The 121896-nt window shown below is 32.3% G+C and overlaps 2 long non-coding RNA genes across 2 annotated transcripts; both read right to left on the bottom strand.

Moving 5' to 3' along the window:
• Positions 1 to 660: 660 nt before the first annotated feature.
• On the bottom strand, positions 661 to 2027 carry LOC139898030 (uncharacterized). Its single transcript, XR_011776860.1, has 3 exons — positions 1968 to 2027; positions 1599 to 1841; positions 661 to 698 (listed from the first exon to the last, which is right to left on the bottom strand). It is a non-coding gene; the product is annotated as an uncharacterized lncRNA (long non-coding RNA).
• A 500-nt stretch (positions 2028 to 2527) lies between these two features.
• LOC139898029 (uncharacterized) lies at positions 2528 to 71987 on the bottom strand. Its single transcript, XR_011776859.1, has 3 exons — positions 71890 to 71987; positions 71692 to 71751; positions 2528 to 3105 (listed from the first exon to the last, which is right to left on the bottom strand). It is a non-coding gene; the product is annotated as an uncharacterized lncRNA (long non-coding RNA).
• Between the last annotated feature and the right edge of the window lie 49909 nt (positions 71988 to 121896).

Raw genomic sequence — 121896 nt, 5'->3', positions numbered from 1 at the left:
AAGCTTAAAACAACAATAAGTAACATAACCATTAATGATACAATTTAAAAAACAAAAAGCGATAAGAAAACAACATGCAACTATCGAAACACCTACGATTGTAAAGACCTTCAAATAATCAAAATCAGGTGCGTTTTCAGTTGAACTGGGGTCAGATGTAGAAATCTAAGATAACCGAGGCTCAGATATGTGTGTAAAACCAAGCAAGAGAACTTGAATTGCCATGGCTGCAAACTGTAGGTTGCCCCGCCAAGATACGAAACCATTTTTTTCTCATTGCTCAACCCAACTCCCACAAAATCATCATCACAGCCTACCAAACCGGCGAAATAATACTACCAACAACCCGTGTTTAATAAGGTTAGCAAGTTCAGAAGAAATGTAAGACATAAAACCTTAGGAACTCTTCATTTGTGAAAAACTGAAGAGATATGAGGCTCAGGTATGTCTGTAAAATCAAGCAACTGAATATGAATCGCTATGGCTGCAAACTGTAAGTTGCCCCGCCAAAATACGAAACAATTTTTCCTTGTTGCTCGAACGAACCACAACAAATTCATCATCACGGCCTCGTTGATTAACCTTCTTTCTATGAACCCCATTCATAATTCATAAGCTGAATACAATAACTTTGTTGATGAAGATTGTGCAATACAGCTTATTCTACAATGCAGGCCAAGACTGCCACCACCCACAACCTGTAATGATTTGAAATTTATAACCAATGATGTTAATTTACTTATTGACTGCTACAACTATATATAGTAAACCAAAACTATATATCCTCATTTTTCTGCACTTAATCAAAGATATCCAAATATCAAAAAAATCAAATAATCAATTTTGATAGGCGTATAACATGTTCACATCAGTTAACAGTTAATTCATGGTGTTAACATATAAGATAAGAATGTATATATAAGCAATACTAAAGCCTATAACTTTGTTGTTTCAATAACAATATACTGATTAAATTAATGTAACATGAAAGATCATCCACACATATAAACAATATGAGTTAGAAGGAAGCTAAAAAACATTTTATTCAGTTTGAGTTAGAAGGAAGATCAAAAACATTTTATTAAGCAACAACATCTAATGTCATGTCAAATACACTTGCACCAGCAACAATATTCGTTCAACGCATCGAATTCAAGACTATGTAAATGAATACATGACACAGCAAGCGAGAAACAATCAAAATATTAGCAACCTACATTTTGACATACAATCAAGAAACATATTGAGCAGTAACTAATATTTTTTGAACAAATATTTTTGTTAACAACACCACTTTTGATAAGAATCAATTAAAGGTCTAAATATCAAAAAATAACATAATCAAATGATCATTTTTTGTACACTTAATCTAAAAGATTCTTATCATTTGGTTTGTTGCCGAGTTAATCATACAAAAAACTCATTTTTGATTCTAAATAGTATATAAAGAATTGATAACTTGTACTTGATTTATTCCTAATACATCCTATACCCATATCGTTAGTACTCGAAACACATGAATGACAGACCATTAAATGATGATAGAAAAATAAGAAATATGAGCATTATGAGCATAAAAAGTAGCACAGAAGGAATACCGTGTAGCGTTTGCGACGACGAAGATGGCGGCAACGATGGCACAACAACGGCAACAATAGAAATACAAATAACAATAGTTTTATAGAAATATGGTTATTTTGATAATCCACTCGCATAAGTAACACCGAGAACAACAACCAAACACCAAAAAAGAAATAAATATGGTTATAAAAACATCTACCTCCCAATGCTCACTTGTGAAGATATCATTTGAATGTAAACTCTTAGGCGACTCATGCCAACTACGAATGAAAAAAAAAAAAAAACAAAAGAACAAAAAATAACTGAATTAGCAATAAAGAAGTATTGTATAAAGCATTGATGTAAACTTCAACAAAATACAGGAAACGATAATAGGGCATACGTACTTGAGAATTTAGATGCCAATGTTGCGACAAACTTTCAGAACAGTAATCGTCGTGCCATATCAGTGACGAAGCTTGAACACTAATAATGAGGGCGCCAAAAACCCAATCAAAACATGTTGTCTCAATATGAAATAAGGGTTATATTCAATTTGTTTAACTAATTATTCAAGGTCACTAAAATATCCCTAAATTGCTAAATTTTAAATAAAATAAGCATGTAATGTTACAGGAGATGAACGTGTGTGGGTGGTTAAGTCCACCTGGGTGATCTCATACTGATATCCCCAAAAAAAAAAAAAAACAAAATAATACTTATATATAACTCTATATATTACTATACACAATGAATACAAAAGTTTAAAAATCCATAGAAATAAATAATAAATTCAATGAATAAACCGTATGCTAGATATCTAAATTTCAATTTGATGGGATCAAAATTTGAATTTCACATAATTAGTCCCTAAAATCATAAAAATTGCTATTGAGAACAAAATTTTTTGGGGAGGCCATGGCACCCCCTGCCCTTATTATCCTCCGTCACTGTGCCATATGTTTTTATATCTCCAACATTTTGTATGCAACCCATGTAATCTAAATCTTGATAATGATAAAATGATACTCAAAATGACCAGCAAAAAATAAAATGAAATTAAGGTTAAAAAAATGAAAAATATGAATCATATTATGCTACTTCATTATAACTATTTGGCGTCAGTTCGAGCAGTAGACGTACATATTCTAAAAAAATAAAAAATACAGTATATAACCTTTAGCAACCAAAATCAACCAAACCAATAAACAACAACACTCACCGTTACTGAAGAATGTGTAACTGATATCCAAAACCAGAACTGGTTATTATCTGAATCGTTTGAATTAGGATCAGTTGTTTCGAGCCTGTAACCCAACATCTGATTTAACATATATTTTCAATATCTTAGTTTAATACTCACATTAACAAAAAAGTCTCGTCGAAACAAATATGATCATATTATGCTACTTCATTATAACTATTTTTATCACAACTGTAATAAAACTTATCAGTAATGAAGATCAACTTTCAATAACTAAAATATGACTTTTTTCCCATAATTGCCGATTCATCTCGAAATCACCCAGTCAGATATATTGAAACCTAAGAAAACAATGTGACGACCCGGAAATTTCCGAACAAATTTAAACTTAATCTTATTATGTTTCTGACACGATAAGCAAAGTCTGTAATGTTGAGCCTCGAAAATTTTGGAACTATGTTCAAATATTCAATTACCCTTTGACTGTGCTCGATGATTCACGAACATTTATGTGTATATAGACATGTATATATATAATATATAGTTATATTAATTAAAAACGTTATCAAATTATTAGATGTATAATACTTTACGTAAACGTATTTGTTTCAATAGTTTAATATAATTATCGACGGAAGTATATGATAATATCAAATGATTGAATTATCAGATACATTGTGATATGATTACGGGTCTCTGTTGTGAGGTCCATTATGATTTAAGAAATCTATTCTTTTTAACGGTATTCGGAATAATTGGTAATGTGATTCACAAGTAAGAACAAAGTGCCAATTATCGAGTGTTAGACAAAAGTCCGTGGAGATTCATGTACATGTTTTACGATAATTTCCTCTTGACTATTGATAAGTTAATTAGAATGTTTGAGAAGTTAAAATAACGCTAGTACATACATGAACTATATCAATTTAAGTTTTAAAGTTTAAACGTTATTTGATATTATATTTTCTATTATTTAAAAGATTTAGAATTTATATTTTTATAAACTTTAAATATAATTAGTTTTGAAAAAAACTATAGATTATATCGTTAAATAAAGATTTTGAGTATATATATTTGTTATACAAATTTCTAAACGATAATATGTATATTTTATAAGTGACAAAATATAATATTTATTTAGTTATATAACTAACTGATTATATTTATCTTTCTTATAGTAAAGATTTTAAATAATATCATTTAATATATTTTAACAAATATCGAGTAGACGATTTATAGAAGCAAATGACCAAAACACTTAAATGATTAGGTTACACTTGAGAGATATAAGTTATTGGCGAATTAAGCCAAATTGTTGACAAAGGTACAAGTCGCGAGATGTAATGTGCTAGTTTTCTAAGCGTACGAAATGATGTTCGAATAACCGGAACCGGGACATGAGTCAAGCGTCAACGTACAAGTTATGGAACTAAAATTACAAGTTAACTATGCATGTGAATATTATATATATATATATATATATATATATATATATATATATATATATATATATATATATATATATATATATATATATATATATATATATATATATATATATATATATATATATATATATATATAATATTAAAAACTATCGGCAGCCCACGAGGGAATTAAGAGTGAGCTGGAAGTGGTCATGTCGCGATCGCGGGCTAGATGCTCACTTAACCTCCGCGATCGCGGAGCTCATGGGTCCAGAAGTGGCATATAAAGCCTTGAACGCTTTCTGGTTTCAATCCATATCTATCTCTCTATCTAATTCACGTACTCCGTATATATTTATTTTTATTATTATATTATTATTATTAATCTTATTAATCTTATTAATCTTATTAGTAATATTATTATTAGTATTAGTATTATTAGTATTAGTATTACATATAAAATACTACGACGGGGTTTTGCTCGCGTGTTTCAAAACGGGTTTTCGATTAGGTTGAAGCTATGAAGTTATGGGTTAGCTAAGGAGGTTATGGGTACAATGAGGATAGCGGGTCAATGGCGATGAGATTAAGATGGTATAACTCTCGTCACTTTTATTATTATTATTATTATTATTATTATTATTATTATTATTATTATTATTATTATTATTATTATTATTATTATTATTATTATTATTATTATTATTATTAATATAATAATAATAATAATAATAATTATTATTATTATTATTATTATTATTATTATTATTATTATTATTATTATTATTATTATTATTATTATTATTACTATTGTTGCTATTGTTATCGTTATTATTATTACTATCTAATAATAATTATTATTATTATTAACATTATCATTAATTTTAGTATTATTATTAAAAATGATTATTATAATTATTATAATTGATATTATTATTGACATTATCGTTATTATTAAAAATAAACATCTTTATAAAAACTATTATTTTATTATATTTTATCATTATTATTATTATTAAGAGTAGCATTAATATTAAAATTATCACTTTTATTAAAATTATCATTTTTAATAGAAACATCATTTTTATTATAAAATATCATACTAGGATTATTATCATTAAAAATTATCATTTTTGATAGAATTATTATTTTTATAGAATATTATTATTATTGTTATGATAATTAGTATATTTAATAAATATTATTATTAAGATAATTTACACTAATATTGAAAATTATTATAATCATTATTACTAAAGCATCGTTATTATCATCATTTAAAATTTATCATTGTTATTAAAACTGTCATTCTATTAAAAATTATTATTATTAAAAATTATCATTTTATTAGATATATTATTATTAAAAAGTATGGAATTTAAAACTATCATTTTATTAAAATTATCGTTATTATCATTTTTTATTTTTATTAACATTATTTGTATTATTATAATCATTTACATGATCATAACGTTTTTATCATTAATATTATAATTATTATGATATTAGTATTACTAAAAATAATTATTATTTACCATCAAAATTATTATTATCATTGTAAATATAATTATTGTTATTATCAAAATAATTATTATTATTACAAAATAATACAACTTTTATTCATTATTAATATTATTTTACCAAATAAATATTTGATACATATAAATATATTTACTATGTATAATATAATTATATTAATATTACATATCACTATATTTCCTTCATTAAAATGATATTAATTAAATTATATTACTTAACATATAAATATTTGTTTTTATCATATATATAAATTTTAATACAAATTTTTATTATTATATTATATTGAATTAAATTACATGATTAAACTATTTTAAAAAGAATGTATTTATATTAATAAATGTAATTTTGGAAATATATATTAACTACTTTATATATATAGAACTTATTATTAATATAACATATATGTTATTAATATAAAAAGTATATTAATAATATAATTATATGTGACGACCCGGAAATTTTTGACCAAATTTAAACTTAATCTTTATATGATTCCGACACGATAAGCAAAGTCTGTAATGTTGAGTCTAAAAAAGTTTGAACTGTTTCATATATACAATTGACCTTCGACTGCTCTCGATGATTCACGAACAATTAATTGTAAATAGATATGTGTGTATGTATATATAAATAATAATTCGAAATATAATTTGAAGTATTATGTGTTGTTGTTATTAAAAATTAATAAAATAAAAATAGGATATTATAATAATTATTATCTAAAATATATCTCTATATATAAATAAAGTATATTAAAAATAAATATCAAATGAATGTAATACTCGTTGGACGTTTCGATTATTATTTATAGAAGTTAATTCGAACTTGTGTGATTTTAAAATAAACGGTGATCCAAAAATGAGTAATATAAATTATAGGCTTATTAGAAATGAATTTAGGATCTAAATATCAAATTTTAACACTTTTTCTATTTTACCTGGGAACGAGCGCGAATAGCGAATTAAATTTTTATTTAATAATTTTAATAGTTAATGGCCAATTTTTTTTAAATAAATTTAATTACTGTAAAAAATTTGGAAATATTTTGAAGACTTTTATTCGCCACTAATATATATTTTCTGTACAAAATCATTTGTTTTGTAATTGGGACTAAATTGGAGAATGATATATTCACTTTTGTTTGATTGTCCGATATATCACATTCATAATCACATTATACTCTTCTTTTATTAATTCAGGACACCCCACATACAACTTTGTTTAATATATATTCCCACCATCTGTTACCAATTGCTATCACTACTGGCATATTTATATTGATATATATGCATATCATTGTAACGATAATCATTAACCTAACACCATCACAAGCACTAACTTAATTAAAATATCAATCTAGTTTTATTCTCTACTCAATTATTTATTATTACTTTATTATTATGGTGATGATTATTGTGATTAATATATATACATGCATGGCTTATATTTAACCAAATGGAATATTACTATTTTTGTTTATGTTCAACAACTAACTTAGACGAATGCATACTATGACACAATTACATGCATCAAATATCCATCCCACCTGCTACAACTTTTAGCTCTTTGTTTCTTTCTGTTCTCACTCGTTTAATAATTGTAATAATATAATCATATTATATATTCATTCTTTTAAAAAGTGGCTACTTTTATAATTCAAGTGGGAACATATATTCCTATTATATAAGCGAAAGTTTCTTGTTTGATTCCAAAATTATCAATATCAATTTCATTTACAGGTGAGGTTATCCAAATAATAAACTTTATTTTATTTAATCTATCAAAAGTTGGCAACTTTTTCCATTTGAGTGCTTCTTCTCTATGTGATAATCTTAAAATAAAATAAAAGGTGACAACAGGATTTACATTTCTCTAACTCTTGATTATTATTATTATTATTATTATTATTATTATTATTATTATTATTATTATTATTATTATTATTATTATTATTATTATATATATTATAAATACATATACATTTCATCGACACACCACCATCCCATTCCAAACTTTTGTGTTAACTAACATTCTCCCTTTCACACTTAAACTTGCTTTTGCAACTACAACACATATTTCTTTCTCTGATAGACCACTCGAACTATTAATAATCATCTCCTATTTTATGTTATGATGGAAATATCCCAAGATGAAATAGAAAACCACTGATTATGTTACTTAAATTCAACTACTGTTACCAACCAAAGTTACATACACAACACCACCATTGATTACCTCATTCATCTAAACCATTACAACACTCATTACTATTACCATTGAGCCGCTGCCATTATTTCGGTTGCAACTTCGATTAGAACCAAACTGCCATTTTACTCCACCGTGTGTAACCAAGAACTACCGCCATCTTCATCACTTTGTTCAGTTTCAAACTGCACCAGGAAAGCCGAAGGCTTTTGGTGCTTTTGGGTCCTGTTTACTGCTTTGATTCATCCATCGCCAACCACCATTGACAACACCAACTTCACTTTAAACGTCACCCTAACATTATATCAATCACCGGACCCCCATCACATGAAAATCGAAACCCACTTGAACAAAACCTCCTGCAACAAAAAAAAACCATTTGCTCGATTTGCGGCCCGACCGCTGTTTGTTTTCTGTTTTGCAGCCACACCACAGCTACCAACGCAACACCACCCTACCACCACTTACCATCCTCCTCGCCACCTTCACTTTTTTTTTAAGACTGCATCACTGTTTCCGTTTCTTTCTGTTCGACTAATGGTGATGAACAAGTACCATAAATAATGACCCGAATGATGTTGATCGAATGCTGTTGTTATATTTTCCTGCAACTCATACAGTGAATAATGACGATGATGAATAGTGATGGTTATAGACGTGATCGTGATATTGATGATGATATACAGAAAACGAAATAATGATAACATGATGTTGAAGACAGAAATGACTCTTTCATGATGTTAACTGGGTTTTAATTTAAAAAGAAAAAGATAACAGAATAAACGGGTTAAGTGTTTTTTGGGTGAGAATAATTTCAGAAAAACGGAAATGGATGGATGGTTGAGAGTGTTTAGGGGTTAACGAGAGGTCTCGGGTTCGAGTCCGGGCGGTGCCATATTTCTTTTAAGCTTGTCTCCAAAGGTTGTATTCTATTAATATTATGATTACTATTTTTATTATTATTATTGTTACAATTAATTTTATTATTATTATTATTATTATTATTATTATTATTATTATTATTATTATTATTATTATTATTATTATTATTATTATTATTATTATTATTATTATTATTATTATCATTATTATTGTTATTATCATTACTAATTAAAAACTCGATGAATATAACTACATATATAATTATAAACCTAATGATATGAAGATTATACTTCATTTATTTAATTTGATTATGAAAGGATTATGATTAAAAAGATATAAATATTTTGTTATGAAAATAATTAGAATAACATTATAAATAAGAGTATCATTTTAAAACTAGTATTATTATCAGTGTTATTGATATGATTATTAATATTAACAATATTTTAATATCATTTTTAACATTATTATTAATTTTAACATTTTTATAACAAATAATTTGATATGAAAATATATTTAATACATATGACATAACTATATTATTATGAAACATATAATTCATTAAAATAACAAGTATATTATTAATAATAAAATATATAAATTTGTTCGACTAATATTTGGTGTTAATATATATACTTAATATAGGTTCGTGAATCCGAGGTCAACCCTACTCTTGTTAAATGACGTCATATGTATTTTTACTACAAAATACAGTATTGTGAGTTTCATTATTCCCCTTTTAAATGCTTTTGCAATATATATTTTTAGGACTGAGAATACATGCGCTGCTTTTATAACTGTTTTACGAAATAGACACGAGTAAATGAAACTACATTCTATGGCTGGATTATTAAACCGAATATGACCCTTTTTATTAAGTCTGGTAATCTAAGAATTAGGGAACATACACCCTAATTGACGCGAACTCTAAAGATAGATCTATCGGGCCCAACAAGCCCCATCCAAAGTACTGGATGCTTTAGTATTTCGAAATTTATATCATGTCCGAAGGAGGATCCCAGAATGATGGGGATATTCTTATATGCATATTGTGAATGTCGGTTACCAGGTGTTCAATCCATATGAATGATATTTTTGTCTCTATGCATGAGACGTTTATTTATGAGAAATGAAAATCTTGTGGTCTATTAAAATGATTGAAATGATTATTTATGTTAAACTAATGAACTCACCAACCTTTTGGTTGACACTTGAGAGCATGTTTATTCTCAGGTATGAAAGAAATCTTCCGCTGTGCATTTGATCATCTTAGAGATATTACTTGGAGTCATTCATGACATATTTTAAAAGACGTTGCATTCGAGTCGTTGCGTTTATCAAGATTATTATTAAGTCAATTACAGTTAGATATATTATGAAATGGTATGCCTGCCGTCAAATATCGATGTAATGAAAGATTGTCTTTTCAAAAATGAATGCAATGTTTATAAAATGTATCATATAGAGGTCAAGTACCTCGCGATGTAATCAACTGTTGTAAATCGTTTATAATCGATATGGACGTTGTCCGGATAGATTAGGAAGGGTCCTTTCAGTTGGTATCAGAGCGGTGGTCTTAGTGAACCAAGTCTTGCATTAGTGTGTCTAACTGATAGTCGTTAGGATGCATTAGTAAGTCTGGACTTCGACCGTGTCTGCATGTCAAAAGTTTTGCTTATCATTTTTGTCGAAAATCATCTGTTTACCATCCTTAGGAAATTACCTGCTTATCATTCTTAGTCTAGACACATCTTACTGCAATGATTGCATGAATAGTATATAGACAAAAATTCGTATCTTAGCGTATCTGCCAATTCATATCTTAGCGTATCTGTTACTGTAGACCTTGCCTGATATCTCTCGTAAATTTCTCCTTAATTTAAGGGATCCTGGTACTATATATATCTATGCAAATTATGCATTGAGAATACCATCCAACTATCAATTGCTGTCACTAAACTCTTCATACCAAAAATCTTTTCTGAGATCGCGTAAGATGGCCTCTACGAATCGACCAAGTTCCTCTGACTCTGAAGACAGCGTGACATGGGCACACCAACCAATCAACTACCGTGATTACTGGAGAAAATGGGGGTGGGTTCGCGACATACTCACCCTATGGAGAAGGGAAGAAGGTACTCCATATCATGAATCGAATCTACCACCTAACCTTGGAGTACTCGACCCGCTCACCGGCGAACCTGTTCGCAACACCGTTTATACCCTTTTTGCTAGAATTTTTCGTCTTGAGACTACCATTAACGGAACTAGAGAAGATATCCAACCTCTACCCCACACTGATAACCAACCAGGGTTAATAGAAGAAGTTAAAGAACTCTGAGCTCGAGTGTTAACTTTAGAGAGCACGGTACACAGTTTGCAAGCATCAGCAGTATCACCAACACCAGTCACATCACCAACCTTAGCACCAACAACACTAGTACCACCAACAACAACATCCGCATCACCAGCTTCGACATCTCATTCTGTACCTCGAGTATAATCATCGTTCCACATGACGTTCTACATCATTTATCTTCGTTCGACATGATGATTATGTAAACTCTAATGTTTTAGAGATTATGTATACTTGTTCAAACGGTAAATCAAAAGAGTTTAATATCATATTGACTCATTAAATCCATGGTTACATCTGAAGAAAATATATATGTAAGTATATTTTCATAAAGATTGTGATTAAAAAAAAAAAAATTCTTTTGTACAAACTGTTAATGGTGAAAATATTTTTAACGGGTAGGTAATATCCGAGGAATATTCAGATTTCACATTAATAAGTTACACTGTACATTCTTCAATTCAGATTCAGCAGTCATTAACAACACTGCTCAAATTCACGCATATACGTATCCGTTCACCAAAGAACAACTATTTTCATTCAAGTTTAATTTCATATTTGGATTTTGACCTATCAGAATCCAACAAGTGGCATAATGAAGAAAACATTTGACGGAATAAAATTTGTTAGAAAAAAACAAATTAACTATGAGAAAATTTTGTTAAGAATCCACGCCAACAAAATCCTAGCTAACTGTTCCTAGCTAACTGATTACATTTTAATTTATCGCAATTTTAGTTATCGTCATTTAATTTCTGTTATTTATTTTACGCACTTTAATTATCGGGACACATATACAATGTTTTGACATATCATATCGACCCATCTATATATATATATTTCGGAACAACCATAGGCACTCTATATGCAAATGTTGGAGTTAGCTATACAGGGTTGAGGTTGATTCCAAAATATATATATACTTTGAGTTATGATCGAGTCTGAGACGTATACGGGTCACGATACATATTAATTAAATCAAATATTATATATTAAACTATATATGAAATATTGAACTGTTAACTGTGGATTATCAACTGAGGACTATCAACATTGGACAATTAAAATGAATTAAAATATTGATTATAACATATGAAACTAAACAATTCTTCAAGTTTGCCACTCGATTTCTGTAGTGACCCGAACTTTTCCATGTTTATATATATTAATTGAGATTAATATTTACATGATTAAATGTTTCCAACATGTTAAGCAATCAAACTTGTTAAGACTTGATTAATTGAAATATGTTTCATATAGACAATTGACCACCCAAGTTGACCGGTGATTCACGAACGTTAAAACTTGTAAAAACTATACGATGACATATATATAGTTATATATATAGTTAACATGATTTTATTATAAGTATGTATCTCATTAGGTATTTTAACAATGAGTTATATACATAAAAATGAGACTATTAATTTAAAAAACTCGAAAATGATATATATAACGATTATCGTTATAACAACGTCTTACTAGGTACATATGAATCATATTAAGATATTGATACACTTGGTTAATTATGTTAAATAATAAGTAAATATATTATTAAGTGTATTAACAATTAAATACATATGAAAAAATAAGACTACTAACTTAATGATTTCGAAACGAGACATATATGTAACGATTATCGTTGTAACGACATTTAACTGTATATATATCATCCTAAGATATATTATATATCATAATATCATGATAATATAACAATTTAACATCTCATTTGTTATAATAAATAATGGGTTAACAACATTCAACAAGATCGTTAACCTAAAGGTTTCAAAACAACATTTACATGTAACGAATAACGATGACTTAACGACTCAGTTAAAATGTATATACATGTAGTGTTTTAATATGTATTCATACACTTTTGAAATACTTCAAGACACTTATCAAAATACTTCTACTTAACAAAAATGCTTACAATTACATCCTCGTTCAGTTTCATCAACAATTCTACTCGTATGCACCCGTATTCATACTCGTACAATACACAGCTTTTAGATGTATCTACTATTGGTATATACACTCCAATGATCAGCTCTTAGCAGCCCATGTGAGTCACCTAACACATGTGGGAACCATAATTTGGCAACTAGCATGAAATATCTCATAAAATTACAAAAATATGAGTAATCATTCATGACTTATTTACATGAAAACAAAATTACATATCCTTTATATCTAATCCATACACCAACGACCAAAAACACCTAAAAACACTTTCATTATTCAATTTTCTTCATCTAATTGATCTCTCTCAAGTTCTATCTTCAAGTTCTAAGTGTTCTTCATATATTTTACAAGTTCTAGTTACATAAAACCAAGAATACTTTCAAGTTTGCTAGCTCACTTCCAATCTTGTAAGGTGATCATCCAACCTCAAGAAATCTTTGTTTCTTAGAGTAGGTTATCATTCTAATACAAGGTAATAATCATATTCAAACTTTGGTTCAATTTCTATAACTATAACAATCTTATTTCAAGTGATGATCTTACTTGAACTTGTTTTCGTGTCATGATTCTGCTTCAAGAACTTCGAGCCATCCAAGGATCCGTTGAAGCTAGATCCATTTTTCGCTTTTCTAGTAGGTTTATCCAAGGAACTTAAGGTAGTAATGATGTTCATAACATCATTCGATTCATACATATAAAGCTATCTTATTCGAAGGTTTAAACTTGTAATCACTAGAACATAGTTTAGTTAATTCTAAACTTGTTCGCAAACAAAAGTTAATCCTTCTAACTTGAATTTTAAAATCAACTAAACACATGTTCTATATCTATATGATATGCTAACTTAATGATTTAAAACCTGGAAACACGAAAAACACCGTAAAACCGAATTTACGCCGTCGTAGTAACACTGCGGGCTGTTTTGGGTTAGTTAATTAAAAACTATGATAAACTTTGATTTAAAAGTTGTTATTCTGAGAAAATGATTTTTATTATGAACATGAAACTATATCCAAAAATTATGGTTAAACTCAAAGTGGAAGTATGTTTTCTAAAATGGTCATCTAGACGTCGTTCTTTCGACTGAAATGACTACCTTTACAAAAATGACTTGTAACTTATTTTTCCAACTATAAACCTATACTTTTCTGTTTAGATTCATAAAATAGAGTTCAATATGAAACCATAGCAATTTGATTCACTCAAAACGGATATAAAATGAAGAAGTTATGGGTAAAACAAGATTGGATAATTTTTCTCATTTTAGCTACGTGAAAATTGGTAACAAATCAATTCCAACCATAACTTAATCAACTTGTATTGTATATTATGTAATCTTGAGATACCATAGACACGTATACAATGTTTCAACCTATCATGTCGACACATCTATATATATTTCGGAACAACCATAGACACTCTATATGTGAATGTTGGAGTTAGCTATACAGGGTTGAGGTTGATTCCAAAATATATAGAGTTTGAGTTGTGATCAATACTGAGATACGTATACACTGGGTCGTGGATTGATTCAAGATAATATTTATCGATTTATTTCTGTACATCTAACTGTGGACAACTAGTTGTAGGTTACTAACGAGGACAGCTGACTTAATAAACTTAAAACATCAAAATATATTAAAAGTGTTGTAAATATATTTTGAACATACTTTGATATATATGTATATATTGTTATAGGTTCGTGAATCAACCAGTGGCCAAGTCTTACTTCCCGACGAAGTAAAAATCTGTGAAAGTGAGTTATAGTCCCACTTTTAAAATCTAATATTTTTGGGATGAGAATACATGCAGGTTTTATAAATGATTTACAAAATAGACACAAGTACGTGAAACTACATTCTATGTTTGAATTATCGAAATCGAATATACCCTTTTTATTAAGTCTGGTAATCTAAGAATTAGGGAACAGACACCCTAATTGACGCGAATCCTAAAGATAGATCTATTGGGCCTAACAAACCCCATCCAAAGTACCGGATGTTTTAGTACTTCGAAATTTATATCATATCCGAAGGGTGTCCCGAAATGATGGGGATATTCTTATATATGCATCTTGTTAATGTCGGTTACCAGGTGTTCACCATATGAATGATTTTTATCTCTATGTATGGGATGTGTATTGAAATATGAAATCTTGTGGTCTATTATTATAATTTGATATATATAGGTTAAACCTATAACTCACCAACATTTTTGTTGACGTTTTAAGCATGTTTATTCTCAGGTGATTATTAAGAGCTTCCGCTGTCGCATACTTAAATAAGGACGAGATTTGGAGTCCATGCTTGTATGATATTGTGTAAAAACTACATTCAAGAAACTTATTTTATTGTAACATATTTGTATTGTAAACCATTATGTAATGGTCGTGTGTAAACAGGATATTTTAGATTATCATTATTTGATAATCTACGTAAAGCTTTTTAAACCTTTATTGATAAAATAAAGGTTATGGTTTGTTTTAAAATGAATGCATTCTTTGAAAAACGTCTCATATAGAGGTCAAAACCTCGCAACGAAATCAATTAATATGGAACGTTTTTAATCAATAAGAACGGGACATTTCAGTTGGTATCCGAGCGTTGGTCTTAGAGAACCAGAATTTTGCATTAGTTTGTCTTATCGAGTTTGTTAGGATGCATTAGTGAGTCTGGACTTCGACCGTGTTTACTTGAAAAATGATTGCTTAACAAATTTTGTTGGAAACTATATATTTTTAACATGTGAATATTATGTGATATATTAATCTCTTAACGCGTTTGATATTATGTGATAGATGTCTACCTCTAGAACAAGTCCCATTGACTCACCTAATAATAATGAAGAGTCAAATGTAAATTGGAATGATTCGTGGACTGATTCACAAGTTCCCGAAGAGGAACCGGAAGAAGAGTCGGAACCGGAAGAGGAATCGGAACCGGAAGAGGAATCGGAACCGGAAGAAGAATCGGAACCGGATGAAGAAATTGAACCGGTGGGGGAAATAATAAAACGGTTAAGTAAAAGAAAATCCTCAACCAACCGACCAAGGTTAATTATGGTCAATGGTGTTTCCGCCAAGGAAGCAAAATATTGGGAGGATTACCAATTCTCCGATGAATCGGATTCCGACGAGAATTCTGATGATGTTATAGAAATTACCCCAACTGAATTTAAAAAGGCAAAAGAAAATAATAAGGGAAAGGGTATAAAAATAGAGAAATCTAATTCCAACCCCGATGAACTTTATATGTATCGTCAACCCCCGAAGTCCTTAAGTTGTAACAATGACCCGGGAACCTCTAAACCACCAGGTTTTTCTAAACCAATGTGGAAAACGACGGCTCGTATTAGGGGAACATCATATATCCCTAGAAACTTGGCAAAATGAACCAAAACCGAAGAAGAAGAAACGAGCAAGTCGGAATAAGATAGTTGTATTCGTGTGGTGTAATATATGTAATATAGTGTGCTTATGCTTTATGATATATGTAAAAATTGCTTGTATTAATAAGTATTTTTTTATGAATCTAACTCTTGTCTATTTTACAGTTTAAAAACACAAAATGGATAGACAACCCAATATTTTAAGAGACCTACCCGGAGACATGATTGATGAAATCTTGTCTAGAGTCGGTCAGAATTCCTCGGCACAACTATTTAAGGCGAGATCAGTTTGTAAGACATTCGAAGAACGTTCCAAGAATGTCTTGGTTTATAAGAGACTTTCGTTTGAAAGATGGGGGATATCACATTGGGAAACCCATAAGTTGCGATGTGTTTACTTTGACGCATATATTGCGGGGAACCCAAATGCTATTTTACGCAATGGGTTAAGAAATTATTTTGACTCAATATATCCGAATATTGGACTTCGTGATTTAGAAAAAGCGGCTAACATGCAACATAAAGAAGCATGTTATGCTTACGGATTAGTAATGTTCGCTTCTCACCAAAGTGAGAACAAGAACATCGGGCTACAACTATTAAACAAAACGTTTCCACAAGTGACGGAGTTGGTAATTAGGGTAAGAAATGAGGTTTTTAGATTGTTACAGGACTGTTGGACATTACGTAACCCTCGTCCCTTTGACGACGTTACAACACGCTGTCTTATCAATGGCCATAACGGTTATGTTCCACAAGACCAAGGATGGGAAGTAATCCTAGTAAAACCAGAATGCATGACTTGTTTCTGGACGTATGAATTACGTGTCTTTATTGCCTTTGCTGAATGACTTGTGTACTAGCTAGAATTATCTTCACAACCATCTTGTATCAAATTTATTGTGTGCTATATTTCATGCTATATGTAAAATAAGCGGTATTGTAAGTTTGTAAAATATTGTGTAAAAGTTTGAACGCGAAATATTATTATAATCAGTTTTTCATATAGAATTGTAGTAGTTGAATTGTATATTAGCTACTAAGTATGAACTTAATGGGTAGGTACTACCCGAATTTAAACTTATAAAACGCTAATATGAAGAAAAAGCTTTTATAAATGAGTTCATATTATGCTACGAAATACTATTAACTACTCTTAATATTCTGTATGATTAACTTGTTCCATTTGACTATTTTGAAGGAAATGGCACCGACTACTCGACACACTGTGAATATGAATGAAGAGGAATTCCATACTTTTCTAGCTTCAAACATAGCCGCAGTACAGGCTGCGCTACATACCAACAATAACCTTGGATCTAGCAGTACAGGAAATCGTGTAGGATGCACTTACAAAGAATTCACTGCCTGCAAACCTTTGGAATTTGATGGAACCGAAGGACCGATCGGATTGAAACGGTGGACCGAGAAGGTCGAATCGGTGTTTGCCATAAGTAAGTGTACTGAAGAGGACAAAGTGAAGTACGCTACGCATACCTTCACAGGTTCTGCGTTAACATGGTGGAATACCTATCTAGAGCAAGTGGGACAAGATGATGCGTACGCACTACCGTGGTCAGCATTCAAGCACTTAATGAACGAGAAGTACCGTCCCAGAACCGAGGTCAATAAGCTCAAGACAGAACTTAGAGGGTTACGAACCCAAGGATTTGATATTACCACGTACGAAAGACGATTCACAGAATTGTGCCTATTGTGTCCGGGAGCATTCGAAGATGAGGAAGAGAAGATCGACGCGTTTGTGAAAGGATTACTGGAAAGAATCCAAGAAGATATAAGTTCACACGAGCCCGCCTCCATACAACAGGCATGTAGAATGGCTCACAAACTAGTGAACCAGATTGAAGAAAGAATTAAAGAACAGACTGCTGAAGAGGCCAATGTGAAGCAAGTCAAAAGAAAGTGGGAGGAAAACGGTGATAAGAATCACCAATACAACAACAACAGCAATTACAACAATAATCGCAACAATTATCCCAACAATCGCAACATCAATCGCAACTACAACAAACGGCCCAACAACAACAACAACAACAACAACTACAACAATCATCCCAACAACAATAATAACCGCAACAACAACAACAATCAGAAGCAGCTATGCCAAAGGTGTGAAAAGTATCACTCGGGGTTCTGCACCAAATTTTGCAACAAGTGTAAAAGAAATGGTCATAGCGCGGCGAAGTGTGAGGTCTACGGACCAGGGGTTAATAGAACGAAAGGAACAAATGGTGTCGGAACGAGTAATGGCGGAGCAAGTAGTGTCGGAGCAAGTTATGCCAATGTAGTTTGTTATAAATGTGGAAAACCGGGCCACATTATTAGAAATTGCCCGAACCAGGAGAACACGAATGGACAAGGCCGCGGAAGAGTTTTCAATATTAATGTGACAGAGGCACAGGAAGACCCGGAGCTTGTTACGGGTACGTTTCTTATTGACAATAAATCTGCTTACGTTTTATTTGATTCGGGTGCGGATAGAAGCTATATGAGTAGAGATTTTTGTGCTAAATTAAGTTGTCCATTGACGCCTTTAGATAGTAAATTTTTACTCGAATTAGCAAATGGTAAATTAATTTCAGCAGATAATATATGTCGGAATCGAGAAATTAAACTGATTAGCGAAACATTTAAGATTGATTTGATACCAGTAGAGTTAGGGAGTTTTGATGTGATAATTGGTATGGACTGGTTGAAAGAAGTGAAAGCAGAGATCGTTTGTTACAAAAATGCAATTCGCATTATACGAGAAAAAGGAAAACCCTTAATGGTGTACAGAGAAAAGGGCAACACGAAGCTACATCTTATTAGTAATTTGAAGGCACAAAAACTAATAAGAAAAGGTTGCTATGCTGTTCTAGCACACGTCGAGAAAGTACAAACTGAAGAAAAGAGCATCAATGATGTTCCCGTCGCAAAAGAATTTCTCGATGTATTTCCGAAAGAATTACCGGGATTACCCCCACATCGATCCGTTGAATTTCAAATAGATCTTGTACCAGGAGCTGCACCAATAGCTCGTGCTCCTTACAGACTCGCACCCAGCGAGATGAAAGAACTGCAAAGCCAATTACAAGAACTTTTAGAGCGTGGTTTCATTCGACCAAGCACATCACCGTGGGGAGCTCCTGTTTTGTTTGTCAAGAAGAAAGATGGTACATTCAGGTTGTGTATCGACTATCGAGAGTTGAACAAACTTACCATCAAGAACCGCTACCCACTACCGAGAATCGACGACTTATTTGATCAACTACAAGGCTCGTCTGTTTATTCAAAGATTGACTTACGTCCCGGGTATCATCAAATGCGGGTGAAAGAAGATGATATTCCAAAGACTGCTTTCAGAACACGTTACGGTCATTACGAGTTTATGGTCATGCCGTTTGGTTTAACTAATGCACCAGCTGTGTTCATGGACCTTATGAACCGAGTGTGTGGACCATACCTTGACAAGTTTGTCATTGTTTTCATTGATGACATACTTATTTACTCAAAGAATGACCAAGAACACGGTGAACATTTGAGAAAGGTGTTAGAAGTATTGAGGAAGGAAGAATTGTACGCTAAGTTTTCAAAGTGTGCATTTTGGTTGGAAGAAGTTCAATTCCTCGGTCACATAGTGAACAAAGAAGGTATTAAGGTGGATCCGGCAAAGATAGAAACTGTTGAAAAGTGGGAAACCCCGAAAACTCCGAAACACATACGCCAGTTTTTAGGACTAGCTGGTTACTACAGAAGGTTCATCCAAGACTTTTCCAGAATAGCAAAACCCTTGACTGCATTAACGCATAAAGGGAAGAAATTTGAATGGAATGATGAACAAGAGAAAGCGTTTCAGTTATTGAAGAAAAAGCTAACTACGGCACCTATATTGTCATTGCCTGAAGGGAATGATGATTTTGTGATTTATTGTGACGCATCAAAGCAAGGTCTCGGTTGTGTATTAATGCAACGAACGAAGGTGATTGCTTATGCGTCTAGACAATTGAAGATTCACGAACAAAATTATACGACGCATGATTTGGAATTAGGCGCGGTTGTTTTTGAATTAAAGACTTGGAGGCACTACTTATATGGGGTCAAAAGTATTATATATACCGACCACAAAAGTCTTCAACACATATTTAATTAGAAACAACTGAATATGAGGCAGCGTAGGTGGATTGAATTATTGAATGATTACGACTTTGAGATTCGTTACCACCCGGGGAAGGCAAATGTGGTAGCCGATGCCTTGAGCAGGAAGGACAGAGAACCCATTCGAGTAAAATCTATGAATATAATGATTCATAATAACCTTACTACTCAAATAAAGGAGGCGCAATAAGGAGTTTTAAAAGAAGGAAATTTAAAGGATGAAATACCCAAAGGATCGGAGAAGCATCTTAGTATTCGGGAAGACGGAACCCGGTATAGGGCTGAAAGGATTTGGGTACCAAAATTTGGAGATATGAGAGAAATGGTACTTAGAGAAGCTCATAAAACCAGATACTCAATACATCCTGGAACGGGGAAGATGTACAAGGATCTCAAGAAACATTTTTGGTGGCCGGGTATGAAAGCCGATGTTGCTAAATACGTAGGAGAATGTTTGACATGTTCTAAGGTCAAAGCTGAGCATCAGAAACCATCAGGTCTACTTCAACAACCCGAAATCCCGAAATGGAAATGGGAAAACATTACCATGGATTTCATTACTAAATTGCCAAGGACTGCAAGTGGTTTTGATACTATTTGGGTAATAGTTGATCGTCTCACCAAATCAGCACACTTCCTGCCAATAAGAGAAGATGACAAGATGGAGAAGTTAGCACGACTGTATTTGAAGGAAGTCGTCTCCAGACATGGAATACCAATCTCTATTATCTCTGATAGGGATGGTAGATTTATTTCAAGATTCTGGCAGACATTACAGCAAGCATTAGGAACTCGTATAGACATGAGTACTGCCTATCATCCACAAACTCATGGGCAGAGCGAAAGGACGATACAAACGCTTGAAGACATGCTACGAGCATGTGTTATTGATTTCGGAAACAGTTGGGATCGACATCTACCGTTAGCAGAATTTTCCTACAACAACAGCTACCATTCAAGCATTGAGATGGCGCCGTTTGAAGCACTTTATGGTAGAAAGTGCAGGTCTCCGATTTGTTGGAGTGAAGTGGGGGATATACAGATTACGGGTCCGGAGATTATACAAGAAACTATCGAGAAGATCATCCAAATTCAACAACGGTTGAAAACCGCCCAAAGTCGAAAAAAGAGCTACGCTGACATTAAAAGAAAAGATATAGAATTTGAAATTGGAGAGATGGTCATGCTTAAAGTTGCACCTTGGAAAGGCGTTGTTCGATTTGGTAAACGAGGGAAATTAAATCCAAGGTATATTGGACCATTCAAGATTATTGATCGTGTCGGACCACTAGCTTACCGACTTGAGTTACCTCAACAACTCGCGGCTGTACATAACACTTTCCACGTCTCGAATTTGAAGAAATGTTTTGCTAAAGAAGATCTCACTATTCCGTTAGATGAAATCCAAATCAACGAAAAACTTCAATTCATCGAAGAACCCGTCGAAATAATGGATCGTGAGGTTAAAAGACTTAAGCAAAACAAGATACCAATTGTTAAGGTTCGATGGAATGCTCGTAGAGGACCCGAGTTCACCTGGGAGCGTGAAGATCAGATGAAGAATAAATACCCGCATCTATTTCCAGAAGATTCGTCAACACCTTCAACAGCTTAAAATTTCGGGACGAAATTTATTTAACGGGTAGGTACTGTAGTGACCCGAACTTTTCCATGTTTATATATATTAATTTAGATTAATATTTACATGATTAAATGTTTCCAACATGTTAAGCAATCAAACTTGTTAAGACTTGATTAATTGAAATATGTTTCATATAGACAATTGACCACCCAAGTTGACCGGTGATTCACGAACGTTAAAACTTGTAAAAACTATACGATGACATATATATGGTTATATATATAGTTAACATGATTTTATTATAAGTATGTATCTCGTTAGGTATTTTAACAATGAGTTATATACATAAAAATGAGACTATTAATTTAAGAAACTCGAAAACGATATATATAACGATTATCGTTATAACAACGTCTTACTAGGTACATATGAATCATATTAAGATATTGATACACTTGGTTAATTATGTTAAATGATAAGTAAATATATTATTAAGTGTATTAACAATGAAATACATATGAAAAAATAAGACTACTAACTTAATGATTTCGAAACGAGACATATATGTAACGATTATCGTTGTAACGACATTTAACTGTATATATATATCATACTAAGATATATTATATATCATAATATCATGATAATATAACAATTTAACATCTCATTTGTTATAATAAATAATGGGTTAACAACATTCAACAAGATCGTTAACCTAAAGGTTTCAAAACAACATTTACATGTAACGACTAACGATGACTTAACGACTCAGTTAAAATGTATATACATGTAGTGTTTTAATATGTATTCATACACTTTTGAAAGACTTCAAGACACTTATCAAAATACTTCTACTTAACAAAAATGCTTACAATTACATCCTCGTTCAGTTTCATCAACAATTCTACTCGTATGCACCCGTATTCATACTCGTACAATACACAGCTTTTAGATGTATCTACTATTGGTATATACACTCCAATGATCAGCTCTTAGCAGCCCATGTGAGTCACCTAACACATGTGGGAACCATAATTTGGCAACTAGCATGAAATATCTCATAAAATTACAAAAATATGAGTAATCATTCATGACTTATTTACATGAAAACAAAATTACATATCCTTTATATCTAATCCATACACCAACGACCAAAAACACCTACAAACACTTTCATTCTTCAATTTTCTTCATCTAATTGATCTCTCACAAGTTCTATCTTCAAGTTCTAAGTGTTCTTCATATATTTTACAAGTTCTAGTTACATAAAATCAAGAATACTTTCAAGTTTGCTAGCTCACTTCCAATCTTGTAAGGTGATTATCCAACCTCAAGAAATCTTTATTTCTTACAGTAGGTTATCATTATAATACAAGGTAATAATCATATTCAAACTTTGGTTCAATTTCTATAACTATAACAATCTTATTTCAAGTGATGATCGTACTTGAACTTGTTTTCGTGTCATGATTCTGCTTCAAGAACTTCGAGCCATCCAAGGATCCGTTGAAGCTAGATCCATTTTTCGCTTTTCCAGTAGGTTTATCCAAGGAACTTAAGGTAGTAATGATGTTCATAACATCATTCGATTCATACATATAAAGCTATCTTATTCGAAGGTTTAAACTTGTAATCACTAGAACATAGTTTAGTTAATTCTAAACTTGTTCGCAAACAAAAGTTAATCCTTCTAACTTGAATTTTAAAATCAACTAAACACATGTTCTATATCTATATGATATGCTAACTTAATGATTTAAAACCTGGAAACACGAAAAACACCGTAAAACCGGATTTACGCCGTCGTAGTAACACTGCGGGCTGTTTTGGGTTAGTTAATTAAAAACTATGATAAACTTTGATTTAAAAGTTTTTTTTCGGAGAAAATGATTTTTATTATGAACATGAAACTATATCCAAAAATTATGGTTAAACTCAAAGTGGAAGTATGTTTTCTAAAATGGTCATCTAGACGTCGTTCTTTCGACTGAAATGACTACCTTTACAAAAACGACTTGTAACTTATTTTTCCAACTATAAACCTATACTTTTCTGTTTAGATTCATAAAATAGAGTTCAATATGAAACCATAGCAATTTGATTCACTCAAAACGGATATAAAATGAAGAAGTTATGGGTAAAACAAGATTGGATAATTTTTCTCATTTTAGCTACGTGAAAATTGGTAACAAATCAATTCCAACCATAACTTAATCAACTTGTATTGTATATTATGTAATCTTGAGATACCATAGACACGTATACAATGTTTCGACCTATCATGTCGACACATCTATATATATTTCGGAACAACCATAGACACTCTATATGTGAATGTTGGAGTTAGCTATACAGGGTTGAGGTTGATTCCAAAATATATATAGTTTGAGTTGTGATCAATACTGAGATACGTATACACTGGGTCGTGGATTGATTCAAGATAATATTTATTGATTTATTTCTGTACATCTAACTGTGGACAACTAGTTGTAGGTTACTAACGAGGACAGCTGACTTAATAAACTTAAAATATCAAAATATATTAAAAGTGTTGTAAATATATTTTGAACATACTTTGATATATATGTATATATTGTTATAGGTTCGTGAATCAACCAGTGGCCAAGTCTTACTTCCCGACGAAGTAAAAATCTGTGAAAGTGAGTTATAGTCCCACTTTTAAAATCTAATATTTTTGGGATGAGAATACATGCAGGTTTTATAAATGATTTACAAAATAGACACAAGTACGTGAAACTACATTCTATGTTTGAATTATCGAAATTGAATATGCCCTTTTTATTAAGTCTGGTAATCTAAGAATTAGGGAACAGACACCCTAATTGTCGCGAATCCTAAAGATAGATCTATTGGGCCTAACAAACCCCATCCAAAGTACCGGATGTTTTAGTACTTCGAAATTTATATCATATCCGAAGGGTGTCCCGGAATGATGGGGATATTCTTATATATGCATCTTGTTAATGTCGGTTACCAGGTGTTCACCATATGAATGATTTTTATCTCTATGTATGGGATGTGTATTGAAATATGAAATCTTGTGGTCTATTATTATGATTTGATATATATAGGTTAAACCTATAACTCACCAACATTTTTGTTGACGTTTTAAACATGTTTATTCTCAGGTGATTATTAAGAGCTTCCGCTGTCGCATACGTAAATAAGAACGAGATTTGGAGTCCATGCTTGTATGATATTGTGTAAAAACTGCATTCAAGAAACTTATTTTATTGTAACATATTTGTATTGTAAACCATTATGTAATGGTCGTGTGTAAACAAGATATTTTAGATTATCATTATTTGATAATCTACGTAAAGCTTTTTAAACCTTTATTGATAAAATAAAGGTTATGGTTTGTTTTAAAATGAATGCATTCTTTGAAAAACGTCTCATATAGAGGTCAAAACCTCGCAACGAAATCAATTAATATGGAACGTTTTTAATCAATAAGAACGGGACATTTCAATTTCATCTTAAACCTCATTGTATCTTGACGATTACAATTTGCGTTCAAACCTTTCATAATTCTTGAAAACATCTCAATCGAGAGGATGAACCAACCGCACTTCATCTACGGAAGGAAAGATTTATGTATATAGTATTGCACCGGAGAAACTCTCGGCAACTGAGTAAAAGTTTAACACGCAGCCGCGTCAGATCCTTTGGCATTTATTAGCAAAAAAATAAAAAAAAAATAACTTTGCGATCCCTTTTCAAAGTAGCCAATTTTGTCACAGCTCCAGCAAGTCAACTTCGACTTGTCATTTGAAGTAGCCTTACTATAAGTATAAGTTCACAGTATTTGAACTATGAACACCAGACTCTCAATTGAATAGTAAATATGAATTATAAGAACAATAATTGAGAGAACACGATATGAAGATATAAGAAAGACAATGTTAATCGTACAAAAGGGTTGCTCTACAATGATAAACCGTAGCCCTATTTATACAGAGTTAAACCAAATCTTGAAGATTTGGTTTCCTAAACTACATGACTAAAACTTAGGAAAAGATAAACTTAAAACTAACAAATATTCTAAACAATGCAAAGTTTATCTTCTAGAGATAACACAGAATCAAAACACAATCTTCTTAATATTTAAACAAATCTCCAGAATTTTCTATAGCTTAATCATCAAGTAATCAAAACGTTGACTTTATCAGAATCTGCAACTTCAGACTCTAGGACTCCAGACTCTAACTCCTGCAAAACACTTTGACTCATCAGATCATTTTTCCAACAATCTCCCCCTATCTGATGATGTCAAAACCACCTGTTCACCTATTCCTTCAGTTTTGCATACTCCCTTTCAATCAATTTGCACTTGCTCTTCATAGACCTGATATTCTTCAACATAGAAAGCTTACTATACAAGTGCTTCACCAATTTAACTCTGAAGGGGTGAGTCTGCTCTGTCACACATCTAGTCAACAAGCCAAGCAACAATTCAATACCTGCTCCTTCAAATTGATCAGTTCTCATCATCATTCTTTGGTTACCAGTTGTCTTGAACATTAAAGCATCCAAATACTCAACATAACTATCATCAACAAACTCTAGATGTTCTGGAACAGAATACCTTTCTACATGACCTTTAACTCTCCTCTCCTTCATCTCTAACTCAAACATCCCACAAAATATTTCATAATCTTTCAAACTTATAAAACCTTCTTCAAAAACTAGATGCACCAAATTGAAAACTTTCTTCAAAACTTCTTTCACAATAGTTTGATCATCTTCACACTCTTGAATACATACAGCTAAACCTTTCCATTCACAGAACCCTAAGCGAATAATATGATTCAATTTCACTCTTAACCTACTATCAGGTAGATGTGTCATAGTCAACAACAAAGTTACACCTTCAAGTTCTGATTTAACAATCTCAACCTTGACCACATCACCCTCATACCTTCTGAACCTGAACCTTTTGTTCATCAGAGCCCTTAACTTATCTTGCACAGCTGCTGCAACAACAATAGCATTCTCTTAATCATTACCAACACCTCTTCTTTGAACACCATCTGCACCTGCACCTGTTTGAATATCACTAGCAAAAACCACCTATGCATTCACCTGAGTATCCTCTTGAGTGTCAACACCTCTAACAACAATAACCACTTCAGCATCATCCATTTGAGCATCATTACTACCAACCACTTGAGTTTCAATTCTATCATCACCATCCTCCCCCTGAATCTGTTGCTCCCCCTCAACCTGAGGTCATTTTGAAGACTCCCCCTTAACACCTTCACCTTCCTGAATCTGTTGCTCCCCCTCAACATGAGCTTGTTTTGAAGACTCCCCCTCAACACCTTCACCTTCTTCACCTTCTACCCTTTTCCTTTTCTCCCCCTTTTTGACATCATCAACAGAGAGAGTAGATAAAAACCTCTAGATCTCAGCTTGTTGTTCTTGGAGTGACTTAATATCTGAAGCAAAACCTGTAAAACACTCCTTAATCTTCTCAACACCTTCCATCTTCTTTTCTAAAACATGCAACCTGTCACCAATAGTTGTCACACTTACTGCATCACTAGAATCACCCAAACCCTGCACATCCCCTATCATCCTCCTAACCTCCATCAATTCATGTCTAGAAACCAAATTATTGTTCAAGTTAAGATTAATTTTATCAATTTGTGACTGCACACCCAAAAGTTTGTCATCAAACTTCTTAGTCATAGTAGTCAAAGCCTGATTCAGGCCAACCACATTGACTGGTGCCTTAGCATGTGAAGTAGAGCCAATTGTTAGGGGTAAGATTTGCATGTCCTCACAACCTTCCTGGTGATAAGTAGGGCAATCCCTGGACACAGAAGGGTTTGAGACCTGTATTTCATCCTGTGACATGGATAAAACATTGGCAGCCTGTGCTAGCAAGTGTAAGGATTGAATATTTGGAGAGAGGAGTGGCAGACTTGTGTCTGAGGTAACTGTTGGTTTAGCCATTGAAACTGGAGTTTGAATTTGGTTTGATGAGTCCAGGATTGGGACTTCTTGAATTAAGTTAACTGAGTGGGTTTTCTCAGCAACTGTAATGTGGGAATTCAAGCTTACTAACCTAGTTGGTTCAGGTTGGGTCAAAGCACTCCCCTCACCAACCTCTAGCAGAGGTGATGGAGTTGTACTTGTAGCACCTTGCCTAATAAATTTTTGATGTGAATCCAAGGGTGCTGAAATAACTAAGTTTTCAAGTATGTGAACATTCTCATTATGAGCTGGTGAGCTCATAAGGTTGGTTAAATGGAGATTTTGTTCAGTAGCAGCGGGAGAAGATGGGTTAGAATGAGGTGGGATTTTCTCATTCATGTCCTCAGCCTGCTCTGTATGTGTAACATCATGGGGTGGAGTATACCGTTAATTCCAATGATACCAAAAAGGATCTCGTTATTGGTTTTAGCCCCAATAAGGCTCTAGTGTGCGGTTCATCCGCGGGTTACAAGCTTGTGTATTCAAAGTTGTTCCCTGTTTCGAAACAACCACACGTCGAGTAAAATTACCGAGCCAACTAAACCCGGTGTCGGTGTAGGGCGGAAAAGATACTCGAGAATGGCAATTTGTACAATCAATTCAATTCAATTCTGGGGTAACAACTCAGACTTCGATTGCTCAGAATCTGTAGGTTGGTCTGCACGGCCAAGATTGATCCAATGCATCATAACAGAAAGTTATAAAAAAGATTGACACAATCATTATCAAATTAATACTCCTGACAAAAATTTTCAAAAAAGTTACCATTAACTCCCTTCATTAATACCAAATTTGACCCTTTTATTTTAGGAAATAGAATAAAGAAAAAATTTTTTAACCTAAAAACGAAATTTAAAAAAAAACTTTATTTGACTAAAGAAGGAAACAAATTTATATACAAAAATACACTTGAGTAAACTTTCCCAGACTCTGAACAATATTACGTTACCCAGACTCTAAGAAAATAATTCAGACTCAAGAAATATCATCACTGGACAACATTTCAATAGATGGATTTAACATTCCAAGTTGTCCAAGAAGATAGAAATGTCTTTCCTCAGGAAGTGCTTTAGTGAAAATATCTGCCAATTGATCCTTAGTGTCAATATGCTTTAAAAACACTTTGCCCCTTTCAACACAATCCCTTATAAAATGATGCCTGATCTCTATGTGCTTGGTCCTGGAGTGAAACACTGGATTCTCTGTAATAGCAATAGCACTCTCATTATCACACATTATTGGAGTTTTGGTCAATGTTAACCCAAAATCCAAAAGTTGATGTTGCATCCAAAGTAACTGAGCACAACAACTTCCTGCTGCTACATATTCAGCTTCTGCTGTGGAAGTGGCCACAAAATTCTGCTTTTTGCTAGTCCAGCTGACCAATTTTCCACCTAGCAATTGACATCCACCAGAAGTGCTTTTTCTATCTAATTTGCAACCTGCATAGTCTGCATCTGTGTAACCAATTAAATCAAACCCTGAGTCTTTAGAATACCAAAGACCCAGGTTAGGGGTACCTTTTAAGTACCTAAAAATTCTTTTCACAGCTTTATAATGAGACTCCTTAGGATCTGACTGATAACGTGCACACATACATGTAGCAAACATTATATCAGGTCTACTAGCAATTAAATATAACAAAGATCCAATCATACCTCTATAGGTTGATTGACAAGTGGGTTTTCCAGACTCATCTTTATCAAGTTTTTCAGAAACACTCATTGGAGTTCTTAAAGAGGAGCAATTTTTAAAACCATATTTAGTTAACATATCAGAAACGTAATTACTTTGGTTAATAAAAATACCCTCATGACTCTGCTTTATTTGTAGTCCAAGAAAATAGTTTAGAATACATAAATTACTCATTCTATATTCTTTAAACATTATGTCTGAAAACCATTTTCTCAAAAGTGGATTAGTAGACCCAAAAATAATGTCATCAACATAAATTTGAACAAGTAACACATCACCTTTCTCGTTTTTGATGAATAAAGTTTTGTCAATAGCCCCTCTAGAAAATTTATTTTCTAGAAGAAATGTTGACAAAGTATCATACCAGGCTCTGGGAGCTTGCTTCAGACCATACAAAGCTTTCTTTAACTTGAAGACATGCTTGGGAAACTTCTTACTCTTGAAACCAGGAGGTTGCTTCACACAAACCTCTTCTTGCAATTTACCATTTAGAAAAGCACTCTTTACATCCATTTGGAACACCACAAAATCTTTATCTGAAGCATATGCCAGAAACAATCTAATAGCTTCAATTCTAGCAACAGGAGCAAATGTCTCATCATAGTCTATACCTTCTTCTTGTCTATACCCTTGAGCCACTAACCTTGCTTTATTCCTAACCACAATACCATCTTTGTTAACCTTGTTTCTGTAAACCCATTTAGTACCAATTGCAGTTTTACCATTAGGTTTTGGAACCAACTCCCATACATCATTCCTTTCAAACTCTGTCAACTCTTCAGTCATAGCTTCAACCCAATCATTGTCAGCCAATGCTTCATCTACTTCTTTGGGTTCAATGAGTGAAAGAAAATTAGAAAAGAAACAATAGTTTGCAATGGCAAAGTTAGACACAGGTGTCTGAGAAGAACCATGTTTAGGCAACCCAGTAGGATCTACAACATAATCTTCAAGATGCTTTGGAGGAACTATATTTCTAGATGATTTTCTAGTAGGAACAGCAGGATCCAAGGTGGTATTTGATGACTGATCACCCTCTTGAATAACAACAGACTCATCTTCTTGTAGAACTTCTTCTGTATGAGAATTATCTGCAGAATCATTTTTCAACCCAGACAAATTAGGTTCATCTGACTCAGACTCTGAATCCAGAGTCTGAACACTGTTTCCAGAAATTAAATTTGACAATTCACCAAGTGCAGATTATTCAGTACTGGATGACTGATCCATTTCTATAGAACTTTCATCAAAAGAAACATTAATGGATTCTTTAATCTTCATCAGCAATTTGGCTTACACTTAGCAGATTATGCTTTAACCCTTCAACTAAAGCAACTTTCTTAAATGAAACACTTCCAGCTATAACAGTACCATAACCAATAGTCTTTGCAACTGAATTATCACCATATCTTACAGAAGGACCTTTTTCTTCAACAAACCCTACAAGATGCTCTTTGCATCCAGTCATGTGTCTTGAGCAACCACTATCCAAATACCACATGTTACCCTGTTACACAAGACACAAACAAAAGAAAATGGTTAGTTTTTAAGGGGAACCCACTTTTCAGTGGGTTCAGTTGGAGTGCTCTTTACTCTCCAAATAAAAGCCTTGTTTCCAATCCAAATCAACTTGTCCTTAACAGATTGTAAGACACTTTTATTTTCACAAACTTTGGGTTTCCATATCTTCTTAATTTCCTTAGGAAAACAAGATGTTCTCTTAACTGAAGGTTTTTCTTGACTCTTGATTTTTTCATTGAGTTTTGAAATTTTCTTTTTGAGTTTTTGAATAGTCTTAGCTTGTTTTGACTTTGACCTTCTTTTAGTTAACCTTTTTGGATCTGGACAAGTGTCACTGACAGAGGATGATTCAGAATTGCTCTTGCAACTTGATTCTTGGGTGTCAGACTCTAGGTCAGAACATACACTATTATTTTGAGAGACTAAACTATTAGAGTCTGAAGGTTTCAAAAGTTCAGACTCTAGTGGATTTCTTCTTTCAAGTATTATAGTCTCAGAAGGTTCAACAGGATCTAAAGATCTTACAAAAGCATTAGTTAAAATCTTTTTGTCACCATCAAATTTTACAAATGTGTTTGGTAAAATGTCAGGTTTAAATACACTTGGATCAACTTCTACATTATTATTTAATATGTAGTTTTCACCTAGTATAGCTTTGACATCATTTGGAATTTGTTTGGCAATAGCATCAGAATTCTTTTTGGAAGATACACACCAGGATTTACAAATTGATTCATAATGTTTTGACCTTTTAATTGATCTTCCTAATTCAATATTTAATCTTTTAGTTTCTTCTGTGTATGCCTTTTTATAGGTGTCAAGTTCAACCTCACATTTTTTTAAGTCTTTAATTTCAGCATCTTTGTCTTTGATGACATTTTTAAGATCAAAAATTTGTGTTCTTAACCTATCAATATCTTCTAAACACCACTTAAAGTCAAGCAACAAGTACTGAAACATTCTCACTTTTTCATTATCAAGATAATTCACAAAGTTTTGTACCTTATAGGCAGAAGCTTTATTGCAAGTAGAGTTTTATCCATCTTCTCAACAGCTTTCAGATCTTCCTGAAACTTGCTAGAACCACCAGCCTTTTCAATTTTAGCCATATCTGGGGTAGTAATTGTACTGATAGACATTTTGATAAAAATATGGATCGTTTTAAAGATCACCGAGATAGGATTTACACCTTACCCGCTCTGATACCAGTTATAAGTTCACAGTATTTGAACTATGAACACCAGACTCTCAATTGAATAGTAAATATGAATTATAAGAACAATAATTGAGAGAACACGATATGAAGATATAAGAAAGACAATGTTAATCGTGCAAAAGGGTTGTTCTACAATGATAAACCGTAGCCCTATTTATACAGAGTTAAACCAAATCTTGAAGATTTGGTTTCCTAAACTACTTGACTAAAACTTAGGAAAAGATAAACTTAAAACTAACAAATATTCTAAACAATGCAAAGTTTATCTTCTAGAGATAACACAGAATCAAAACACAATCTTCTTAATATTTAAACAAATCTCCAGAATTTTCTATAGCTTAATCATCAAGTAATCAAAACGTTGACTTTATCAGAATCTGCAACTTCAGACTCTAGGACTCCAGACTCTAACTCCTGCAAAACACTTTGACTCATCAGATCATTTTTCCAACAATAAGCCTAGTATATACGATTACCCTTTTGATACCAGAGAATTCTTTTATATTCCACCATATTACCAGTAGACGTACCAGCAACCTCGTTGCTCCTTGGCTTAAATCTCTCCGACAAATCACTATATTTATCTATTGAATCCTTATCATATACTCATCCGCATCTTGTAACGAGAACTGCCATACCAATTATCGGGAATTAGCAATCAGTACTTTGAAAACTCACAGCATATCTACATCAACAGTTATATGTATAACATTTATTTCTTAGGATTATGATCTTTCATTCTGAAATTCTGAAAAGCACCCAGTCTACAAATCAATACTCTAAATGTTGAAAAAGCTGAATGAAGCAGCAAAAATCGTAGACAACCGTAAACGACCTTAATCGTCAGAAGTTTGATGATAAAGAATAGTATGTTGGAAAAGCTCAGAAAAGTTGTAACTGGAAAACGGATTGAGCTAACCACGAAGGAGACCAAGGACAAATACAAGGACCATACCCTATATTCAAAGAATCCAGGTAATTCTGGATCCGATGAAATCTTTAGAGAATATCTTGCACTGTAGTCATGTTAAAATCTTGCAGAAAATTTTTCTTCGTCAACCTTCGAACTTGGAAATTCCAAAAATATCATCATAAATATCTTCGATATTTCTGAGGATATTTTCTTAAATATTCTCGTCCGAGATTATATACCTCTTCGTGCATCCTGTGTTTCATTATATTGGAAACTTCTGTAAAATCTAAGTTTAATTTACGAATGAATTCTGGAGAAATGTAAAGAAATTGATGCATGAATTAGTATAATATAATGACACTTGATCAACGTGATTATATTACAGTAAGTCATGCAGAGTTTCTAATGGAACATGATGATTCACAGATTATAACGTCATCATGTGTCATGTTACATAACTCTTTCATTCTGCTTAACTTCTGAACATATCAAGAAAGTATATTCTTGATAGTTCTATTCTCTGTGATTCAGGTAATTTAACAAATCAAATCAAGCGATTACGTTCTTTCTTCTTTAGAACATTAAGTTCATTCGAACCTCCATACTTACAAATTCTGGACCGTTACTCGCTTTACTAGAGGTCGAGAGGATAATAAAAAGGCAAAGAGCTTTGAAATATAAGGGAGAATATAAAGCCCGATAACAACACATAAATTACAAACCGTGTATATCAATGTTTATCGCAACATAAAGACACGGGAGAATTAAAAACATTATAACCCCAAGGGAGAAGTAGAAGAAAGCAGATTCCTCTGGTGAAAGTTGGAAAAGGAGAATGATTGTTACGATAGTAAGGATGAGGACAAGGATCAGAACTGGATTAAGCATTTTTTTTTACAATCGTTAGGATGTATGAACTAAGAAAGAAAGTATAAGAATGATAATAATAATTGAACGGAAGAATTTAATTTATAAGGGAAATATCAGACAGAGTAAGCAAGGAAGATCACCGTATTTAATTATAGAGATCTTAATTTCCTTATTCGCCGAAGAATCAAATCTTTTAGATTTCGAAGATTATCTTTAAATCCCTTGAATTCCGAAATTCAACCAAGACTACGTCAAAAGTTAAATCTCTATCTCAATCTTTTGTGGTAGCTTCACTCGTACGCTTCGAATAATCAAATTGTTTTATCTGTACTATTATTGATGATAAGAGTCTTGAAAACATTTTTATTGATAGTCAGGACGACCTAACTCAAATTTCGGGACAAAATTTCTTTAACGGGTAGGTACTGTGACGACCCGGAAATTTTCGACCAAATTTAAACTTAATCTTTATATGATTCCGACACGATAAGCAAAGTCTGTAATGTTGAGTCTCAAAAAGTTTGAACTGTTTTATATATACAATTGACCTTCGACTGCTCTCGATGATTCACGAACAATTAATTGTAAATAGATATGTGTGTATGTATATATAAATAATAATTCGAAATATAATTTGAAGTATTATGTGTTGTTGTTATTAAAAATTAATAAAATAAAAATAGGATATTATAATAATTATTATCTAAAATATATCTCTATATATAAATAAAGTATATTAAAAATAAATATTAAATGAATGTAATACTCATTGGACGTTTCGATTATTATTTATAGAAGTTAATTCGAACTTGTGTGATTTTAAAATAAACGGTGATCCGAAAATGAGTAATATAAATTATAGGTTTATTAGAAATGAATTTAGGATCTAATTATCAAATTTTAACACTTTTTGTATTTTACCTGGGAACGAGCGCGAATAGCGAATTAAATTTTTATTTAATAATTTTAATAGTTAATGGCCAATTTTTTTTAAATAAATTTAATTACTTTAAAAAATTTGGAAATATTTCGAAGACTTTTATTCGCCACTAATATATATTTTCTGTACAAAATCATTTGTTTTGTAATTGGGACTAAATTGGAGAATGATATATTCACTTTTGTTTGATTGTCCGATATATCACATTCATAATCACATTATACTCTTCTTTTATTAATTCAGGACACCCCACATACAACTTTGTTTAATATATATTTCCACCATCTGTTACCAATTGCTATCACTACTGGCATATTTATATTGATATATATGCATATCATTGTAACGATAATCATTAACCTAACACCATCACAAGCACTAAATTAAAATATCAATCTAGTTTTATTCTCTACTCAATTATTTATTATTACTTTATTATTATGGTGATGATTATTGTGATTAATATATATACATGCTTGGCTTATATTTAACCAAATGGAATATTACTATTTTTGTTTATGTTCAACAACTAACTTAGACGAATGCATACTGTGACACAATTACATGCATCAAATATCCATCCCACCTGCTACGACTTTTAGCTCTTTGTTTCTTTCTGTTCTCACTCGTTTAATAATTGTAATAATATAATCATATTATATATTCATTCTTTTAAAAAGTGGCTACTTTTATAATTCAAGTGGGAACATATATTCCTATTATATAAGCGAAAGTTTCTTGTTTGATTCCAAAATTATCAATATCAATTTCATTTACAGGTGAGGTTATCCAAATAATAAACTTTATTTTATTTAATCTATCAAAAGTTGGCAACTTTTTCCATTTGAGTGCTTCTTCTCTATGTGATAATCTTAAAATAAAATAAAAGGTGACAACGGGATTTACATTTCTCTAACTCTTGATTGATTAATATATTATTATTATTATTATTATTATTATTATTATTATTATTATTATTATTATTATTATTATTATTATTATTATTATTATTATATATATATATATATATATATATATATATATATATATATATATATATATATATATATATATATATATATATATATATATATATATATATATATATATATATATATATATTATAAATACATATGCATTTCATCGACACACCACCATCCCATTCCAAACTTTTGTGTTAACTAACATTCTCCCTTTCACACTTAAACTTGCTTTTGCAACTACAACACATATTTCTTTCTCTGATAGACCACTCGAACTATTAATAATCATCTCCTATTTTATGTTATGATGGAAATATCCCAAGATGAAATAGAAAACCACTGATTATGTTACTTAAATTCAACTACTGTTACCAACCAAAGTTACATACCACAACACCACCATTGATTACCTCATTCATCTAAACCATTACAACACTCATTACTATTACCATTGACCCGCTGCCATTATTTCAGTTGCAACTTCGATTAGAACCAAACCGCCATTTTACTCCACCGTGTGTAACCAAGAACTACCACCATCTTTATCACTTTGTTCAGTTTCAAACTGCACTAGGAAAGCCGAAGGCTTTTGGGTCCTGTTTACTGCTTTGATTCATCCATCGCCAACCACCATTGACAACACCAACTTCACTTTAAACCTCACCCTAAAATTATATCAATCACCGGAACCCCATCACATGAAAATCGAAACCCACTTGAACGAAACCTCCTGCAACAAAAAAAAAAAACCATTTGCTCGATTTGCGGCCCGACCGCTGTTTGTTTTCTGTTTTGCAGCCACACCATAGCCACCAATGCAACACCACCCTACCACCACGTACCATCCTCCTCGCCACCTTCACTTTAATTTTTTTTTACGACTGCATCACTGTTTCCGTTTCTTTCTGTTCGAATAATGGTGATGAACAAGTACCATAAATAATGACCCGAATGATGTTGATCGAATGCTGCTGTTATATTTTCCTGTAACTCATACGGTGAATAATGACGATGATGAATAGTGGTGGTTATGGACGTGATCGTGATATTGATGATGATATACAGAAAACGAATTAATGATTACATGATGTTGAAGATAGAAATGACTCTTTCATGATGTTAACTGGGTTTTAATTTAAAAAGAAAAAGATAACAGAATAAACGGGTTAAGTGGTTTTTGGGTGAGAATAATTTCAGAAAAACGGAAATGGATGGATGGTTGAGAGTGTTTAGGGGTTAACGAGAGGTCTCGGGTTCGAGTCCGGGCGGTGTCATATTTCTTTTAAGCTTGTCTCCAAAGGTTGTATTCTATTAATATTATGATTACTATTTTTATTATTATTATTGTTACAATTAATTTTATTATTATTATTATTATTATTATTATTATTATTATTATTATTATTATTATTATTATTATTATTATCATTATTATTGTTATTATCATTACTAATTAAAAACTCGATGAATATAACTACGTATATAATTATAAACCTAATGATATGAAGATTATACTTCATTTATTTAATTTGATTATGAAAGGATTATGATTAAAAAGATATAAATATTTTGTTATGAAAATAATTAGAATAACATTATAAATAAGAGTATCATTTTAAAACTAGTATTATTATCAGTGTTATTGATATGATTATTAATATTAACAATATTTTAATATCATTTTTAACATTATTATTAATTTTAACATTTTTATAACAAATAATTTGATATGAAAATATATTTAATACATATGACATAACTATATTACTATGAAACATATAATTCATTAAAATAACAAGTATATTATTAATAATAAAATATATAAATTTGTTCGACTAATATTTGGTGTTAATATATATACTTAATGTAGGTTCGTGAATCCGAGGTTAACCCTACTCTTGTTAAATGACGTCATATGTATTTTTACTACAAAATACAGTATTGTGAGTTTCATTATTCCCCTTTTAAATGCTTTTGCAATATATATTTTTGGGACTGAGAATACATGCGCTGCTTTTATAACTGTTTTACGAAATAGACACGAGTAAATGAAACTACATTCTATGGCTGGATTATTAAACCGAATATGACCCTTTTTATTAAGTCTGGTAATCTAAGAATTAGGGAACATTCACCCTAATTGACGCGAACTCTAAAGATAGATCTATCGGGCCCAACAAGCCCCATCCAAAGTACTGGATGCTTTAGTATTTCGAAATTTATATCATGTCCGAAGGAGGATCCCAGAATGATGGGGATATTCTTATATGCATATTGTGAATGTCGGTTACCAGGTGTTCAATCCATATGAATGATATTTTTGTCTCTATGCATGGGACGTTTATTTATGAAAAATGAAAATCTTGTGGTCTATTAAAATGATTGAAATGATTATTTATGTTAAACTAATGAACTCACCAACCTTTTGTTTGACACTTGAAAGCATGTTTATTCTCAGGTATGAAAGAAATCTTCCGCTATGCATTTGATCATCTTAGAGATATTACTTGGAGTCATTCATGACATATTTTAAAAGACGTTGCATTCGAGTCGTTGCGTTTATCTAGATTATTATTAAGTCAATTACAGTTAGATATATTATGAAATGGTATGCCTGCCGTCAAATATCGATGTAATGAAAGATTGTCTTTTCAAAAATGAATGCAATGTTTGTAAAATGTATCATATAGAGGTCAAGTACCTCGCGATGTAATCAACTGTTGTAAATCGTTTATAATCGATATGGACGTTGTCCGGATAGATTAGGAAGGGTCCTTTCAGTTGGTATCAGAGCGGTGGTCTTAGTGAACCAAGTCTTGCATTAGTGTGTCTAACTGATAGTCGTTAGGATGCATTAGTAAGTCTGGACTTCGACCGTGTCTGCATGTCAAAAGTTTTGCTTATCATTTTTGTCGAAAATCATCTGTTTACCATCCTTAGTAAATTACCTGCTTATCATTCTTAGTCTAGACACATCTTACTGCAATGATTGCTTGAATAGTATATAGACAAAAATTCGTATCTTAGCGTATCTGCCAATTCATATCTTAGCGTATCTGTTACTGTAGACCTTGCCTGATATCTCTCGTAAATTTCTCCTTAATTTAAGGGATCCTGGTACTATATATATCTATGCAAATTATGCATTGAGAATACCATCCAACTATCAATTGCTGTCACTAAACTCTTCATACCAAAAATCTTTTCTGAGATCGCGTAAGATGGCCTCTACGAATCGACCAAGTTCCTCTGACTCTGAAGACAGCGTGACATGCGCACACCAACCAATCAACTACCGTGATTACTGGAGAAAATGGGGGTGGGTTCGCGACATACTCACCCTATGGAGAAGGGAAGAAGGTACTCCATATCATGAATCGAATCTACCACCTAACCTTGGAGTACTCGACCCGCTCACCAGCGAACCTGTTCGCAACACCGTTTATACCCTTTTTGCTAGAATTTTTCGTCTTGCGACTACCATTAACGGAACTAGAGAAGATATCCAACCTCTACCCCACACTGATAACCAACCAGGGTTAATAGAAGAAGTTAAAGAACTCCGAGCTCGAGTGTTAACTTTAGAGAGCACGGTACACAGTTTGCAAGCATCAGCAGTATCACCAACACCAGTCACATCACCAACCTTAGCACCAACAACACTAGTACCACCAACAACAACATCCGCATTACCAGCTTCGACATCTCATTCTGTACCTCGAGTATAATCATCGTTCCACATGACGTTCTACATCATTTATCTTCGTTCGACATGATGATTATGTAAACTCTAATGTTTTAGAGATTATGTATACTTGTTCAAACGGTAAATCAAAAGAGTTTAATATCATATTGACTCATTAAATCCATGGTTACATCTGAAGAAAATATATATGTAAGTATATTTTCATAAAGATTGTGATTAAAAAAAAAAAAAATTCTTTTGTACAAACTGTTAATGGTGAAAATATTTTTAACGGGTAGGTAATATCCGAGGAATATTCAGATTTCACATTAATAAGTTACACTGTACATTCTTCAATTCAGATTCAGCAGTCATTAACAACACTGCTCAAATTCACGCATATACGTATCCGTTCACCAAAGAACAACTATTTTCATTCAAGTTCAATTTCATATTTGGATTTTGACCTATCAGAATCCAACAAGTGGCATAATGAAGAAAACATTTGACGGAATAAAATTTGTTAGAAAAAAACAAATTAACTATGAGAAAATTTTGTTAAGAATCCACGCTAACAAAATCCTAGCTAACTGTTCCTAGCTAACTGATTACATTTTAATTTATCGCAATTTTAGTTATCGTCATTTAATTTCTGTTATTTATTTTACGCACTTTAATTATCGGGACACATATACAATGTTTTGACATATCATATCGACCCATCTATATATATATTTCGGAACAACCATAGGCACTCTATATGCAAATGTTGGAGTTAGCTATACAGGGTTGAGGTTGATTCCAAAATATATATATACTTTGAGTTATGATCGAGTCTGAGACGTATACGGGTCACGATACATATTAATTAAATCAAATATTATATATTAAACTATATATGAATTATTGGACTGTTAACTGTGGATTATCAACTGAGGACTATCAACATTGGACAATTAAAATGAATTAAAATATTGATTATAACATATGAAACTAAACAATTCTTCAAGTTTGCCACTCGATTTCATCTTAAACCTCATTGTATCTTGATGATTACAATTTGCGTTCAAACCTTTCATGATTCTTGAAAACATCTCAATCGAGAGGATGAACCAACCGCACTTCATCTATGGAAGGAAAGATTTATGTATATAGTATTGCACCGGAGAAACTCTCGGTAACTGAGTAAAAGTTTAACACGCAGCCGCGTCAGATCCTTTGGCATTTATTAGCAAAAAAAATAAAAATAAAAAAATAACTTTGCGATCCCTTTTCAAAGTAGCCAATTTTGTCACAGCTCCAGCAAGTCAACTTCGACTTGTCATTTGAAGTAGCCTTACTATAAGTATAAGTTCACAGTATTTGAACTATGAACACCAGACTCTCAATTGAATAGTAAATATGAATTATAAGAACAATAATTGAGAGAACACGATATGAAGATATAAGAAAGACAATGTTAATCGTGCAAAAGGGTTGCTCTACAATGATAAACCGTAGCCCTATTTATACAGAGTTAAACCAAATCTTGAAGATTTGGTTTCCTAAACTACTTGACTAAAACTTAGGAAAAGATAAACTTAAAACTAACAAATATTCTAAACAATGCAAAGTTTATCTTATAGAGATAATACAGAATCAAAACACAATCTTCTTAATATTTAAACAAATCTCCAGAATTTTCCATAGCTTAATCATCAAGTAATCAAAACATTGACTTTATCAGAATCTGCAACTTCAGACTCTAGGACTCCAGACTCTAACTCCTGCAAAACACTTTGACTCATCAGATCATTTTTCCAACAATCTCCCCCTATATGATGATGTCAAAACCACCTGTTCACCTATTCCTTCAGTTTTGCATACTCCCTTTCAATCAATTTGCACTTGCTCTTCATAGACCTGATATTCTTCAACATAGAAAGCTTACTATACAAGTGCTTCACCAATTTAACTCTGAAGGGGTGAGTCTGCTCTGTCACACATCTAGTCAACAAGCCAAGCAATAATTCAATACCGGCTCCTTCAAATTGATCAGTTCTCATCATCATTCTTTGGTTACCAGTTGTCTTAAACATTAAAGCATCCAAATACTCAACATAACTATCATCAACAAACTCTAGATGTTCTGGAACAGAATACCTTTCTACATGACCTTTAACTCTCCTCTCCTTCATCTCTAACTCAAACATCCCACAAAATATTTCATAATCTTTCAAACTTATAAAACCTTCTTCAAAAACTAGATGCACCAAATTGCAAACTTTCTTCAAAACTTCTTTCACAATAGTTTGATCATCTTCACACTCTTGAATACATAGAGCTAAACCTTTCCATTCACAGAACCCTAAGCGAACAATATGATTCAATTTCACTCTTAACCTACTATCAGGTAGATGTGTCATAGTCAACAACAAAGTTACACCTTCAAGTTCTGATTTAACAATCTCAACCTTGACCACATCACCCTCATACCTTCTGAATCTGAACCTTTTGTTCATCAGAGCCCTTAACTTTTCTTGCACAGCTGCTGCAACAACAATAGCATTCTCTTGATCATTACCAACACCACTTCTTTGAACACCATCTGCACCTGCACCTGTTTGAATATCACTAGCAAAAACCACCTGTGCATTCACTTGAGTATCCTCTTGAGTGTCAACACCTCTAACAGCAATAACCACTTCAGCATCATCCATTTGAGCATCATTACTACCAACCACTTGAGTTTCAATTCTATCATCACCATCCTCCCCCTGAATCTGTTGCTCCCCCTCAACCAGAGCTCGTTTTGAAGACTCCCCCTCAACACCTTCACCTTCCTGAATCTGTTGCTCCCCCTTAGCCTGAGCTCGTTTTGAAGACTCCCCCTCAACACCTTCACCTTCTTCACCTTCTACCCTTTTCCTTTTCTCCCCCTTTTTTCACATCATCAACAGAGAGACTAGATAAAAACCTTCAGATCTCAGCTTGTTGTTCTTGGAGTGACTTAATATCTGAAGCAAAACCTGTAAAACACTCCTTAATCTTCTCAACACCTTCCATCTTCTTTTCCAAAACATGCAACCTGTCACCAATAGTTGTCACACTTACTGCATCACTAGAATCACCCAAACCCTGCACATCCCCTATCATCCTCCTAACCTCCATCAATTCATGTCTAGAAACCAAATTATTGTTCAAGTTAAGATTAATTTTATCAATTTGTGACTGCACACCCAAAAGTTTGTCATTAAAATTCTTAGTCATAGTAGTCAAAGCCTGATTCAGGCCAACCACATTGACTGGTGCCTTAGCCTGTGAAGTAGAGCCAATTATTAGGGGTAAGATTTGCATGTTCTCACAACCTTCCTGGTGATAAGTAGGGCGATCCCTGGACACAGAAGGGTTTGAGACCTGTATTTCATCCTGTGACATGGATGAAACATTGGCAGCCTGTGCTAGCAAGTGTAAGGATTGGATATTTAGAGAGAGGAGTGGCAGACTTGTGTCTGAGGTAACTGTAGGTTTAGCCATTGAAACTGGAGTTTGAATTTGGTTTGATGAGTCCAGAATTGGGACTTCTTGAATTAAGTTAACTGAGTGGGTTTTCTCAGCAACTGTAATGTGGGAATCCAAGCTTACTAACCTAGTTGGTTCAGGTTGGGTCAAAGCACTCCCCTCACCAACCTCTAGCAGAGGTGATGGAGTTGTACTTGTACCACCTTGCCTAATAGATTTTTGATGTGAATCCATGGGTGCTGAAACAACTAAGTTTTCAAGTATGTGAACATTCTCATTATGAGCTGGTGAGCTCATAAGGTTGGTTAAATGGAGATTTTGTTCAGTAGTAGCGGGAGAAGATGGGTTAGAATGAGGTGGGATTTCCTCATTCATGTCCTCAGCCTGCTCTGTATGTGTAACATCATGGGGTGGAGTATACCATTAATTCCAATGATACCAAAAAGGCTCTCGTTATTGGTTTTAGCCCCAATAAGGCTCTAGTGTGCGGTTCATCCGCGGGTTACAAGCTTGTGTATTCAAAGTTGTTCCCTGTTTTGAAACAACCACACATCGAGTAAAATTACCGAGCCAACTAAACCCGGTGTCGGTGTAGGGCGAAAAAGATACTCGAGAATGGCAATTTGTACAATCAATTCAATTCAATTCTGGGGTAACAACTCAGACTTCGATTGCTCAGAATCTACAGGTTGGTCTGCACGGCCAAGATTGATCCAATGTATCATAACAGAAAGTTATAAAAAAGATTGACACAATCATTATCAAATTAATACTCCTGACAAAAATTTTCAAAAAAGTTACCATTAACTCCCTTCATTAATACCAAATTTGACCCTTTTATTTTAGGAAATAGAATAAAGAAAAAAAAATTTAACCTAAAAACGAAATTAAAAAAAAAAACTTTATTTGACTAAAGAAGGAAACAAATTTATACACAAAAATACACTTGAGTAAACTTTCCCAGACTCTGAACAATATTACGTCACCCAGACTATAAGAAAATAATTCAGACTCAAGAAATATCATCACTGGACAACATATCAATAGATGGATTTAACATTCCAAGTTGTCCAAGAAGATAGAAATGTCTTTCCTCAGGAAGTGCTTTAGTGAAAATATCTGCCAATTGATCCTTATTGCCAATATGCTTTAAAAACACTTTGCCCCTTTCAACACAATCCCTTATAAAATGATGCCTGATCTCTATGTGCTTGGTCCTAGAGTGAAACACTGGATTCTCTGTAATAGCAATAGCACTCTCATTATCACACATTATTGGAGTTTTGGTCAATGTTAACCCAAAATCCAAAAGTTGATGTTGCATCCAAAGTAACTGAGCACAACAACTTCCTGCTGCTACATATTCAGCTTCTGCTGTGGAAGTAGCCACAGAATTCTGCTTTTTGCTAGTCCAGCTGACCAATTTTCCACCTAGCAATTGACATCCACCAGAAGTGCTTTTTCTGTCTAATTTGCAACCTGCATAGTCTGCATCTGTGTAACCAATTAGATCAAACCCTGAGTCTTTAGAATACCAAAGACCCAGGTTAGGGGTACCTTTTAAGTACCTAAAAATTCTTTTCACAGCTTTATAATGAGACTCCTTAGGATCTGACTGATAACGTGAACACATACATGTAGCAAACATTATATCAGGTCTACTAGCAATTAAGTATAACAAAGATCCAATCATACCTCTATAGGTTGATTGACAAGTGGGTTTTCCAGACTCATCTTTATCAAGTTTTTCAGAAACACTCATTGGAGTTCTTAAAGAGGAGCAATTTTTAAAACTATATTTAGTTAACATATCAGAAATGTAATTACTTTGGTTAATAAAAATACCCTCATGACTCTGCTTTATTTGTAGTCCAAGAAAATAGTTTAGAATACATAAATTACTCATTCTATATTCTTTAGACACTATGTCTGAAAACCATTTTCTCAAAAGTGGATTAGTAGACCCAATAATAATGTCATCAACATAAATTTGAACAAGTAACACATCACCTTTCTCCTTTTTGATGAATAAAGTTTTGTCAATAGCCCCTCTAGAAAATTTATTTTCTAGAAGAAATGTTGACAAAGTATCATACCAGGCTCTGGGAGCTTGCTTCAGATCATACAAAGCTTTCTTCAACTTGAAGACATGCTTGGGAAACTTCTTACTCTTGAAACCAGGAGGTTACTTCACATAAACCTCTTCTTGCAATTTACCATTTAGAAAAGCACTCTTTACATCCATTTGGAACACCACAAAATCTTTATCTGAAGCATATGCCAGAAACAATCTAATAGCTTCAATTCTAGCAACAGGAGCAAATGTCTCATCATAGTCTATACCTTCTTCTTGTCTATACCCTTGAGCCACTAACCTTGCTTTATTCCTAACCACAATACCATCTTTGTCAACCTTGTTTCTGTAAACCCATTTAGTACAAATTGCAGTTTTACCATCAGGTTTTGGAACCAACTCCCATACATCATTCCTTTCAAACTCTGTCAACTCTTCAGTCATAGCTTCAACCCAATCATTGTCAGCCAATGCTTCATCTACTTCTTTGGGTTCAATGAGTGAAAGAAAATTAGAAAAGAAACAATAGTTTGCAATGACAAAGTCAGACACAGGTGTCTGAGAAGAACCAGGTTTAGGCAACCCAGTAGGATCTACAACATAATCTTCAAGATGCTTTGGATGAACTATATTTTTAGATGATTTTCTAGTAGGAACAGCAGGATCTAAGGTGGTATTTGATGACTGATCACCCTCTTGAATAACAACAGACTCATCTTCTTGTGGAACTTCTCCTGTATGAGAATTATCTGCAGAATCATTTTTCAACCCAGACAAATTAGGTTCATCTGACTCAGACTCTGAATCCAGAGTCTGAACACTATTTTCAGAAATTAAATTTGACAATTCACCAAGTGCAGATTGCTCAGTACTGGATGACTGATCCATTTCTATAGAACTTTCATCAAAAGAAACATTAATGGATTCTTCAATCTTCATCAGCAATTTGGCTTACACTTAGCAGATTATGCTTTAACCCTTCAACTAAAGCAACTTTCTTAAATGAAACACTTCCAGCTATAACAGTACCATAACCAATAATCTTTACAACTGAATTATCACCATATCTTACAGAAGGACCTTTTTCTTCAACTAACCCTACAAGATGCTCTTTGCATCCAGTCATGTGTTTTGAGCAACCACTATCCAAATACCACATGTTACCCTGTTACACAAGACACAAACAAAAGAAAATAGTTAGTTTTTAAGGGGAACCCACTTTTCAGTGGGTTCAGTTGGAGTGCTCTTTACTCTCCAAACAAAAGCCTTGTTTCCAATCCAAATCAACTTGTCCTTAACAGATTGTAAGACACTTTTATTTTCACAAACTTTGGGTTTCCATATCTTCTTAATTTCCTTAGGAAAACAAGATGTTCTTTTAACTGAAGGTTTTTCTTGACTCTTGATTTTTTCATTGAGTTTTGAAATTTTCTTTTTGAGTTTTTGAATAGTCTTAGCTTGTTTTGACTTTGACCTTCTTTTAGTTAACCTTTTTGGATCTGGACAAGTGTCAGTGACAGAGGATGATTCATAATTGCTCTTGCAACTTGACTCTTGGGTGTCAGACTCTAGGTCAGAACATACATTATTATTTTGAGAGACTAAACTATTAGAGTCTGAAGGTTTCAAAAGTTCAGACTCTAGTGGATTTCTGCTTTCAAGTATTATAGTCTCAGAAGGTTCAACAGGATCTAAAGATCTTACAAAAGCATTAGTTAAAATCTTTTTGTCACCATCAAATTTTACAAATGTGTTTGGTAAAATGTCAGGTTTAAATACACTTGGATCAACTTCCACATTATTATTTAATATGTAGTTTTCACCTAGTATAGCTTTGACATCATTTGGAATTTGTTTGGCAATAGCATCAGAATTCTTTTTGGAAGATACACACCAGGATTTACAAATTGATTCATAATGTTTTGACCTTTTAATTGATCTTCCTAATTCAATATTTAATCTTTTAGTTTCTTCTGTGTATGCCATTTTATAGGTGTCAAGTTCAACCTCACATTTTTTTAAGTCTTTAATTTCAGCATCTTTGTCTTTGATGACATTTTTAAGATCAAAAATTTGTGTACTTAACCTATCAATATCTTCTAAACACCACTTAAAGTCAAGCAACAAGTACTGAAACATTCTCACTTTTTCATTATCAAGATAATTCATAAAGTTTTGTACTTTATAGGCAGAAGCTTTATTGCAAGTAGAGTCTTTATCCATCTTCTCAACAGCTTTCAGATCTTCCTGAAACTTGCTAGAACCACCAGCCTTTTCAATTTTAGCCATATCTGGGGTAGTAATTGTACTGATAGACATTTTGATAAAAATATGGATCGTTTTAAAGATCACCGAGATAGGATTTACATCGAAATCAGTTTCTTGAATGCAGTTTTTACACAATATCATACAAACATGGACTCCAAATCTTGTCCTTATTTTAGTATGCAACAGCGGAAGCTCTTAATATTCACCTGAGAATAAACATGCTTTAAACGTCAACAAAAATGTTGGTGAGTTATAGGTTTAACCTATATATATCAAATCGTAACAATAGACCACAATATTTCATATTTCAATACACATCCCATACATAGAGATAAAAATCATTCATATGGTGAACACCTGGTAACCGACATTAACAAGATGCATATATAAGAATATCCCCATCATTCCGGGACACCCTTCGGATATGATATAAATTTCGAAGTACTAAAGCATCCGGTACTTTGGATGGGGCTTGTTGGGCCCGATAGATCTATCTTTAGGATTCGCGTCAATTAGGGTGTCTGTTCCCTAATTCTTAGATTACCAGACTTAATATAAAGGGGCATATTTGATTTCGATAATTCAACCATAGAATGTAGTTTCACGTACTTGTGTCTATTTTGTAAATCATTTATAAAACCTGCATGTATTCTCATCCCAAAAATATTAGATTTTAAAAGTGGGACTATAACTCACTTTCACAGATTTTTACTTCGTCGGGAAGTAAGACTTGGCCACTGGTTGATTCACGAACCTATAACAATATATACATATATATCAAAGTATGTTTAAAATATATTTACAACACTTTTAATATATTTTGATGTTTTAAGTTTATTAAGTCAGCTGTCCTCGTTAGTAACCTACAACTAGTTGTCCACAGTTAGATGTACAGAAATAAATCGATAAATATTATCTTGAATCAATCCACGACCCAGTGTATACGTATATCAGTATTGATCACAACTCAAACTATATATATTTTGGAATCAACCTCAACCCTGTATAGCTAACTCCAACATTCACATATAGAGTGTCTATGGTTGTTCCGAAATATATATAGATGTGTCGACATGATAGGTCGAAACATTGTATACGTGTCTATGGTATCTCAAGATTACATAATATACAATACAAGTTGATTAAGTTATGGTTGGAATAGATTTGTTACCAATTTTCACGTAGCTAAAATGAGAAAAATTATCCAATCTTGTTTTACCCATAACTTCTTCATTTTAAATCCGTTTTGAGTGAATCAAATTGCTATGGTTTCATATTGAACTCTATTTTATGAATCTAAACAGAAAAGTATAGGTTTATAGTCGGAAAAATAAGTTACAAGTCATTTTTGTAAAGGTAGTCATTTCAGTCGAAAGAACGACGTCTAGATGACCATTTTAGAAAACATACTTCCACTTTGAGTTTAACCATAATTTTTGGATATAGTTTCATGTTCATAATAAAAATCATCTTCTCAGAATAACAACTTTTAAATCAAAGTTTATCATAGTTTTTAATTAACTAACCCAAAACAGCCCGCGGTGTTACTACGACGGCGTAAATCCGATTTTACGGTGTTTTTCGTGTTTCCAGGTTTTAAATCATTAAGTTAGCATATCATATAGATATAGAACATGTGTTTAGTTGATTTTAAAAGTCAAGTTAGAAGGATTAACTTTTGTTTGCGAACAAGTTTAGAATTAACTAAACTATGTTCTAGTGATTACAAGTTTAAACCTTCGAATAAGATAGCTTTATATGTATGAATCGAATGATGTTATGAACATCATTACTACCTTAAGTTCCTTGGATAAACCTACTGGAAAAGAGAAAAATGGATCTAGCTTCAACGGATCCTTGGATGGCTCGAAGTTCTTGAAGCAGAATCATGACACGAAAACAAGTTCAAGTAAGATCATCACTTGAAATAAGATTATTATAGTTATAGAAATTGAACCAAAGTTTGAATATGATTATTACCTTGTATTAGAATTATAACCTACTGTAAGAAACAAAGATTTCTTGAGGTTGGATGATCACCTTACAAGATTGGAAGTGAGCTAGCAAACTTGAAAGTATTCTTGATTTTATGTAACTAGAACTTGTAAAATATATGAAGAACACTTAGAACTTGAAGATAGAACTTGAGAGAGATCAATTAGATGAAGAAAATTGAAGAATGAAAGTGTTTGTAGGTGTTTTTGGTCGTTGGTGTATGGATTAGATATAAAGGATATGTAATTTTGTTTTCATGTAAATAAGTCATGAATGATTACTCATATTTTTGTAATTTTATGAGATATTTCATGCTAGTTGCCAAATGATGGTTCCCACATGTGTTAGGTGACTCACATGGGCTGCTAAGAGCTGATCATTGGAGTGTATATACCAATAGTACATACATCTAAAAGCTGTGTATTGTACGAGTACGAATACGGGTGCATACGAGTAGAATTGTTGATGAAACTGAACGAGGATGTAATTGTAAGCATTTTTGTTAAGTAGAAGTATTTTGATAAGTGTCTTGAAGTCTTTCAAAAGTGTATGAATACATATTAAAACACTACATGTATATACATTTTAACTGAGTCGTTAAGTCATCGTTAGTCGTTACATGTAAATGTTGTTTTGAAACCTTTAGGTTAACGATCTTGTTGAATGTTGTTAACCCATTGTTTATTATAAAAAATGAGATGTTAAATTATTATATTATCATGATATTATGATATATAATATATCTTAGTATGATGTATATACAGTTAAATTTCGTTACAACGATAATCGTTACATATATGTCTCGTTTCGAAATCATTAAGTTAGTAGTCTTATTTTTACATATGTATTTCATTGTTAATACACTTAATAATATATTTACTTATCATTTAAATAATTAACCAAGTGTATCAATATCTTAATATGATTCATATGTACCTAGTAAGACGTTGTTATAACGATAATCGTTATATATATCGTTTTCGAGTTTCTTAAATTAATAGTCTCATTTTTATGTATATAACTCATTGTTAAAATACTTAATGAGATACATACTTATAATAAAAACATGTTAACTATATATATAACCATATATATGTCATTGTATAGTTTTTACAAGTTTTAACGTTCGTGAATCACCGGTCAACTTGGGTGGTCAATTGTCTATATGAAACATATTTCAATTAATCAAGTCTTAACAAGTTTGATTGCTTAACATGTTGGAAACATTTAATCATGTAAATATCAATCTCAATTAATATATATAAACATGGAAAAGTTCGGGTCACTACAGTACCTACCCGTTAAATAAATTTCGTCCCGAAATTTTAAGCTGTTGAAGGTGTTGACGAATCTTCTGGAAATAGATGCGGGTATTTCTTCTTCATCTGATCTTCACGCTCCCAGGTGAACTCGGGTCCTCTACGAGCATTCCATCGAACCTTAACAATTGGTATCTTGTTTTGCTTAAGTCTTTTAACCTCACGATCCATTATTTCAACTGGTTCTTCGATGAATTGGAGTTTTTCGTTGATTTGGTTTTCATCTAATGGAATAGTGAGATCTTCTTTAGCAAAACATTTCTTCAAATTCGAGACGTGGAAAGTGTTATGTACAACTGCGAGTTGTTGAGGTAACTCAAGTCGGTAAGCTACTGGTCCGACACGATCAATAATCTTGAATGGTCCAATATACCTTGGATTTAATTTCCCTCGTTTACCAAATCGAACAACGCCTTTCCAAGGTGAAACTTTAAGCATGACCATCTCTCCAATTTCAAATTCTATATCTTTTCTTTTAATGTCAGCGTAGCTCTTTTGTCGACTTTGGGCGGTTTTCAACCGTTGTTGAATTTGGATGATCTTCTCGGTAGTTTCTTGTATAATCTCCGGACCCGTAATCTGTCTATCCCCCACTTCACTCCAACAAATCGGAGACCTGCACTTTCTACCATAAAGTGCTTCAAACGGCGCCATCTCAATGCTTGAATGGTAGCTGTTGTTGTAGGAAAATTCTGCTAACGGTAGATGTCGATCCCAACTGTTTCCGAAATCAATAACACATGCTCGTAGCATGTCTTCAAGCGTTTGTATCGTCCTTTCGCTCTGCCCATCAGTTTGTGGATGATAGGCAGTACTCATGTCTAGACGAGTTCCTAATGCTTGCTGTAATGTCTGCCAGAATCTTGAAATAAATCTGCCATCCCTATCAAAGATAATAGAGATTGGTATTCCATGTCTGGAGACGACTTCCTTCAAATACAGTCGTGCTAACTTCTCCATCTTGTCATCTTCTCTTATTGGTAGGAAGTGTGCTGATTTGGTGAGACGATCAACTATTACCCAAATAGTATCAAAACCACTTGCAGTCCTTGGCAATTTAGTGATGAAATCCATGGTAATGTTTTCCCATTTCCATTCCGGGATTTCGGGTTGTTGAAGTAGACCTGATGGTTTCTGATGCTCAGCTTTGACCTTAGAACACGTCAAACATTCTCCTACGTATTTAGCAACATCGGCTTTCATACCCGGCCACCAAAAATGTTTCTTGAGATCCTTGTACATCTTCCCCGTTCCAGGATGTATTGAGTATCTGGTTTTATGAGCTTCTCTAAGTACCATTTCTCTCATATCCCCAAATTTTGGTACCCAAATCCTTTCAGCCCTATACCGGGTTCCGTCTTCCCGAATATTAAGATGCTTCTCCGATCCTTTGGGTATTTCATCCTTTAAATTTCCCTCTTTTAAAACTCCTTGTTGCGCCTCCTTTATTTGAGTAGTAAGGTTATTATGAATCATTATATTCATAGATTTTACTCGAATGGGTTCTCTGTCCTTCCTGCTCAAGGCATCGGCTACCACATTTGCCTTCCCCGGGTGGTAACGAATCTCAAAGTCGTAATCATTCAATAATTCAATCCACCTACGCTGCCTCATATTCAGTTGTTTCTGATTAAATATGTGTTGAAGACTTTTGTGGTCGGTATATATAATACTTTTGACCCCATATAAGTAGTGCCTCCAAGTCTTTAATGCAAAAACAACCGCGCCTAATTCCAAATCATGCGTCGTATAATTTTGTTCGTGAATCTTCAATTGTCTAGACGCATAAGCAATCACCTTCGTTCGTTGCATTAATACACAACCGAGACCTTGCTTTGATGCATCACAATAAATCACAAAATCATCATTCCCTTCAGGCAATGACAATATAGGTGCCGTAGTTAGCTTTTTCTTCAATAACTAAAACGCTTTCTCTTGTTCATCATTCCATTCAAATTTCTTCCCTTTATGCGTTAATGCAGTCAAGGGTTTTGCTATTCTGGAAAAGTCTTGGATGAACCTTCTGTAGTAACCAGCTAGTCCTAAAAACTGGCGTATGTGTTTCGGAGTTTTCGGGGTTTCCCACTTTTCAACAGTTTCTATCTTTGCCGGATCCACCTTAATACCTTCTTTGTTCACTATGTGACCGAGGAATTGAACTTCTTCCAACCAAAATGCACACTTTGAAAACTTAGCGTACAATTCTTCCTTCCTCAATACTTCTAACACCTTTCTCAAATGTTCACCGTGTTCTTGGTCATTCTTTGAGTAAATAAGTATGTCATCAATGAAAACAATGAAAAACTTGTCAAGGTATGGTCCACACACTCGGTTCATAAGGTCCATGAACACAGCTGGTGCATTAGTTAAACCAAACGGCATGACCATAAACTCGTAATGACCGTAACGTGTTCTGAAAGCAGTCTTTGGAATATCATCTTCTTTCACCCGCATTTGATGATACCCGGAACGTAAGTTAATCTTTGAATAAACAGACGAGCCTTGTAGTTGATCAAATAAGTCATCGATTCTCGGTAGTGGGTAGCGGTTCTTGATGGTAAGTTTGTTCAACTCTCGGTAGTCGATACACAACCTGAATGTACCATCTTTCTTCTTGACAAACAAAACAGGAGCTCCCCACGGTGATGTGCTTGGTCGAATGAAACCACGCTCTAAAAGTTCTTGTAATTGGCTTTGTAGTTCTTTCATCTCGCTGGGTGCGAGTCTGTAAGGAGCACGAGCTATTGGTGCAGCTCCTGGTACAAGATCTATTTGAAATTCAACGGATCGATGTGGGGGTAATCCCGGTAATTCTTTCGGAAATACATCGGGAAATTCTTTTGCGACGGGAACATCATTGATGCTCTTTTCTTCAGTTTGTACTTTCTCGACGTATGCTAGAACAGCATAGCAACCTTTTCTTATTAGTTTTTGTGCCTTCAAATTACTAATAAGATGTAGCTTCGTGTTGCCCTTTTCTCCGTACACCATTAAGGGTTTTCCTTTTTCTCGTATAATGCGAATTACATTTTTGTAACAAACGATCTCCGCTTTCACTTCTTTCAACCAGTCCATACCGATTATCACATCAAAACTCCCTAACTCTACTAGTATCAAATCAATCTTAAATGTTTCGCTAACCAGTTTAATTTCTCGATTCCGACATATATTATCTGCTGAAATTAATTTACCATTTGCTAATTCGAGTAAAAATTTACTATCCAAAGGCGTCAATGGACAACTTAATTTAGCACAAAAATCTCTACTCATATAGCTTCTATCCGCACCCGAATCAAATAAAACGTAAGCAGATTTATTGTCAATAAGAAACGTACCCGTAACAAGCTCCGGGTCTTCCTGTGCCTCTGCCGCATTAATATTGAAAACTCTTCCACGGCCTTTTCCATTCGTGTTCTCCTGGTTCGGGCAATTTCTAATAATGTGGCCCGGTTTTCCACATTTATAACAAACTACATTGGCATAACTTGCTCCGATACTACTTGCTCCGCCATTACTAGTTCCGACACCATTTGTTCCTTTCGTTCTATTAACCCCTGGTCCGTAGACCTCACAATTCGCCGCGCTATGACCATTTCTTTTACACTTGTTGCAAAATTTGGTGCAGAACCCCGAGTGATTCTTTTCACACCTTTGGCATAGCTGCTTCTGATTGTTGTTGTTGTTGCGGTTATTATTGTTGTTAGGATGATTGTTGTAGTTGCTGTTGTTGTTGTTGTTGTTGGGCCGTTTGTTGTAGTTGCGATTGTTGGGATAATTGTTGCGATTATTGTTGTAATTGCTGTTGTTGCTGTATTGGCGATTCTTATCACCGTTTTCCTCCCACTTTCTTTTGACTTGCTTCACATTGGCCTCTTCAGCAGTCTGTTCTTTAATTCTTTCTTCAATCTGGTTCACTAGTTTGTGAGCCATTCTACATGCCTGTTGTATGGAGGCGGGCTCGTGTGAACTTATATCTTCTTGGATTCTTTCCGGTAATCCTTTCACAAACGCGTCGATCTTCTCTTCCTCATCTTCGAACGCTCCCGGACACAATAGGCACAATTCTGTGAATCGTCTTTCGTACGTGGTAATATCAAATCCTTGGGTTCGTAACCCTCTAAGTTCTGTCTTGAGCTTATTGACCTCGGTTCTGGGACGGTACTTCTCGTTCATCAAGTGCTTGAATGCTGACCACGGTAGTGCGTATGCATCGTCTTGTCCCACTTGCTCTAGATAGGTATTCCACCATGTTAACGCAGAACCTGTGAAGGTATGCGTAGCGTACTTTACTTTGTCCTCTTCAGTACACTTACTTATGGCAAACACCGATTCGACCTTCTCGGTCCACCGTTTCAATCCGATCGGTCCTTCGGTTCCATCAAATTCCAAAGGTTTGCAGGCAGTGAATTCTTTGTAGGTGCATCCTACACGATTTTCTGTACTGCTAGATCCAAGGTTATTGTTGGTATGTAGCGCAGCCTGTACTGCGGCTATGTTTGAAGCTAGAAAAGTAAGGAATTCCTCTTCATTCATATTCACGGTGTGTCGAGTAGTCGGTGCCATTTCCTTCAAAATAGTTAAATGGAACAAGTTAATCATACAGAATATTAAGAGTAGTTAATAGCATTTCGTAGCATAATATGAACTCATTTATAAAAGCTTTTTCTTCATATTAGCATTTTATAAGTTTAAATTCGGGTAGTACCTACCCGTTAAGTTCATACTTAGTAGCTAATATACAATTCAACTACTACAATTCTATATGAAAAACTGATTATAATAATATTTCGCGTTCAAACTTTTATACAATATTTTACAAACTTACAATACCGCTTATTTTACATAAAGCATGAAATATAGCACACAATAACTTTGATACAAGATAGTTGTGAAGATAATTCTAGCTAGTACACAAGTCGTTCAGCAAAGGCAATAAAGACACGTAATTCATACGTCCAGAAACAAGTCATGCATTCTGGTTTTACTAGGAGTACTTCCCATCCTTGGTCTTGTGCAACATAACCGTTATGGCCGTTGATAAGACAGCGTGTTGTAACGTCGTCAAAGGGACGAGGGTTACGTAATGTCCAACAGTCCCGTAATAATCTAAAAACCTCATTTCTTACCCCAATTACCGACTCCGTCACTTGTGGAAACGTTTTGTTTAATAGTTGTAGCCCGATGTTCTTGTTCTCACTTTGGTGAGAAGCGAACATTACTAATCCGTAAGCATAACATGCTTCTTTATGTTGCATGTTAGCCGCTTTTTCTAAATCACGAAGTCCAATATTCGGATATATTGAGTCAAAATAATTTCTTAACCCGTTGCGTAAAATAGCATTTGGGTTCCCCGCAATATATGCGTCAAAGTAAACACATCGTAACTTATGGGTTTCCCAATGTGATATCCCCCATCTTTCAAACGAAAGTCTCTTATAAACCAAGACATTCTTGGAACGTTCTTCGAATGTCTTACAAACTGATCTCGCCTTAAATAGTTGTGCCGAGGAATTCTGGCCGACTCTAGACAAGATTTCATCAATCATGTCTCCGGGTAGGTCTCTTAAAATATTGGGTTGTCTATCCATTTTGTGTTTTTAAACTGTAAAATAGACAAGAGTTAGATTCATAAAAAAATACTTATTAATACAAGCAATTTTTACATATATCATAAAGCATAAGAACACTATATTACATATATTACACCACACGAATACAACTATCTTATTCCGACTCGCTCGTTTCTTCTTCTTCGGTTTTGGTTCGTTTTGCCAAGTTTCTAGGGATATATGATGTTCCCCTAATACGAGCCGTCGTTGTCCACATTGGTTTAGAAAAACCTGGTGGTTTAGAGGTTCCCGGGTCATTGTTACAACTTAAGGACTTCGGGGGTTGACGATACATATAAAGTTCATCGGGGTTGGAATTAGATTTCTCTATTTTTATGCCCTTTCCCTTATTATTTTCTTTTGCCTTTTTAAATTCAGTTGGGGTAATTTCTATAACATCATCGGAATTCTCGTCGGAATCCGATTCATCGGAGAATTGGTAATCCTCCCAATATTTTGCTTCCTTGGCGGAAACACCATTGACCATAATTAACCTTGGTCGGTTGGTTGAGGATTTTCTTTTACTTAACCGTTTTATTATTTCCCCCACCGGTTCTATTTCTTCATCCGGTTCCGATTCTTCTTCCGGTTCCGATTCTTCTTCCGGTTCCGACTCTTCTTCCGGTTCCTCTTCGAGAACTTGTGAATCAGTCCACGAATCATTCCAATTTACATTTGACTCTTCATTATTATTAGGTGAGTCAATGGGACTTGTTCTAGAGGTAGACATCTATCACATAATATCAAACGCGTTAAGAGATTAATATATCACATAATATTCACATGTTAAAAATATATAGTTTCCAACAAAATTTGTTAAGCAATCATTTTTCAAGTAAACACGGTCGAAGTCCAGACTCACTAATGCATCCTAACAAACTCGATAAGACACACTAATGCAAAATTCTGGTTCTCTAAGACCAACGCTCGGATACCAACTGAAATGTCCCGTTCTTATTGATTAAAAACGTTCCATATTAATTGATTTCGTTGCGAGGTTTTCACCTCTATATGAGACGTTTTTCAAAGACTGCATTCATTTTAAAACAAACCATAACCTTTATTTCATAAATAAAGGTTTAAAAAGCTTTACGTAGATTATCAAATAATGATAATCTAAAATATCCTGTTTACACACGACCATTACATAATGGTTTACAATACAAATATGTTACATCGAAATCAGTTTCTTGAATGCAGTTTTTACACAATATCATACAAACATGGACTCCAAATCTTGTCCTTATTTTAGTATGCAACAGCGGAAACTCTTAATATTCACCTGAGAATAAACATGCTTTAAACGTCAACAAAAATGTTGGTGAGTTATAGGTTTAACCTATATATATCAAATCGTAACAATAGACCACAAGATTTCATATTTCAATACACATCCCATACATAGAGATAAAAATCATTCATATGGTGAACACCTGGTAACCGACATTAACAAGATGCATATATAAGAATATCCCCATCATTCCGGGACACCCTTCGGATATGATATAAATTTCGAAGTACTAAAGCATCCGGTACTTTGGATGGGGCTTGTTGGGCCCGATAGATCTATTTTTAGGATTCGCGTCAATTAGGGTGTCTGTTCCCTAATTCTTAGATTACCAGACTTAATATAAAGGGGCATATTCGATTTCGATAATTCAACCATAGAATGTAGTTTCACGTACTTGTGTCTATTTTGTAAATCATTTATAAAACCTGCATGTATTCTCATCCCAAAAATATTAGATTTTAAAAGTGGGACTATAACTCACTTTCACAGATTTTTACTTCGTCGGGAAGTAAGACTTGGCCACTGGTTGATTCACGAACCTATAACAATATATACATATATATCAAAGTATGTTTAAAATATATTTACAACACTTTTAATATATTTTGATGTTTTAAGTTTATTAAGTCAGCTGTCCTCGTTAGTAACCTACAACTAGTTGTCCACAGTTAGATGTACAGAAATAAATCGATAAATATTATCTTGAATCAATCCACGACCCAGTGTATACGTATCTCAGTATTGATCACAACTCAAACTATATATATTTTGGAATCAACCTCAACCCTGTATAGCTAACTCCAACATTCACATATAGAGTGTCTATGGTTGTTCCGAAATATATATAGATGTGTCGACATGATAGGTCGAAACATTGTATACGTGTCTATGGTATCTCAAGATTACATAATATACAATACAAGTTGATTAAGTTATGGTTGGAATAGATTTGTTACCAATTTTCACGTAGCTAAAATGAGAAAAATTATCCAATCTTGTTTTACCCATAACTTCTTCATTTTAAATCCGTTTTGAGTGAATCAAATTGCTATGGTTTCATATTGAACTCTATTTTATGAATCTAAACAGAAAAGTATAGGTTTATAGTCGGAAAAATAAGTTACAAGTCGTTTTTGTAAAGGTAGTCATTTCAGTCGAAAGAACGACGTCTAGATGACCATTTTAGAAAACATACTTCCACTTTGAGTTTAACCATAATTTTTGGATATAGTTTCATGTTCATAATAAAAATCATCTTCTCAGAATAACAACTTTTAAATCAAAGTTTATCATAGTTTTTAATTAACTAACCCAAAACAGCCCGCGGTGTTACTACGACGGCGTAAATCTGATTTTACGGTGTTTTTCGTGTTTCCAGGTTTTAAATCATTAAGTTAGCATATCATATAGATATAGAACATGTGTTTAGTTGATTTTAAAAGTCAAGTTAGAAGGATTAACTTTTGTTTGCGAACAAGTTTAGAATTAACTAAACTATGTTCTAGTGATTACAAGTTTAAACCTTCGAATAAGATAGCTTTATATGTATGAATCGAATGATGTTATGAACATCATTACTACCTTAAGTTCCTTGGATAAACCTACTGGAAAAGAGAAAAATGGATCTAGCTTCAACGGATCCTTGGATGGCTCGAAGTTCTTGAAGCAGAATCATGACACGAAAACAAGTTCAAGTAAGATCATCACTTGAAATAAGATTGTTATAGTTATAGAAATTGAACCAAAGTTTGAATATGATTATTACCTTGTATTAGAATGATAACCTACTGTAAGAAACAAAGATTTCTTGAGGTTGGATGATCACCTTACAAGATTGGAAGTGAGCTAGCAAACTTGAAAGTATTCTTGATTTTATGTAACTAGAACTTGTAAAATATATGAAGAACACTTAGAACTTGAAGATAGAACTTGAGAGAGATCAATTAGATGAAGAAAATTGAAGAATGAAAGTGTTTGTAGGTGTTTTTGGTCGTTGGTGTATGGATTAGATATAAAGGATATGTAATTTTGTTTTCATGTAAATAAGTCATGAATGATTACTCATATTTTTGTAATTTTATGAGATATTTCATGCTAGTTGCCAAATGATGGTTCCCACATGTATTAGGTGACTCACATGGGCTGCTAAGAGCTGATCATTGGAGTGTATATACCAATAGTACATACATCTAAAAGCTGTGTATTGTACGAGTACGAATACGGGTGCATACGAGTAGAATTGTTGATGAAACTGAACGAGGATGTAATTGTAAGCATTTTTGTTAAGTAGAAGTATTTTGATAAGTGTCTTGAAGTCTTTCAAATGTGTATGAATACATATTAAAACACTACATGTATATACATTTTAACTGAGTCGTTAAGTCATCGTTAGTCGTTACATGTAAATGTTGTTTTGAAACCTTTAGGTTAACGATCTTGTTGAATGTTGTTAACCCATTGTTTATTATAAAAAATGAGATGTTAAATTATTATATTATCATGATATTATGATATATAATATATCTTAGTATGATGTATATACAGTTAAATGTCGTTACAACGATAATCGTTACATATATGTCTCGTTTCGAAATCATTAAGTTAGTAGTCTTATTTTTACATATGTATTTCATTGTTAATACACTTAATAATATATTTACTTATCATTTAAATAATTAACCAAGTGTATCAATATCTTAATATGATTCATATGTACCTAGTAAGACGTTGTTATAACGATAATCGTTATATATATCGTTTTCGAGTTTCTTAAATTAATAGTCTCATTTTTATGTATATAACTCATTGTTAAAATACTTAATGAGATACATACTTATAATAAAAACATGTTAACTATATATATAACCATATATATGTCATTGTATAGTTTTTACAAGTTTTAACGTTCGTGAATCACCGGTCAACTTGGGTGGTCAATTGTCTATATGAAACATATTTCAATTAATCAAGTCTTAACAAGTTTGATTGCTTAACATGTTAGAAACATTTAATCATGTAAATATCAATCTCAATTAATATATATAAACATGGAAAAGTTCGGGTCACTACAATAAACTTAAAACTAACAAATATTCTAAAGACTGCAAAGTTTATCTTCTAGAGATAACACAGAATCAAAACACAATCTTCTTAATATTTAAACAAATCTCCAGAATTTTCCATAGCTTAATCATCAAGTAATCAAAACGTTGAATTTATCAGAATCTGCAACTTCAGACTCTAGGACTCCAGACTCTAACTCCTGCAAAACACTTTGACTCATCAGATCATTTTTCCAACAATAAGCCTGATATATACGATTACCCTTTTGATACCAGAGAATTCTTTTATATTCCACCATATTACCAGTAGATGTACCAGCAACCTCGTTGCTCCTTGGCTTAAATCTCTCCGACAAATCACTATATTTATCTATTGAATCCTTATCATATACTCATCCATATCTTGTAACGAGAACTGCCATACCAATTATCGGGAATCAGCAATCAGTACTTTGAAAACTCACAGCATATCTACATCAACAGTTATATGTATAACATTTATTTCTTAGGATTATGATCTTTCATTCTGAAATTCTGAAAAGCACTCAGTCTACAAATCAATACTCTGAATGTTGAAAAAGCTGAATGAAGCAGCAAAAATCGTAGACAACCGTAAACGACCTTAATCGTCAGAAGTTTGATGATAAAGAATAGTATGTTGGAAAAGCTCAGAAAAGTTGGAACTGGAAAACGGATTGAGCTAACCACGAAGGAGACCAAGGACAAATACAAGGACCATACCCTATATTCAAAGAATCCAGGTAATTCTGGATCCGATGAAATCTTTAGAGAATATCTTGCACCGTAGTCATGTTAAAATCTTGCGGAAAATTTTTCTTCGTCAACCTTCGAACTTGGAAATTCCAAAAATATCATCATAAATATCTTCGATATTTTTAAGGATATTTTCTTAAATATTCTCGTCCGAGATTATATACCTCTTCGTGCATCCTGTTTTTCATTATATTGGAAACTTCTGTAAAATCTAAGTTTAATTTACGAATGAATTCTGGAGAAATGTAAAGAAATTGATGCATGAATTAGTATAATATAATGACACTTGATCAACGTGATTATATTACAGTAAGTCATGCAGAGTTTCTAATGGAACATGATGATTCACAGATTATAACGTCATCATGTGTCATGTTACATAACTCTTTCATTCTGCTTAGCTTCTGAACATATCAAGAAAGTATATTCTTGATAGTTCTATTCTCAGTGATTCAGGTAATTTAACAAATCAAATCAAGCGATTACGTTCTTTCTTGTTTAGAACATTAAGTTCATTCGAACCTCCATACTTACGAATTCTGGACCGTTACTCGCTTTACTAGAGGTCGAGAGGATAATAAAAAGGCAAAGAGCTCCGAAATATAAGGGAGAATATAAAGCCCGATAACAACACATAAATTACAAACCGTGTATATCAATGTTTATCGCAACATAAAGACACGGGAGAATTAAAAACATTATAACCCCAAGGGAGAAGTAGAAGAAAGCAGATTCCTCTGGTGAAAGTTGGAAAAGGAGAATGATTGTTGCGATAGTAAGGATGAGGACAAGGATCAGAACTGGATTAAGCATTTTTTTTACAATCGTTAGGATGTATGAACTAAGAAAGAAAGTATTAGAATGATAATAATAATTGAACGAAAGAATTTAATTTATAAGGGAAATATCAGACAGAGTAATCGAGGAAGTTCACCGTATTTAATTATAGAGATCTTAATTTCCTTATTCGCCGAAGAATCAAATCTTTTAGATTTCGAAGATTATCTTTAAATCCCTTGAATTCTGAAATTCAACCAAGACTACGTCAAAAGTTAAATCTCTATCTCAATCTTTTGTGGTAGCTTCACTCGTACGCTTCGAATAATCAAATTGTTTTATCTGTACTATTATTGATGATAAAATTCTATCTTATCAATTTATATTCGTCTTGAAAACATTTTTATTGATAGTCAGGACGACCTAACTCAAATTTCGGGACGAAATTTCTTTAACGGGTAGGTACTGTGACGACCCGGAAATTTTTGACCAAATTTAAACTTAATCTTTATATGATTTCGACACGATAAGCAAAGTCTGTAATGTTGAGTCTCAAAAAGTTTGAACTGTTTCATATATACAATTGACCTTCGACTGCTCTCGATGATTCACGAATAATTAATTGTAAATAGATATGTGTGTATGTATATATAAATAATAATTCGAAATATAATTTGAAGTATTATGTGTTGTTGTTATTAAAAATTAATAAAATAAAAATAGGATATTATAATAATTATTATCTAAAATATATCTCTATATATAAATAAAGTATATTAAAAATAAATATTAAATGAATGTAATACTCGTTGGACGTTTCGATTATTATTTATAGAAGTTAATTCGAACTTGTGTGATTTCAAAATAAACGGTGATCCGAAAATGAGTAATATAAATTATAGGCTTATTAGAAATGAATTTAGGATCTAATTATCAAATTTAAATACTTTTTGTATTTTACCTTGGAACGAGCGCGAATAGCGAATTAAATTTTTATTTAATAATTTTAATAGTTAATGGCCAATTTTTTTTAAATAAATTTAATTACTGTAAAAAATTTGGAAATATTTCGAAGACTTTTATTCGCCACTAATATATATTTTCTGCACAAAATCATTTGTTTTGTAATTGGGACTAAATTGGAGAATGATATATTCACTTTTGTTTGATTGTCCGATATATCACATTCATAATCACATTATACTCTTCTTTTATTAATTCAGGACACCCCACATACAACTTTGTTTAATATATATTCCCACCATCTGTTACCAATTGCTATCACTACTGGCATATTTATATTGATATATATGCATATCATTGTAACGATAATCATTAACCTAACACCATCACAAGCACTAACTTAATTAAAATATCAATCTTGTTTTATTCTCTACTCAATTATTTATTATTACTTTATTATTATGGTGATGATTATTGTGATTAATATATATACATGCATGGCTTATATTTAACCAAATGGAATATTACTATTTTTGTTTATGTTCAACAACTAACTTAGACGAATGCATACTGTGACACAATTACATGCATCAAATATCCATCCCACCTGCTACAACTTTTAGCTCTTTGTTTCTTTCTGTTCTCACTCGTTTAATAATTGTAATAATATAATCATATTATATATTCATTCTTTTAAAAAGTGGCTACTTTTATGATTCAAGTGGGAACATATATTCCTATTATATAAACGAAAGTTTCTTGTTTGATTCCAAAATTATCAATATCAATTTCATTTACAGGTGAGGTTATCCAAATAATAAACTTTATTTTATTTAATCTATCAAAAGTTGGCAACTTTTTCCATTTGAGTGCTTCTTCTCTATGTGATAATCTTAAAATAAAATAAAAGGTGACAACGGGATTTACATTTCTCTAACTCTTGATTGATTAATATATTATTATTATTATTATTATTATTATTATTATTATTATTATTATTATTATTATTATTATTATTATTATTATTATTATTATTATTATTATTATTATTATTATTATTATTATTATTATTATTATTATTATTATATATATATATATATATATATATATATTATAAATACATATGCATTTCATCGACACACCACCATCCCATTCCAAACTTTTGTGTTAACTAACATTCTCCCTTTCACACTTAAACTTGCTTTTGCAACTACAACACATATTTCTTTCTCTGATAGACCACTCGAACTATTAATAATCATCTCCTATTTTATGTTATGATGGAAATATCCCAAGATGAAATAGAAAACCACTGATTATGTTACTTAAATTCAACTACTGTTACCAACCAAAGTTACATACCACAACACCACCATTGATTACCTCATTCATCTAAACCATTACAACACTCATTACTATTACCATTGACCCGCTGCCATTATTTCAGTTGCAACTTCGATTAGAACCAAACCGCCATTTTACTCCACCGTGTGTAACCAAGAACTACCGCCATCTTCATCACTTTGTTCAGTTTCAAACTGCACCAGGAAAGCCGAAGGCTTTTGGTGCTTTTGGGTCCTGTTTACTGCTTTGATTCATCTATCTCCAACCACCATTGACAACACCAACTTCACTTTAAACGTCACCCTAACATTATATCAATCACCGGACCCCCATCACATGAAAATCGAAACCCACTTGAACGAAACCTCCTGCAACAAAAAAAAAACCATTTGCTCGATTTACGGCCCGACCGCTGTTTGTTTTCTGTTTTGCAGCCACACCACAGCCACCAACGCAACACCACCCTACCACCACGTACCATCCTCCTCGCCACCTTCACTTTATTTTTATTTTTTATAACTGCATCACTGTTTCCGTTTCTTTCTGTTCGAATAATGGTGATGAACAAATACCATAAATAATGACCCGAATGATGTTGATCGAATGCTGTTGTTATATTTTCCTGCAACTCATACGGTGAATAATGACGATGATGAATAGTGGTGGTTATGGACGTGATCGTGATATTGATGATGATATACAGAAAACGAAATAATGATAACATGATGTTGAAGATAGAAATGACTCTTTCATGATGTTAACTGGGTTTTAATTTAAAAAGAAAAAGATAACAGAATAAACGGGTTAAGTGGTTTTTGGGTGAGAATAATTTTAGAAAAACGGAAATGGATGGATGGATGAGAGTGTTTAGGGGTTAACGAGAGGTCTCGGGTTCGAGTCCGGGCGGTGTCATATTTCTTTTAAGCTTGTCTCCAAAGGTTGTATTCTATTAATATTATGATTACTATTTTTATTATTATTATTGTTACAATTAATTTTATTATTATTATTATTATTATTATTATTATTATTATTATTATTATTATTATTATTATTATTATTATTATTATTATTATTATTATTATTATTATTATTATTATTATTATCATTATTATTGTTATTATCATTACTAATTAAAAACTCGATGAATATAACTACGTATATAATTATAAACCTAATGATATGAAGATTATACTTCATTTATTTAATTTGATTATGAAAGGATTATGATTAAAAAGATATAAATATTTTGTTATGAAAATAATTAGAATAACATTATAAATAAGAGTATCATTTTAAAACTAGTATTATTATCAGTGTTATTGATATGATTATTAATATTAACAATATTTTAATATCATTTTTAACATTATTATTAATTTTAACATTTTTATAACAAATAATTTGATATGAAAATATATTTAATACATATGACATAACTATATTATTATGAAACATATAATTCATTAAAATAACAAGTATATTATTAATAATAAAATATATAAATTTGTTCGACTAATATTTGGTGTTAATATATATACTTAATATAGGTTCGTGAATCCGAGGTCAACCCTACTCTTGTTAAATGACGTCATATGTATTTTTACTACAAAATACAGTATTGTGAGTTTCATTATTCCCTTTTTAAATGCTTTTGCAATATATATTTTTGGGACTGAGAATACATGCGCTGCTTTTATAACTGTTTTACGAAATAGACACGAGTAAATGAAACTACATTTTATGGCTGGATTATTAAACCGAATATGCCCCTTTTTATTAAGTCTGGTAATCTAAGAATTAGGGAACAGACACCCTAATTGACGCGAACTCTAAAGATAGATCTATCAGGCCCAACAAGCCCCATCCAAAGTACCGGATGCTTTAGTATTTCGAAATTTATATCATGTCCGAAGGAGGATCCCGGAATGATGGGGATATTCTTATATGCATATTGTGAATGTCGGTTACCAGGTGTTCAATCCATATGAATGATATTTTTGTCTCTATGCATGGGACGTTTATTTATGAGAAATGAAAATCTTGTGGTCTATTAAAATGATTGAAATGATTATTTATGTTAAACTAATGAACTCACCAGCCTTTTGGTTGACACTTGAAAGCATGTTTATTCTCAGGAATGAAAGAAATCTTCCGCTGTGCATTTGATCATCTTAGAGATATTACTTGGAGTCATTCATGACATATTTTAAAAGACGTTGCATTCGAGTCGTTGCGTTTATCAAGATTATTATTAAGTCAATTATAGTTAGATATATTATGAAATGGTATGCCTGCCGTCAACTATCGATGTAATGAAAGATTGTCTTTTCAAAAACGAATGCAATGTTTGTAAAATGTATCATATAGAGGTCAAGTACCTCACGATGTAATCAACTGTTGTGAATCGTTTATAATCGATATGGACGTTGTCCGGATGGATTAGGACGGGTCCTTTCATTATACATACTTGCTTACATATAATTATGAGGGTATATATATAAACTTGTTACATGTTTTAATACATACGTAACTAATATAGGTTCGTGAATCCGAGGTTAACCCTGCATTTGTTCAGTATCGTCGTATGCATATTTGTACTACAAAATATCGTATCGTGAGTTTCATTTGCTCCCTTTTTAAATGCTTTTGCAATATATATTTTTTTGGAACTGAGAATACATGCACTGCTTTTATAACTGTTTTATGAAATAGACACAAGTACTTGAAACTACATTCTATGGTTGGATTATTATACCGGATATCACCCCTTTTAGTCCGGTAATCTAAGAATTAGGGAAAAGAAACCCTAATTGGTGCGAATCCTAAAGATAGATCTATTGGGCCTAACAAACTCCATCCGGGTTAAATATGCTTTAGTACTTTGATTTTATCATGTCCGATGAGAGTCCTGGAATGATGGGGATATTCTAGATGCATTTTGTTAATATCGGTTACCAGGTGTTCACCATATGAATGATTTTTATAGACATGTTATGTGTATCATGTTTTGTACACGGGTTACATGTGCGGTTAAATATTTGAAATTTTGTAGTCTATTAAAATGATGGAAATGAATGTTTATGATAAACTAATGAACTCACCAACCTTTTGGTTGACACTTTTATGCATGTTTATTCTCAGGTTTGAAAGAAATCTTCCACTGTGCATTTTCTCATTTTAAAGATATTACTTGGAGTCATGCATGGCATATTTCAAAAGACGTTGCATTCAAATCATTTGAGTTTAAAAAGATTGTTGATAGATGAATGACAGATTAGTCAATTATATTTGGGAAACATGATAATATCATTGGTAAATATCGTATAGACAATCACCGTAAATAATAGTTTACCATAATACATCTGTTGTCAATGCAGTCAAAATAAGATACATGGTGATAATTTTGTGAATGCAAAGTTTTCTCGAATAAAGCATGTATGACTCCATGCACATAACTTGTATAACGTATAAGCAAACAGCGGAAGACTTCTAGGGGCCTGAGAATAAACATGCTTAAAAGTGTCAACATAAAGGTTGGTGAGTTCATAGTTTTAATGTTGCGCATAATCTGTATATTAAGGTAGATCACAAGATTTCAGTTGTTTCATCCAGAAACGTTTATCAAAATATTCTACGAAATTGAGCACCCTGGTAACTAAACTTTAACGTTATAATAAGTACCCCTGTTTTAACATACATGCAACCGACATGTACAATACACGCAATCCAACGTGTACTAAACTCAAATAGCATACGTCTATTTTATAGTCCAGGCTAGGGTTTCTATACCTGGAACAGACGGGGATTTCAAGCCCTATGGATCCATATACAACTACTCGCGCCCACCAGTTCTTATAACTGGCAGTTACTAGTTACCAAAGTTAAGGGATTTTTGGTTCAAACTCGGTGTAGAATTTAGTATGTACTTTTATCCATTGCGTTTAAAATAAAGTACATGTATTCTCAGTCCAAAAATATATATTGTAAAAGCAATTAAAAAGGGATCTATAAACTCACCTTAGCAGCACATAAGGTCATTCACCGAAATGTGACCAAAACTCGAAATGCAAAATAATCGTAGATCTCAACCTAGAGAATATATGTTGGTCATTACATGTCTAACATGCTAGGTCGGGTCATAGTGTATCACAATCCTAATGCTCGAGACCAACACGCAGAAGTTAACAAAAGTCATCTCAAAAGTCAACCTGACCCAATATGATCTTTAAATCTATACATGTTTATTAACATAGTATAAGTCTTGATAATTGAACGAATTTATAGTTTATCAAACTCAAGATATTATTTATTTCAGGAGCTATATTATATTTAAATTATCATGGCAATCGAAAATATTTTATTATTTCACATAGTTTTCCAATACTTGTAAAATCAGATTATAGTGTTTATAAAGCTTTAAAACATGATAAGACATTCAACTTTGACAATTGATCAACAAAACAAAATGTGCCTTATATAGAAATTCATTTACTCGATTAGTAATATCTAAAAATTCAATTTATCAATCTCATAGACAAGTTGTTTAAATATCAATTTACATTTTCAAACACAATTTCAATTAATATTAATCATAATTCAGTTGACCATATCTTTTAATCCGTTCATTGAAATCACGCGATTTCTAAATGAAAAGTTAATAATTTTTCGCCAGCTTTCCAAAAACATGCATATCATATACTTTATATCAGTAGCATATGTATCAAATTCGTGATTCATCATAAACTATCTAACGATAAAATTAAAGCATACAAGCATGCATAAACATATATACTCGAGCACTAGACATGGATACACTATTAATATATAAAAGATAAGATATAAATGCTTACGTATTAATATTGTGATTCAATATTGCAGGAAAATACGTAGATGTAACGGAGATGATAAACACTAGTTTGACTCACGAGCAATACCCTCTAACCATAACCATAACTTCCATAGCTATAATCCATAATTTCCTTAGCTCTATCCCGCTCGCAAAAACCGTTTTGAAATAACTCGCTCATGACCTCGTCGTAGTATTTTATGTATAATACTAATAATAATACTACTAATAATGATAATACGATTAATAATAATAATATTAATCTTAATAATAATAATAATAATAATAATAATAATAATAATAATATTAATAATAATAATAATAATATTAATATATATATTTAGAGAAAAGAGATTGAGATCGAGAGATGAATGAGTGAACCTGAATCAAAATTTGATCGAGCTTTATACACCTTGCCTGTCCCCCACTGCCATGCGATCACATGGTTTGAAGGGCTTATGGCCATGCGATCGCATGGCCACCTGTCTCCAGCTCACTATGTTTTGTTTTCTTGTTTATCGACATATTTTTATAATATATATAATAAATTTAATTTATATAATTAATTATATATTATATTAAATTCACGTGCATAGTTGACTTGTAATTTTTGTTCCGATGACTCGTACATTGTCACTCGACTTATGTCCCGGTTCCGGTTTCTCGAACGCATTTTAGTACGCTTAGAAAACTAGCACTTTACCTTTCGCGAATTGTACCTTTATTAATAATTATACTTAATTCACCAATAATTATACTAATTGAAATGTAACTTATTCATTTGAGTGTTTTGGTCATTTGCTTCTATAAATTAACATCTTAATATATAATAATATTATTTTAAAACAAAACGTTTTATATCTAAGTTAATATTATATTTTATAACATTTGTAAAATATACATACATTTTTCATTTTGAAATAGTGTTTTACTGTAGCAAAATGATTTTTACTGTAGCAAATAGTGGTTTTCAAAAACACTGTAGCTTTTCGGGTACCGTAGCAATTCAAAAATACTGTAGCAAATTAGTGTTTTACTGGTTCATCTTAAACATATTAGTTAACTTATCTAAATATCAATCGAATTAATAAACGAATGTTACTATCGTTTACTAAATAACTTGAAATTATATATATGTATATATCTTTATTTAGTATACATAAATTAGTCTTTAAATACACATTGCAAGTTATTTATAATTAATTTTAATAATTAATATTCCAACTTGTTGTATATATATATATATATATATATATATATATATATATATATATATATATATATATATATATATATATATATATATATATTTACAAATAGATGTTCGTGAATCGTCGGTCAATAGTCAAAGGTTAACTGAATATATAACATTAGTTCAAAAATTTTGAGAATCAATATTACAAACTTTGCTTATCTTGTCGAAATCATATAAAGATTAAGTTTAAATTTGGTCAAAAATTTCTGGGTCGTCACAGAATGCAATGTTTGTAAAAAGTATCATATAGAGGTTAGAACCTCGCAATGTAATCAACTAATGTGAATCGTTTATAATCGATATGAATGGGTCCTTTCAAACAATACACCTAAATCAAGATGAAATTTTGAACCAAACCCAATACAACGTATGAATCAAAATAGACTCACTTAACCCATTTCCTTTTTAGATAACTGTTCTTATTTTACTCTTATGACCCATTTATTAGTTGAGTAACTTACTCCTTTTTAGCTAACTGAATCACAGCAGTTTACGCCCTTTATTAGTTGAGTAACTTACCCCCTGGCGAGAAGCAAGATCTTTTCATAAAATACGTTCTACAGCTCCGAATGTGGTAGACTGTATATAAAAACAAAAAATCAAAATTTATGTTGAATTTATACATTTTGTCAAGAAGAAAATATACAGCATCAAATAATCCACAATTTAACCCATATTTTAACAATCAAAAAATTCAGAAGTTTTGATATATACTACCTTATATTAAAATGATACAACAACAAATAAGAAGTAAGCAAATACAAATCTACACTAACAAATAAATCTGATAGACTTGGTCGTCCAACAATTATTCCTGCAACAATAACAAAGTAATAAGAATCGATGTGGTTGGATAGTTTTGCAAAACGAATTATATAATTAATAAAATTGAACAATTGAAGAAATCGTGAAGAAGAAAAGAGATCCGACTAACCCTTTGAGTTTTCACTCCCTAATTGCATATGGTCAAATCATATATAATATCTATCTGATAAACCCTAATTTTAATTTTTTTGTCTCTTTCTTCGTGGTGTCTTGTTGATGTATGTAAACTTCAAATCGAATCAAATATGATATACACAATGAAGAACCCTAATCAACATTAGACGTAATTGTTACTGTTGATACATGTAAACTTCAAATCGAATTAAATACGATAAACACGATAAAGAACCCTAATTTCATCGATTTCTACACAATTCCAGTTTGGAACCACAATTCATCGATTTCTTCAGATTCGATGCTCCACTTGTAAGCGAATATGGTTTTGATCGTTTCAATTTAGCAGACTATTTGAATGATTGAGGAAAATATTATGTTGTTAGGGTTTTTGGATCAATAAATGGAAAGGAAAAAAAAAAGGATTAGCGTGAGTCAGAATTGGCGACCAATTTGATTGTTTGTAATTTGTTTTGCGATGGATAGAGGATTAGATGAAGAACCTATTTAGGGGTTTTTGGTTGATCAAGGGATCAAGTATCCCAATTTGTGTGAGGTTCGACTGATGAGAGTGTTTTGAGTGTTGAAGAAGAGTGCGTAGCTCTGTAAATGATTTGAGATGGATCGATCCCTAATTTGTCTTCTAAATCCCGACCTTTTTTTGTTAAGGGTTAATTTTTTCTGTTTATTTGCTAATCAATGCTATATCACATGATTAAGGGCATGATCTGAATTGAACGGCTATGATTAGTGGAGTTTAAAAGATTGGAGGGCTAAGATTTATTTTTGATGGGAATTGTCACTCAATTGTGTGTTTACTTTAAGTATAAGAGAGATTATATTAATTATATTAAGTTAATTATAATATATTTATATATTTATTTTGACAGCTTGGAATTATCCAGGGGGACTAAACCATCCACACGTTCATCTCCCGCAGTTGATACTCTCCTTTCTCTAGAAACCTTGTGTGCAATGTTGTACCCCACAGGAGTCGAACTCCTGACTTCTTGCTAAGAGAGGCAGGCCACGCTAGACAGGCTGACATCTGCTAACTATGTTATGTGAGCTACAATACAAGGTCTTTATAGTTCACAGGGGTAAAGTTGTCATTTGACATTTTGTGTTTTTCATTTTTCTTTAACTCTCAGCCATCTTAAAAAATATGCATAAACAATCATGCAATTTGACCACCACTTTAAGCCACCTACAACCACTTACAATCATCTTCAACCACCACAAACTACTTCTGACGACCATCAACCACCACCACCATCAAACTCTGGCCATACACACCACCACAAACAACCTTAGTCGTCTGCCAGCACCACAAACGTCAATCTCCGACACCACCACAGTCGATCTTCGAACAAAACGACGACAATACAACAATTATAATCTGAAACATACAAAAATATATAATTCGAAACATACAAACTATATAATCATCACCTTCAGTCAGGCAACAATCACCATCAACCACCACGAGGAAGATAGCGGTCATGGTGTAAGAAAGAGACGGCGATATGAGTATCGAGGACGAATGACAAAATTTAGTGCCTATTGTGTGAATTGATTTAAATGATTAACAATATATGTATGTATTTTAGAATAACCCCTCAAATCGGCAAAGATAAATATGTTGGTTTTAGTTGAAAAGTGTGTGTAAATGTTGATTTTGAAAGGGCAATGATAATTCTAAATACATTTTTGATATATCTACTTAAATTTACTAATATATCCTTAAATGATAAATTACACATGTTTTATTTAAAAAGTTATTTGAGGTTATTTTGGAAATATAGCATCAAATAGTTGTAGATTGTAACACCCCGGTTTTTTTCTCAGGCATGAGCCGCGTCGCGGAAGAAACAGCCGCACCGCACCTTAAAGTTAGAGCTGAAGGGTGACCTTTTGGAAAGTAACGGGTTTAGTTTTATGCTTTGGGCCGCGCCATGGGTATAATAGCCGCGCCGCGCCTTGTGCTGGGCCAGACTCGAATTTCAGCATTTAAAGGGGTTTTAATGAGGGGCAAAGGAGTCATTTCGTGTATGGAAGGTTTTTGAGCCACAAAACTTATTCCACCTCAATATTATCTTCATTTTATCCCATCTTTCTCACACAAACACTCTCTTCAAACCTTAGTGAGAGAAACAAGCTTTTAGAGTGAGAAAGTTGCATTTGTGGAAGAAGAAGGTCGATTCGGGTGAAAGCTCAAGAGTTAAAGTTGTTCACCTCGTTCACGTCTATGTTGTGGTTGTTGTGGTAAGTTCTAACTCTGTGTTTCAATTGTTTAATTTGGTGTTCATGTTAGGTTTTGAGCTTAAAGGTTCTTGAGAAAACCCACCTAGCTCTTTAATGGGAGTTAGGAGCTAGTAATCGGGTTTTATATTATTGTTGGTGGGTTTTGGGTTGAAAATCAACTTGGCCATGTGTAGGGCTTGTAATTTGAAGTATAATAGATAGGATTAGTGATTATGGAAATATTGGAACCCATTTGGGTGTATTTGGAAGAGTAATTTTGAAATGAGTCAAAATTAGGGTCTATGAGTCAAATTGGGAAGACGAGTATTTAATACTTGTGTTTCGGTTGAATTGGCGTTATAGGACCATTTTCACTAGCGTTGAGTGATTATTGGTTAGTTTGGGCGTCGTTTGTGCTTGGAAGTGCAATTGGGTCAAAATTGCACTAAGTGTCAATTTAAGTTGGTTTGTAATCCACCCTAATTGTGTTGTTTGTTATGTGATAAATGGATTAGGTACATTCCATTGACGAGTTGCGGATTTGGCTTTGCATTCATCAAGGCGCTAAGGTGAGTGTAAATATATTATATGCGTATGTATGCATAGGATGGGTGCGGGGTGTGTAGGGGCCCGAACTTTTCCATGTTTATATATATTAAATGAAATTGATATTTATATGATTAAGTGTTTCCAACATGTTAAGCAATCATACTTGTTAAGACTTGATTAATTGAAATAGGTTTTATATAGACAATTGACCACCAAAGTTGACCGGTGATTCACCAACGTTAAAACTTGTAAAAACTGTATGATGTCATATATATGGATATATATATAGTTAACATGGTATTATGATAAGTAAACATATCATTAAGTAAATTAACAATGAATTACATATGTAAAAACAAGACTACTAACTTAATGATTTCGAAACGAGGCATATATGTAACGATTATCGTTGTAACGACATTTAATTGTATATATATCATATTAAGATATATTAATACATCATAATATCATGATAACGTAATAATTTAACATCTCATTTGATATAATAAACAATGGGTTAACAACACTTAACAAGATCGTTAACCTAAAGGTTTCAAAACAACACTTACATGTAACGACTAACGATGACTTAACGACTCAGTTAAAATGTATATACATGTAGTGTTTTAATATGTATTCATACACTTTTGAAAGACTTCAAGACACTTATCAAAGTACTTCTACTTAACAAAAATGCTTACAATTACATCCTCATTCATTTTCATAAACAATTCTACTAGTATGCACTCGTATTCGTACTCGTACAATACCTAGCTTCTAAATGTATTTACTATTGGTATATACACTCCAATAATCAGCTCTTAGCAGCCCATGTGAGTCACCTAAACATGTGGGAACTATCATTTAACATCTAACATGAAATATCTCACAAAATAACAAACTTATGGAGCCTATATGGAGACTCATCTTTCACGTGAACTACACCTACCACAAACACATTTCCATTTCAATTTTTATGCAACAAACTACTCTCTCACAAGTGTTCTTCCTTTGGTCTAAGTGTTCTTCATCATCTTCAACAAAATCTAGCTCAATCTATGTGACGACCCGGAAATTTCCGACCAAATTTAAACTTAATCTTTATATAATTTTGACACAATAAGAAAAGTCTGTTAAGTTGAGTCTCAAAAATTTTGAACTGTTTCATATATTCAATTGACCTTCGATTGTTCTCGACGATTCACGAATAACTATTTGTAAATAGATAAATATATATTTCAATATATATATATATATATATATAGATATGTATATATTTGAAGTATAAATTTAAAATACTATATGCTTTAGTTAAGAATGTGAAATAAAAATAAAATATGATATTATTACTAAAATAAATACATATATATAAAGTATATTAGAAATAAATATATAACGACTGTAATACCCGTTGATGTTCCGATTGATATTAAGCAAGTTAAATTCAAACTTATATGATTTTTAAAACAAACAGTGATCTAAAAATGAGTTATATAAATTATAGGCTTATTAAAAATGTATTTAGGAGCTAATTATTAAATTTGAACACTTTTCATATTTTACCTGGAATCGGGCGCGGACGGTGATGTAAATTTTATTTAGTAGTTAATAATCAAATTTTATACCATAACGACTTAAATAAATAAAGGTAATTACTGTAAAAATTTGAGATTTTTCCAAAGACATTTATCCGTCACCGATTAACAACGGAGTACGAGATACGGTCCGTAATGTAAAAATGAAATAGTGTCGGTAACTTAAATACAAATTAGAAATCACGGAATGATACACTGTTGGGTTGTGAACTGTTATTTTCAAATCATTCAAGGAAAGTGATTATCTTTAAACATGTGGGATAGAAATATTAAATTCAATTCAATTACTGTTTCTCACTTTTTACAAACACAATTATATATGTATACATGTGGGTTTTGAATGAAATAACAAACCACACATGCTCACTCCTTTTGCCCGTATTCGTTTTCTTATTATTATTTTTTTTAGCAATCACCACTTGAAGCTAACTCCTGCTGTGCTACTACTATAGTATGGTCTAACTACTACTGCTATGCAGTCTGATAACTACACCCACCATAACAAGCCTCATGAACCAACCATCACACCAAACTACAACGTCAACCTGCTGCTATATTTTTTTTTCTTCTCTTCTTCGATCACCATCACCAAACTATGATTATAATTGTATTGTTTGCTGCAGGCAACGTAAACCAAACACACCTCATCACACACATACACTAAACCCATTCGGAAACTACCATCTACTATCAACTTTCACCTCGTCACCTTCGCCATCATGAACACCGCAGGAGAACTTCCAACTTAATGCTATTCGGTAACTATTACTGCTGCTATGTTCTAATCGATTGAAAACCCAGTTAACCACTATCAATGAACCATCACAAACATGACCTGCAACTACTCGATTTTTTTTGTTTTGTTTCATTCAACAATTAACGGTACTCATACTTGTTTTTATTCCATTCGTAAAATCCCATCACAAGAACTGCAGCTACAGTTCAGCGAAAACAGTACAGTGAGGATATTATTAACGATACAGTGATGTTAGCGAGAAGAAAATGTATAAAAGAAAAGTGTGGGTTAAGCCTTGGTTGAACTTTAAAGAGCTTCATAATTTTTTTTTCTGAAACCGTTGATGATGATGAAACAATACGCGATGATTATATTTTTCATGATATCTTGGCCTGCTAATCGATTTTTTTCCTGTAAACCCATCGACACCCCACTTTTTATGAATTTGGGCCGAGAGTTCTTTTCTTCGGTTGGGCTTAATATTTAATCTATGGATTGTTGATTGGGCCGAAATGAAACTGGGTTGTTTAAATTGTTGTGGAGATGAGGAACAATAGATAAAGGTTAAATACGTTTAAGTTGTGATTTAAATCAGAAAGTAAGAATTAGCGTGATGGTTTAGGTGGTTGTTGGTGTAACATGAGGTCGCGGGTTCAAGCCCGGCTTGGGGCATTTCTTTTTCGGAAGGGTTTATGAGGTAGTTTTCTCTTTAGTTATTAATTATTATTATTATTATTATTATTATTATTATTATTATTATTATTATTATTATTATTATTATTATTATTATTATTATTATTATTATTATTATTATTATTATTATTATTATTATTATTATTATTATTATTATTATTAATTATGTTATTATTATTGTGTTATTTATTAGTATCACTAATATAAATGTTATGAGTATTATTATCATTAACTAACTAATATTATTATTAACATCATTGTTATTATTACTATGATAATGATAATCGGTATTAATCCTAAAATTTAGGAATATCAATATTATTAATCAAACTAAGAGTATTATCATTATCGTTATCATTAGTATAAGTATTATAATTAAAATTAGGATTATTATTATTATTATCATAAAAGCAATACAAATCATTATTATTTTTATAAATATTAGTATTGGTATCATTCTATAACTATTAGTATTATCATTACGTATTTTTATTATTATTAGTATTATCATTGTTATTAATATGAACCAGATTATTGTAAGTACCATTATAAATAAAATCATGAGTATCATATTTATTATACCATTAGTAGTATCATTATCTTAAATTGGATTAGCAGTAAAATTATGATCTTCATAGTTGAAATTATTATCAGTATTATAACTATCGTTAACAGTAAAAATTAATAATTTTACAATTATATTTATTAGTATCATTATTATTATCCTTAAAAAGATGATTAACATTATTATCTTATTAGTTATATTAGGTATTATAATTATTATCATTTTTATCACTATTAATATTATTTTGGTATTATCATAACTACTATTATTAATACACAAATATTATATGTACAACTAACAATATATTTAATAAACATAACATAATGAAAATTAATATTTTTAATTACCAAAATGTATATAAGAAATATATATATATATATATATATATATATATATATATATATTATCAATATAAAAAGGATATAACTAATAAACTTATATATATATAAATATATATATTTATTCGATTACGAGTATATGTTTTAATGTATATACGAATAATATAGGTTCGTGAATCCGAGGCCAACTCTATAATTGTCCAATGTCGTAATATGTATTTTTACTACAAAATACATTAGGTGAGTTCATTTGATTCCCTTTTACTCTTTACATTTTTGGACTGAGAATACATGCAAATGCTTTGTTAACTGTTTTACAATATTTATATGCGTGAGTTTCATTTGCTCCCTTTTTAAATGCTTTTGCAATATATATTTTTGGGACTGAGAATACATGCGCTGCTTTTATAAATGCTTTACGAAATATACACAAGTGATCGAAACTACATTCTATGGTTGGATTATTAAACCGAATATGCCCCTTTTTATTAAGTCTGGTAATCTAAGAATTAGGGAACAGACACCCTAATTGACGCGAATCCTAAAGATAGATCTATCGGGCCCAACAAGCCCCATCCAAAGTACCGAATGCTTTAGTACTTCAAAATTTATATCATGTCCGAAGGAGGATCCCGGAATGATGGGGATATTCTTATATGTATATTGTGAATGTCGGTTACCAGGTGTTCAATCCAAATGTTATTTTTTGTCTCTATGCATGGGACGTATGTTTATAAGAAATGGAAATATGAAATCTTGTGGTCTATTAAAATTATGAAATGATTATTTATGTTAAACTAATGAACTCACCAACCTTTTGGTTGACACTTTAAGGCATGTTTATTCTCAGGTACGAAAGAAATCTTCCGCTGTGCATTTGCTCATCTTAGAGATATTACTTGGAGTCATATATGACATATTTTAAAAGACGTTGCATTCGAGTCATTGCGTTCATCAAGATTATTATTAAGTCAATTATAGTTAGATATATTATGAAATGGTATGCCTGCTGTCAACTTTCTATGTAATGAAAGATTGTCTTTACAAAAACGAATGTAATGTTTGTAAAATGTATCATATAGAGGTCAAGTACCTCGCGATGTAATCAACTGTTGTGAATCGTTTATAATCGATATAGACGTTGTCCGGATGAATTACGACGGGTTTCTACAGTTGGTATCAGAGCGGTGGTCTTATCGAACCAGGTCTTGCATTAGTGTGTATAACTGATAGTTGTTTAGATACATTAATGAGTCTGGACTTCGATCGTGTCTGCATGTCAAAAGTTTTGCTTATCATTTTTGTCGAAATCATCTACTTATCACCCTTAGGAAATTACCTACTCATTATTCTTAGTCTAGACACGTTTTACTGCATTGACTGCATGAATAGTGTATAGACAATTCATATCTTAGCGTATCTGTTATTGTTACCTTTGCCTGACAGCTTCCGTAGATTCCTCCGTAACTTATGGTATTTTAGTATTGTATATGCATATGTAAATTATGTATTGCAGGGTACTAATCTACATTCTATAATCTATTTCTTATCAAAAATCCTTCATCTGATCGTATAAGATGAATCCTTTAACTAGTTTGAATTCCTCGGATTCCGACAGCTATTCCGATATGGAGTTTCACCTAAGCTCCGAAAGTAGTGTCATCGGAATGAATCAACCAATCAGCCATCCCCAATTCATCTGATGGTTTCGTAGTCGACTAAATTAATGGAGGCGAGAAGAAGGCGATCCTTTCCACTCACCAACCTGCACTCTTGATGAAGAACCTGAAACACTTACCGGCGAATCAGTCCGAAACACCATTTTCACCCTCATTTCCAGGATATCTCGTAACTACTATATATTATCCACAATTCTAAACCTTATTCATCTATTCGTCCTGACCGACAATCATCCTGGAAGTAATGGAAGAAGTCAACGAGCTTCGCACTCGAGTAATAAATTCGAAGAATATAGTGCAAAATTTACCAGCTTCAGCAACATCACCGGCACCAACAGTACCATCAGTAACAGCACCAGTACCACCAATAATCCATACCTCAACATCTCATTCAGTACCTCGAGTACAATCATCGTTATACGTATCGTTCTACATCAATCATCTTCGTTCTTCATGGCGATTATGTAATCTCTAATGTTTTAGAGATTATGTATTCTAGTTATAACGGTAAATCAAATGAGATTAATATAATATTAACTCATTAAATCTATGATTACATCTGAAGGAAATATATATGTAAGTATATTTTCATAAAGATTGTAATTAAAAATTCTTTCGTACAAACTGATAATGGTGAAAATATTTTAACGGGTAGGTAATAACCGAGGAATATTCAGATTTCACATTAATAAGTTACACTGTACATTCTTCGAAGCTGATTCAACAGTCGTTTACTATTCTACTGATAATGCTAAAAATGAACATATATTTCATAGCATTATTCCTCAAGAAAGACAAGCTTTTAGTTGCAATTGTTCTATTTACAAGTGATATTCGTTTAAATAATAAAAGGTGAAGACAAAAGACAGATTCGACGAATTGAAGACGCAAACGACCAAAAAGCTCAAAAGTACAAAAGACAATCAAAGAGGTTCCAATTATTGATAAGAAACGTCTCGAAATTACAAGAGTACAAGATTCAAAACGCAAAGTACAAGATATTAAATTGTACACAAGGACGTTCGAAAATCCGGAACCGGGACCAGAGTCAACTCTCAACGCTCGACGCAACGGACTAAAAATTACAAGTTAATTATATATATAAATATAATATAATATATAATTAATTATATTAATTATATATATATATATATATATATATATATATATATATATATATATATATATATATTATATTTATAAAATAAATCGTCGGCAAACAAAGAGCCAAAAGCTGGTGAGCTGTATTTACAAACTCCGCGACTCGCGGAGTTTGAAGGCAAAATGGGCCGCGAGTCGCGGAGACCCAAAGTTTGAAACTCCCTATAAAACCAACCGAATTCTGATCATTTTTCATCATCTAATATCCATCTCTCTATCTATATCGTATATATTTATATTTATATTTTAATTTTAATTTTAATCCTAATAATAAGGGTATGTTAGCGAATGTTGTAAGGGTGTAAGTCGAAATTCTGTTCGTGTAACGCTGCGCTATTTTTAATCATTGTAAGTTATGTTCAACCTTTTTAATTTAATGTCTCGTAGCTAAGTTATTATTATGCTTATTTAATCCAAAGTAATCATGATGTTAGGCTAATTACTAAAATTGGGTAATTGGGCTTTGTACCATAATTGGGGTTTGGACAAAAGAACGACACTTGTGGAAATTAGACTATGGTCTATTAATGGGCTTTATATTTGTTTAACTAAATGATAGTTTGTTAATGTTAATATAAAGATTTACAATTGGGCGTCCCTATAAATTACCATATACACTCGATCGGACACGATGGGCGGGGTATTTATATATACGAATAATCGTTCATTTAACCGGACACGGGAATGGATTAATAGCCACTAGAATAATTAAAACAGGGGTGAAATTATGTACAAGGACACTTGGTATAATTGATAACAAAATATTAAAATCTTGGGTTACACTCAGTCGACATTCTGGTGTAATTATTAAACAAAGTATTAAAATCTTGTTACAGTTTAAGTCCCCAATTAGTTGGAATATTTAACTTCGGGTATAAGGATAATTTGACGAGGACACTCGCACTTTATATTTATGACTGATGGACTGTTATGGACAAAAACCAGACGGACATATTAAATAATCCAGGACAAAGGACAGTTAACCCATGGGAATAAACTAAAAATCAACACGTCAAACATCATGGTTACGGAAGTTTAAATAAGCATAATTCTTTTATTTCATATTTAATTTCCTTTATTTTATATTTAATTGCACTTCTAATTATCGCATTTTTATTTATTGTTATTGTATTTAATTGCACTTTTAATTATCGTACTTTTTAATTAACGCAAGTTTATTTTATCGCACTTTTATTATTCGCAATTTCATTATCGTTGTTTACTTTACGCTTTAATTTAAGTCTTGTATTTATTTTTAATATTTTACATTTGGTTTTAACTGCGACTAAAGTTTTAAAATCGACAAACCGGTCATTAAACGGTAAAAACCCCCCTTTATAATAATAATATTACTTATAAATATGTTTGTATTTTTATAAAAGTAAACTAATATAGCGTTAAGCTTTGTTTAAAAAGATTCCCTGTGGAACGAACCGGACTTACTAAAAACCACACTACTGTACGATTAGGTACACTGCCTATAAGTGTTGTAGCAAGGTTTAAGTATATCCATTCTCTAAATAAATAAATATCTTGTGTAAAATTGTATCGTATTTAATATTATTTTCTTGTAAAATTTAATAGTATTTCGTATACCCCGCTGCAAACATCAAGTATTTTTGGCGCCGCTGCCGGGGACTCGCTTAAAAGTCGGAAGCGCAACGCTAAAATAAAAAAAAAAATTTTTAGTTTACTTTTATTAAAATTCGTTTTTATAAAAATACGTTTTAAATATTCGAAAATATAAAAAGAAAAACAAAAATATAAGTATTTTTAAGATTTTGTTAAATATTTAAGTTTTATAAAGTTTCTTTATTTTTATATAAGTTTTATTTAAGTATTTTGTTTTTATTTAAAACATATAAAAAAAAAATTTTAATATATATAAATCTATTTTTAAGATATTTTTAAAATTATAAAGTAGTTCTATTTTTATTTAAGTTTTTAAATATAAGTTTTTATTATACAAATATTTAGATTTTAAAACAGAAAAATATAAAACAGAAAATAAAAAAATAAAAAACATTCATAAATTTAGTTTTAAGAGTTTTATTTATAAAATTATAAAATATTTCTATTTTAGGTTTTAAAATATAAGTTTTATTAAATTTATATAAATATATTTTATTTAAAACAGAAAAATAAATAAATAAAATATAAATAAAACTGACCTGTTGAATTTTGACCTGCATCTCGTCTGAGCCTGAACCCTCCGCGACTCGCGGAGTTATTGAACTGGACCAACCGTGACTCGCGGAGCCGTCTGACACGGGCCACACAGAACCCTAATCTGCATTAATTACGGAGTATTATTAATTATTATTAATTAATTTGTATTAGGGTTAAATATTTAATTAATTTAGTATTTAATTTAAGTTTTAATTAATTTGTATATTTAGTTTAATTAGTTTAATTAAATTGTAAAATTAATAGTTTTAATAAATAAATAATATAAAAATAATATTTTTATAAAAATTGTACTTTTTACAACTTTTTGTATATTTTTATATTTTGTCCCTTTTTAATCATTTTAGCGTAATATTTGTATTTTTCGCTCGTATTTATTTTTAATTCATAGTTTTTGCCATAGTTATTTTTATTTCTAGATTTTTAGGCCTTGCCGTAGAATTCCTTAAGTGCTTTTTCTTTAGACTAAGATTTAGGTGCTTTAGAATTTTGCGACGCCTTTTTAAGTTTTAGTTTCTTTTTAAGATATTTCCATTTGGGATTTAGTTTTTCCTGTAAGCTTTCATATTTTTAGACGACTTTTACCTATGTATCAATTATCATTCCAATTAGTAATCTCAATTTGCGATTATAATTTTAAGTTAGTTGTAGTAATAAGGTTAGGTTAGTCAAGTGTTTTTAAGTTTTATAAGTTTCTTTTATTTTTCCGTCACCTTTTATTTTTCAACCAATTTTCTTTTTCGACCTTTTTCGACGAACTCTTTTTCTTTCTTATTTCTCGCTATTCTAGTTTTAGGACATAGATTTTTATTCTACTTCTTATCTAAATTTCTTAAAATTACGAAAATTTATTTTAAGTGGTTAAATTGATAGACATCAAAATTTTCTGGTTCGTAGTAATAGTTAGATTTGTACGTGGACCGGGTTATTGGAGCCAAACAGTCCTCAATTATATTGAGACCAAACGAATCCTGCCCCTCTGCTGCATCTTTTGGCTATTCGAAACGTGGACAAAATCAGAAAAGTCTATTGATTGGATAACTTATTATAATTTTTCTTTCATTTTAAAAAACTAATAGGATATTCAGTGAATGCACCAAGCAAGACGTTCACCACATTTTGTACGTTCACCACCTGTAACTAGATCAAGACATTTAGCAAATATTACTGCCGTTGATTTTTCTTTAGAATCGTCATCCAGTCGACCAAGTACTCCAGTTCAAATTTCCGATAATCCATTTTTTGAACCCGACCTCACAATTGAGAATCCGGAGAATATTCAGGAACGATTCGTAGATCCTGAACCACTAAACTTTCCTCCGGAACCACCAATCATTCAAACAGAGATTGTTGAGGAATGAACCATTAAATCAGAATCCTCTAGTGATTCCGATTCAACAAATTCAATTATGGAGAATCTGGAACCTTTAAGTATGGAAGACCGAATGAGAGCTAAACGCACTGGCCAAGGTCACACAATTACTCATCCAGACATTAATGCGCCAGATTATGAAATCAAAGGACAAATTCTACACATGGTGACTAATCAATGCCAATTTAGTGGTGCGCCGAAGGAAGATCCAAATGAACATCTACGTACCTTTAATAGGATCTGCACACTATTTAAAATCCGAGAAGTAGAGGATGAACAAATATATCTCATGTTATTTCCCTGGACTTTAAAGGGAGAAGCCAAAGATTGGTTGGAATCGTTACCTGAAGGGGCGATCGATACATGGGATGTTTTAGTTGAAAAATTTCTTAAACAATTCTTTCCTGCATCTAAAGCCGTAAGACTTCAAGGAGAAATTGTTACGTTCACACAGAAACCGAATCAAACTCTATATGAGGCGTGGACAAGATTTGGAAAGTTGTTAAGAGGATGTCCGCAACATGGTTTAGACACCTGTCAAATAGTACAAATATTCTACCAAGGATGCGACATCACTACAAGGAAAGACATAGATATAGCAGCTGGTGGTTCTATTATGAAGAAAACCGAAACTGATGCTTACAAAATTATTGATAACACTGCTTCCCACTCACATGAGTGGCACCAAGAAAAAGATATCGTTAGATCATCTAAAGCAGCTAGAGCCGATTCTAGCCATGACTTAGATTCCATTTCTGCAAAGATAGATGCTGTCGAGAGACGAATGGAAAAGATGACTAAAGATATTCACTCAATACGAATTAGTTGTGAGCAGTGTGGAGGACCACATTTGACAAAAGATTGTCTCAGTATTGAATTAACAATGGAACAAAGAGAGAATATTTCATACATAAACCAAAGGCCTGGAAATAATTATCAGAATAATTATCAACCGCCAAGACCGATTTACAATCAAAACCAGAATTATAACCGAAATATTCCATACAACAACCAACAAGGTCCTAGCAATCAACAAGTATCCAATAATACTTACAATCAGCAAAGACCTAATTTTCAAAACAAACCACCACAACAAACCGATGATAAAAAGCCGAATTTAGAAGATATGATGACGAAGCTAGTTGAAACTCAAACGCAGTTTTTGACATCTCAAAAACAAACCAATGAACAAAATGCTCAAGCATTTAGAAATCAACAAGCTTCTATTCAAAATCTGGAACAAGAAGTAAGTAACCTAGCAAGGTTAATAGGTGAAAGAAAACCGGGAAGTCTACCTAGTGATACAAATGCTAACTCCCGGAATGAAACAGCTAAAGCTATTACCACAAGAAGTGGTACAACGCTTAAACCACCTGAAATACCTGTAACTTCTGATGAAGCTATTCCTACTCCACAAGAACCACAACCTGATCAAGATAAGGAAAAAGAACCGGTAGTTGAAAAGGTTAATGAAGATAACACAGTTAAGGATAAACCTTATGTTAAACCATACCAACCACCACTTCCTTACCCGAGTAAAATGAAGAAAGAGAAACTTGAAGCCGAGCAATCTAAATTCTTGGATATGTTTAAACAGATAAATGTAAATCTTCCTTTCATTGATGTGATTTCAGGAATGCCTAGATATGCTAAATTCTTGAAAGATCTAATCTCAAATAGAAAGAAAATGGAAGAACTCTCGGCTGTTACTATGAATGCTAATTGTTCAGCAGTGCTGTTGAATAAGATACCAGAAAAATTATCTGATCCAGGAAGTTTCACAATTCCATGTTTTCTGGGTAGTCTTAGTTCAATAGAAGCATTGGCAGATTTAGGTGCTAGTATAAATCTAATGCCGTATTCACTATACGCTAAACTAGACCTTGGAGAATTAAAACCAACCAGAATAAGCATACAACTAGCCGATAGATCAATAAAATATCCTAGAGGGATAATGGAGAACATGCTAGTTAAAGTTGGTACTTTAGTATTTCCAGTAGATTTTGTTGTTTTGGACATGGAAGAAGATTCTCAAGTTCCTCTCATATTAGGAAGACCATTCTTAAATACGGCTAAAGCAATGATAGACGTGTTCGGTAAGAAACTGACCCTAAGTATAGAGGATGAGAGTGTTACCTTTTCAGTTGATAGAGCAATGCAACAACCACAATCTGCAGATGATACAGGTTATTATATTCAAACTATAGATGCACATGCAGAATTATTAGAAGAATTTCCAGAATTACAAGGAACAGGAGAATGTTCTTTAGGAGAAGGTAATGAACCAATTGATGAAGCTGAAGTGTTAGCTACACTTATAGCTAATGGATATGAACCAACAACAGAAGAAATTCAAATTCTAAAAGAAGAAGACAGATATCGATACAAATCATCGATAGAAGAACCTCCGAAATTAGAGTTAAAGCCACTTCCAAACCATTTGGAATACTCTTATTTACATGGTGAATCTGAATTACCTGTAATAATATCGTCTTCTCTTACTGAAAATGAGAAATCACAACTCATTTCTGTATTGAAAGCTCATAAACCAGCCATTGCATGGAAGATTCATGATATTAAAGGAATAAGTCCTTCGTATTGCACACATAAAATCCTTATGGAAGAAGGTCATAAAACATATGTGCAACGCCAACGAAGACTAAATCCTAATATGCAAGATGTAGTTAAGAAAGAGATTATTAAACTGCTAGTTGCAGGTTTAATTTATCCAATTTCTGATAGTCCATGGGTAAGCCCAGTTCAATGCGTGCCTAAGAAGGGTGGCATGACTGTCATTACAAATGAAAAAAAATGAGCTTATTCCTACTAGGACTGTAACAGGATGGCGTGTGTGTATTGATTATAGAAAATTAAATGACGCCACCAGAAAAGATCACTTTCCCTTACCTTTCATAGATCAAATGTTGGAAAGATTAGCCGGAAATAGTTACTATTGTTTTCTAGATGGATTTTCCGGATATTTTCAAATTCCAATAGCACCCGAGGACCAAGAGAAAACCACATTCACGTGCCCTTATGGTACCTTTGCTTACAAACGCATGCCATTTGGACTTTGTAACGCCCCTGCAACCTTTCAAAGGTGTATGATGGCGATTTTTCACGACATGATAGAAGAATGCATGGAAGTTTTCATGGATGACTTTTCAGTCTTCGGTGATACATTTGAATCATGTCTAGTTAATTTGGAATGAATGCTTATTAGATGCGAGCGATCAAATCTAGTTCTTAATTGGGAGAAATGCCATTTCATGGTTAAAGAAGGCATCGTTCTTGGACATAAAATTTCAAAAGAAGGAATTGAAGTGGATAGAGCTAAAGTAGATGTAATTGCTAAACTTCCACATCTCACCAATGTTAGAGGAGTTAGGAGTTTTCTAGGGCATGCCGGTTTTTACCGACGTTTCATAAAAGATTTTTCTAAAATTGCCACTCCTATGAATAAACTCCTAGAAAAGGACGCGCCATTCATCTTTTCAGATGAGTGTATCAAATCTTTTAATATTCTTAAAGAGAAACTCACTAATGCGCCGATCATGATAACACCAAATTGGAATCTACCATTTGAACTAATGTGCGATGCAAGTGATTTTGCAATGGGAGCCGTTTTAGGACAAAGGATTGAAAAACGATTTCAACCTATATATTATGCTAGTAAGACGTTACAAGGAGCACAAACGAACTATACAACTACTGAAAAAGAACTCCTTGCTATTGTCTTTGCTTTTGACAAATTTCGATCATATCTCGTTCTAGCAAAAACGGTGGTCTATACCGACCATTCTGCTCTTAGATACCTATTTTCGAAACAAGATGCTAAACCAAGATTAATCCGTTGGATCTTACTCTTACAAGAGTTTGATATTGAAATCTGAGATAAAAGAGGAGCAAAAAATCTCGCCGCTGATCATCTTTCTCGTCTTGAAAATCCCGAATTAGAAGTTCTAAATGAATCGGACATACAAGACAACTTTCCTGATGAATATCTATTGAAGATAGATTATAAAGAAATTCCATGGTTTGCAGACTATGCAAACTACTTAGTTTGTGGATTCCTTGAAAAAGGATTATCGTACCAAAGACGAAAGAAATTCTTCAGTGATATAAAACACTATTTTTGGGAAGGTCTACATCTGTTTAAAAGTTGTCCCGATGGAATAATACGCCGATGTGTATTTGGAGATGAAGCTAGTAAAATATTAAACCATTGTCACACAGGACCAACAGGAGGGCATTATGGGCCTCAACTAACAGCAAGAAAAGTTTATGATGCTGGATTCTATTGGCCTACAATTTACAAAGACGCACACCTTCTTTGCAAATCCTGTGATGCTTGTCAAAGGGCCGGAAAAATAAGTCAACGTGATGAAATGCCACAAAATGTCATCCAAGTATGTGAAGTATTTGACATTTGGGGTATTGACTTTATGGGTCCATTTCCAAAATCTCATAATAATCTATATATACTCGTAGCCATTGATTATGTATCTAAATGGGCGGAAGCACAAGCTCTCCCAACTAACGATGCACGAGTTGTAGTCAACCTTTTAAAACGTATTTTTGCAAGGTTTGGAACACCGAAAGCTTTAATAAGTGATCGGGGTACTCATTTCTGTAATAATCAACTTGAGAAAGTTCTTAAAAGATATGGAGTAACTCATAAAATCTCCACCGCATATCATCCACAAACAAGTGGACAAGTTGAAAATACTAACCGAGCTTTAAAACGTATTCTAGAGAAAATCGTAGGATCAAATCCGAAGGAATGGTCCATTAAATTGGAGGATGCACTCTGGACTTTTAGAACAGCCTACAAAACTCCAATTGGAACCACACCTTTTAGACTTGTTTATGGAAAAGCATGTCATCTTCCAGTAGAAATTGAACACAAAGCATTTTGGGCTTTGAAGACATGTAATCTTGATTTACATGAAGCCGGACGTCTACGATTAAGTCAACTAAAAGAATTAGAAGAATTAAGACATGAAGCATACGAAAATTCGTTAATCTATAAAGAAAAAACAAAGAAATGGCATGATAAAAGAATCAGAAGTTCAAAAGAATTTAAAGAAGGAGACAGAGTTCTTCTTTTCAATTCACGATTCAAGCTATTTCCTGGAAAATTGAAATCAAGATGGTCTGGACCATTCATAGTCAAAAGAGTTTTCCCATACGGAACGATAGAATTAATAAATTCAAATAGGATTGAATTTAAAGTTAATGGTCACAGAGTTAAACACTACATAGACAGTCCAATGGAATTCGATGATGAAGTTAATCACAATTTCGACACCACAGCTAACTAAGTGTGGGGAGAATCAAGTCTTTAAAGGATAATATGTATTTCTGTTAGAGTTAGATTGTCTGTTTTCGTGTAGTTCTCGAAAATGGAACCCGAATGGTCTTTCCCTAGCAGATCCTAAAGAACTAGTCTTCTCCCCCCATTCTGAATTTTTATTTTTTTAGGTTTTTACAAAATGAAGACTGCCTGTGAACTAAACCATGGTCTAATGCTACACGCTTTGATCACTAAACGTAATAATGACACACTTCCGAGTGAAATAGTATCAGTAATCAGAGAAAGATTGGACGGAGTAAGAAAAGAATCCAGATGCGAAGATAATAAGTTACAATTTGGTAAAGGAAAATTAAAATCCGCAGCGAAAAGAAGAGCACGACACCTAGAAAGATGTCACAAATGCGGAAAATGGTCACATGGAGGTAAATGTTCAAATAATCAAACCTATTCAAATACCGATTTTGTTACTTTATGCAGAGACGGACCGTTCATATGTTTAGAAGAAAAAACACTGAATGCTCGAGGTTACGCCTATGTAGCTATGGAAAACCAATTAAACCGACTATCTTATGAATGGGATAGATCATATAACTAAGAATACTATCTCACAGGTAAGTCTGTACAGTTTTTATTTTTTTATTTATTTTTATTTTTAAACCTTTTGATAATAAACGCTAATTTGTTCGCTATAAAGTATTAAATTGGTATTAGATAAAATTAGGTTTGGCGATCGAAATTATTGATATCATTCAAAAATTTATTACATCACTGCGAAATTTAACGTTTATTCTTAAGGTATAAATATCTTTAATCAATCAACCCAAAATATTTCAAAAATTCGTCATGAGTTAAATTAGGTCATGGAACCGAAATTACTTTATCGAAAAGAGGGGCTTATATTTTTGATAATATTTGATTGATTAAAGTGGGATAAAAAGCCAAAAAGATTTTTAATTTTATTTTTACCATGTTTTTTTAAAATTAATATATAAATCTTAAATTAATATTGTAAACTTTGTAAAATCAATATATTTAAAATTGTAAATATTTGAAAAAATTAATATAAGTTTGGTGTGAATTTATAATATGAATTTTTAAATTAAGTTTGGTGTGAATTTTTAATTTTTAAAATATGAATTTTAATTTTATGCATTTTAAATTGTAAGTTTGGTGTGAATTTTTAATATTAATTTTGAATTTTATATTTAAATTGTGTGAATTTAAAAACAAAAATTTACTTTATCTCATTAAGTTAAAAATATGATTTTTAAAATTCGTCGTAAGTTGAAGACTAGGTCTTTGAACCGAAATTGCTTTACCCGCGGGAGGGACGAGAACTTTTATTATCATTATTTTTAATCTTATTGAATTAAAGTATGCCAAAAACATTAAAAAACCCAAAAATCTTAGCTTTTAAAACAATCGCTACAAAAAGACAAATTTTAAAATTTTGTCGAGGGACGGACTAGGACATCGATCCGAAACGACCTCGTCCTAAATAACAAGGGAAACAAAATTTTAAATTAATTAATTAATTGTTTTAATTAGTATAAGATGTAAAAAAAAAAAAAAAAAAAACAAACAAACAAACTCCGCGAGTCGCGGAGTTTGAAGGGTCCAAACACCGCGACTCGCGGGAGGACCAAAAATCAGAAAAAAAATAAAACGAAGAACTGATCAGTTGCACACCACAAAACTCACAAATACAGCGAAATACTGCCGAAAAAACACGCAAAAACACCCCCAAAATCACAATTTTTAACCGTTAATCATCAAATCTTTTACTAAAATCATGTTGAGAAGGATGCTATCAAGGAATTACTCAAGAAAAACGGTAAATTTCTACACCTAAACACCATTTAATCCGAAAATTAGTGTTCTTGAGCAATTTTTTCCCCAATTTGATTTTGATGCTTTTTAGTGTAATTAAGCTTAAATTGTTTATGTATTATGCTTGTATAACCTAGATTGATGCTATTTAATATGATTAGAAGCCTTAAACTTCAAATTTTGAGTAATCTAGGGTTTGTGTTCTTGAGCAAATTTGGGACTTTTTGATATAAACAGGTTATGGCCGATTTTTGTTATGAATTGTTGCTAAATTAAGTAGTGTAACATGTCTTGGTAGTTAAATGATCCAAACTTTGAGCCTAAACATGATTTTGAGAATTAAAGTGGACTTTTTCAAGTCTAAAATTCATGAACTTGATTTTTGAGAGATAATGCCATTTGAAACTTGTTTAATTGCTAGTAATGATTATTTTGACATGTTATTTGAGTTGAATGCTTATGAACTTGGCGAACATTTTCGTATATGCTTATTTGAAAAAGTGTAGATTTGATAAAAATTTGAAAATGAGCTTAAGTTTGATATAAATTGATCATATCATTGTAATTATTTTGATTGATGATTTTGCTGACACTAATGCATATTTGGATGCACAAAAATTGTGTTTGATGTGTTTTGCAGACTGAAAGGGGTGAATCTTCATCCCAAGCTCGCAATGCTCCTGCTGATAATGCGGAACAACATGAGGTGGATAACTACTACAAGCAAGATATACCTCATCCAGTCATGACATTTTCTGATATGCACTTGGAAGATTTGCACCCGAACCTGAGATTTGACAGACTTTGGATAGATTATCCAAAATATCAAAGGGGTTTGCATACTCTTCATTCCAAAGTTGTTGAGGTACCTAGGGTCATAGAATGGGGACCCTTAGAAGCTGTAGAATTGGCCGGGCCAATTAGGGAATTACTTGTACAGAGGTATGGTAATTCTATTTTTAATGACTGGGTACGTTTATTCACCATGCGTAGACCTGTATATAAAGTATGGTGTGAAGAATTGTGGTGTAGTATAGAATTAAATGATCGGGTAGCTAGTTTAACCGATCGATCTTTTATTAGATTTTTGTTAGGAGGTTCGATGCGCCACATGTCTTTACTAGACATGGCTCAGGCTTTACGTATATATACACCTGAGGAGTTAGCATCTGCCGATTGTAGAGGGTTGATACTAAATGGTAGAAAGATAGATGAAAATTTTGATACACACGGTGTATGGAGTCAAATGACAAGCCATCACCGATTCAAAGGGGGAAATTACTCTTATTTGGATATAGATAGAGCCGAATTAAGAGTAATTCATAGGTTTTTAGCAAATTCGATTACACAAAGAGGTAAGAACAAGGAAAAGGTAAATGAACAGGATTTATTTTACCATATGTGTATTCGAGACCCACAAAGCGCTGTAAGTATACCTTATTGTGTGGGTTATTATTTATCAGCTATGGTTAGGGGGATGATACCGCATAGCATAATAGGAGGTGGTATTTTTATTACTTTGATTGCTGAATATCTCGGTGTGGATATAAGTCGGGGGGGATTATTAGTAGAAGAACCAGAACCCCGCGATACTATAGGTTTAAATGTATACCATGGTGCGAAAGTTTTGAAGAGGCGAAATAACGCCGCAGTACAATACCCTGGTAGACATCCACAGGTTGAGAGAAACCAACAGCAAGGTAATGTAGGAGGGGGAAATGAAATGCAAGAAATGCAAAGGTTTATAGCTTCACAGGAGTACGAAAATGCTAGACAGAGAGCATTTGAAGATTGGCAAGTTCATCAAAACCAAATCATAGCTCATTGCCAACATATAGGTAGAAACTATATTCCTACGCCAAAACCCATATTCCCTCCCTGGTCTATAGAGATGCAACCACCGTATCCTACGTATAACCCTGCCGAAGCATTCTATAGCACCTATGGTTATGCTTGGAACCCCTATTGGTATCAGTATCATCCCTAGTCTACTTAGTTTTATTTATTTTGTAATTTGTAATGTTGATGCGTTTAATACTTATGTTAATATTGTAATAGTTTTTATAATTTTCTAACTTTCATTCTTAGATTTTAATAATTTTTGAATGTGGGGTAATATACCAAACTTCAAAAATATGTATATATGTTTGCAGTTTATCTTATGTACACAACAGGGTAAAACAACGCATTTTCAAAGACTGGCATTAAGTTCAGCAAAAGCAACTAATTTTGACGACAAGATGCAAAATATATGTGAAATAACAACAAGACGGAATGAACAAATGATGTGCACCATTTATCATTCAGCAAACAAACGCCAATATATTGGGAAACTTTGGTAAAATTTAATCATTTTCACACAAATCACCCTCAATAATTTAAATTGTTACTGATTTTTTGCAAATGAGGGCATTGCAAGATCTTAAGTGTGGGAAGGGGTTAAATTCTTTCGAATTTTAAAATTTTTACTTTAAACACTTGGTTACCATTAGAAATACTAGTAAAGTAGTAGTTGTATTAGAATCTAGTGCTCTCTGATAATAAAGAACATCCCTAGTCTTATATACTGACTACCCAATTCTAGTAAAAATTTTCAAAATTTTTAATTAAATGAACTCAAAATCATGTTTATACATATTTATGAACGATAAAACTAGGTTTTAACACCGAAATTATTGTTACCTCAGAAAGGACATAAATTGAGAAACAAACCAAAATGTTAAAATTCATTTAAAATGGAATAGAGGACAATAAAAAGGAAAATAAAAGCCAAGTGTGGGAAAATTCTCCAAGTAATTCAAAACATATATCACATATTTTTGTACAAATAGCTGAAAATACTTTTGCTTTGGACTAAACTAAACTGTTTTACCTGATTTACTGTAAGAAAGATGGATCTACACGATGAATCAATTCCATCATTAAAAGGAAGTAAAGACTTCCGAAAAAGAAACGCGCTTCTTGATTTAGGTCATGAAGTTGTCGTCCAGACCAGCTGTAGGTTGACAAAAAATCTAGAAAAGTCATCACTAAAATCAGCAGAAAATCCACGGACCTCAGCATTAAACAGGGTCGCCAAGTGGTCAGATTTATCCTAACCATGAGAAGGATTTATCTCGTAAAATGGGGGGGCACCATGCAAATTAGCTGGATAAGACTAATGAATCAGATCCCCAGAAAGGATAATCTCCTTAAAAGATCAAAAATCAACTTTTAAGCCTGATATTACTCAATCCTTGAGATTGACCTTAAAGATTGAGAATTACAAACTCATGGAATTCAATGATATCTAAACTCGAGCTTGAACGAGAAAATATTTTGATCAAAATTACAAACCGATTTGTTTTCTGAAAACCCTATTTTCAATGCGTTCATTACCATTGAACGTAAAATCCTAGGAATTCACCTGGAATTCATTAGGTCACCTGAACCAAATCGGGTGTCAACCATAAGAACGGTGGTTGCATAGTGGTCAAAGACAGGACCTTGTGCCAGACCGAAAAATCATAAGGGTGAGCTTTACTATTGCTCCTACCAAGGATAGTAATTGCGTCCGACACGTTATAGACCATAATTAAAAGCATGTCAGGGGACATTGCCTTAACAGTTACTTGTTCAACGCTTTCCTTTACAACCGGACGGTAGTTTACCGAAAGGTAATATACAGGACAAGTAAACTGGACGTGTTGCTTTCCAAATACAAGGTTAGCAAGTGGGTGACACAAAACCATAAGCTTTGAGCTACAATTTTCAAATCTGAAACCCACCAAACCCACAAAAATATTTTGCAAACACCGGTAAAGGGTTATTCCGGAAAACTTATCTAGGGTAAAAACTAGATTTAATTTTCAAAAGATCAAATGTTTTCATAAAGATCCAATTTCCTTAATGGATCTAAATTTTTATAGTCATGTGGGACTGTAAACCATATCGTTACTACCATTGTTTATACCACCGTATAGAAATCACTGATGTACAAAGTGTGAAGAATAAAGAAGTGATTCTAGTATTTCAAGACGATATTGCTTGAGGACAAGCAACGCTCAAGTGTGGGAATATTTGATAATGCTAAAAACGAACATATATTTCATAGCATTATTCCTCAAGAAAGACAAGCTTTTAGTTGCAATTGTTCTATTTACAAGTGATATTCGTTTAAATAATAAAAGGTGAAGACAAAAGACAGATTCGACGAATTGAAGACGCAAACGACCAAAAAGCTCAAAAGTACAAAAGACAATCAAAGAGGTTCCAATTATTGATAAGAAACGTCTCGAAATTACAAGAGTACAAGATTCAAAACGCAAAGTACAAGATATTAAATTGTACGCAAGGACGTTCGAAAATCCGGAACCGGGACCAGAGTCAACTCTCAACGCTCGACGCAACGGACTAAAAATTACAAGTTAATTATATATATAAATATAATATAATATATAATTAATTATATTAATTATATATATATATATATATTATATTTATAAAATAAATCGTCGGCAAACAAAGAGCCAAAAGCTGGTGAGCTGTATTTACAAACTCCGCGACTCGCGGAGTTTGAAGGCAAAATGGGCCGCGAGTCGCGGAGACCCAAAGTTTGAAACTCCCTATAAAGCCAACCGAATTCTGATCATTTTTCATCATCTAATATCCATCTCTCTATCTATATCGTATATATTTATATTTATATTTTAATTTTAATTTTAATTTTAATTTTAATCCTAATAATAAGGGTATGTTAGCGAATGTTGTAAGGGTGTAAGTCGAAATTCTGTCCGTGTAACGCTGTGCTATTTTTAATCATTGTAAGTTATGTTCAACCTTTTTAATTTAATGTCTCGTAGCTAAGTTATTATTATGCTTATTTAATCCAAAGTAATCATGATGTTAGGCTAATTACTAAAATTGAGTAATTGGGCTTTGTACCATAATTGGGGTTTGGACAAAAGAACGACACTTGTGGAAATTAGACTATGGTCTATTAATGGGCTTTATATTTGTTTAACTAAATGATAGTTTGTTAATGTTAATATAAAGATTTACAATTGGGCGTCCCTATAAATTACCATATACACTCGATCGGACACGATGGGCGGGGTATTTATATGTACGAATAATCGTTCATTTAACCGGACACGGGAATGGATTAATAGCCACTAGAATAATTAAAACAGGGGTGAAATTATGTACAAGGACACTTGGTATAATTGATAACAAAATATTAAAACCTTGGGTTACACTCAGTCGACATCCTGGTGTAATTATTAAACAAAGTATTAAAATCTTGTTACAGTTTAAGTCCCCAATTAGTTGGAATATTTAACTTCGGGTATAAGGATAATTTGACGAGGACACTCGCACTTTATATTTATGACTGATGGACTGTTATGGACAAAAACCAGACGGACATATTAAATAATCCAGGACAAAGGACAGTTAACCCATGGAAATAAACTAAAAATCAACACGTCAAACATCATGGTTACGGAAGTTTAAATAAGCATAATTCTTTTATTTCATATTTAATTTCCTTTATTTTATATTTAATTGCACTTCTAATTATCGCATTTTTATTTATTGTTATTGTATTTAATTGCACTTTTAATTATCGTACTTTTTAATTATCGCAAGTTTATTTTATCGCACTTTTATTATTCGCAATTTCATTATCGTTGTTTACTTTACGCTTTAATTTAAGTCTTGTATTTATTTTTAATATTTTACATTTGGTTTTAACTGCGACTAAAGTTTTAAATTCGATAAACCGGTCATTAAACGGTAAAAACCCCCCTTTATAATAATAATATTACTTATATATATGTTTGTATTTTTATAAAAGTAAACTAATATAGCGTTAAGCTTTGTTTAAAAACATTCCCTGTGGAACGAACCGGACTTACTAAAAACTACACTAATGTACGATTAGGTACACTGCCTATAAGTGTTGTAGCAAGGTTTAAGTATATCCATTCTCTAAATAAATAAATATCTTGTGTAAAATTGTATCGTATTTAATATTATTTTCTTGTAAAATTTAATAGTATTTCGTATACCCCGCTGCAAACATCATCTACTTACATCCACCGATATACAAATCCGTTCACCACAGAATAGCCATATTCATCCAATTTTATATTGGGATTTTGATTTATCAGAATCCAACAAGTGGCATCATGAAGAAAACATTTGACAAAATAAAATTTGTTAGAAATAAACAAATTAACTATGAGAAATTTTGTTAAGAAACCACGCTAACAAGATTCTAGCTAACTGTTCCTAGCTAACTGTTAATTCCGTATTAAATTTTATTTTATCGCAATTTAATTATCGTAATTTATTTATCGCAGTTTATTTATCGCAATTTATATTCTAGCAATTTTATTTATCGTCATTTAATTTATGTATTTATTTTACGCAATTTAAATATCGGGACACGTATACAAGGTTTTGACATATCATATCGACGCATTTATATATATTATTTGGAATAACCATAGACACTCTATATGCAGTAATGATCGAGTTCTCTATACAGGGTTGAGGTTGATTCTACAGTAATATATATAATTTGAGTTGTGATCGAGTCTGAGACGTATACGGGTCACGACACGTATTAATTAATTCGAATATTGTATATTAAACTATATATGAATTATTGGACTGTTATTGTGGACTATCGACTGTGGATTAATAACATTGGACAATTAAAAGGAATTAAAATATTGATTATAACATATGAAACTAAACATTCTTCAAGTTTGCCACTTGATTTCATCTTAAACCTCATTTGTATCTTGACGATTCCAATCTGCGTTCAAATCTTTCATGATTCTTGAAAACACCTCAATCGAGAAGATGAACCAACCGTACTTCATTTACGGAAGAAAAGATTGATGCGTATAGTAATGCACCTGAAAACTCTCAGAAACTGAGTAAACGTTTAACGCGTAGCTGTGCTAATTCCTTTAACGTTATTATTACCGAAAATAACTTTTCAATCTCTTTCCAAATTAGCCAGTTTTATCACAGCTCCAGCAAGTCAACTTCGACTTTTCGTTCGAAACAACCTTATTATAACCTCGATATATACGTTGCCCTTTCGTCACCGTTACCGGAGGACCTCTTATATTCCACTATATTATCAGCAGATGTACCAGCAACTTCGGCTTAGTCTCTCTGAAAAATATCTGTATTATTCATAAAATCTCATCATATACTCATCCGCATCTTGTAACGAGAATTGCCATACCAGTTATCGAGAATCAGCAATCAGTATTTTGAAATCTCGCAGCATGTCTATATCAACAGTTATATACATATAACATCTATCTCCTAGACTTACATACTTCGAATGTGAAGTTTCTAAAAACACCCCAAACTGCAAACTAGTTCTTCGAATTTTGAAAAAATGCTGATGAAGCAGCAAAAACTGTAAACGACCTTAATAGTCAAAAGTTTGATAATAAAGAATGGAAGGATGGGAACGCTCAATATAAAATTTAGTACTGAAAAATGGATTGAGCTAACCCTGAAGGAGACTGAGGACAAATACAAGGACCAAACTCTATATTCAAAGAATCAAGGTAATTCTGGATCCAATGAAATCTTCAGCAAATATCTTGTTCTGAAGTCATGTTAAATCTTGTGGAAAATCTTTCTTCATCAACCATCGAACTTAGAAATTCCAAAATATCATCATCAATATCTTCGATATTTCTGAGGATATTTTCATAAATATTCTCGTCCGAAATTATATACCTCTTCGTGATTCCTGTGTATCATTATATTGGAAACATTCAATAGAAAATTTAGTACCGAAAAGCAGATTATGCGAAACTATGAAGAAAGCCGTGGACAAATCACAAAGAATAAGTTTGACTTCAAAGAATCCAAATGATTCAATATCTGCTAAAGTCTTTAGTGAATATCTAGCTCCTTACTCTAAACCCTTGCAGACAATAGTTTCTATCATCCTCTGATCTTAGATATTCCGAGATATTATCGTATCTTTCATTATAAATATCCTCCATATTTCTGGAGATATTTTTATAACTATTCTTATCTGAAATCATTAATCTCTTCGTGCTATCAGTAATACATCATATAGAAACTGTTAGTTTCTATATTCTGTAAACTTTCGAGCCTTAAATATGAATGTTATTGAAGTAATGTTGGGAACTGATGCATGATTTAGTATAATATAATGACACTTGATCAATGTGATTATATTACAGTAAGTCATGCTGAGTTTCTAAATGGAACATGATGATTCACAGATCATAACGTCATCATGTGCCATGTTACACGACTCCTACTTTCTGTCTAATCTATAAACATATCAAGAACATATTTTTTTTCTTGATAGTCCTATCTTTCCTTGAATTCTGGTGATTTGACAAGTCAAACTGTGCTATTACCGTTTCCTTCTTAGGACATTAACAATGTTCATTCTGAAACTTATATCTGCGAATTCTGGACCATTACAAGAGGTGCCCAATCGCAAGAAGAAGAAGAAGAAACTAAGGGACAAAGCTCTGAAATAGAAATTGGAGTATAAATCGCAGTAAATAGGGGGAAGTATTAACTGGGGATGACAGTGATTATAGAAGATAGAAGCAGGGACTTCAGAATATCAGGGAAGATATAAAGCCCAAAAACAACACATAGATTACAAACCGTGGATATTAATACGAATAGCAATATAAAGACACGGTATAATTAAGAATAGTATCACTCAAGGTAATGGTAGAAGTAAACAGATTCTTCTGATGGAAGATTGAAAAGAAGGATGACAGAAATGATAATTAGAAAAATATCAAGGATTAGAACTGGATTAAGCATTTTCACAATCTTTTGGATGTATGAATTAAGAAAGAAAGTATAGGAATGGTGAGAATAATGGAACGGAAGAGCTTAATTTGTAATGAAAATATCAGACAGAGTAATCGAGGCAGATCACCGTATTTAATTATAGAGATCTTAATTTTCTTACTCGCCGAAGAATCAAATCTTTTAAGATTTCGAAGATTTTCTCTTAATCCCTTGAATTCCGGAATTCCATCAAGACAACATCAAAAGTTAATACGAACTTTATTTTTCCTAAATTCAGCCATGACTAGTTAAAAGTTATGATGAAACATGTCCTTCTTATTTCACTCTTCCGTGATAGCTTCATTCGTACGCTTCGAATAATCGAATTGTTATTCCATATTACTCAATGATGATAAAACTCTATTTATCAGCTCATATTCGTCAAGAAAATATTTTTATTGTTAGCCATGATCACCTCACTCAAATTTCGGGATGAAATTTCTTTAACGGGTAGGTACTGTGACGACCCAGAAATTTCCGACCAAATTTAAACTTAATCTTTATATAATTTTGACACAATAAGAAAAGTCTGTTAAGTTGAGTCTCAAAAATTTTGAAATGTTTCATATATTCAATTGACCTTCGATTGTTCTCGACGATTCACGAATAACTATTTGTAAATAGATAAATATATATTTCAATATATATATAGATATGTATATATTTGAAGTATAAATTTAAAATACTATATGCTTTAGTTAAGTATGTGAAATAAAAATAAAATATGATATTATTACTAAAATAAATACATATATATAAAGTATATTAGAAATAAATATATAACGGCTGTAATACCCGTTGATGTTCCGATTGATATTAAGCAAGTTAAATTCAAACTTATATGATTTTTAAAACAAACAGTGATCTAAAAATGAGTTATATAAATTATAGGCTTACTAAAAATGTATTTAGGAGCTAATTATTAAATTTGAACACTTTTCATATTTTACCTGGAATCGGGCGCGAACGGTGATGTAAATTTTATTTAGTAGTTAATAATCAAATTTTATACCATAACGACTTAAATAAATAAAGGTAATTACTGTAAAAATTTGAGATTTTTCCAAAGACATTTATCCGTCACAGATTAACAACGGAGTACGAGATACGGTCCGTAATGTAAAAATGAAATAGTGTCGGTAACTTAAATACAAATTAGAAATTATGGAATGATACACTGTTGAGTTGTGAGCTGTTATTTGCAAATCATTCAAGGAAAGTGATTACCTTTAAACATGTGGGATAGAAATATTAAATTCAATTCAATTACTTTTTCTCACTTTTTACAAACACAATTATATATGTATACATGTGGGTTTTGAATGAAATAACAAACCACACATGCTCACTCCTTTTGCCCGTATTCGTTTTCTTATTATTTTTTTTTTTAGCAATCACCACTTGAAGCTAACTCCTGCTGTGCTACTACTATAGTATGGTCTAACTGCTACTGCTATGCAGTCCGATAACTACACCCACCATAACAAGCCTCATGAACCAACCATCACACCAAACTACAACGTCAACCTGCTGCTATATTATTATTTTTTTCTTCTCTTCTTCGATCACCATCACCAAACTATGATTATAATTGTATTGTTTGCTGCAGGCAACGTAAACCAAACACACATCATCACACACATACACTAAACCCATTCGGCAACTACCATCTACTATCAACTTTCACCTCGTCACCTTCGCCATCATGAACACCGTAGGAGAACTTCCAACTTAATGCTATTCGGTAACTATTACTGCTGCTATGTTCTAATCGATTGAAAACCCAGTTAACCACTATCAATGAACCATCACAAACATGACCTGCAACTACTCAATTTTTTTTTTTGTTTCATTCAACAATTAACGGTACTCATACAATGTTTTTATTCCATTAGTAAAATCCCATCACAAGAACTGCAGCTACAGTTCAGCGAAAACAGTACAGTGAGGATATTATTAACGATACAGTGATGTTAGCGAGAAGAAAACGTATAAACGAAAAGTGTGGGTTAAGCCTTGGTTGAACTTTAAAGAGCTTCATAATTTTTTTTCTGAAACCGTTGATGATGATGAAACAATACGCGATGATTATATTTTTCATGATATCTTGGCCTGCTAATCGATTTTTTTCCTGTAAACCCATCGACACCCCACTTTTTATGAATTTGGGCCGAGAGTTCTTTTCTTCGGTTGGGCTTAATATTTAATCTATGGATTGTTGATTGGGCCGAAATGAAACTGGGTTGTTTAAATTGTTGTGAAGATGAGGAACAATAGATAAAGGTTAAATAGGTTTAAGTTGTGATTTAAATTAGAAAGTAAGAATTAGCGTGATGGTTTAGGTGGTTGTTGGTGTAACATGAGGTCGCGGGTTCAAGCCCGGCTTGGGGCATTTCTTTTTAGGAAGGGTTTATGAGGTAGTTTTCTCTTTAGTTATTAATTATTATTATTATTACTATTATTATTGTTATTATTATTATTATTATTAATTATGTTATTATTATTGTGTTATTTATTAGTATCACTAATATAAATGTTATGAGTATTATTATCATTAACTAGCCAATGGGGCTTTGCCTCATTGGTCACCATGTTAACATGGTGTTCGAGGAGACCAGGGTTCGAGTCTCGGGGGGGGGGGGGGGGATTTTCGTGAATTAACTTCGTGAGCTAACCACTAACATTGCCTTTCAAAAAAAAAAAAAAAAAAAAAAAAAAAAAAAAAAAAAAAAAAAAAAAATTATTATCATTAACTAACTAATATTATTATTAACATCATTGTTATTATTACTATGATAATGATAATCGGTATTAATCCTAAAATTTAGGAATATCAATATTATTAATCAAACTAAGAGTGTTATCATTATCGTTATCATTAGTATAAGTATTATAATTACAATTAGGATTATTATTATTATTATCATAAAAGCAATACAAATCATTATTATTTTTATAAATATTAGTATTGGTATCATTCTATAACTATTAGTATTATCATTACGTATTTTTATTATTATTAGTATTATCATTGTTATTAATATGAACCAGATTATTGTAAGTACCATTATAAATAAAATCATGAGTATCATATTTATTATACCATTAATAGTATCATTATCTTAAATTAGATTAGCAGTAAAATTATGATCTTCATAGTTAAAATTATTATCAGTATTATAACTATCGTTAACAGTAAAAATTAATAATTTTACAATTATATTTATTAATATCATTATTGTTATCCTTAAAAAGATGATTAACATTATTATCTTATTAGTAATATTAGGTATTATAATTATTATCATTTTTATCACTATTAATATTATTTTGGTATTATCATAACTACTATTATTAATACACAAATATTATATGTACAACTAACAATATATTTAATAAACATAACATAATGAAGATTAATATTTTTAATTACCAAAATGAATATAAGAAATATATATATATATATATATATATATATATATTATCAATATAAAAAGGATATAACTAATAAACTTATATATATATATAAATATATATATTTATTCGATTACGAGTATATGTTTTAATGTATATACGAATAATATAGGTTCGTGAATCCGAGGCCAACCCTATAATTGTCCAATGTCGTTCTATGTATTTTTATTACAAAATACATTAGGTGAGTTCATTTGATTCCCTTTTACTCTTTACATTTTTGGGCTGAGAATACATGCAAATGCTTTGTTAACTGTTTTACAATATTTATATACGTGAGTTTCATTTGCTCCCTTTTTAAATGCTTTTGCAGTATATATTTTTGGAACTGAGAATACATGCGCTGCTTTTATAAATACTTTACGAAATAGACATAAGTGATCGAAACTACATTCTATGGTTGGATTATTAAACCGAATATGCCCTTTTTTATTAAGTCTGGTAATCTAAGAATTATGGAACAGACACCCTAATTGACGCGAATCCTAAAGATAGATCTATCGGGCCCAACAAGCCCCATCCAAAGTACCAGATGCTTTAGTACTTCAAAATTTATATCATGTCTGAAGGAGGATCCCGGAATGATGGGGATATTCTTATATGTATATTGTGAATGTCGGTTACCAGGTGTTCAATCCATATGAATGTTATTTTTTGTCTCTATGCATGGGACGTATGTTTATAAGAAATGGAAATATGAAATCTTGTGGTCTATTAAAATTAGGAAATGATTATTTATGTTAAACTAATGAACTCACCAACCTTTTGGTTGACACTTTAAGGCATGTTTATTCTCAGGTACGAAAGAAATCTTCCGCTGTGCATTTGCTCATCTTAGAGATATTACTTGGAGTCATATATGACATATTTTAAAAGACGTTGTATTCGAGTCGTTGCGTTCATCAAGATTATTATTAAGTCAATTATAGTTAGATATATTATGAAATGGTATGCCTGCCATCAACTTTCGATGTAATGAAAGATTGTCTTTTCAAAAACGAATGTAATGTTTGTAAAATGTATCATATAGAGGTCAAGTACCTCGCGATGTAATCAACTGTTGTGAATCATTTATAATCGATATGGACGTTGTCCGGATGGATTAGTATGGGTTTCTACAGTTGGTATCAGAGCGGTGGTCTTAGCGAATCAGGTCTTGCATTAGTGTGTATAACTGATAGTTGTTTAGATACATTAGTGAGTCTGGACTTCGACCGTGTCTGCATGTCAAAAGTTTTGCTTATCATTTTTGTCGAAATCATCTGCTTATCATCCTTAGGAAATTACCTACTCATTATTCTTAGTCTAGACACGTTTTACTGCATTGACTGCATGAATAGGGTATAGACAATTCATATCTTAGCGTATCTATTATTGTTACCTTTGCCTGACAGCTTCCGTAGATTCCTCCATAACTTATGGTATTTTAGCATTGTATATGCATATGTAAATTATGTATTGCAGGGTACTAATCTACATTCTATAATCTATTTCTTATCAAAAATCCTTCATCTGATCGTACAAGATGAATCCTTTAACTAGTTTGAATTCCTCGGATTCCGACAGCTATTCCGATATGGAGTTTCACCTAAGCTCCGAAAGCAGTGTCATCGGAATGAATCAACCAATCAGCCATCCCCAATTCATCTGATGGTTTTGTTGTCGACTAAATTAATGGAGGCGAGAAGAAGGCGATCCTTTCCACTCACCAACCTGCACTCTTGATGAAGAACCTGAAACACTTACATGCGAATCAGTCCGAAACACCATTTTCACCCTCATTTCCAGGATATCTCGTAACTACTATATATTATCCACAATTCTAAACCTTATTCATCTGTTCGTCCTGACCGACAATCATCCTGGAAGTAATGGAAGAAGTCAACGAGCTTCGCACCCGAGTAATAAATTCGAAGAATATAGTGCAAAATTTACCAGCTTCATCAACATCACCGGTACCAATAGTACCATCAGTAATAGCACCAGTACCACCAATAATCCATACCTCAACATCTCATTTAGTACCTCGAGTACAATCATCGTTATACGTATCGTTCTACATCAATCATCTTCGTTCTTCATGGCGATTATGTAATCTCTAATATTTTAGAGATTATGTATTCTAGTTATAACGGTAAATCAAATGAGATTAATATAATATTAACTCATTAAATCTATGATTACATCTGAAGGAAATATATATATGTAAGTATATTTTCATAAAGATTGTAATTAAAAATTCTTTCGTACAAACTGATAATGGTGAAAATATTTTAACGGGTAGGTAATACCCGAGGAATATTCAGATTTCACATTAATAAGTTACACTGTACATTCTTAGAAGCTGATTAAACAGTCGTTTACTATTCTACTTACATCCACCGATATACAAATCCGTTCACCACAGAATAGCCATATTCATCCAATTTCATATTGGGATTTTGATTTATCAGAATCCAACAAGTGGCATCATGAAGAAAACATTTGACAAAATAAAATTTGTTAGAAACAAACAAATTAACTATGAGAAATTTTGTTAAGAAACCACGTTAACAAGATTCTAGCTAACTCTTCCTAGCTAACTGTTAATTCCGTATTACATTTTATTTTATTGCAATTTAATTATCGCAGTTTATTTATCGCAATTTATATTCTAGCAATTTTATTTATCGTCATTTAATTTATGTATTTATTTTACGCACTTTAAATATCGGGACACGTATACAAGGTTTCGACATATCATATCGACGCATTTATATATATTATTTGGAATAACCATAGACACTCTATATGCAGTAATGATCGAGTTATCTATACATGGTTAAGGTTGATTCTACAATAATATATATAATTTGAGTTGTGATCGAGTCTGAGACGTATACGGGTCATGACACGTATTAATTAATTCGAATATTGTATATTAAACTATATATGAATTATTGGACTGTTACTGTGGACTATCGACTGTGGACTAATAACATTGGACAATTAAAAGGAATTAAAATATTGATTATAACATATGAAACTAAACATTCTTCAAGTTTGCCACTTGATTTCATCTTAAACCTCATTTGTATCTTGACGATTCCAATCTGCGTTCAAATCTTTCATGATTCTTGAAAACACCTCAATCGAGAAGATGAACCAACCGCAATTCATTTACGGAAGAAAAGATTGATGCATATAGTTATGCACCTGAAAACTCTCGGAAACTGAGTAAACGTTTAATGCGTAGCTGTGCTAATTCCTTTAACGTTATTATTACCGAAAATAAATTTTCAATCTCTTTCCAAATTAGCCAGTTTTATCACAGCTCCAGCAAGTCAACTTCGACTTTTCGTTCGAAACAACCTTATTATAACCTCGATATATACGTTGCCCTTTCGTCACCATTACCGGAGGACCTCTTATATTCCACTATATTATCAGCAGATGTACCAGCAACTTCGGCTTAGTCTCTCTGAAAAATATCTGTATTATTCATAAAATCTCATCATATACTCATCCGCATCTTGTAACGAGAATTGCCATACCAGTTATCGAGAATCAGGAATCCGTATTTTGAAATCTCGCAGCATGTCTACATCAACAGTTATATACATGTAACATCTATCTCCTAGACTTACATACTTTGAATGTGAAGTTTCTGAAAACACCCCAAACTGCAAACTAGTTCTTCGAATTTTGGAAAAATGCTGAAGAAGCAGCAAAAACTGTAAACGACCTTAATAGTCAAAAGTTTGATAATAAAGAATGGAAGGATGGGAACGCTCAATATAAAATTTAGTACTGAAAAACGGATTGAGCTAACCCTGAAGGAGACTAAGGACAAATACAAGGACCAAACTCTATATTCAAAGAATCCAGGTAATTCTGGATCCAATGAAATCTTCAGCAAATATCTTGTTCTGAAGTCATGTTAAATCTTGTGGAAAATCTTTCTTCATCAACCATCGAACTTAGAAATTCCAAAATATCATCAATATCTTCGATATTTCTGAGGATATTTTCATAAATATTCTCGTCTGAAATTATATACCTCTTCGTGATTCCTGTGTATCATTATATTGGAAACATTCAATAGAAAATTTAGTACCGAAAAGCAGATTATGCGAAACTATGAAGAAAGCCGTGGACAAATCACAAAGAATAAGTTTGACTTCAAAGAATCCAAATGATTCAATGTCTGCTAAAGTCTTTAGTGAATATCTTGCTCCTTACTCTAAACCCTTGCAGACAATAGTTTCTATCATCCTCTGATCTTAGATATTCCGAGATATTATCGTATCTTTCATTATAAATATCCTCCATATTTCTGGAGATATTTTTATAACTATTCTTATCTGAAATCATTAATCTCTTCGTGCTATCAGTATTACATCATATAGAAACTGTTAGTTTCTATATTCTGTAAACTTTCGAGCCTTAAATATGAATGTTATTGAAGTAATGTTGGGAACTGATGCATGATTTAGTATAATATAATGACACTTGATCAATGTGATTATATTACAGTAAGTCATGCTGAGTTTCTAAATGGAACATGATGATTCACAGATCATAACGTCATCATGTGCCATGTTACACGACTCCTACTTTCTATCTAATCTATAAACATATCAAGAACATATTTTTTTCTTGATAGTCCTATCTTTCCTTGAATTCTGGTGATTTGACAAGTCAAACTGTGCTATTACCGTTTCCTTCTTAGGACATTAACAATGTTCATTCTAAAACTTATATCTGCGAATTCTGGACCATTACAAGAGGTGCCCAATCGCAAGAAGAAGAAGAAACGAAGGGACAAAGCTCCGAAATAGAAATTGGAGTATAAATCGCAGCAAATAGGGGGAAGTATTAACTGGGGATGACAGTGATTATAGAAGATAGAAGCAGGGACTTCGGAATATCAGGGAAGATATAAAGCCCAAAAACAACACATAGATTACAAACCGTGGATATTAATACGAATAGCAATATAAAGACACGGTATAATTAAGAATAGTATCACTCAAGGTAATGGTAGAAGTAAACAGATTCTTCTGATGGAAGATTGAAAAGAAGGATGACAGAAATGATAATTAGAAAAATATCAAGGATTAGAACTGGATTAAGCATTTTCACAATCTTTTGGATGTATGAACTAAGATAGAAAGTATAGGAATGGTGAGAATAATGGAACGGAAGAGCTTAATTTGTAATGGAAATATCAGACAGAGTAATCGAGGCAGATCACCGTATTTAATTATAGAGATCTTAATTTTCTTACTCGCCGAAGAATCAAATCTTTTAAGATTTCGAAGATTTTCTCTAAATCCCTTGAATTCCGGAATTCCATCAAGACAACATCAAAAGTTAATACGAACCTTATTTTTCCTAAATTCAGCCATGACTAGTTAAAAGTTATGATGAAACATGTCCTTCTTATTTCACTCTTCCGTGATAGCTTCATTCGTACGCTTCGAATAATCGAATTGTTATTCCATATTACTCAATGATGATAAAACTCTATTTATCAGCTCATATTCGTCAAGAAAACATTTTTATTGTTAGCCATGACCACCTCACTCAAATTTCGGGACGAAATTTCTTTAACGGGTAGGTACTGTGATGACCCGAAAATTTCCGACCAAATTTAAACTTAATCTTTATATAATTTTGACACAATAAGAAAAGTCTGTTAAGTTGAGTCTCAAAAATTTTGAACTATTTCATATATTCAATTGACCTTCGATTGTTCTCGACGATTCACGAACAACTATTTATAAATAGATAAATATATATTTCAATATATATATAGATATGTATATATTTGAAGTATAAATTTAAAATATTATATGCTTTAGTTAAGTATGTGAAATAAAAATAAAATATGATATTATTACTAAAATAAATACATATATATAAAGTATATTAGAAATAAATATATAACGACTGTAATGCCCGTTGATGTTCCGATTGATATTAAGCAAGTTAAATTCAAACTTATATGATTTTTAAAACAAATAGTGATCTAAAAATGAGTTATATAAATTATAGGCTTATTAAAAATGTATTTAGGAGCTAATTATTAAATTTGAACACTTTTCATATTTTACCTGGAATTGGGCGCGGACGGTGATGTAAATTTTATTTAGTAGTTAATAATCAAATTTTATACCATAACGACTTAAATAAATAAAGGTATTTACTGTAAAAATTTGAGATTTTTCCAAAGACATTTATCCGTCACCGATTAACAACGGAGTACGAGATACGGTCCGTAATGTAAAAATGAAATAGTGTCGGTAACTTAAATACAAATTAGAAATCACGGAATGATACACTGTTGGGTTGTGAGCTGTTATTTGCAAATCATTCAAGGAAAGTGATTACCTTTAAACATGTGGGATAGAAATATTAAATTCAATTCAATTACTATTTCTCACTTTTTACAAACACAATTATATATGTATACATGTGTGTTTTGAATGAAATAACAAACCACACATGCTCACTCCTTTTGCCCGTATTCGTTTTCTTATTATTTTTTATTTTTTTAGCAATCATCACTTGAAGCTAACTCCTGCTGTGCTACTACTATAGTATGGTCTAACTGCTACTGCTATGCAGTCCGATAACTACACCCACCATAACAAGCCTCATGAACCAACCATCACACCAAACTACAACGTCAACCTGCTGCTATATTATTATTTTTTTCTTCTCTTCTTCGATCACCATCACCAAACTATGATTATAATTGTATTGTTTGCTGCAGGCAGCGTAAACCATACACACCTCATCACACACATACACTAAACCCATTCGGCAACTACCATCTACTATCAACTTTCACCTCGTCACCTTCGCCATCATGAACACCGCAGGAGAACTTCTAACTTAATGCTATTCTGTAACTTTTACTGCTGCTATGTTCTAATCGATTGAAAACCCAGTTAACCACTATCAATGAACCATCACAAACATGACCTGCAACTACTCGATTTTTTTTTGTTTTGTTTCATTCAACAATTAACGGTACTCATACTTGTTTTTATTCCATTCGTAAAATCCCATCACAAGAACTGCAGCTACAGTTCAGCGAAAACAGTACAGTGAGGATATTATTAACGAACAGTGATGTTAGCGAGAAGAAAACGTATAAACGAAAAGTGTGGGTTAAGCCTTGGTTGAACTTTAAAGAGCTTCATAATTTTTTTTTCTGAAACCGTTGATGATGATGAAACAATACGCGATGATTATATTTTCCATGATATCTTGGCCTGCTAATCAATTTTTTTCCTGTAAACCCATCGACACCCCACTTTTTATGAATTTGGGCCGAGAGTTCTTTTCTTCGGTTGGGCTTAATATTTAATCTATGGATTGTTGATTACGCCGAAATGAAACTGGGTTGTTTAAATTGTTGTGGAGATGAGGAACAACAGATAAAGGTTAAATACGTTTAAGTTGTGATTTAAATCAGAAAGTAAGAATTAGCGTGATGGTTTAGGTGGTTGTTGGTGTAACATGAGGTCGCGGGTTCAAGCCCGTCTTGGGGCATTTCTTTTTAGGAAGGGTTTATGAGGTAGTTTTCTCTTTAGTTATTAATTATTATTATTATTATTATTATTATTATTATTATTATTATTATTATTATTATTATTATTATTATTATTATTATTATTATTATTATTATTATTGTTGTTATTATTATTAATTATGTTATTATTATTGTGTTATTTATTAGTATCACTAATATAAATGTTATGAGTATTATTATCATTAACTAACTAATATTATTATTAACATCATTGTTATTATTACTATGATAATGATAATCGGTATTAATCCTAAAATTTAGGAATATCAATATTATTAATCAAACTAAGAGTATTATCATTATCGTTATCATTAGTATAAGTATTATAATTACAATTAGGATTATTATTATCATTATCATAAAAGCAATACAAATCATTATTATTTTTATAAATATTAGTATTGGTATCATTCTATAACTATTAGTATTATCATTACGTATTTTTATTATTATTAGTATTATCATTGTTATTAATATGAACCAGATTATTGTAAGTACCATTATAAATAAAATCATGAGTATCATATTTATTATACCATTAGTAGTATCATTATCTTAAATTGGATTAGCAGTAAAATTATGATCTTCATAGTTAAAATTATTATCAGTATTATAACTATCGTTAACAGTAAAAATTAATAATTTTACAATTATATTTATTAATATCATTATTATTATCCTTAAAAAGATGATTAACATTATTATCTTATTAGTAATATTAGGTATTATAATTATTATCATTTTTATCACTATTAATATTATTTTGGTATTATCATAACTACTATTATTAATACACAAATATTATATGTACAACTAACGATATATTTAATAAACATAACATAATGAAAATTAATATTTTTAATTACCAAAATGAATATAAGAAATATATATATATATATATATATATATATATATATATATATATATATATATATTATCAATATAAAAAGGATATAACTAATAAAGTTATATATATATAAATATATATATTTATTCGATTACGAGTATATGTTTTAATGTATATACGAATAATATAGGTTCGTGAATCCGAGGCCAACCCTATAATTGTCCAATGTCGTTCTATGTATTTTTACTACAAAATACATTAGGTGAGTTCATTTGATTCCCTTTTACTCTTTACATTTTTGGGCTGAGAATACAAGCAAATGCTTTGTTAACTGTTTTACAATATTTATATGCGTGAGTTTCATTTGCTCCCTTTTTAAATGCTTTTGCAATATATATTTTTGGGACTGAGAATACATGCGCTGCTTTTATAAATGCTTTACGAAATAGACACAAGTGATCGAAACTACATTCTATGGTTGGATTATTAAACCGAATATGCCCCTTTTTATTAAGTCTGGCAATCTAAGAATTATGGAACAGACACCCTAATTGACGCGAATCCTAAGGATAGATCTATCGGGCCCAACAAGCCCAATCCAAAGTACCAGATGCTTTAGTACTTCGAAATTTATATCATGTCTGAAGGAGGATCCCGGAATGATGGGGATATTCTTATATGTATATTGTGAATGTCGGTTACCAGGTGTTCAATCCATATGAATGTTATTTTTTGTCTCTATGCATGGGACGTATGTGTATAAGAAATGGAAATATGAAATCTTGTGGTCTATTAAAATTATGAAATGATTATTTATGTTAAACTGATGAACTCACCAACCTTTTGGTTGACACTTTAAGGCATGTTTATTCTCAGGTACGAAAGAAATCTTCCGCTGTGCATTTGCTCATCTTAGAGATATTACTTGGAGTCATATATGACATATTTTAAAAGACGTTGCATTCGAGTCATTGTGTTCATCAAGATTATTATTAAGTCAATTATAGTTAGATATATTATGAAATGGTATGCCTGCCGTCAACTTTCGATGTAATGAAAGACTGTCTTTTCAAAAACGAATGTAATGTTTGTAAAATGTATCATATAGAGGTCAAGTACCTCGCGATGTAATCAACTGTTGTGAATCATTTATAATCGATATGGACGTTGTCTGGATGGATTAGGACGGGTTTCTACAATCTAGTTCATAAATCCATAAATAAACCAAGTTATAAAACAACTACTCAAGAACACACCAACAACACTTCCAAGTTTGCTAGCTTACTTCCAATCTTGCAAATCCACTTTGAGTGATCATCCAACCTCAAGAAATCTTTCTTATTTACAGTAAGATATCTTTCTAATATAAGGTAATACTCATATTCAAACTTTGATTCAATTTCTATAACTTTAATAATCTTATTTCGAGTGGAAATCTTACTTGAACTTGTTTTCGTGTCATGATTTTGCTTCAAGAACTTTCAAGCCATCCAAGGATCCTTTGAAGCTAGATCTATTTTTCTCATTTCTAGTAGGTTTATCCACAAAATCTGAGGTAGTAATGATGTTCATAACATCATTCGATTCATATATATAAAACTACCTTATTCGAAGGTTTAAACTTGAAATCACTAGAACATAGTTTAGTTAATTCTAAAATTGTTCGCAAACAAAAGTTAATCCTTCTAACTTGACTTTTAAAATCAACTAAACACATGTTCTATATCTATATGATATGCTAACTTAATGATTTAAAACCGGGAAACACGAAAAACACCGTAAAATCGGATATACGCCGTCGTAGTAACACCGCGGGCTGTTTTGGGTTAGTTAATTAAAAACTATGATAAACTTTGATTTAAAATTTGTTCTTCTCGAAAAATGATTTTTCTTATGAACATGAAACTATATCCAAAAATCATGGTTAAACTCAAAGTGGAAGTATATTTTCCAAAATGGTCATCTAGATGTCGTTCTTTCGACTGAAATGACTACCTTTACAAAAACGACTTGTAACCTATATTTCTGACTATAAACTTATACTTTTTCTGTTTATATTCATAAAATTAAGTTCAATATGAAACCATAGCAACTTGAAACACTCAAAACGGATTTAAAACGAAGAAGTTATGGGTAAAACAAGATTGGATATTTTTGCTTGTTGTAGCTACGTGAAAATTGGTAACAAATCTATATTAATCATATCCTAGCTAACTTATAATGTATTACATGTATTCTAATATATTATGTAATCTTGGGATACCATAGACACGTATGCAAATGTTTTGACATATCATATCGGCCCATCTATATATATTATTTGGAACAACCATAGACACTCTATATGCAGTAATGTTGGAGTTAGCTATACAGGGTTGAGGTTGATTCCAAAAATATATATATTTTGAGTTGTGATCTAGCATGAGACGTGTATACATTGGATCGTGGTTTGATTCAAGATAATATATATCGATTTATTTCTGTACATCTAACTATGGACAACTAGATGTAGGTTACTAACGAGTACAGCTGACTTAATAAACTTAAAACAGTAAAACGTATTAAAAATGTTGTAAATATATCTTGAACATACTTTTATATATATGTACATATTTGTTATAGGTTCGTGAATCGACCAGTGGCCAAGTCTTACTTCCCGACGAAGTAAAAATCTGTGAAAGTGAGTTATAGTCCCACTTTTAAAATCTAATATTTTGGGATAAGAATACATGCAATTTTATAAATATTTTACGAAATAGACACAAGTAAATGAAACTACTTTATATGGGTGAATGGTCGAAGCCGAATATGCCCCTTTTTAGCTTGGTAGCCTAAGAATTTGGAAACAGACCCCCAAATTGACGCGAATCCTAAAGATAGATCTATCGGGCCCAACAAGCCCCATTCTGGAATTTGGAATGCTTTAGTACTTCGATTTTATCATGTCCGACGGGTGTCCCGGAATGATGGGGATATTCTATACGCATCTTGTTAATGTCGGTTACCAGGTGTTCACCGTATGAATGATTTTTATCTCTATGTATGGGATGTATTGAAATATGAAATCTTGTGGTCTATTATTATAATTTGATAATATATAGGTTAAACCTATAACTCACCAACATTTTTGTTGACGTTTTAAGCATGTTTATTCTCAGGTGATTATTAAGAGCTTTCGTTGTTGCATACTAAAATAAGGACAAGATTTGGAGTCCATGCTTGTATGAAATTATGTAAAAACTGCATTCAAGAAACTTATTTTTGATGTAATATATTCTTATTGTAAACCATTATGTAATGGTCGTGTGTAAACGGTATATTTTAGATTATCATTATTTGATAATCTACATAATGTTTTTTAAACCTTTATCGATAAAATAAAGGTTATGGTTGTTTTAAAAATGAATGCAGTCTTTGAAAAACGTCTCATATAGAGGTCAAAACCTCGCGACGAAATCAATTAATATGGAACGTTTATAATCAATATGAACGGGACATTTCAGTTGGTATCCGAGTGTTAGTCTTAGAGAACTAGAAATTTGCATTAGTGTGTCTTATCAAGTTTGTTAGGATATATTAGTGAGTCTGGACTTCGACCGTGTTTTCTTTAAAAACTATTGCTTAACACTTTTATTGGAAACTATATATTATTAACATGTAAATATTATGTGATATATTAACCTCTTAATGTGTTTGATATTGTGTGATAGATGTCTACCACTAGTACAAATCTCATCGACTCACCTAATAATAATGAAGAGTCGAATATAATTTGGGAAGATTCACAAATTCTCGAAGAGGAACCGGAAGAAGAGGAACCGGAAGAAGAGGAATCAGAAGAGGAGGAACCGGAAGAGGAGGAACCGGAAGAAGAAGAGGTTTCGGAAGAAGAAATATTGATACCTACAGTAAATCGATTAAATAAAAGAATATTATCAACCAACGGACCAAAGTTAAAAATGGTCAATGGTGTTTCCGCCGAGGAAACAAAATATTGGGAAGATTACCAATTTTTCGATGAATCGGATCCCGATGAGGATTCCGATGATGTTATAGAAATTACCTCGACCCAATTTAATATGGCAAAAGAAAATAATAAGGGAAAAGGTATAAAATAGAGAAACCTGATTCCAACCCCGATGAACTTTATATGTATCGGCAACGTCCGTATTTCCTAAATTGTAACAATAACCCGGGAACCTCTAAACCACCAGGTTTTCCTAAACCATTGTGGAAAACGACGGCTCATATTAGAGGAGCACCATGTATCCCTAGAAAATTAGGAAAACGAACCAAGTCCGAAGAAGAAGAAACTAGTGATTCAGATTAGAGGGTTGTAATCATGTTGTGTATTATATGTATTGTAGTGTGCTTGTACTTTTATGTTCTATGTAATAATTGCTTGTATTGTTTGTTAATTATCTTTTACGAATCTAATCCTTGTCTATTTTACAGTATAAAAACAAAATGGACGTTAAGGATAAACAACCAAAAATTTTAGAAGACCTACCAGGAGATATGATTGATGAAATCTTGTCTAGAGTCAGGCAGAATTCATCAGCACAATTAGTTACGGCAAAATTAGTTTGTCAAACGTTTGAAAGACATTCCAGGCATGCCTTAGTATATAAAAGGCTTTCCTTTGAAAGATGGGGTATATCACATTGGGGAGACTTTAAGTTACGCCAAGTTTTCTTTAAGGTATTTAGTGCGGGAAACCCAGATGCAATTTTACGCTACGGGTTACGAACCTATTTTGACTCAACATATCCCAACATAGGACTCCGTTCTTTAGAAAGAGCTTCTAACATGCAACATAAAGAAGCATGTTATGCTTACGGGTTAATAATGTTCGCTTCTCATCAAATTGAGAAAAAGAACATTGGGTTGAAACTTTTAAATAAAACATTTTCACAAGTGACGGACTCAGTAGTTGGGGTAAGAAACAAGGTTTTTAGATTGCTACGAGGCTGTTGGGCATTACGAAACCCTCGTCCTTTTGATGACATGACAACATGCTGCCTAGCCAATGGTCATAACGGTTACTTTCCACAAGATCAAGGATGGGAAGTCGTCTTAGTAACACCAGAATGCATGACTTGTTTCTGGACTTATGAATTACGTGTCTTTATTTCTTTTGCTGAGCAGCTTGCGTATTGACTAGAATTGCCTTTATAGCTGCCGAGTAGTAAAGTTATTATGTGCTATATTTCATCCTATATGTATTATAGCGGTATTGTAAGTTTGTAAAATATTTTGTATAAAGTTTGAACGCGAAATATTATTGTAATAAGTTTTTTCATATAGAAACGTAGTAGTTGAGTTGTATAGTAGCTAGTAAGTATGAACTTAACGGGTAGGTACTACCCGAATATAAACTATAAAATGCTAATATTAAGAAAAAGCTTTTATAAATAAGTTCATATAATGCTACGAGATACTATTGACTACTCTTAAATTCTATATGATTAACTCAATTCTTTTGGCTATTTTTGAAGGAAATGGCACCGGCGACTCGTTAGAATTTGAACATGAGCGAGGAAACTTCCGTGTTTTCCTTGCAGCAAACATAGCCACAGTACATGCTGCAATGCAAAATAACAATAACTCTGCATCTAGCAGTGGAACTAATTCTACAAGAAATCGTGTAGGATGCTCCTACAAAGAATTCACTGCCTGCAAACCTTTGGAATTTGATGGAACTGAAGGACCAATTGGATTGAAACGGTGGACCAAGAAAGTCGAATTGGTGTTTGCCATAAGTAAGTGTACTGAAGAGGACAAAGTTAAGTACGCTACGCATACCTTTACAGGTACTGCATTAACGTGGTGGAACACCTATCTTGAACAGGTAGGACAAAATGCTGCTTACGCACTACCGTGGTCGACATTCAAGCAATTGATGAACGAGCAGTACCGTCCTAGAAACGAAGTCAATAAACTCAAGGTAGAACTTAGGGAGTTACGAACACAAGGGTTCGACATTACCACATATGAACGACGATTCACAAAGTTGTGCCTATTGTGTCCGGGAGCGTTCGAAGATGAAGAAGAGAAGATCGACGCGTTTGTAAAAGGGTTACCAGTAAGGATTCAAGAAGATGTGAGTTCACACGAGCCCGCTTCCATACAAAAGGCAAGTAGAATGGCTCATAAACTCATAAATCAGATTGAGGGAAGAATTAAAGAGCAGGCGGCTGAAGAAGCCAACACAAAAAAACTCAAGAGAAAGTAGGAAGAAACCAGTGACAAGGGTCACCAATACAACAACAACAACAACAATTACAACCGTAACAGCAACAACAATCGCAACAATAACCGCAATCCTAACAATAACTACAACAAATGTCCCAATAACAACAACAACTACAACAACCGTTCCAACAACAACAACAACCTCAATAACAACAACGACAACAAAAACCAAAAATGCCAAAGGTGTAAAGAATACCACCAGAATGGGTTCTGCACGATATTTTGCACCAAGTGTAAAAGAACTGTCCATGGTGCGAAAAAGTGTGAGATCTACGGACCAAAGTTTAACAGAACTAAAGGAACAAATAGTGGCGAAACAAGTAATGCCGCCTTTATTTGTTATGGATGTGGAAAACCGGGCCACATTAGAAGTAATTGCCTGAATCAGGGGAATACTAATGGGCAGGTCCGCGGAAGAGTTTTCAATATTAATACGACAGAAGCGCAGGAAGACCCAGAGCTTGTTACGGGTACGTTTCTTATTGATAATAAATCTGCTTATGTTTTATTTGATTCGGGTGCGGATAGAAGCTATATGAGTAGAGATTTTTGTGCTAAATTAAGTTTCCCATTGACGCCTTTGAATAGTAAATTTTTACTCGAATTAGCAAACGGTAAATTAATTTCAGCAGATAATATATGTCGGGATAGAGAAATTAAACTGGGGGATGAAACGTTTAAAATTGATTTAATACCAGTCGAGTTAGGGAGTTTTGATGTAATAATTGGTATGGACTGGTTGAAAAAGGTGATAGCATAGGTCGTTTGTTACAAAAATGCGATTCGCATTGTGCGTGAAAAAGGAAAACCTTTAATGGTGTACGGAGAAAAGAACAACGCAAAATTAAATCTTATTAGTAGTTTGAAGGCGCAGAAACTAATAAGAAAAGGTTGTTACATCATTCTAGCACACATCAAGGAAGTTAAACCTGAATAAAAGAACATCAGTGATGTTTCCGTCGCAAAAGAATTTTCCGATGTATTTCCGAAAGAATTACCGGGATTACCCCCACATCAATCCGTTGAATTTCAAATAGACCTTGTACCAGGAGCTGCACCAATAGCTCGTGCTCCATACAGACTTGCACCCAGCGAAATGAAAGAATTACAAATTCAATTACAGGAACTTTTAGAGCGTGGTTTCATTCGACCAAGTACATTACCATGGGGAGCTCCTGTTTTGTTTGTCAAGAAGAAAGATGGTACATTCAGGTTGTGTATCGACTGCCGAGAGTTAAACAAACTTACCATCAAGAACCGTTACCCTTTATCGAGAATCGACGATTTATTTGATCAACTACAAGGCTCGTCGGTTTATTCGAAGATTGATTTACGTTCTGGGTATCACCAAATGCGGGTGAAGGAGGATGACATTTCGAAGACTGCTTTTAGGACGCGTTACGGTCATTACGAGTTTATGGTTATGCCGTTTGGATTGACTAACGCACCAGCTGTGTTCATGGACCTCATGAACCGGGTGTGTGGGCCATATCTTGACAAGTTTGTCATTGTCTTCATCGATGACATACTTATTTACTCGAAGAATGATCAAGAGCACGAAGAACATTTGAGAAAAGTGCTAGATTTGCTAAGAAAAGAAAAACTGTACGCTAAGTTTTCAAAGTATGCATTTTGGTTAGAAGAAGTTCAATTCCTCGGTCATATAGTGAATAAAGAAGGTATTCAGGTGGATCCAGCAAAGATTGAAACCGTTGAAAAGTGGGAAACCCCGAAAACTCCGAAACACATATGCCAATTTTTAGGACTAGCTGGTTACTACAGAAGGTTCATCCAAGATTTTTCCAAAATAGCAAAACCCTTGACTGCATTAACGCATAAAGGGAAGAAATTTGAATGGAAGGATGAACAAGAAAAAGCGTTTCAATTGTTGAAGAAAAAGTTAACTACGGCACCTATATTGTCATTACCTGAAGGGAATGATGATTTTGTGATATATTATGATGCCTCAAAGCAAGGTCTCGGTTGTGTATTAATGCAACGAACGAAGGTAATTGCTTATGCGTCTAGACAATTGAAGATTCACGAGCAGAATTATACAACACATGATTTGGAATTAGGCGCGGTTGTTTTTGCATTAAAGACTTGGAGGCACTACTTATATGGGGTCAAAAGTATTATATATACCGACCACAAAAGTCTTCAACACATATTTAATCAAAAACAACTGAACATGAGGCAGCGCAGGTGGATTGAATTGCTGATTGATTACGACTTTGAGATTCGTTACCACCCAGGGAAGGCAAATGTGGTAGCCGACGCCTTGAGCAGAAAGGACAAAGAACCTATTCGAGTAAAAGCTATGAATATAATGATTCACACTAACCTTACTACTCAAATAAAGGAGGCGCAACAAGGAGTTTTAAAAGAGGAAAACTTAAGGGATGAAATACCCAAAGGATCGGAGAAGCATCTTAATATTCGAGAAGACGGAACCCGGTATAGGGCTGAAAGAATTTGGGTACCAAAATT

Source organism: Rutidosis leptorrhynchoides, chromosome 3, assembly GCF_046630445.1.
Source record: "Rutidosis leptorrhynchoides isolate AG116_Rl617_1_P2 chromosome 3, CSIRO_AGI_Rlap_v1, whole genome shotgun sequence".
NCBI classification, from domain to species: domain Eukaryota; kingdom Viridiplantae; phylum Streptophyta; class Magnoliopsida; order Asterales; family Asteraceae; genus Rutidosis; species Rutidosis leptorrhynchoides.
Note: the sequence above shows the minus strand (reverse complement) of the source record. Positions and strands in the feature narration are given on the sequence as shown.